Source organism: Humulus lupulus, chromosome 7 (genome assembly GCF_963169125.1).
Source record: "Humulus lupulus chromosome 7, drHumLupu1.1, whole genome shotgun sequence".
NCBI classification, from domain to species: Eukaryota; Viridiplantae; Streptophyta; class Magnoliopsida; order Rosales; family Cannabaceae; genus Humulus; species Humulus lupulus.
The window spans coordinates 31781335-31925513 of NC_084799.1; the positions used below are offsets into that span (position 1 = coordinate 31781335).

At 38.3% G+C, this 144179-nt stretch overlaps 1 protein-coding gene, 1 non-coding gene and 1 pseudogene across 7 annotated transcripts; 1 reads left to right on the top strand and 2 right to left on the bottom strand.

Moving 5' to 3' along the window:
• Window positions 1-35269: 35269 nt before the first annotated feature.
• LOC133791561 (protein BCCIP homolog) lies at window positions 35270-79441 on the bottom strand (annotated as a pseudogene).
• Window positions 79442-93606: 14165 nt separating this feature from the next.
• LOC133793250 (small nucleolar RNA R71) lies at window positions 93607-93713 on the bottom strand. The gene has a single exon (XR_009874704.1). It is a non-coding gene; the product is annotated as a small nucleolar RNA R71 (small nucleolar RNA).
• Window positions 93714-134533: 40820 nt separating this feature from the next.
• Window positions 134534-140801, top strand: LOC133791099 (telomere repeat-binding protein 5-like). 6 transcript variants are annotated; one of them, XR_009874123.1, is made up of 11 exons: window positions 134534-134847; window positions 136217-136418; window positions 136526-137369; window positions 137479-137685; window positions 137782-137844; window positions 137943-138022; window positions 138304-138545; window positions 138678-138995; window positions 139202-139265; window positions 139987-140489; window positions 140614-140801. XR_009874123.1 is itself a non-coding variant. In XM_062228996.1 (11 exons), exons 2-11 carry the CDS (start codon window positions 136338-136340, stop codon window positions 140155-140157), a joined length of 1878 nt encoding a protein of 625 aa, XP_062084980.1. In that variant the 5' UTR covers window positions 134534-134847; window positions 136217-136337; the 3' UTR covers window positions 140158-140492. The 6 variants fall into 6 exon arrangements, 4 of the variants coding, with proteins under 4 accessions (XP_062084980.1, XP_062084976.1, XP_062084979.1 ...); XR_009874124.1 differs by having other exon boundaries at window positions 140641-140801; XM_062228996.1 differs by lacking the exon at window positions 140614-140801 and having other exon boundaries at window positions 136526-136875; window positions 137068-137369; window positions 139987-140492.
• Window positions 140802-144179: the final 3378 nt, after the last annotated feature.

The following is a 144179-nucleotide window of genomic DNA, read 5'->3' on the forward strand; positions in this document are numbered from 1 at the left end:
GTGAATTCCTGGATGTATTCCAGAAGATTTGCCAGGGTTGCCACCTTGCAGAGAAATAGAGTTCGTGATAGAATTGGCACCAGGGATGGAGCCAGTGTCTAGAGCACCTTACAGAATGGCCCCAATTGAATTAAAAGAATTGAAAGTACAGTTGCAAGAACTGTTGGATTTGGGTTTTATCAGACCTAGTTTCTCACCTTGGGGTGCGCCAGTTCTATTTGTGAAAAATAATGATGGTTCTCTAAGAATGTGTATTGATTACAGAGAACTGAACAAGTTAACAATCAAGAACAAATATCCTTTTCCAAGGATAGATGATCTGTTTGATCAGTTGCAAGGTAAGAAAGTGTTCTCAAAGATCGACCTTCGTTCTGGTTATCATCAGTTGAGGGTCAAGGAGGGAGACATACCGATGACTGCTTTTCATACCGGTACGGGCATTATGAGTTCTTAGTCATGTCTTTTGGATTGACTAATGCCCCAGCTGCTTTTATGGATCTGATGAACAGAGTGTTCAAGGATTATTTGGACCAGTTTGTGATTGTCTTCATTGATGACATCCTGGTTTATTCTCAGTCAGAGTCAGAGCATGAGCAACATTTGAGGTTGGTTCTTCAGAGACTGAGGGAATATAGACTGTTTGCAAAGTTCAAGAAATGTGAATTCTGGTTATCTCAAGTATCTTTTCTTGGACACATTGTTAGTAAGGAAGGGATTAAGATAGATCCAGCGAAGATTGAGGCAGTCAGAGATTGGCCAAGGCCAAAGAATGCTTATGAGGTTAGAAGTTTCCTTGGATTGGCAGGTTATTATAGGCGTTTCGTGGAAGGGTTCTCAAAGATTGCTACTTCATTGACTGAGCTGACACGCAAGAATCAGAAATTTGTGTGGTCAGATAAATGTGAGAACAACTTCCAGGAAATGAAGCAGAGATTGATTACAGCTCCAGTACTGAGTCTTCCAACAGCTCAGGAGAAGTTTTTGATTTATTGCGATGCTTCTCATCAAGGTTTGGGCTGTGTTCTGATGCAGTCAGCGAGAGTAATTGCTTATGCTTACGTCAGTTGAAGGAGTATGAAAAGAGGTATCCCACTCATGATTTGGAGTTGGCGACTGTGGTTTTTTCTTTAAAGGTGTGGAGGCATTACCTTTATGGGGAGATGTGTGAGATCTATACGGACCACAAGAGCCTGAAATACTTCTTCACGCAGAAAGATTTGAATATGAGACAAAGGCGTTGGCTGGAGTTAGTAAAGGAATATGACTGTGAGATTTTGTATCATCCAGGAAAAGCCAACGTGGTAGATGATGCTTTAAACCGGAAGGGTCCGGGGTAGATTAATGGTGCTAGGTTGATAACTGGAGAGTTAGAAGATGATATGACCAGAGCTGGTATCGAGTTGCTGGTGGGCCAGTTGGCCAATATTACGCTACAGTCTACACTATTGGAGAGAATTAAGGAAGACCAGTTGGGTGATTCACAGTTGATCAAGATCAGAGAGGATGTTTTGGCCAGAGCATCCAGAGATTATACAGTGTCTGATTTAGGCCTACTGCAGTACAAAGGGCGGATATGTGTTCCGTTAGACACTGCTTTGAGGCGAGAGATTCTGGATGAATCTCATACTACACCTTACTCTTTGCATCCAGGCACCACAAAGATGTATCATGATGTGAGATTGTTGTATTGGTGGTTGGGGATGAAGAGAGATGTAGTAGAGTATGTGGCTAAGTGCTTGACATGTCAGCAGGTCAAGGTTGAGCATCAGAGGCCGGCAGGGTTATTACAGCCTCTGGATATCCCAAAGTGGAAGTGGGAGGACATCACGATGGACTTCGTGGTGGGATTACCCAGGACTGTTGGTCAGCATGATTCTATTTGGGTGATAGTGGATCGCTACACCAAGTTAACTCACTTCTTGCCAGTGAGGACTACATATACAGTTGATCAGTATGCAGATCTCTATGTGAAAGAGATCGTGCGCCTCCATGGAGCACCAAGGTCGATTGTGTCAGATTGGGACCCCACTTTTACTTCCAAGTTCTGGGGGAGTTTACAGAAGGCCATGGAAACACAGTTGAAGTTCAATACTGCTTATCATCCTTAGGCAGATGGGCAATCTGAGAGGACGATCTAGATATTGAAAGACATGCTGCGAGAATGTGTGCTGGACTTTGGTGGATCTTGGAGTAAGTATCTACCTTTGATAGAGTTTTCCTACAACAATAGTTATCAGTCTACCATTGGGGTTGCACCTTATGAGATGTTGTATGGTAGGAGGTGCAGATCTCCCATTCATTGGGATGAGACAGGTGAAAGGAGATACTTGGGTCCTGAGGCAGTTCAGAGGACCAGTGAGGTCATTGAGAAGATTAGAGCTCGGATGCTCCCTTCTCAGAGTAGACAGAAGAGCTATGCAGATCCCAAGCGCAGGAACATGGAGTTCCAAGTGGGAGACTATGTTTTCCTTGGAGTCTTGCCATGGAAATGGGTGAGAAGGTTTGGGAAAAAGGGCAACCTGAGCCCTAGATTTGTAGGTCCATTTGAGATCCTGGAGAGGAATGGTCAAGTGGCTTACAGGTTGGCCTTACCTCCGGCATTGTTAGCCGTGCATAATGCGTTTCACGTTTCAGCTCTTCGGAAGTATGTATCTGAGGTAACACATGTTTTGAGCTACGAAGATCTAGAGCTTGAGGCAGATCTCTCCTTTGAAGAGCAGCCAGTCCAGATACTTGATAGAAAGGATAAGGTCCTCAGAAATAAGACGATACCTTTGGTTAAGGTATTGTGGAGGAACAACAAGGTCGAGGAAGCGACCTGGGAGCTGGAGTCAGATATGCAGAGTCAGTATCTCGAGCTGTTAGGGTAAATTTCGAGGATAAAATTTCTGTAAGGAGGGGATAGTTGTAATGCCCCAAAATTCCTAATGTGGTTTAATGGCTGGATTAGTAGGCCGGGAGGGCCATAATTGTTTTATTATGCCATTAAATGATTATATGCATGTTTATGTGAATTATATTATAATATGATGTTAAATGCATGCATGTGTGTCCACATTTGATTATAAGGGCATTTTGGTAATTTGGCCCGTTGAGGGCATATTTGTATATTTTGGTGCATGTTGTGATTTATGGATGAGATCCCATCATTATGTGGATATATTCGAGCTATTCGACATGAGATGGTCTTAGATAGCAAATTAGTGGTTTTATCATAACGGGGTCAATTATTGGGATATTGGATAATGAAAGTGTTTATATGAGGATATATTTGGAGTTATTGAGATCAAGAGGAAATTCTGGGAGTTTTGACTATTTTTCCCCCGGGGATGTTTTTGGGACCCCGAGCATTAGAATTTATTTGAGGTTACTTAAGCCTGAAGTAGTCTGTCAGAAAGAACCTTACGTTAAAACACCTTTCTCTCTCTTCCCGTTAGTTCTTTTTACTGTTCGTTGCAATTTCGAGGAAAACTTGAGTTCTAGGAGTCGGAATCAAGTGAGGATCGAGGCATAGCGATCCTAGGAAAGATTAGAAGCTTCTTGACCGAAGGATTTAGCGAGAAACAACCTAATCAAAGGTTGTACACCCTAATTTTCCACGGGCTATTAGCGAGCTGAGATATGGCATAATTATATCAGCCACGTGGATACCACGTGGCCGGAGCTGCTGTTGTCATGTTCTACCTTTTTAGCTCGAGGTAGCAAAAGGTTTATCAAGATTATTTAAGGGCCAAATCAGAAATATGAAGATCGTGGGTCAAGAAGGTATCCAGCTCGAGGCACGAGCTGGAGTTGGAAGCTGTGACCCTTTATAAAGTCAACCACGCAATGTAAACGTTCATATATCAGACATCACGTGTCTGATATATTCCTGAATTCTCGGACATGCAGCATGAACGTGCGTGTTCAGGCACCCACGACTGGGTTGGGCCGTGCGGCCCATTATCCCCCTTACCTATAGATTAGACCACACTTCATTTGTCAGGTTTTAGGAATTAATCATGAATGTCACAGAAAGAGGCAAGGCGAGCCTCATAAGTCCCGCCGGGGTAATCGGTCCAGGCCTAGCCGCTCGGCCAGACCTCCGACATCCAACTCTACTCCCTCATCGCACCGCCAAGAGGCAACCTTCGAAGAACTACCCAGGGCCGAGCAAGTATAGCCGCTCGGTCCGAACTTCAACTCCCAGCTCACTGCCAGCCTCGAGCGCACCCATGAGGGCTTGAGGGAATTCTAGAAGGAGATCCAGGGAGGGCTCACAGCGACAACCCGTCCCGGCCAGCCGTCCTGTGCCCCGCTCAGATCGCCAGGTGTAAGGCCCGCAAGTTGGTAGGGCCGAAAGGCCCCTACCTAACCTGATCCGCCCTGACAGAACCAGGATTGCATCCCCGGTCAGGCATCCTCCTTCACCGATAAGATATCCATCTCCTCCTCGACCTGTCCGAGATATTCCAGCTTATGGGAGCAGCAGGAGAAACCCGCCTTCCGCAGGACCTTCCCATCGTGGTAGGACGCCTAGAGAAGTCCCAGATCCTCAGCCCCAAAGGCGGGTTCTGAGCTTCTCTAACGGGAGTTACTGGACCGGAAGTCGCCGAAGTGACCTTTCTGGCGGAGACCTACGCCAACGCCTAAGCTCGGCGCAAAGTCCTCAAGCTACCCCAAGGGGCGACCTACGAGATCGCCTTAACTCTCATAGGGGGGCCCCGGTAGGAAGTGGCAGCCATGCTCGCTCAAGGGGAGACCTGTCCGAGGTGCGTGACGGCGGGAATGTCCCAAATAACCTATCTCAAGATAGGAGGGGCAATAACCCACCAAACGTATACAATGGATCCGAAGCTGTTGAATAGCCCCGGAATAACCAAGGAAATCAGGACAAAACCCTTGAGCGCCTGGCTCAGATGGAGGAGCTAATGAGGAAGCTCCTATCGGAGAAAGAAAAAGATGAATATGATTCGGGGGACGAGCTTGAGCTCTTCGCCCCAACATAGCAGCAATGGCATACCCGCCCGGTTATCGTATGCCACACCTGTCCAAATTCAATGGAGATGGAGATCCGTCAGATCATCTGGGTATGTTCAATACCCTGATGATGGCCCACAACATTGGCCCTGAGCTGAGGTGTTTAATATTTCCCTCTACACTGACTGGGCCGACCAGGCAGTGGTTCAAACAAAGCAAGAAACAGTCAATCAGCTCCTGGAAAACTTTCTCTGCTGACTTCAAAAGAGCATTCCGAGCCTCCCAGGCAGCCCGCGTAAAGGCCGACTCCCTGGCTAACATGAGGCAACAACCCGACGAGCCTCTGAAGGCTTACCTAAGCAGGTTCGTGAACGTCGCTGCTCAGGCCAGGGACGCAGATGACAGCTCCAAGCTCATGGCTTTGAGGACTGGAATCCTCGTCGGAGGGGGACTCTGGAATAAGATACAAAGGAAGGGAGTCAGCTCAGTAAACGAATTCCTAAATAGGGCCCAGGGGTGGATCAACTTGGAGGAGGCCCAAGCATTAGCTGCAGGAACCAGCCAGGTCTGCTGGAGTGGGAACGGAGGTCATGACAGCGACCCAGAACGTTACATAGAATAACCAGTTTGGTGGAGGCAAGAGAAAGGGGAACGACGAGGGAAACCAGCACGGCCCCAAGAAGAATAAGTCCGTGGAAAAATTTAATCCGGTCTATGCGACTTATACGGAGCTCACCCACTCTAGGGAGAACATCTTCCTAGCAAACTCTGCTCGCCTCCCCTGGAAGAAGCCGGAGTCGTTAAAGCACCAGAAGGGGAAGCGAGACACCTCCAAGTTTTGCCATTTCTACAACGACGTTGGCCACAATACCGATGATTGTAGACACCTGAAAGATGAGATCGAGACTCTCATCAGAGCCGGCCCCTTGGCTCAGTATGCGCGGAACAGGGTTCCAGCAAGCCGACCTGCTCCGGAAGCCCTAGTCAGTCAGCCCGTGTCCCGGGTAGATCAAGACGTCCCTCCTCCAGTGATAGGAGGAGAGATCTCCACAATCTCTGGGGGTCCTCATTTGGCTGGCACGAGCAGAGGTGCCCAAAAGAGGTATGTCAACGAACTCAAGGCTCATAATGGAGTAGAGTTCGTCCCCGAGCAGCATCTGCCAAAGCAGTAGTGATTGGAGAGGCATCCAATCATTTTTACTGAAGAAGATGCCAGCCACGTTCAGTTCCCTCGTAACGACCCTCTGGTCATAGCAGTGCAGCTCGCTAATCAGAGGGTTAGGAGAGTGCTGATCGATAATGGGAGTTCGGTAAACCTTCTATTCTGGTCCACGCTGGAGAAGATGGGTTTGGCTGTCCCGGGTAGATCAAGGCAACCTCCATGATGCTTTATGGTTTCTCGGGAGAAGGATCAGCGGCTATAGGGACGATCGAGCTGGTGATCACCTTAGGAGAGGGACCTCGGACAGTCTCAAAACTCCTTGAGTTCGTGGTCATCGACTGTCTCGCCGCATACATTGCCATTTTGGGTCGACCTACACTTATAGCTTTTGAAGCCATCACCTCCGTCCGCCACCTCGCGCTGAAATTCCCTTCTTCCACAGGGATATGCACGGTCCGTGGTGATCAGCTTGCTGCCAGAGAATGCTACAGCATTTCCATGAAGGGAAAATTGAAACCCGGGTAGTTAAAAATGGCCATCCAAGGTGAAGAAGAGGAATCTCAGGAACCTTTGCCTAATCCTGAGATTGAAAAACCTCAGAGCGTCGAAGGGGAAAGTATCGTCCTGAGTGAGGATATTGACCCTCGAATAAGCGAGGATAAGTCCGAGCTCCATGCTATTGAAGAGCTCAAGGAAGTAAATATCGATCCACAAAATCCCTCACGGATGGTTAAGCTCAGGAAAAACCTCTGTGGCAAGAGGAAGGCGGAGCTGATTAGATTTCTGCAGGAGAACCTGGATGTGTTCGCATGGTCACACGAGGACATGGTGGGAATCAGTCCAAATTTCATCATGCACACCCTTCATTTGGATAAGAGTGTTCCTACAAAGTCCCAAAAACAGAGGCGCCTGGGAATAACTCAGGCTGAGGCCCTAGAAGAAGAAGTAGCCCGACTCAAGAAATGCGGTTTTATCCATGAAGCCAAGTTTCGGTTTGGGTCGCCAATCCTGTGCTGGTCCCGAAGCCCAACGGGAAATGGCGAACCTGCATCGACTTCTCCGATCTGAATAAAGACTGCCCCAAAGATTTTTTTCCCTTGCCAAGGATCGACCAATTGGTTGACGCCACGGCGGGGCACGAGCTCATGTCCTTTATGGACGCGTACTCAGGCTACAATCAGATCGCCATGAATCCGGCGGACGAGGAGCACACCAGCTTCATGACCCCAACTAACGTCTATTGTTACAAGGTCATGCCGTTCGGACTGAAGAACGTCGGTGCTACATACTAGAGATTGGTGAATAGAATGTTTGCCAACCAGATCGGGAAGAACATGGAAGTGTACGTCGATGACATGCTGGTCAAGTCAAAGACTTCTGATAACCATGTTTCCGACCTGGAGGAATGCTTCAAGATACTCAGGGAGTACGACATGAGGCTGAACCCGCAGAAGTGCACTTTCGGGGTCGCATCTGGAAAATTCCTGGGTTTCATTGTCAACACTAGAGGAATCGAGGCGAACCCCGATAAGATCAGGTCATTGCTCGAGCTTCCCTCACCTAGGTCGCGTAAGGATGTTCAAGGCCTGAATGGAAGGGTGGCAGCCCTTAATCGGTTTATTTCAAAATCCACTGACAAGTGCCTGCCATTCTACAACCTGCTCCGGGGGAATAAGAAGTTCGAATGGACAGAGGAGTGCAAACGTGTGTTCCTCGACCTGAAGGCACATCTGGCCGAGCCGCCTGTATTGTCCAAACCAAAGACAGGAGAGCCTCTTTTCCTTTACCTAGCTGTCACAGAAGATGCAGCTAGTGCCGTATTGGTCCGTGAAGAAGACCGGGTTCAAAAACCGGTCTACTACATCAGCAAGAGACTTCTCGGAGCCGAATCCCAATACCTGTTGATGAAAAAATTGGCGTTCTATCTTATCACGGCCTCCCGAAAGCTCAGGCCGTATTTCCAGTCCCACTCAATACACGTCATGACCGATCAACCTTTAAGGCAGGTTTTGCAAAAACCTGAAGCATCGGGACGCCTGTTGAAATGGGCTATCGAGCTCAGTCAGTTCGAGATTTTATACACCCCACGAACTGCTATAAAGAGTCAGGCTCTGGCCGATTTTGTGGCAGAGTGCACAGAATTCAGGGAGGATCCTGTGGAAGGGTCACCCCAGGTCACCTCGACCTAGGCGTCATGGAAGATCTTCATGGATGGCTCATCTAATGAGAACAACTCCGGGGCTGGAATCATTTTGATATCCCCAGAAGGGCATAGATTCCACTCGGCACTAAGATTCGGATTCAAGGCCTCCAACAACGAGGCCGAATATAAAGCTTTGCTGGCTAGGCTAAGGGTAGCCCAGGAGCTGAAGGCCAGCTTCGTTCAGTGCTTCAGCGATTCCCAGCTCGTGGTAAACCAGGTGCTGGGTGAATATCAAGCACGGGGAACCAAGATGGCTGCTTACCTGGCCAAGGTAAAAGTCAAACTGTCCGCATTTGAACGAGGCTCAATCGAGCAGATACCTCGAGAGCAGAACCCTACCGCAGACGCCCTCGCCAAGCTCGCTACCTCTGGGGAGACGGAGGCTTTGGGGTTAGTACCGGTAGATTTCGTGGAGAAACCAAGCATAGAAGAGGTCGGAGCGGAGGTCGAGATGATCGACGCCAGACCTACCTGGATGACCCCCCTCCTCGAGTATCTCACCGAAGGAAAGTTTCCCGAGGGGCGTAATGACGCACGGCGGGTACTGTACCAAGCTCCAAGGTATACGATAGTAGATGGGGTGTTGTACCGACGTGGGCATTCTCTACCCCTCTTACGATGTGTTCTGCCAGGCGAGGCAATGGCCATCTTGCAGGAAGTGCACGAGGGTTTTTGCGGGGATCACACTGGGGGACAAAGCTTGGCCCTAAAAGTCTTAAGGCAAGGGTATTACTGGCCCACTCTATCAAAGGACTCGATCTCGTACGTCAAGAAATGTGACAAGTGCCAGCGATTCGCCACAGTTGCCCGAGCTCCCCCAGTCGAGCTGAAGATGATCTCGTCCCTGTGGCCCTTTGCGGTCTGGGGAATCGACTTGGTTGGCGCCCTCCCTACTGGAAAGGGCGGGGTCCGCTACGCTGTGGTGGCTATCGACTACTTCACAAAGTGGGCTGAGGCAGAACCTTTGGCAACAATCACTTCCAAGAAAGTCCTCGACTTCGTGGTCAAGAGCATTATCTGCCGGTTCGGGATGCCGAAGAAAATCGTATCCGACAATGGGACTCAGTTCGACAACGACCTCTTCAACGAATTTTGTGAAAGGTATGGCATTGTGAAAAGCTTCTCCTCCGTGGACTATCCCCAAGTAAATGGTCAGGTCGAGGCTGTCAATAAGACGCTAAAGGCGAGCCTTAAGAAGAGGCTAGACGAAGCCAAGGGGGTCTGGCCAGAACAGCTCCCCCAGGTACTGTGGGCATACCAAACCTCGCATCGGACTCCTACGGGTCGTACTCCTTTCTCCCTGACTTTTGGGAGTGAGGCAGTCCTCCCTGTCGAGATTAAGGTATCGTCGCATAGAATCCAGGCGTATGACCAGGACCGCAACCACGAACTACTTTGCGCGTCCCTCGACCTGATTGATGAAAGATGAGAAGATTCGCAGCTTCAGCTCAAGCATTACCAGCAAAAAATCACTCGTTATTTCAACTCAAAGGTCAAAAAACGCGCCTTTAGCATTGGCGACCTAGTCCTCAGGAGAGTCTTCTTAGCTGGTAAGGATCCCAAAGGTGGAGTACTGGGACCGAACTGGGAAGGGCCATATCAAATCACCGAGGTCATAAAGGAAGGAACTTACAAATTAGCTCGGCTCTATGGAGAAGCAGTCCCACGAACTTGGAACGCCATCCATTTGAAGAAATATTATCAGTAACACCCTTGTAAGGCTTAAAGGCCACTTTTTTTTTTTTCTGTTAAGCAATGAGAATTAAAACTTTGTTTATTATTGTGTATATTTGCGGATGTAATCTCAAGTAACCACGAAAGACCTTTTCCTAGTTACTTGGGGGGCATATGATGCCTGGATATAACCAGGTTGCCTTCAAGGCTTAGAAGTTGATTCAAATCGATTGATCGATGTTTTTCTTAAAAAACATGAGATATTGATAAAGGATTAACGCGAACTAAGTCCTATCCTGGATGTAACCAGGTTGTCTCAAAACTTAGAAGTTGATTCAAATTGATTGATCGGTGTTTTTCTTAAAAAGCACAAGATATTAGTCAAGAATTAACACAAACTAAGTTTTCAAATTAACACCCTGGATGAAACCAGGTCCTAAAACTTAGAAGTTAATTCAAATTGATTGATCGATGTTTTTCTTAAAAAGCACGAGATATTGATAAAAATTAATGCCAACTAAGTTTTCAAACTAACGTCCTGGACATAACCAGGTCCTAAAACTTAGAAGTTAATTCAAATTGATTGATCGATGTTTTTCTTAAAAAGCACGAGATATTGATAAAAATTAACGCCAACTAAGTTTTCAAACTAACGTCCTGGACATAACCAGGTCCTAAAACTTAGAAGTTAATTCAAGTTGATTGATCGTTGTTTTTCTTAAAGAGCACGAGATATTATATCAAGAATTAAAGCGAACTAAGTTTTCAAGGCAATGTCCGGGGAGCAACCAGGACTTATCTTAGAAGTTGGGTCAAGATTGGTTAACATGTTTTTCCTAGAAAAGCATAAAAGTATCAATCATAGCACAAACAAAAAGAAAAACAAACTAAGACTATTACCGAAGTGCATAGAGGAAAAAGGATATAAACCAATTAAAAGCAAAAATTGATAAAGCCAATTGTCTCGAGGTGAAAAAACCTCATACAAAAGCTACAAAAAAAAATATATGTGTTCAAAAAAGAAAAAAATAAAGAAGGCCCTAGGTTCCACCGGGCTGCTCCGTTGAGGTCGCCGTCTCGCCCTCCTGCTCGGCCGCTGTGGAGATCTCCCCGGTCTCAGAGGGCGCCTCTTGCTGAAGACAAGCTTTAAATCCCTCTCGGAAGGACTCCTAGGCATCCGCTCCTAGAAAGGAGAAGTCGCCATCCGGGTTGAAGACCCAGCAATGGTATAGCATATCCTCCATGGTGGAGCTGGAAGCTGCCTTCTCCATTGCCAAGATGGCCTTAGCCTCCTCGGCCTTGGTTTTCACAGAGTCTAGCGCAGCCCGGGCAGCCTTGGCCTCCTCGAGTTCGGCCATTACAGTAGCTAGGACGGCCTTGGTAGCCTCGGCCTCTTGCAGCTTGGGGCGGGACGTGTCCAGCTCAGCCTGCGCGGCCGCCAAGGCATCCTTGGCCTCATGTTCCTGCTTTTGGGCAGTCTTCAGGGCGGCCAAGGTAGTCTGCTGGGCGGCCAAAATAGCCTGATGCTCGCCCCTCATGTCCTCGAGCCGAGCATTGGACCTGGATATGCTCCGGTGAAGAGCCAAGGCACCCTACAAAACAAAGAGGCAACTTCCTTAGAAAAAAAAGAGAGGAGAGAACGTGCGATGCAGGGTAACCAAAGAATACAAAATGCAAAGCCAACTTACCATTAGAGCCATTCCAAGTGAAGACTCAATCACGCTCTTCGGGCTCCTTATTTCAATCGCCCGCAGGTCTCTTTCGGTGGCATTGTAGCAGTGGTCGACGGTGTAGGTCACCGTCTCGTACACTGTCCCCTGAAAGACGTCAGGAATTTTCTCCAAGGCCTGGGGATCCACCGGAACGCGCACCTCGGGGACTGCGGTTGCCAAAGTCCCGGGCTGAGACATCTCCTCTGGCAAAACAAAGACAACATTAGTATACAAGTAAGCATTTATGCAAGAACAACAAAAATAAGAAGGAAAAAGTGGAACTCAAGTATATATCGAAAGGGATCCTACCCCCCGAGCTAGAAGAGGAATCTATGGTCACGACCATCAGCCCCGGAGCTTCTGCGGGGGAATCTAAGACAATGACTTCGCGAGCTGGAACAGGTTCTGGCTCCGAATCTGGTTCGGGACTAGACTCTTCTACATACTGCCTAAGACCCGGAGCTACAGTACCCTCCCGAAGAGAGGGCCACGACCGGAGATTAGTCCCATACTCCTCAAAGAAGGCCGACCTAAAGGCTAAGGTGTTGTCTACGACTACAGTACCCCTAGGGCGGCTACTCTCGTAATCCAGCACGAGCCGGTCGACACACTGGAGTAGGGTTATGTCAAAGTCTGGGTCATTTCGATGGCGTTGGACGGGCTGGTTGGGATTAAACCTAGCTAACCGAGGATCGGCGGTGGCCCTATCTAAGCCCCTGAACATGTAAGGATTACCTTGCCCAGAGGGACCTGCGACTGCTCCGGACCGGACCCTCTCCTCATCCATTTCTTGGGCAACCTCAAGCGCCCGCTTCCTCCTCGTCCTTATGAGGGGCACCTCGTCCTCTTCGTCCTCATCCTCTCCTTCCCCCACGGCCTCCTCCTCGGGGATGGGTGCCATCTCGCGGGCTGGAGGGGGACCCCGGGGTCTCCTCAGGGCCAAAGTCTGGCCTGGAGAGATCAGTTTGCATGCCAACATCGTCTCGTCTGTCACGAGCTGGCGATAGTCCTTTTCACTGGGGGGCAAACCCGCCAGTGTCTTGTACTGACTCCCGAGGATCACAGACTTGTCTGTCCTCGCGAAAATGGCTGCAGAATTGTTCTAAGTCGGAAACTGATAAAGGGGAGCTAATCAATACTTAAATTACGAGCTAAGAGTAAAAGGTACTTACGAGGATGGTTGAAGTAATGAAGTTCGCAGTTGCGAAACCCCTTGGACATAAAGAACTGGTCTTTGAAGTCGTTGGGGTGGCTAGGCAGCTCGATGACCGCAACCGTGTTTGGAAAATGGGTCAGGTAGTAGAACCCGTTACCTCAGCCCCGCTGCTCCGGGCTGGCCTTGAGGCAGAAAAAATACAAGATATCCGCTGGGGTGGGGATCTCCCATTCCTGCTTCAGGAACAGATATCTCAGCCCCGCTAGCAAACGATACGAGTTGGGTGGGGGGGGGGGGGGGGGAGCTGGAAAGGAGCCAACTTCATGTAGTTGAGGAAGTCGGCAAAGTATTGGTCCAGCGGGAGGAAGGCCCCAGCCTTGAAGTGCTCGTCACTCCAAGCCGCGTATTCCTCGTCGAGCGGCGCGCAGCTCCGCTCACCTTCTAGGGGAGGTCATGCGATCAGGGCGCCCCTCCCCATCTCGATATTGTGGGAAAGGAATATTTTATTCACTTTCCCCTGGTCAGTGATCTTCGAGACGATCTGCTCAGCCTCGAAGAAAGCGTCGGCCGCCACCTCGAGCTCCCGCTCCACGGCCGGCCCGAAAGCGGGGATTGGGGAGTCTGTCACCACCTCCTTTCCTTTGGATTGTTGGGAGGACGAGCTGCCTGCGGTCTTCTTAGGGGCGTTCTTCTTGGGTCCCATCTGATCGCCTAGTGAACAAAAGAAGAAATTTTAGAAGGGGCGACCTAAGCATAAGAAAGAATCTGAAGAGAAGTGTTTCCTTTGCACGGGCTGAGGTAATCTCAGCCCGTGGAGAGTGAGACCACGCGGTTCTATGAACACGTGCCTATGCTCCCAACGGATCCCCAATTACTCAGAATTCGTGTGTCAGGAGGGTCAGGATAAAAGTTTGCCTTGGAAGGAAAGTTTCAGTAGGCAAGAAGTGAAAAACCGCCTGTGAAGCGTGTCCCCTAAGCTACCCGGTTTTGCACCCAAAAGGCTGGATATTTTAAACAAGCATACCAAAAAATCCTACCCAGAAGATATCCCCAGAAAGCGTACCCTGTGAGCCGTGCTTCTAAATGGTTTTCTTCTACAATCGATGCCCTAAAATAAAAACCTACACCCTTCATACCCACAAAAAACCAACAGAATGTTGCATGCAGCTACAGGAACTATTTACCTAGGCTACAGTGACGAAGAAATTCAAAGCATGCACAGTCAAAAAACTTACGGAGTGTTTTGCTGTGGAGGAGATGAAGGGCTCGTTTGGGTTGGGGCCCGTCGGAATAGCTAGTACCAAAGCCTCAAAGGAGTCCTTGCACCTGAACTTCTGGAGTGCTGGGAACGGTGATCGGGAGAAAAAGGGTTTTTTGAGGATGAGAAGAGAGAAGAAGATGGGAAATTTAGAAAATTTTCAAATAAACAGGTGGCCCATGTGTAAGGTGGCGACCCCTTTTATATATGTGAAAGGCCATGTGAGGAGGGCCGTTGGATTGCCCTGATGTGGGATCCGAGGCTCTCTACTCGAAACGCGAACCGACGGCCGAGTATAGGCTAGGCCCTTTAATGCGGTTCTCGGAAGACGTACCGTCACCAACCACGATGCTCCACGTATTCGGCGCCTGCGTAATGGGTGGAGTATGGAGAAGCCTAAAAGCCCCCATTGTGGCCCCAGGTGACGTCATGTGCCACGAGCAGAGGCTTGGGGGGAAAATGTACGCCCTAATTTTCCATGGGCTATTAGCGAGCTGAGATATGACATAATTATATCAGCCACGTGGATACACGTGGCCGGAGCTGCTGTTGTCAGGTCCTACCTCTTTAGCTCAAGGTAGCAAAAGGTTTATCAAGATTATTTAAGGGCCGAATCAGAAATATGAAGATCGCGGGTCAAGAAGGTATCCAGCTCGAGGCACGAGCTGGAGTTGGAAGCTGTGACCCTTTATAAATTCAACCACGCAATGTAAACGTGCATATATCAGACATCACGTGTCTGATATATTCCTGAATTCTCGGACATGCAGCATGAACGTGCGTGTTCAGGCACCCACAACTGGGTTGGGCCATGCGGCCCATTATCCCCCTTACCTATAGATTAGACCACACTTCATTTGTCAGGTTTTAGGAATTAATCATGAATGTCACAGAAGTGACATGATGGGTAAGAAGGTCACGGGATGACCCCCTTTACCAACTCCCAGATGCCCTCTCCTATAAATATGGAGACCCTGGGAGTTGCAAAGGGTTGGATTCAATTGTGTAACGAAATACCTTGTAAGGAATACCAGACATATACCAATAATATTGGCTGGTGGAGTAGAAGGATTTTAACTTTTGAACCACCTAAAAACTTATTCGTATCATCAGTTCATTTTAAGATCATTCATCTGTTTCGTTTCATCATTCAGCACTAATCCCTTTCTCTTATTTTCTTAATTACCTGTTGGCGAAGAACCGCGTCAACAAAGGTAAATCTAAGTTTTAAGTTTTGAGTTTTAGAGTTTCTAAGCTTTGATTTGGATTTTGTGTGTTGATGAGCCTTTGAATTGTTTGAGCCTCGGGATTTGATGATTTTGGATCATTGGGATGTTCGAGAACTTTGATTTTTTGATTTGGAGATGTTTAAGTAGGTTTTTGGAAGGTTTAAAATGTGAGAAAACAGAGTTATGGCTGGTTCTCGGGTGGGGGTCGCGACCCTGTTCTTGGGCGCTGCGGCCTAAGTTGGGTGCTGAGGGTGGTGGAGGTTGTGCGTGCTGGGGGCAGCGCCAGTGGGTAAGGTGCGCCGCGGCACTTGCTCCTGGCTTGGATGGGGGCAGCAGCTCATGAGGGCTTTTGAGGCCAAATGGGTGTTTTGATCATGGGAACTCAATCTTAGGCCTCGGGATCGTTCCTACTACCCAGTTTAGTGGGATTCGATGTCCCAGAGGCTAGGTTTTGGTTCGGGAACCTTCGTTAATCATTTTATTGATGAGATCCCATATTTGGTTATGACTAGGTGACCGCTAAGGAACTAAAAGATAGATCGTTCTCAAGGGTCGTTCTTTTACTTATTCTCACTCGAATCACAGGTAAGAAAACTGCACCCCATATGTGACATGCATGGTTATTCTTGATGCATGTTGGATGTTTAAATGTGATGCACGAGAAACATGTGATTAGGGCATGCTATGGATATTGAATATGAGATTGATCAGAGCTTGAGCCTCTGTGTTTATGCATGATCCTAATTATGCTAGCAATTGTTAAGTAAGCATGCTGAATGCCCTGTATTTGGATATTTGACATATGATATATGCTTGGTAGCATTGCTTACTTGTGCGTGGCCCTGATTATTCAGGATTGGCATTGGTCGCGTGTTACTGACCTAAGAGCCAGAAACGGCATAAGCGTCATGAACGCAGAGTCGATAAAAGATTAGATCTAATCGACATCTGCATTGGATGACTCAATATGAGCATTAATGTCGGACCGACCCTAAGTTCGATGAAAACTAAAAGCGCTTGACTAGTCTATGACTAGTTAGTCAGAGCTAGGGCCTAAGGCCTAGGTGAATGTTTTGTCACATGGCTAGGGAGTGGAATCCATGGTTGTGACTCTATGGTCACTCGGTAGGTTTCTGTTGGTGACTGTTTCATCAAATATCTACCTATTTTAAGCTAGTGAAAGGATCACTTATTTTTAAAGCCCAAGTGACCCTATCGTCACATGGCTAGTGGGAACGGAACCCACCTTAGTGACTTTTACAACTGTCACTCCTTTATTATGGACTAAAAGTCTTGGATGGTTATTACGATCATCGTTTGATATTATATTAATGCAGTATTGAGTTTTCTTGCTGGGATTTGGCTCATGGGTGCTATGCGGTGCTGGTAAAGGGAAAGAAAAGCTCACCCAGCCTTGAGTGGAGAGCTTAGGTGGTGATGTGTACATATGCGGCCACTTGACCACCACGGCCAAGGAGTTCTCAGGGGAACTATGGGGTTTACCCTATTTTTGCCGCTTAGATCGGCGGGTTGTAAATTTTATAATGTAGTGACCATTTTGCATTGTAAATAACTTGTAAACATTTTTTTATGGGCCCATGAACAGTTTTATGTTTTAAATAAAATATATCATTTCCTTTTGATTGGTTTCCACCTTAACCTATTAATAACACCTAGAAGCACATTTTTAACCAAAGAACTCGATTAGCGAGTTAAATTCACAATTCAACGTTCACCGTAACGGTCTTGGGGTAACCATGGCGTTACAGTAACCTATCTTAACACTAGTTATTGAACTAGTGTTAGGTTCAATAGGTAACAACAAGTCAGTCAAGTGAATATTAGTTGTACTCAAAACAAGTCTCATCTGAGATGTTGAGTACTTGTGAGTTACCAAGTTGAGGGTTAAAACCGAGAGGATTTTTAATAGAATTCAGTCTTGTGAAGACAAGTATTTTTTGTAACAAAATACTGTAAGAGTTCTACCTATATGGACCTAGGGGTGATGCCGCCTCTCATGAGAATTTGGAGTATTCTCAAGAACGTCCATGAATGGAAAGTGCACATGGCCATTAACGGTGCAAAGCGAGACATATAGTTCTCAAGTGAACATGGTAAAGGTCTATGTGTTATCACCGATTTGTTATCATAGAAAGATGGTTCAATGCCTAGTGCAACCAAATTTTCAACAAATTTTGTGATAATTACACTATAGTAAAGTTCAAGTTGAAAAACACTTTATTTTATGCACCAATGCAATGACTCCTATAAGAGAGAGTTATTATTTAATCAAATGGGGGATATGTTATATTTTAAAATATAATGTTGATTGATTAAATAAGTGTTACAATAGATAACTATTTAATCTAGTGGGGGAATGTTATATTATTTTATTATATAATGTTTTAGATTAAATAAATTTGACAAAGAGTGTCACATATTGTAATATATAATAGAGAGTTACAATATTTAGATATATGTGAATATCCAAATATGTAACATATTTTGTGTTACAAATTTAGTTACGACTTTGTAACTTCCAAATATTGTCAATTATTGTGTAGATTTGTTGTTACACAATATTGAAATAAATTTCTTAAAGTCATATGTGATATGATTGTTAGAGATATGATTTTAACCCCAATAATGTGTTTTGGGGGTTACAAAATCATTTGGGAGTGGATTGGAATCGTTTGGAAAAACAGCACATTTTCATGTGCTGAAATTGGCCAGTGGTCGCGGCTAGGATTGTTGGTGGCCACGGCCTGGGGAACAGAGACCAGTGGTTGTGGCCACAGAGGCAGACTGGCCAGTTTTCAATTTTCTCAATCTTTTTTGAACGACTCCAAAAACACAAATAACTCCCAATCTCATTTTTTAATTCCATAAACATCCAATTAATCATTGATAACAACCACGGGGGTTGGTGGAATTTGATATTCAAATGGTGTCTCTAAACTCTATAAATAGGAGCATATTGCTCACTTGTAAGACACAACTTTTCTATCCATTAGAGCACTTGGCTAGAAAACACCTAGAGGCTTGATTATTCTAGAAAGCAATTTCCAAAATCTATGAGAGATTCTTTAGTGCTTGAGTTAGATGGAAATAAGCTTTTGGACAAAGGTTTCAAACCTTGTTCAAGTTGGTGATCCCCAACACTCTTCACTTTAGTAGTGTGAGTGAGAGTTATTTTTCATTTGATTCTTGTTCTTATCTTTTATTCTATTGCTTTTCACCTTCATATTATTCTTCTCTATTTACTTGTATTTCTTGTATAGAGTTATAATCTTTTCTTTTCTCTTTGTTACAAACACTTTTGCTTTATTTGTATCTGTTATCCCCAAAATTTGAAAACGATGATGTGGCAGCAGAAATGAAAAATGGCAAGGAATGGTTGGGTGACCTGGCTTAGGAGTGACCTGGTAGACCAGTGGAGAATTTTGACTGGCCAGAGAAGTGTCATGACCGACCAGGCATGACCTTGTCTGACCAGTCACAAGTTTGTCTGCCCAGGCGTGATCTTGTCTGACCAGTCACAAGTTTGTCTGCCCAGGCGTGACCTTGTCCGACCAGTCACAAGTATGTCTGCCCAGGCATGACCTTGTCCGAATAGTCACATGCTTGTCTGCCCAGGCATGACCTTGGCCGATTGGTCATGACCATGTCCGACCAGCCAAGTGCATGTCTGCCCAGTCAAGTGCATGTCTGCCCAGTCAAGTGCGTGTCTGCCCAGTCAAGGGCGTGTCTTCCCAGTCAAGTGCGTGTCTGCCCAGTGAAGGTGTGTTCGACCAGCTTGAATGAGATATGGATCGACTAGATAGAGCAAAGCTGCGCAATAGATCCCAGAAACAGCTTCAACGAGAATCGGTCTTGGCTTGCGCGGGAATCTCTCATTTATCCCACGAATATAGTGTACTGTTACATTTTGAATATTAATGTAATTTAAATATAATGAGAATCATAAAATATCCTGATTATGGGGATATCATCTGTACGATCCTGAGCCTATAAATACAAGGCTTATGGCATCATAAAGGGGACTTTTGGACTTTTTGAACTTTTGATTCGGATTCTTATTTTCTAGAGAGAGAGAGTACTTGTATTTGAGAGAATTCTTGTATTCTTGTAATCTGCACTGAAGAAACTCAGTTGACTCAGGTTCATTTGATCTTGAGTGCAGATCTATAATCACAACTCTAAGTGGATTAGGCTATTACCAACACATTGGGGCTGAACCACTATAAAAATCGTCTGTGTCGTTTATTTCTCTTGAAGGTTTTTGTCGTTTTGACGTCTACAGGTCGTTGGCCAAAAACGCGGTCAACATTTTGGTGCTTTCATTGAGAGCCTGAAGAGAAAGACAGACGATCCCTGAAGTATTATGGCGCCTAAGAACACCAATGCGGCCTCCAAGAAGACAAGCTCGTCTAAAGAGCCTGCCAGATCAGAAGGTCTTGGCCCACAAGACCGTGAGACTGAGCCTAGAGTCGTGCTCGAGGAAATGACTCCAGAAGTTGAAGAACTCCAGGAAGCCATGGGGGCCTTCCAGGAGGAGATGGCATAATTCAACGCTAGATAGGAGGCGTTTGCTGAAGAAATGGCCTAGCAAAAGGTTGCATTCGAGCAGCAAAGACGGGAAATGGACGCCAGGAGTAAGGAGATCCGGCGATAGCAGGAGGAAGCTGATAGGCGACATCGCAAGGCTACACTCGCTCTGGAGGCAGCTACGCAGCTGACCTGGGCCAATGCCCAAGCTGCAACAAGAGTGGCAGCCACCCCAGGAGCAAGGGCCATAGAAGCTGGTCGTAAGAACACTGATAGACCCCATTCTCGAGGGCCAAACAGGAGTGGTAGTAACCCACCTGGTCGAGAGGAAGATGGGGTTCGGTCGGGCACTGCCTCAACTCAAAGGGGGAACTCCAAAACCCCCTCAAGGAGCCACCGATCAGAGACTTCTAGGTCTGGAAGTCATAAATCAGGTAGCATCCACCTGAGCAGGAGCACAATAAAGCTCCTCAAGGTAAAGAAACTTCCCACTTCAAAGATGGGCATGGTCGTGATGAAGCTGATAGTCATCACACTGACCAGTCGAAGGAGAAGAATGATAACAACCATCGAGGAGGAAAAGATCACCCATCGCAGACAGGAAAGCCACCACTGCATCCCAAACAGCGTAGTGGCAAGGAGCATGTCACACACTGCAAGCCTTCCGAAAAGACTCGGAGTACGGTGTTCAATCGGTTAGGGAGACATACCTCCCAGAAGGATTTAAGAGACAACATCGCTGATAAGAGAAGGACCGTGCCGGTCGAAGGGCGAGATCCAATCCGACCTACCAGTCAAGTAGAAATACTTGATGATGGTCTGCCAGATAGGAGCGCTCGACCAGGTGGTCCCGAAAATGAGTCCCAAGCAGTGGCCCCAGGAATCCAAGCCCAACTTGATGCTCTAGCAGCAGCAGTTCAAGGTCTGACGAAACAACCCTCTACGATCGATCTAGTAGACCACAGGAGTGGCAGCCCATTCTGTGCTCGAATTAGAGCAGCCCAGCCACCAGCAAAGTACAAAGCACCGGTACTGCCAGTTTATACAGAAAAGGCAGATCCGATAAGGCACGTAGGGAAATTTGAAGATCAGATGGAGCTGCTCGAAGTGAGTGATGACTATCGGTGCAGAGTCTTCCCCACCACATTGTCCAACACTGCCCAGGAGTGGTATTGGAAGTTTAAGCCAAACTCCATCACTTCTTGGGAAAGTTTCATAAAGGAGTTTTGCAGGCAGTTCAGCACTGCTTGGACCCCTCCACTTTATGCCAATCACTTGGCAGATATTAAACAAGGGAAGGACGAGTCACTCAAGAACTACATACAAAGGTTCATGAGAGAAGCTAACCGAGCTACTGCAGTTGGAGATGAGGGGAAGATGGTGGAAATTTCTTCCGGCATAATCTATCGAAGTCCTTTGTGGGACAGCATTCATCGCAACCCAATTTCAACGTTACAACAGTTTCTTGACCGGGCAAATAAATATATAAAATTGGACGACGCGTCGAAAAAGGAGAGAAAGGTCTAAACAATCCGGGCAGATCGACTGACCTCCCCAAGAACGGAGAAAATTGTCAAAATGGCGGAAAGAAACGTGGGAATAACGGGTCTGACCGCCATGATGAAAAGAAATCTAAGTCGAGTCCGAACGATAAGTCAACCAAATATGAGCCCCGATTCACAAACTACACAACTCTTTCAGCAAGCCGGGCAGAAGTCTATCTCGCTAGTCATCAGGAAGTTCCCTATAAGAAACCCCCACCGATGAGGAAATAGACATCTAAGAGGGACATGAACAAATTTTTTCGGTTCCATGGAGATTATGGCCATGACACAAACGAATGCAATCACCTCAAAGATGAGATAGAATTTCTTCTCCGGTCGGGCAAGTTGAGGAAGTACCAGGCAGAGACACCCCAAGGAGAAGGAGGCAGCAATAATCCTGGTTTCAAACGACAAAGATCTCCACCCTTGCAGCCCGAGCCTGTGGAATTTACCTTAGATACTATATGTGGAGGTCCACACTTGGCTGAGCAAAGCAACGAAGTAAGGGAGAAGCATGCTAAGCGAGAGTGCTAGGATCAGGAGCCACTGGAGCGGCGAGTGTCTATGAATATATTATTTCTAAATACCGCTTTCAGAGTGGTAGTTTAATTTCAAGTTGTATAACTTGTTATTTAAATTTGGATTATGAGCTGGTTATTTGCTGACCAGCCATCTATTTTTGAACAATTTTGTTGTTTTAAGACTCATTATTAGACACGTTTTGTCCTTTTTTTACGAGTAATAAAAGAGACTACGCACATCGTGGTCGATTCTTGCTACAAATGTGCATGTGTGTTAATTATCCGAACAGTGTTCAACTGGTCGGTAAAATCGGACAGTGTTCAACTGGTCGATACATTCAAGCAGTGTTCAATTGCTCGAATATTTTCCATATATTCTATGTGTTTCACGAGTGATAAACTGCTCGAACAAATTCGGTCAAGTAGCAAGTGACTAAGGATCTCTCAACCCTCAATCACTTGGGGGGAACATAGGGTATATCGGTATATAATTTAACACATGCAATAAGAGCACGAGTTAAGATATCTGTTTTTAGGCTGACTTGTAAATTTTCGAAGTCCACAAAGGCCATTAAGCTAACTTGTTAACTTGTTTGACAAAGCTTAAGTAACTTGGAATTTAAAAAAAAATTTAAGTTAGAAGCAGATATTCGTGTGACAATAAACATTATGCTCATAAAATGTTAGAGCAATAAGTGTGTGAGAAAGTATACTTAGTATGGACTTATGAAATGTCTAGAATTTTTAAGTTAGAAAACTAAGTACTCATGCGAAAATATAAGGCATGCATCAGAGTGACTTTGCTATTCACAAAAAAACTTATAATGTTTTAAGTCTAAAAAGACTTAGAATGTTTCAAGTTAGCCAAGAAAAAGTAAAGTATAAATGCCAACAACTCGATCATATGAGCAAGAGTATATAACAAAATACAAAACAAAATTATGCTAGAGAGCTGGTAGGATGACAACTTGTCTGGTCGGTCGGACGGAGGCCTCTCTGGTCAGATGAGAGATCATTGGTCGGCTCTGGCTGGTTGATCAACCCCTTCCTCAGCATCAGCTGCTCCTTCCGGTCGGAATGACAACATGGGGGAAACAGATGTAGTGCCGGCAGGATTAACTGCTTCCTCAGCAGCCCTTGCCTCACATTTCGCAAGCTCCTCTGCCTTGACCTCCTCTGTGAGAAAGTTGAGGTTGAGAGGCTTGTTTAGCTTCCACACCTGGTAAAAGCAGTTGAAGCAGATCTCCTCGTAGCGAGTAAGATCGACTTCTTTCTCTTGCTTCGGCTCCTCAATCTCGCGAATCAGTCCCTCGTTCTCGCGAGCCAACCCCTCGTTCTCACAAGTCAATTTATCTAGCCGATCGGTCAGCGACTTGTTGGTTTGGGTTATTTTGTCATTCCCATCAGCCAACCCCCTAAGAGACTCCTCTCGCTCAACCACAGTCTTCTCTGACCGCTCCAACTTGGATTGAAGAGCATCCACCTTAGCTTGGGCCTCCACTAGTTGATCATTTAAGACCTTGATCAACTCCTTGTAGTCTACTGCTCGGTGCTGAGCATGACTGATGGTCATGAGTGTCTGCATGAAAAACAAAAGGCTACTACAAAGTATGAATATAAGTAACAAACTGTCTTGTGGTAGAGTACTTACATTCGCCAATTGAGCAATCCCTCTCTGTAAGAAGACATCAACACTAAGTCGAGGGAAGGATTCAAAGCTTTGAATCGTTGAAGCGTCATGAAGAGTCTGATCAACTGCTCCCCTCCCAATGGTACCAGCAGTGCGTAGTGCCTCGCTCGGGCCGGTCGGACGAGTGGGGGTTAGGCTCGCTGAAGGAGGAAGCGAGGAAGGGGTCAACTGCGGGATTGCAACTAACCCCTCGGGTTGTCTCCCTTGGCTGGGCAATACTGTCCTCGGGACCTTGCTCGGGGGAGTGGAGCCACTTCCTTCTCCAGACTTCCTCTTCGGGGCAAGAGGGGCGTTGTAATGCCTGAACAATCTCTGGATCTGCAAAAGAGGAAGCACAAGATTTGTTAGTAAAAAAAAAGAGTAAAGTAATATGTGGATAAATACATTGCTACTACTAGACAGTTCTATTAATATCATATCACCAAGTTATCAAACATATTACTATGACTACTAGACCTGAGTTGAGGATCTGATCGAGGAAGTCGTCCTCGTCGTCGGATGATGAGCTCAGGTCCCTTTCAGGCTGGATGGCCTTTCCCTTCCCGGACTGGGTGGGAATAGTAGGTCTGCATTGATCCTCTGGCTGAGGCTCCCTAATGACGAGATTGCCTAGTCTACGGGAGTGGGGAGATGGTCCAGGAGAAAACTGGTCAGTCACCACCTCAGTACCGGCGTTGGACTGATCAGTTGCGTTATTCTCCTCAGTAGTACTCTCCACTGTGATGTTTTGGTTACATGGTAGCATGCCCACCATCTAAAGGTTGTCCACAGTAACCAAAATTTTCACGTCCTTCTCCTCGATACACATGTTGGCCAACTCCTCTACTCGCTTGAACATCTCTTGAGTGGGCAAGGGTTGCTTGAATGGACCCGCATGTGTAAAAGCCAAGTTGTTGGCTCTGATGTTTGACGTGAGAAAATACTCTGTATAGTATTTCCCAGCGTTCAACTTGTGGGCGATGCCACAAAGGTATTTAACCCCCTTTTGCCTGTGAAAGAGGTGGAAAAAACCTGTGTTCTTATGGCTTGGGTTGGTCCTGAAGTCGAACAAGTAATGTATCTCGTGAGGAGTAGGCTCATCCCAGCCTTGCATGTAGTAGAGAATGTACAGCGCAGACAACGCCTGAATCCCGTTCGGAGCAATCTGGAAGGGAGAGACGTTGAAATAATCCGCTACTTACCGGAAGAAAGGGTGTAGCGGGATGGTCGCTCCTGCGTATATATGGTGCCTGGACCAGGCACAGTATGGTCCGCCAGGCCTGTTAGCTCTCTGGTGAGGGCGTGGACATATCACATTCACCCCTCTCAAACCCAAGGCTTGGATGTGTTTGTCGAACATCCCGGGGTTGAGTTTTGTAGGCTTGGTGGTAAACCAGGAAGGTGTTTCTTCTCCTTCCTTCCTTGGTTTTTGGACGGCCAGGTGCTGGACCTCAGTAGCGAAATTCTGGGTGGTTTGTCTCCGAGTCTTACTTGATTTTGGCATCTGGCGGGGTGGTCTCGAAGAAGCTGCAGTGTGGACCTCACTGCGTTCCACCACTTTTTGCACCGCTCTACAGGCTACTTGAGGATCCTGGTCCTGCGGGAGTCTATTAGACTTCTTTACCCTCATTGTCGACTGTTCAGCTTGATGAAGAAACTCCTCTTCGTGAAGAAAGTACAAAGCTGAACGGGGGAGGATCTACTTAAAGCGGCGGAGGCGATCCTCAGGAATGCGACTGGTGGGAGACTTTGACGAGGAGTCGCTGCTTTGAGGGGTCTCGATCGACTGCGGGACGGACGTATCAGAATTCGTGTGGTTTTCACCTCCCCTATAGTCAAAGCGATTCATCTACAAAAAATAAAAATGGGGAGGTGAGTAACCATACAGATAAAAATCAACAAGAGCAATGTTTATTTTCTACTTAGAAATTTTTTATCTAAGTAGTGAAAATTTGGCATGCATGAGGAAAAATAATTTTTTGTGCCTAAAAGTGCTTAAGGTTCCTAGAATGAGCATGAACGAAAATTTTTGGAAATAGGCAAAAATCTTAGTGTCCGTGTGTGCGTGGCTAAGGGGCTATCCGAGGAGCCCGTGTTGTGACCGAGTGGACCCCTGTGTCTGAGGGGCCGCGCCTGGTCCAAAGAGTCATGTGGTGTCCGAGGAGCCGAAGGATGCCAAGGGGCCGCGTCTGGACACCCGTGTCCGAGGAGTCGAGAATCACGCTTGGTCCGAGGGTTTGCGTTTGGGCAGCTGCTGCCGAGGAGCTGATGCACGTGTCCGAGCATCATGCCGAAGTGGCCGAGCGGATGCTTAGGATGTTCGATCGGGTGCCGTGCCTGCCGAGAAGCTGATGCGCATGTCCGAGCAGCGTGCCGAAGGTCCGAGCGGATGTTTGGGGTCCGAGGGGTGTGCCATGCCTGCCGAGGAGTTGATGCGTGCGTTTGAAGGGAGTCCCGAGCCATCCGAGTAAGTGTCGAGGGGCTGTGTTGGGACACGTCCGGTCGGATGGCATTTTGGACCGAGGGTATCCGAGCAGCCCTAGCATACCCGAACATTCAAGAAAAAAAAAGCATGGTTGATCGGATATGACTTTTTTTTCCTAATCCCATTCCGAAAAAACCCTAAATTCCATCTAGTACAAATACCATTTCTCATCCAAAACACACAACCACAAGATCAAAATGGGGAATTTGTAAAGTTCCTAATGTTCTAAAGACCACATTCATATCATCAAATACCCATAAACACATACAAGCAATTTAGGTTGAAAAACTCATTTTTCTTTAAATTTCTATGAAATCAAAGGTAAAATTGAGTTACCCATAACCTAAACAACATCAAAAAAACCACCAAATACATTGTATCTCTAAGATTCACACATAGATTCAAGAAAAAATTCTCTATGAAGTTTCGGCCAACACATGTATTTTTCATGGAATTTTTGAAAAAAAAAAAAACAACACAAGAGAAGACTTACCCAATCTCGAAGAGACCTTGGAGAATTCTTGAAGAAATAAGAGGCTTTTCCTTGAGAACCCTTGAACTTTCGGCCAAGAGAAGGAGGGTTATGGGGTTTCGGCCAAAGAAGAAAAAAAAAGATGAGAAGTTTTCGATTCTTTTTTTTGTTTTCTTGTGTGTGTGGAAGTGTGGGAGTATAAAGGTCTATTTAAAGGAAAAAAGTGGAAATTGCCACTTATTTTTGGACCCTTGGGATTCCTAGGATATTTTTTCTCCCCACGATTATGAGCAGTTAATTGCAGTGATCGTGGTCTGTGGAGTCGTGGTCTGTTGCATGGCGGGAAGATGAACAGTTGATTTTTTTTATAGTGCCGTCAGCTGTGGAGAAAAAAGTTTATTATGTGAGACATCATATAATAAACTTGGGGGGCAAATGTTATCCCCAAAATTTGAAAACGATGATGTGGCAACAAAAATGACAAATGGCAAGGAATGGCTGGGTGACCTAGCTTAGAAGTGACCTGGTAGACCAGTGGAGAATTTTGACTGGCCAGAGAAGTGTCATGACCGACCAGGCATGACCTTGTCCGACCAGTCACAAGTTTGTCTGCCCAGGCGTGATCTTGTTCGACCAGTCACAAGTTTGTCTGCCCAGGCGTGACCTTGTCCGACCAGTCACAAGTTTGTCTGCCCAGGCATGACCTTGTCCGAACAGTCACATGCTTGTCTACCCAGGCATGACCTTGGCCGATCGATCATGACCATGTCTGACCAGCCAAGTGCATGTCTGCCCAGGCAAGTGCATGTCTGCCCAATCAAGTGCATGTCTGCCCAGGCAAGTGCATGTCTGCCCAGTCAAGTGTATGTCTGCCCAGTTAAGTGCATGTCTGCCCAGTCAAGTGTGTGTTTGCCTAGTGAAGATGTGGTCGACCAGCTTGAATGGGATATGGATCGACTAGATAGAGCAAAGCTGTGCAAGAGATCCCAGAAGCAGCTTCAACGAGAATCGGTCTTGGCTTGCGCGGGAATCTCTCATTTATCCCACGAATATAGTGTATTGTTACATTTTGAATATAAATGTAATTTAAATGTAATGAGAATCATAAAATATCTCGATTATGGGGATATCATCTGTACGATCCTGAGCCTATAAATACAAGGTTTATGGCATCATAAAGGGGAGTTTTGGACTTTTTGAACTTTTGATTCGAATTCTTATTTTCTAGAGAGAGAGAGTACTTGTATTTGAGAGAATTCTTGTATTCTTGTAATCTGCACTGAAGAAACTCAGTTGACTCAGGTTCATCTGATCTTGAGTGCAGATCTATAATCACGACTCTAAGTGGATTAGGCTATTACCAACACATTGTGGCTGAACCACTATAAAAAATCATTTGTGTCATTTATTTCTCTTGAAGGTTTTTGTCGTTTTTGACGTCTACACATCGTTGGCCAAAAATGCGGTCAACAGTATCTTTTTGTTTAGAGTTGTATTCCTCCATTCTCTTCTTCTAATTCTTCTATTGTTTATTTGTATTTTCAGTCATAGAATTGTAACATTATTTAATCAATATTATTTATTTGTAATATTTTGTCTAGAGTTGTAATATTTCTTACCATATCCATTGAAATAACATATATTTTCCTAACAAATATGTCCAAGCAATCCCAATCTCGTGAAGAATGGAGTTATCAGGCTCTAACCATTGAAGCCGATAGGGAAGAAGGAAAAAAAAGAGAAAGATATAAAGCAACTCTGTTAAAGACCCTCACTGCACAACCCTCACGTAACCCTCGACCCTTGACCCCTCGCGACTAAGCCCGATCCAGCCCTCCTTTCGTGGGCCCGTCGCCCAACCCTCATTCCGCTTGTGCCTATGAGTTCATCTTCCAACCAACAGAAGAAGAAGAGGATTGAAGATTTAGGGTTGGGTTAGATAAAAAATTTAGTGTTACGGGAAGAGAGAAAGAGTTTGGTTTAATTTTAATTGGGATTGTTTTGGTTTTGGTTTTGGTTTTTAATATATTTTAATTATTTTATTAATAATTTTAATTTGTTTTTTTATTATAGAATTTACTTTTAATTAATTAATTAAAAAACTTAAGGATATTTTGCTCATATTGAAAAAATGTTTGACCAAAATTGTGCTCAAGGTACTATTTTGATCTATTTTGTAAAACAGATAGTTGAAATTGTCATTCAACAAAACACAGGAGCCGATTGAGTATTAGTGTAAAACACAGGTGCCAGACTGGTATTTTCCCTTTATTTTTTACAGTCTCCCTAATTTTAATATATACGATTTTTTTATTATGATTATTACTATTGTAATTTGCTCTTATTAATGAAATTCTTTAAAAGATAAATGTCAAATTTATGTTTTTCTAGATATATAATCTTTTATATAAATTTCTTTATTATATATTTTTTTTAATTAAAAATTATGTATCTTGGGATAGGTTCAAAATTAAGAACACCGTGTTGATCTTTTGGTCTCCTTGAAGTTTCAAGATTAATGAGAGGCGATAAAATTGTGGTATCGGCTAAGAATGTTCTAACGATGTCTTTTGATGACTATATTTTTAGAGAGAAAAACAATGTCAAAAATTCAAAGAGAGTTTTCAATAACTTTAGCTAATTATGAGACATTTCAGACTCAATGGTCGGATTGTTACTGGCAATGTTCCAAGATCAACAATTGCATTAATCAGCAGTGTTCTTGTTGAAAATTAGCAGCAAAAAATATACGATCGATCAGTGTCGATCGCTGCCGAATTAATTGCAATGTAGTAGTTTCTAAACTAAGTAAGTACTAACTAGTTGACAATCTATCAAGTGTCATTATTATTATCTTGTATTATTAAACGAACATCTAATCCAAAAATTTTGTGTTGAGAACTCAAACCATAATATTTCAAATTGTTCTCTGTACCTCAAGAGATAGAGAAACAATGGACATCATTTTGTGATTCACGAGATAAACTCAATATATGAAATTTTGTGAATAGGTTTTGGGAAATCAAGTTTTCTTAAGAGAGAAAACATTACAATATATTTTTCAACCATATCAGACTTAGAAAATCAATAACTAATTATATTATTATTTTAGATGTGTTAATTATCTTTTATTATTTAAAATAATTAAATCCAATTTAATCATTTTTCTTAATAAAATAAATAAAAGAGGACTCAATATACACGTCAATCATTATGCAAGCACAATAACAAACATGTGGCACATGTCACATTTCTGTTGGCTTGTGTAGTCTCAATCTCTTTTCAATTATTTATTTAAAAGATAATTTCATAAATTATCTTTTAACTAGTTTATTTATTCAAACTTATACTTAAAATAAATATTCAAATACTCGATAATCCTAACACAATCAAGATTATATTTTATTTAATGAATTGTTTAAATAATCAATTATTTGAATAACCATAAAATCCTAATTCAAATCCAATTTCAACTATCATATTGATATCTCACATTTAAATTAAAATATGATTAATTCAAAAATTGATTATTTTTATTTTATATTTTATAATTTTGAAAATTACAAAATAACTAATCAATTATTTAATATTTATTAATTTTGAGAATTAATAATTAATTAATTAATATTAGATATCCCATAATTCCATATTTGCCCAAAGAACAATTTTCTTCTAAATATACCCTTACACAATTTTTTTTTTCGGTTTCAACTCTTTCCATGAATAGTGTTGATAGAGCTAGTTAGGAGACCTATGAACCTATAATTTCAAGATCCAATAAATTTAAATTATGAATTGAAACTATTTAATATAATATCCTTATTTATTAACCTCAATATTATTCCACTAAAAAATGAGATTGTACTCTTATAATTATAGACATTATATTTAATGAGTATTTTGTATTGTAATTCATGCATTTCAATCTTTCATTAATGATTCATAATTAAAGTTAGGATAAGTTCATCGTTCCACCTCTTTAATTATCTCTTTATCCTTAAGTAAAATTAATTTTATTAGTAAATAGTTAATAATTTTTTAATTTGAGTTCAATAACCATTCAATCAAAAAAAAATGAACCCATAAGGGAATCATTGCTCGTTTCTTGAAGAAAAAAGTATAGATTCCACTCTATACTATGTCGCCAACCATCTATATCAATAAGTCTAAAGTTGTTAAAAACTACCACATCGCAATTAGTTTGGCAGCGACACCGATCAATCGTATTTTTTTTGCCACTAATTTTCAACAAGAACACTCTTGATTAATGCAATTGTTGATCTTAGAACATCACTGGTGGTAATTGTTTAACGCCCAAACGTGACTTCCACTTTGCGGTGGTTGTAGTATAGATCGGGCGGTCGATTCCACAAGGAGGCAAAGAAATAAAGTTAATCAATAAATAAAGTTTAGAGATAAATAATATGAAGAAAATAGAACAAGTGATATTTTTGTTGTTTTTGAAATTTAAAGATTAGAAATAAAGATAGAATAAAGTGTGATGTAACAATAAGTAACAAGTAGGAATGATCAAGAGTCACCAATATGCATACTTATTTATTTGGATCTTTGATTCACAAAAAGTTACACAAATGAGAAGTTCACATCCCAACTATTCATTTGGAAGATTTAACATTAAAGCACAAATATATTTTACAAAAATGTATTCAAGTGATTATTATTCTTTACCATGGAAAGATGAGATAAATCTTATGAGAAATTTAAAAATGACATTATATCATTGGCAATAATGCAATAAAAGATTGGACATAAAACCTAACACAAATATTACTTTTACTATTTATAAAATACATAGAAATAACATGACTAATTCTATATAGATTTTAGCAAAAGTACATATATATGAGTGAGATGGAGAAAATGATAAAGATATTATCTATATTATTTTCACTAATTTGATAATACATAGAAAGTGCATGACAAAATCTATATACTATTAGTAAACATAAATATAGATAATAAGATGTAGAAGTAGAGATGAAAGAAAATAAATCACTAAAATATATAAACTTTAAACACATGGTGAATCAAAAATACCAAACAAAGTCATAGTGCATATAGGATCATCCTAACCTTCCTAAAAAGGTTAGTCTATTATGCTAGATATTCTCATGAAATTCTAGAGAGAAAATATGAGAAATGAGACTAAAATTTGGTAGAGTTTTGCTACCTAAAAATTACATACAAAATGTGAAGAAAGAATCCCTATTTATAGAGGGAGAAAATGACTAAAAAGAAATTAAACAACAATTTGGGGTTTACAAAATAAATCTGAAATATTAATAATAAAATATGATTTTGAAAAATCAAATCCTATTATAAATATTAACCTAGTTATTTTGGTGTATGGTCAAAATGCTCATTTTCAAAAACACAAAAAAAGATGAGCTTTAAAGCTCAAAATGGCAATTTTGCAAGGCCCAACACCCACAAAATATGGGTTGAAGGTAGCTGATGATACAAGAGGGTTTTGACCCACTCCTAGCCAATGGGAAGGTGCCACGTGGCACTGGGTTGAAGAGAAGGCTAGCTGAAAAAGGCTATGCTGGATTTGGAGATATTTGGGCCTGGAGTTGTTTACGTTGGGCCTACTGGGGTCCTTGGCAGAAGGAAAAGTTGGCCATGTGGACAGGTGGCAATCGTGGAGTGCACCAGGTGGCGGCTTTGGGTGCAAAGAGGCTGGCGGGCCTGGGCCAAACTTTGGGCTTCCCTCTTTCAATAATGCCACATTTCCTTTTTCTTCTTCAATTTTGTTTATTTCTTTTTCTCTTTGTTTCCAAGTGCCAACAATATCAATTAAATCCTACAAAATAAAACAAACTAAATTAAAATTAAATATTTTCATTTATAAATTTAATCATATTAATTCGATGAAAATATTAATTAAAACTTAATTTATTTTGACTATTAAAATCAATAAATGTGTATTTCTGGGCACTAATCAGTAATCTTACTAGCATAATAGTGATGTTTTCAACGCCAATATTATAGATAAAACATTTTAGTAAATATATATATATATATATAAGCTTAGAATAATTTGGACATGGGACTCTCTAAGACACTATGATACACTTGGAATCTTGTTTCACTTGCCCTTTAGGCATATACCATGCTTCTAGGCAACAAAGGAGATATCTAAATCCTTCTCCTCAGACTCTGCTACTGCAAAAGAAGCTTCAAAATTTTCATTCTTCTTCGACTTTAATCGTCTTTTTGGATGTTGCATTACCTTTGATATAATTCTTTGAATAACAAATCTTAGCAATGTGTCTTTTCCCTCCACAGTTATAACATCATAAGTTCTTTTGTTTGCTCATCCAACTATTCTTATCATGATTTTTATAAGCTCCCTTTGATTGAGAACTTCTATATTGTTGTTTCTGTGACTTTTCATTACTTCCAATGTTATTATGTTGCTTGGGTCATCCTTGTCCTTTGTTGCTGAAAAGTGCTTGATCTTTTTCACTCTTTAGTGAAACTTCTGACATTTACTTGGCTAAAGATTTTTGATCGGGTTGTACGTAAATTATCAAACTTTACAAGAAAAGGTTGGGTTGGCCAACCTTGTATTGCAACAACAAAACTTCTATATTCAGGCATTAACCCATGAAAAATTATTCTTTTTATTCTTGCATCTGGAATTTTTGAAATAGGCTCCAAATAAGAGATTTCACGACAAATAGATTTTATCTTGTTAAAATATTGGTTGATTGTCATCTCTTGTTGTGGGACTGACAAAAGCTCATTTTCCAGAAGCTGTAGTCTTGCATCATTCTTCTTTAAGAAGAGTGCGACAAAAGTGTCCCAAGCTTCCTTTGGTGATTAAACTTTTCTAATGTGTTTAAACATTTCCTCTTCGATTGTAGTCTTGATTGCAAACATCACCTTTCCAACTCTGATCTTCCATTTCTTCAAAGCTCCAATATCTTCAGGTGGTTTTACTTGAGCAGTGTCGGCGACTTCCCATAAATCTTGACCTTCGAGGTATGACTCCATCAACATTGACCAAGTATTGTAATTCTGGTTGTTGAGCTTCTTCATAACACTAATTACGCCACCCATCATGGGTTGGCAAATGAATTACCAAACAAGCACCTAACTTGTAAGCTTCACAAACTTATTGTGCACGATAACAAGAACCACCTATACCACCACAAACTTGATGAACTTGACTCTGATACCACTTGTAGAGTAAAAGATTACAGCACTTTATTATCATTAAAAAAAATACAAGCTTACAATACTTTGGAAAAAAGAACTCTCTAAAACACCCCTATAATCTCATATACTTGACTCTTTTTTAACTTTCCCTTTAAGCACACGACATGCTTCTATTTATAGGCAACAAATGAGATATCTAAATCTTTCGAGAATTTTCTAACTTTCTAAGTAATTAACTACTTTCTACTATTCTCTAAATAATTTTAGAACTATCTATCTACTTGTTAGGGTTTTATACCCTAATTAAAACTCAAATTTCTTTGTAATCTCATTTATTATCAATAAAAGAATAGAAATTATTTTTTGATTTGGTCAATCACTTTGCTCACATGTTTTATTTTCATGATTATTTGTTTAATATAAACTTCTATTAAATCCCGAGCATATAGCTAATCGTATTTATAGTGACGTAATCACAGTGGAATATAAATATGATTATATGTTCAAAATAAGTTAGTCCTAAGATTAGTCAGTGCACAGGATTTACACTGACTTGCCAATCTACGATATGATCTACTTACACATTGTAGTGTTATGTTCTTTCCAGAACATTAGCAAAGTAGATAAGATCGGATGTATTTGTTACATCGGACTGGAGCGATATTGACAGTTGATAGGATAAGTAAACATACCGTTATAATCTGTTCTAGTCATATCATATAGTTGACCATAGGTCAATTCAATTTCAATTCTCAGTGGTTAATATTCTAACTGATTGTATTATTTGAGTTCTTTGACTTGTTCGTTACTAGCTTACCCTACGGACTAGCCCATACTTACATCTTGGGAACTCGATAGTATAATTGAGTGTGAGTGCTAATCATAGATATGAACATCTATAGCTTCTGATGAAGAAGTGAAACAATGGTTTTCTTTTAGTTTGGTTCAAGGTGCTAAATGATAGAGATCTCATTTCAGTAATTAATATTAGTTTACTGAAATATCATTTACAAGGAACTAAGTGTTTTAAGGATAAAATGCAATGAATGGTAAAACGGTATTTTAGTCCCATCTCATTGTAGACTGTCTGTAGAGAATTGAGTGACAATTATGGTTGTAACAATGGATAATTAATAGCGTATCTATATTTTTTATAGAGCGTTCTATGAATTCAAAAGTGCAATTCTGAGTCTTTAGTGGCACGGGGAATTAATAAGTTAGTAAATTTATTTGTTAAATTTATGATAATTTATTGGAGTTTGATTTCATAGGCCCATGGTCCCCACTGTACCTTGGATAAAATAATCTAGATAATCTCAATTAATTGATTTAATTATCATTTAGAATTATCAAAGTTGGCCAAGTCAATTTTGGATAATTTCATAGAGTGATACAATTTTGAGAAAAAAAGAAAAATAAGAGCAGATTTATTAATTAAGATAAATTGGCATCTAAATTAATAAATAAGTTTAAATCAAAATTCAAATTATAAATAATTAATTTTATAAATGATTTAAATAATTATTTAATTAATTAAATCAATAAAAAAATAATCCAGGCCTTGATTTTAAGTCCAATTGGCTTATAATCAAATTAGAAATTCCATGGGCCTAAAACCCATGATAATTTCGACCTAGGACTATTAAATAAATGACCTAATTGAGTATATAAAATGAGTGTTAAGAGAGAAGTTAAAACACAAGTTTCGGATAGGTTTTAGAAATGAAATATTGGGATCTTCTTTGCTTCAACAACCATGACCATCCCCATTAGCCTATAATTCTTGTTCTGCAAATAAATATACTCTATCAATACTGTTTTGTAAGAATAATAACAATGCAATTAGTTAATTAGCATAAAATATACACTCCTGAATTCTGAATAATACTTGCAATATATTTGGACGGTTGGTAATAGAATAGAGAGCAAAAAAATGAAATTTTGATGGCACCCTTGGGTTTTGAATTCTGTAATAATACTTTATATCCAAAATCCTATACTACATTAGAAATATACAATATGTAATTTTCACATTCTATTTATTTTCACCATGCTTTCTAACCCTATCCAATCATCAATGACCAAGGAAGTCAATAGCAAGAATGAGTGGGAAAATAAATTAATAGCAAGATGAGTAGAAAGCATCATAAAAATCCTCCAACCCGTACTCAGTCATGAAGAATATGGAATCAATAGCAAGATGTGTAGAAAGCAATAACAATAAGCCATTGATTGAAAAAGCTATATTCTACTTGCCTCAAAAGTTAAAAGCTGCTCAGTGTTCAGAGGAAATGTAATGGACCACAAGCTGGGCTGAAATGCATACAAAATACAATCAGTACAAGAATATGAAACATAATCTATATAAATATTTAAAGAATTCGAGACCTTGTGAAATATTTCATCTTCAGGTTTGCGATATATTATTTCCTCCTCATTGTTCTGCCTCATTTTTTGGCTTGTACCCTTTAGCTGTTCGCATAAGAAAATACATGACAAATATCAATAGCAGGTAGAGAAGAAATAGGGAAGAATGATAAGACTGCTGAAGCCAATCAAAGAAAGATCATATAAAACTAAAAGCAAATTTACGGTGTGAAATGAGATTGTCGAGATAGAATACCTTTACAATTTGACAGATTACTATATAGAATTTAAAGCAGAAGGACTTCCGAAGCTCCAGTGTTTGCTTCAGACAAGAAACAAGATAATATGTCAGGTAAAGGAAGTTGCTTCCATAAAGTTGAGAAACAACAATACTACTTGGTCCGATCGTTTTTTTAGCCCGGTCCAGCTGTCTAATATCAATTATGGCAGATAAACATATTCAGCATCTGGATCATTTGTTTGAGATGGGACAATTTTTAAAACTAATTTTTTTGTTGCAATAATTCAATTGGGAGAAAACATTTGTCTATAAAGCATTTTTCGTGGAGAAAACACAAACAAACTCACAGATTATATTCCCATCTAACCTCATCTTCTGTAGCCCAGGAAACTTCATCAAAAAGAGCATCATACAAAGGTGGCAAGAGCTTGTCTGGGAGACATGTATTGTGCTTAGAGACCTACATTATGAGCTTCTTCACTCAAAAGCGATCTCAAATTACTGCTGAAATCCCTCTCGTGGCATACTGTAAGGAGATACTCCTTGAGCTCCACAACACATTTATATTCCTAGTACAAATTAAAACAAGGCTTTTGCAAGTGAGATGACTCCCTATGACATAAGCTAACCAACATCTGTTGCAACTTCCACAATCAAAGTAGCTATACATGACACGAAAACACACATAAGACCAGAAACGAAATAGTATGAAAAAGTATTGACCAAGGTTAATAAGCCTAACTAATAAGATGAAGTTTACATCTGCACTGCTGAGAAACTAAAGTAATTATTATGTGGGAAAAGACAGCATTGTCCAATAATTTCATCATATTTGTACACTGGTATCATCAGAGACAGATGCCAGTTTAACAAAATCAAAACAGTTCTTTGACTTAGTAGAGTAAGTGCTCCCCGTCCTGATAAGACTTGGTAGATATGTACGTATGCATATCTTGCATGTGCTAATCAATCTCCCGAAGCTTTGTGACTATATTAATATATATCATGTAAATGTTATACATGAATGAGGCCATAGGGAACTACGTCACTGATTGAGTTGGGTCTTATGTGATTTCTTGGCTATCCTAAAAACTTAGCAAAAGATTTAAATCATTTGACACTCTCTCTTTCCATCCCCGTCTTTCCTTTTCATTTTTTCCTTGTGTCCAGAAGTATGCTCAGGTACAAAAAACTTGGAAAGGGGTTTTGAAAGAGCATATGCACCAACATATGTATACGAGCTAAAACTATATAATTAAAAAAGTTAGTTCGAATTGTTAGTAGTAAAGTATTTACCTTGTATCTATACAAGTTAAGAGCAGTAACAATAGACCAAATAGTATTTTCCTCATCATTCTCTATTTTAATGACAGTCCCCACAGTAGTCTGTCCCAGGATCAAGTCTACAAAACCACTCACATCCCATTGTTTATCATCAAGATAAATCTGCAGTAAGGCCTTCACTCCATGGAAATCATCAGGTTTTGGATCGAAGAACACAAAATCTGCTTGGATAACTCCCTTCAAAACAAGATCACTATTTCACATCAACACAAGCAAAAGTATAATTCAAAAGGCAAGAAAAATAACAAGGTATTAGTGCAATTGATGACACACTATCAGAATATTTTTCATACATCAAATTCTTCATCGTCAGAAGCCTCAATCTAGTCATTCTTAGATTTCATATAGTTATTCATCAATTCTTTACCTAAAAAGGAGGATATAAAGGTACTAGTGAGTTCTTCACAAAAAAAGTTGATAAAGATAACAGAGACAGCTATAGCCATAAGAAATACTCATCGGCAATGCATCATTTAAGCAGTAATACCAGCAGAGTTGGGAATAATTCTCTTTTTCTTGACTTTTGGCTCATGCCTCTGACGGTTGGCCGTTGAAATAGAGGCAATTTGAGCAATTGAACGAGCAAATGAGGAAAAGGTTAAAGGTTGATGTTACACCAATTGGGAGCCCCTTAAAGGCTTCCGGGGCATGTTCCTAATCTATAGCAATCAACATGCAAGGTTCAATGTTCCTAGATCAGTCAAAGCCTAAGAAGCACGGATATACAGTGAAATGCTACCTAAATAGCTAAAAAAAGAAGCTTGAAAGCATAAGAAAATCCAATGAGCTGTAAAAATATCTAGCAGGAATGGTGATACAGTCATAACCTAGTCACATAAATCTTACTTTTACATGACTTACCATTATATCATGCCAAAAGAGCAAATCTTCAGTTTCTTCTCGACTCCCTCATTAATTAATCACACTTTCAAGATTAGTTCTTGACCTCATTTTATAAAATACCAGAGCATCAACATAACTCAGCAACAAATCACTGAAGCAATTAATCATAAAGTAACAAGACTCTATCTATTCATTTGCCTCAAAAAGAAGTAAAAAACAGAACCCACAAAACAAATATTCACAAATAATTTTGTGTGACATACGACATATATAGAATGAAAATTTGAATACAAATAACGTAAAACAGCCTATGAAAGTTCAGAGAATAAAACAAAGAAGAAATTTCAAAGCTGAATTGAAATTGTTGATAGAGAGAGGAAGAAAGACATGGAAAGAGACAACAATAATGAAGTTGCTCAAAAGAGAAATTTTCAGATCAGAGGTTGCAACCCATTGAATCTATTTCACAAAAATCTATTGTAATCATTTTCAGAGCTTAGCTCAGTCTAATAAAGAATAATGTCATTCTCTTTACTCAAATGCACACACAATTGGAAGCCTTATGATATGGGAATTCTTAAACTGAAAAAACAACAGAATCCCATGAAAATGAACTCAGAAAAAATCACAAAGTCTGTTCTTTGATCACCCTATTTAGATTTTTTTGGACATAATCTATTTTAATGATTCCACAAAGTGCTAGTCCACATTCTTAGGTGTGCGCCATAAGTTCTTCCACGATAATTACATGTCTCTCTAGGATCATGGATCACCATCAACTGTCTTAGTAAAAAATTGTCAAATATCTGACTTATGTCAATTTTTGTTTTCCACTCGTTCTTTCTTTCCTCTTCTACGTCAGCCATTCATTATCATCATCGACAATCTCATTATCCATAAGTTCACCTGTATAGTTAAATTAATCTTTCTAAATTAGTTTCATTATGCAATTATGTTCACTATTTATGCAAACATATTTAATAATAAGTAAAACTTCAGATCCTAAGCAGACAACCTAAGAAAAATCTCATATTCAAAATGAGAAATTCACACATACTGAACAAATACAACTTACTCTTCAACAAACAGAGAACAGAACATGTTATTTCAAAATAGAGTTTTCACATATTTAATATTAACCAAATTACAGTAAAAAAAAAAAAACTAACCACTAACTATTAACTAATGAAGTGAATGACAGCAATATACATTGTATTTCACATATAACATAAACAAATTAAGAACAATAATATAACATACTGTAATTTCAAAAGCAAAATCAAAATAAAATTAAAAAAAAAACAAAATCAAAATCAAAATGAAATTTCACAAAATTTATTTAATTACCGTGAGTCCGTGACAGAAAGAGATTGTGACTGAGTGAGAGAGAGTCCTACAGAGATGAGGAAGGCGAAGCAGGCGACGACCTTCTAGGTGAGCCACAGCCACTGAGCGCCGTGAGTAAATCGGAGGTGAGCTGAGCGCGCCGGGAGTACTGCTGCTGCTGACAGTGTTGAGTGAGTGGGGAGGCGTCTGGGCTACTGGACTTGAGGAGATACTGGGCTGGCCCAGTACAAAATAGGACTTTACACACCTATTAGTATGGAGAAACTATTACAAGTAATGATATGTGTAAAAAACTTATTACACCCAAATATTATACTTATTTACGTGGCAATTTTTGTTTAGGTAGGTAATTATTTGGTGCTACGTGTTTTTCCAAAGTATTATTTTGATATTCTCTATTTTCAATAATACTGATATAGTACCTTGTATTTTAAAATCGTACATATTTGGTACTCTAAACTTAAATTTAATTAATAAAATTTTACCAATTTAATGAAACTGTTGTGAATTATGTAAGTTCTAAATTTAAATTTAATTACTGAATTACATATAATTGATGACAGTTTGATCATATTGACAAAATTTTATCTATCAAATCTAAGTATAGGGTATCAAATATGTATAATTTTAAAATACAGGGTACCATATGAGCATTATTGAAAACAGATGGTATCAAAATGATACTTTGTAAAAATATAGGATACCAAATCAGTAAATTCCCTTTTTTTAACTAATGATGTTTAGTTTAGATAGGTGACACTAAATTAAAATGACTTACTTTAACTAATGATGTTTAGTTTAGATAGGTCACACTAAATTAAAATGACTTACCACGTAACAATGTGAAATATTTGAGTGTAAAAGATATGTACGTATCATTACTTTTGTTACAATATAACAATTAACCGTATCATACAACATATTCTCATATATAAGAAGGGAGCTTCTCTATACTTTCCTTATGAAAGACGTGCCAGTACAATATGGTCTAAAAAGATAACATGTGGGGCATTTTGACTCCAACTATTTTTTAGGATGGTGTTATTGTAGTTATAGGCATCTCTTATAAATTTTTAAGAAATTTTAAATAATTTATAGTGTTGAAAATAAAGGTTAAATAATTTGTTTCATGCGTATTTGTTTTTTTTTATACGCATGTAAAAACAACTATTTTAACTTTTATTTTTGACACCATAAGTTATTCAAAAAATTTCGAAAACCTAGAGTAGATTTGTTATAATTACAATTAATACTGATATAAAAAAATAGATTTTTTCTGTAATAATCAAAAAGTAATAAAAAAATATTTTTTTTACTGTAGCACAAAATTTTTTACATTTGTACAGAACAAAACTTCAAAATTACAGAAATATTACTTGCTCTTTCTTTCTCTCTCACAAGTTGCAACTCGTCCTCTCTTAGGCGACACCCACGGTGATTTCCACCTGAAACAACTTCCAAACTCAACCTCAAACAACAGCAAAACCACATACCAGACCTCTCTCAGATGACCCACGACGATTTCAATTTCAAACAACAGCCAAACTCGACCTGAAACAACAACAAAACTACAGAGCATTTCGATCTGAAACAACACCCCATCTACAGACGATTTAGATCTGAAAAGCAACACCACAACGACAACAGATCTCGATATGAAAAAAAAATCACAACTACAACCCAATCTTGTTCTGAGAAAGCAGCAACATCAAAACACTGGCTGCCGACGATCTGCATCTGACAGCAACAACAGCAAAATCTAAAACATTGTTGCTTTCGGGTTGTTGGCATGTTGTGTTGACGTTGTTTTCAATGATCCTAGCATACAACCTGCACAGACAAGGAGACAATGCAAGATCAAAACAAAATCAACATCAAGTCAACAACAGTCTATAATGGTGATGGTGTTGTTGCTGTGAAAATTTGAAGAAGAATAAGAAGAAAAAAGAATGAAAGAAAGAGATGGAGAGAGAGAGATTTTATATTGCTTTGTGTTGATGATAGTTTTTTTTATATTTTTAATAGTATATATTGCATTGATTTGGTGTTGAGACAGTGTTGTCGAAACTGAAATATGGGATAACACTATCAAAACGTTAGAGAAATGATCAAACAACTCAACATAAATCCTAAAACAAGACTTGAGCAACAAAACAAAAATATAAAATGAATCATCAGCATGAGATCAACACGAAAACAATAGGAAAACTAAAAAAATAACAAAATAAATCAAATCAAATGCAACAACAATAACAAAAATATATCAAAAGATGAAAGCATCAACTAAACAACTTATAAACAATTAAAGATCAACATAACCATTAAAGATCTAGAGAAAAACTCATTGAGGCATAAAACTCATATCAACATAAGTAACACCAGAACAACAATAGTCCAACAACAGAAAAGAAAATAAGAAATCACACAACAATCATACATAAACAACAGTCCAACAAAATATCAAAAAATAAGAAATTAGTTGTGCTCGCATTAGCTCCAGGGCTTCCTTGAAGTCTATTCGTGTTTATGATTTCTTTTTGGAATCAACTAGTTTTCCATGAGAGATGATATATTTATATATATATAGGCATTTATGAACTTTTGGAAGTTCAATAAAATTATAAATTGAGGTAAGCAATAAAAGAGGAAGTAAACATAGAAAGTTGCATACGACAAACTTAGCATCGATATATCTTAATGAAGAAAAGAAAAGAGGCTGAAAAATGGATCTAGGGCGTGGTTGAGTACACAAGCAATTCATGATGAACCTACGATAGTAAAAGAAAAAATAATTGACAATGGATTATTGAATTGTGTAAAGTTTTATGAGAAAAAAATATAGGTGTGTAGTAGGTGACACATTCCATAACAAACAACACAGTAATATAAGTCATCTAATGAGAAAACGTGTCTTACATGTGGAATACATATATAGAAGCCACATTTTTGCATGTGGAATATGTTAGGGTTTTATGCCCTAATTAAAACCCAATTTATTTGTAATCTCATTTTATTATCAATAAAAGAATATAAATCATTATTTGACTTGGTCAATCATTTTGCTCACATGTTTTATTTTCATGATTATTTGTTTAATATAAACTTCTATTAAATCCCGAGCATATAGCTAATCGTATTTATAGTGACGTAATCACAGTGGAATATAAATATGATTATATGTTCAAAATAAGTTAGTCCTAAGATTAATCAATGCACAGAATTTACAATGACTTACCAATCTGCGATATGATCTACTTACACATCGCAGTGTTATGTTCTTTCCAGAACATTAGCAAAGTAGATAAGATCATATGTATTTGTTATATCAGACTGGACCGATATTGACAGTTGATAGGATAAGTAAACATACCGTTATTATCTATTCTAGTGTTGACCCTTGATTTAGCCAACTGACACGGAGTCAAAATATGAATGATATAGACGAATATGTATAGATAATAACGTAATGACAAAAGTAAAGAAAACACAGTAATTTATAGTGGTTCGGCCCCAGAATCTGGTAATGACCTACGTCCACTTAGAATGATATTGATATGGGAACAAAAGTGTGATCAGAGAACTTGGGTTCAATGAGTTTCAACACTCCTCATAAACAATACAAGTTTTCACAGATAATTTCTATATCTCTATGATTTCCGGGCTCCCAAAAAAGTCCCTTCCCATGAGCCATCTCCTGCTTTTTATAGGCTCATGGAGGGTTGCCCAATATTGTTACAGATATTATCCCCTGAATCATGGGATATTCAGAAGATTGCATGAAATAAATTCAGGATACATAAGATCTTTCCATAAATGTTGCTTTGCCAGCGGAACCACCGACCAGTCTGGTCGTGGTAAAAACAGGTCTGTCCTGCTTCTGGTGTGTCTCCTGGTCGATACTCTAGCAGACGCTCCAGGTGTCAGCCACGTGTCAAGAGATTATTTGCCACGTCACAAATGCTAATTTATTGGATAACATTTGCCCCCCAAAGTTTATTTACCACGAACAGTAAATAAACTTTGAACGAACGACCCTTCGGTAACCCCTCCTGACGTGTCAGAGCCCTTCGTGCGTTCTTGAAAAAAGCAAACCACTCCTGTCTAATCAAGGCTTTTCAGTTTCCCAGAAACAACTACGACGGCCATTACGCTTCCCCATACTTCGAAAATGGAAAACTAATGATCACGCCTTTTGAACACCAAAGACAAACTTATATAAGGTTACTTGAGGCACTTCTTTCCTTTTTACGCATGTCATCTCTTTGTCGAAAAACCCTAAAAACCAGAGCTTTACTCTCTCCGGCGAACCTTCCTTTGTGCTGTAGGATCAGACGGTGGGCTCATTGACTCCCGAAACTTTCACTTCCATCTTCACGACCACTTTCCTTGGTAAGTTACTCTGAAACTCCATGCTTCTAACCTTTTGTGGTGCATGCTCTTAAATGGTGTACTGTTTGAATCTCTTGGTTTCTGGTTTTTTTTTTTTTTTTTGAACGCCTGTAGATAAGATGTCTTTGTAGGCAACGTAGGCTTATGAGTAGGTTTAAAACCCAGGATTAGTGCTTTTTAGGACGTAGGATCGAAGTAGCATTTCGATTTTTTAAACCAGTTGGAAATAATTTCTTCCCGTTGTGAGGGGAGTCGAAAAAGCTTTTCAGGAAAACTTTTCACTTTCACCCTTTTGGTCCGTTTTTTAAACTGTTTGCGCAGAGAGACTTAGTTAGAATGCTGTTATATAAAGGCTTAGCTTTTATACTTCGACCAGCGTTACTTTAAGAATCTCCTAGATTCCTCTGACCTCGCCTCCCCATTCTTCTGTTTGCAGATTTTAATGCCAGATTTGTGGGGAGGTGAGAGACCCATCGACGACGACCTCCTTGCCCAACTGCTCGAGGGAGAAGAACAACTAGCCGATCGCATCCACCAGATACCCTTCTCACGAGCCTCTTCCAGACCGCACCCTTCTCCTTCAATGGCCCGTTCAAAATCCTCTGGCAAGAAAAGGCCCGAATCTGAAAGTAACCCTTCTCCTTCTGCCCAGCCTGATTCGCAGGCGGGGGCTCCCTCGACCAGTGGTCGAGAGAATCTTACTCCTGACCCCAATATCCAAACTAGGGCTCGTCCTCGTCATCGCAATCCGCCTGATGTCGAGTGGTACACTCCTCCAGCCAGTTCGATGACCCTTCGGATGGTCGCGAACTGCTTCAGAAAATACCCCCTAACGGGGGTAACCATTACACGTCCTACTGCGGAGCAGAGGGCTAACCGTCCAGGAGGGGCAAACAGCGCCTGGTCCCGGTATCACATTAAAGCGGGGGCTTATCTCCCTCTTCATCCTTTCTTTGTGGGGGTGGCCAATTATTTCGGCGTCGCTCCCTTTCAAATAACCCCTAACGGATATAGGATGTTGGCTGCACTCTATGTCCTGTACAAACTTAACAAATGGCCAGAACCTTCACCTCATGAGGTTAACTACCTCTTTGACCTTAAGTCCAATCCTCAACACAACGGGACGGGCTTTTTTCACTTCTGTCATCAGGAAACTGGCCGGACGTTTTTGAGTGGCACCACCCACATATCAAACGTGGGACATTACAACAAGGAGTACTTCTTTACTCCGGATATATCCAGCAACAACTTGGCTTTCGCGAGAGGAGGTACAATTTTGTCTTTGCCTTGGTCGATACTTTATCGTAGAGTATTTCCTTTCGTCATTTCTCAAACTCGACTTGCTTTTCAGGCCCCTGGTTGCGCCCGACCCCAACACCAGACATGGTGTCGAGGTCTGACACTCTGGCCAAGATGTCTGCCGCTACCAAATGTGTCAAGACCTTGACACAAGAAAAGAATTTGAGGTCGTCTGGCCTTCTGGCTCCTCGCCATGACAATAGAGGGTCCGAAACGGACGAACCCACTACCGGGGGGGTTCCCGAGCAGCAACTTCCTGTGCCCTCTCCAAGGAGGAGGCCAACAGGAGTTACGATCAGGGAACCCACGGGCAGCCCTTCTGCAGAAAGGCCTTCTGCTCCCCAAGGCAAGGGGAAAGAAAAGGCCAAAGAACCAGTTGTTGACTTGGAAGAGTCTTCTGATGACAATGGTAACGTTATTTCGCTTTTAAATGGTCTGCCAATCCCCTGTCACATGTTTGACGGGGATGGCAACTTTACATATGCTCCAAATCTAGGGCCAAACTTCTTCATGCCAGAAAATGAGTATATGATTAATAGAGTCAATAGTATAGCGACCAGTAGTTGTAGCTCGGGTATTCACTTTATTATCTTCTTTCTGTTGTATTACTTATTTTCACCTTTTTCTTCCCTTACTAACCTCTTGTGTTTATTTTCATGCAGATATGTCGACTCCCAATATCTTTGACATGTACCAGGCTGAAGAGGAAGAGGAAGTCCCTCAACTTCAACGGAGGTCAAAGAAACGAACTGGTGAAACCAGTCGAGGCCCTTTAGCCAAGAAGAGTCGACCAGAAGACCTTCCTCAGGGCACTCCAACCGGGCAAAGTCCTGCGCCAACTGGGCGAACTCCTACCCCTCCTCCAGCTCCTTCTGAACAGCAAAACACCCCTGCTCGGTCCAATCCTCCACCTGCGCCTGCTAGGGAGCATCTTTCTCGCGAAGAGGCTCATGAGGCCAGGCTCGTGAGCCATACCATTCGATCCGCTAAGGATCGAATTGAACGGATTGGCAGAGGTGAGCGTGTTGGGGCTGCCATGATCCAAGCTGTAGAGCTACCAGTCGATCAGATCCTGAACAGGACTCTGAACGAGATCTCCAGCGTAAGTATTTCTTTGTTTCTCGAGTCTTTGTTTTTTCAGTTCTCGTGATAAGTCTTGACTTCTTTTTCTTTCGTTTACAGGCCTTACTTTCTGCCATTACTGCTCGTACCCGAGCCCAGGCCTACTTTGAGCAGATTGAGGCTAAAGTTCTCGAGAAACATCAGGTGAAGGCGGCTGAGGAGCTTTCGGCTGCTGAAGCCAAACATGCTAAGGAGTTGGGGACGGTGGTCCGAGAGCGGGATGCAGCGGTGACCAAACTGTCCGCGGCTGAAGCTGCTAAAGATGCAGCGGTTAAGCTGAGGGAAGAGTACCGGTCGTACAATAAAACTCATCTCCACGAGATCAAGCATCTGGAGGGGGTAGTCAAGTCTAAGGACGAGACTATTGCCACTCTCGAGGGCAAGGTGCAGCAGTCGGAGCTTGACAACTCCAAGAATCTGGAAAAGTACAAGAGGGCGACACTCCGATGTTTCTATAACTTTTGGAAACACAATCAGGGTGCTGACTTTAGCTACCTTTCAGAGGAGGTCAGAGTTGCGGAGTTGGCTCGGTGCGCTGCTCAACTGGCTGAAGAGGAGGCGAGAGCTGCAACTCCTGCAACCCCAAGCGTCGTTGGTTTGGACGAAGAAACCATCGAGGAAGAGACTGACCAGGATGTTGCCCAGGATCCTCCTGCCCCCCATGCCTCTTAATTTATTTAGCTGTTCTTCTTTCTTTTTAAACACGCGACCCACGGGTCGCAATGTAAAGACAATAATTTCTTTTTAAACTTTGCTGCATGGGCAGTAAATCTTTTTGTTTGAACAATTACATCCAAGCAGCAATGCTTGCGGTGTAAAAGCTTAACTCTTGGTGTTATAATATTTTTACTTATTATAACGTTTGTCCGTATGACCGAACTTAGCATAGTACTTTGGCATCATATATTTTGAAAAAATACTCTAAGTACTTGAAGCATGCTTTCACTCATTTTGTTCATGTGTTTACATACCTTGAGAGTATGCTTTGCTATCGATGTGCCTTATATGCCCCCCAAGTGATCGAGGAGCTCTTAGGTCCTTGGTCACTTGCCTTGACCATGGCCTGTCCGAACATTCCTGTTCGCGCGGAAAAATGATACTTGTAATACAGCAAAACAACACACGTAATGAACAAATACTTGTAAATGTAAATTCACAAAGGTTGGCAAGAACGACTGGCTGAGCACAGTCCCTTATAATTTCGTATTAAAAATGGACTAATCATGTCTTTACGAATGATTCTGAAACAGAATCTTACATATACGAGCAGTTAGCCATACACCGTGGCTAACCCTCTTTGCAAAACTTGTAAAAATTAATGGGAAAATTTGAACAAGCCAGTCCTTTAAGAAGGGTTGTTTATTGATAATACTTGCGCAGGTGTTCTCCATTCCAGTAACGTGGAACGAGATCTCCGTTTAAGCGTGCAAGTTTGTAGGTGCCTGGGTGAAGGACTTCTTCAATCTGGTAAGGTCCTTCCCAGTTAGGTCCGAGCACGCCAGCAGTGGGGTCGCGGGTATTCAAGAAGACTCGTCGTAACACCAAGTCTCCGACGTTGAATCTTCTTTCTTTAACTTTGGAGTTAAAGTACCGGGCGACTTTTTGTTGATAAGCAGCAACTCGGAGTTGAGACTTTTCTCGTATCTCATCAATTGAGTCTAAGGACTCCAGTATTAGCTGGCTGTTTTTCTCTTGATCATACGTTAAACGCCGATGTGAGGGGGGATCTATCTCGACGGGTATCATGGCCTCATACCCATAAGTTAAGGAAAATGGGGTACGCCCTGTGGCTGTTCGATGAGATGTTCTATACGACCAGAGGACTTCCGGTAGTTGTTCTGGCCATGCTCCTTTCGCTTCTTCAAGTCTTTTCTTCAGGGTGTCCTTGAGGGTTTTGTTTACAGCTTCGACTTGCCCATTCGCTTGGGGGTGTGCGACTGAAGAAAAGCTCTTGATTACCCCATGCCTTTCGCAGAAATCGGTGAACAGGTCGCTGTCAAATTGGGTTCCGTTGTCTGAAACTATCTTTCTGGGCAAACCATACCGGCACACAATGTTCTTGATGACAAAGTCGAGAACTTTCTTGGTCGTTATGGTTGCGAGTGGTTCAGCTTCGACCCATTTTGTAAAGTAATCGACTGCCACAACTGCGTACTTTACTCCTCCTTTTCCTGTCGGTAGTGATCCAATTAAATCTATTCCCCATATTGCGAAAGGCCACGGGCTTTGCATCTGCTTTAGCTCGTTTGGAGCTGCTCGTGGGATTTTGGAGAACCTCTGACATTTATCACACCTTCGTACGTACTCCATTGAATCCTCGTTCATCGTTGGCCAAAAATAGCCCTGTCGAAGAATTTTTTTTTGCCAAACTCTGCCCCCCAGCGTGATCTCCGCAGAAGCCTTCATGCACCTCTTTCATGAGTTCCTTAGCTTTTTCTGATGTAATGCACCTGAGCAGTGGCATTGAATATCCTCTTCGGTACATAACACCGTCGAGCAGTATGTACCTAGCAGCTTGTCTTTGCAGAGTTCTGGCTTTGTTTCTATCTACTGGCAATGTCCCATTTGTCAGATACTCCAGGTAAGGTGCCATCCATGTATCTTCTACTCGAATTTCCATGCTGGCTTCGGCCGCATCAATGCTTGGTTCACTTAATCTCTCTACTGGGACTATGTTCAAGGTGTCAGCATCTTTGGCACTTGCAAGTTTGGCCAAGGCGTCTGCATTCGAATTTTGGTCTCGCGGAATTTGCTGGAGGGTGTATTTTGTAAACTGTGCTAGCAAATCTTTTGTTTTATTAAGGTAGGCCATCATTTTTAACCCTCGCGCTTGATATTCTCCCAGGACTTGATTCACGACCAGCTGAGAGTCGCTGAAAATATCGAGCGCTTTTATGTTCATCTCCCTGGCCATTTTCAGTCCAGCGAGGAGTGCTTCGTATTCCGCTTCATTGTTTGACGCTGCGAAATCAAACCTGATTGCGCAGTGAAATCGATGCCCATCGGGCGTTATCAATATCACTCCCGCTCCAGCGTGAGATTCATTAGATGATCCATCTGTGAATAGTTTCCACGAAGGAGTCTTGTCTTGAGGCATGGGCGCCTCAGGTTTTTCGCACAACTCGTTGCTGGGGAGTTTGGTGAACTCCGCAATAAAATCGGCTAAGGCTTGCCCTTTTATTGCTGCTCGCGGTGAATAAGTCACGTCGAACTGTCCCAATTCGACCGCCCATTTTAACAGTCGTCCAGCCGCCTCAGGTTTTTGGAGGACCTGCCGAAGGGGCTGGTCGGTCAAAACCGTGATAGGATGGGCTTGGAAGTACGGTCGCAACTTTCGGGAGGCTAGAATTAGGCAATATGCTAATCTTTCGATCGGTGGGTATTTTAATTCTGCACCGATCAGCCTTTTGCTGACGTAGTAAACAGCTTTCTGCACGCCTTCTTCATCCCGTATCAGTACCGCACTAGCAGCAACTTCGGTAATCGCCAGATAAATATACAAAGTCTCTCCTTCCATTGGTTTTGATAGGATAGGAGGTTGCGACATATGAGCCTTTATTGTCTAGAATGCTTGCTCGCAGTCTTCCGTCCATTCAAACTTTTTATTTCCCCTAAGTAGATTGAAGAATGGAACGCACTTGTCAGTTGATTTTGAGATGAATCTACTAAGGGCAGCTATCCTTCCGGTCAGGCTTTGGACATCCTTGATCTTTTCTGGCGACTTCATATCGATCAGGGCTTTTATCTTGTCGGGGTTGGCCTCGATTCCCCTTGAATTCACTATAAATCCCAAAAACTTTCCTGACCCGACTCCAAAGGAACATTTGAGGGGATTCAACTTCATATGGTACTTGTTTAACACATCAAAGCACCTTTGCAAATCCTTCACATGTCCTTCAGCCTTCTTGGACTTTACCAGCATGTCATCCACATATACTTCCATGCTTACTCCGATCAGCTCCTTGAACATGTGGTTGACCAATCGTTGGTAAGTTGCACCTGCGTTTTTCAGTCCAAAGGGCATTACTTTGTAACAATATAAGCCCGTATCGGTCCGAAAGCTGGTATGATCCTCATCAGGGGGATGCATGCTGATCTGATTGTAGCCTGAATACGCATCCATGAACGAAAGGGTCTCATGCCCAGCAGTTGCATCGACTAGCTGGTCGATCCTCGGGAGTGGGAAGCAGTCTTTTGGGCAGGCCTTAGTGAGGTCTGTAAAATCCACACAGGTCCGCCATTTGTCGTTAGGCTTGGGGACCAACACCGGATTGGAGACCCATGATGGATAAAACGCCACCCTGATGAACCCATTTTCTTTAAGTCTTTCGACTTCTTCTTTCAAGGCTCTTGATCTGTCTTTATCGAGCAGCCTTCTTTTTTGTTGCACCGGTGGAAAGACTTTGTTTATGTTCAGGACATGGCTGATCACCGCAGGATCTATTCCGACCATGTCTTTATGTGACCAGGCGAAAACTCCCTGGTTCTCTTGCAAGAATTCCACCAGCGCCTGTTTCGCGGTAGGTTCTAAATTCTTCCCAATCCTTACGATTCGGGTCGGGTCTTTTTCATCGAGATGGACCTCCTCCAGGTCCTCGACGGGTCCAACATTTTCTTCAAAATCCCCAAAGCGAGGATCCAAATCTATATCCTCACTTTGGGAAACACCCTATTTGGTGACTTTTCCACCTGATTGGGTTTGTCTGTTTTCCGTCATCTGTAATCGTTCTGGAGTAGCGCTCCTCGATGCTCCACTTTTTGCCTTTGTGATCGAGGCGTTATAGCACTCCCTGGCCTCCCTTTGGTTTCCCAAAACGCATCCTACCCCTGCGTCCGTTGGGAATTTCATGGCTAGATGCCACATGGAGATGATTGCCCTTAGTTCAACCAGTATGGGTCTTCCAATAACGGCGTTATACGCTGAAGGACAATCGACCACTACAAAAGTGGCGAGTAATGTCCTTGAGGCAGGCGCTGTACCCGTTGTTACTGGGAGTTTGATCATTCCGGCTGGTGCGATTCCTTCTCCAGAGAAGCCGTATATGGTTTGATTGCAGGGCTCCAAGTCCTTCACGGACAGCTTCATGCGTTCCAGCGTTGATTTATACAGGATATTCACTGAACTCCCTGTATCGACCAGTACTCTTTTTACCATCATATTGGCCATTTGGATATCCACGACCAGCGGATCGGAATGTGGGAACCGGACGTGTTGGGCATCGCCCTCAGAGAAGGTTATCCCGCATTCCTCTGAGCGGGCCTTTTTCGGCGCTCGGTCCTCCACAGTCATCATCTCGATGTCCTGGTCGTGGCGCAGAGTTCGAGCATATCGTTCTCTAGCCTTTCCGCTATTTCCAGCGAGGTGTGGGCCTCCACAGATGGTTAAAAGTGTTCCGGCTACGGGGGCAGGCTGTAATGGTGGCGAGCGTTGGCGTGTGGACGTCTGCTCGTTGCCACCTGGAGCTTCTCGTTGGGAAGTTCCCGAGGCCTGTACGTACCTTCTCAAGTGTCCTTGTCTAATGAGGAACTCGATTTCATCTTTTAGCTGGTTGCATTCATTAGTGTCATGTCCATAGTCGTTATGGTAACGACAGAATTTGGTAGTGTCTCTTTTTGAAATGTCTTTTTGAATGGGCCCAGGCTTCTTGTAGGGCACACTAGAGCTTGTGGCCTGGTAAACCTCTCCTCGAGACTCAACGAGGGCAGTGTAGTTAGTGAACCTAGGTTCATAACGATTACCCTTGGCTCGTTTATTGTCGGAGGTGGAAGGCTCATTGTGTTGCCGTTTCCCACCATTCTTGCCATTACCATTGCCGTTTCCGTTGCCCTTGCCGTTGCCATTTGGTTTGGTGCCATTGGTGGCTTTGGCGGGTTCGGCAGCCTTCTTGCCCTTGTTCGAGGATTTTCCATCATCGGCAATGGCTTCTTCGAGTTTGATATACCGATCAGCTCGGTCTAAGAATTCCTGGGTGGTTCTAACCCCATCCTTACGAAGACTTTTCCATAGGGGCGAACGGCGCCTCACTCCCGCGGTTATAGCCATCATTTTCCTTCGTCCCCGACTGTCTTTGCTCCGGCTGCCACTCGCATAAAGCGCTGGATGTAATCTTTTAGTGATTCTCCATCTTGCTGGCGGATCTCAACCAGTTGGTTTGCTTTGGTCGGGTGGACACGACCTGCGTAGAACTTTCCGTAGAACTCCCTTACGAACATTTCCCAGGAAACTATGCTTGCAGGTGGGAACTTAAAGAACCATTCCTGCGCGGCTTCAGAAAGTGTTGCAGGAAAGATCCTGCACCGAGCGTCTTCGGACACCTTCTGAATGTCCATCTGGATTTCAAACTTATTCACATGCGAGACGGGATCTCCGTATCCATCAAAGTTCGGGAGCGTGGGCATCTTGAACTTGCTGGGAGTCTCTGCGTTGGCTATTCTTTGGATAAATGGAGTGCCTTTTCTTCTATCGTGGTCAATATAAGAGGTCCTTCCTCCGACCAACTGTTGCACAGCCTGATTTAGTGCGTCTATCTGGGCTTGCAACGCAGTAGGAATAGCTACGGTCTCTACTGCTGGGGGGATGTTCTCACCATGCTTCTCTCGACGATCATTGAGTATGTCTCTTAGATCTTCCTCTCTTCTCCGTTGCTCGCTACCTCCGAGTCGGTTGAAGACATTATTTTTCCTGGGTTGCCCCCCAGCATCTTGTCTATTTGGTTGATCATCTTGAGGTATTTGGCTCCTGCTCTTACCTTTATTTCCGTTCCTCCCATCAGCATTGTTCTTGCCTGAGTCAGCCTCGTTGTAGCCGTGGCCATATTTGAACTTTGACTGGCTATGGTGAGACTGGTTGTTCCCTCTATTCCCGTCTCTGGCAGAAACACCCCGAGCGTTAGAGGGTGGCCTACGCTGGTCGCGATGTCCCCGTGCATTATCATGCTGTTGGGATCCACGGACCGCAGAGCCTAACTCCGAGTCTCTCCTGTTACCAGGAGGGTAGTGACCCCTGTTCGCTTGGTGTGGCCCATCATTCTCGCGGCGTCTAGGACTACGAGGCTGTCGCTCGGCCCTATTCTGCCTTTGCTGCGGGGGATTACCTCGAGCAGCGTGGGATGGTGGATCTGCCTCGGGGTCCAGTGGGACGTCGTCATGGGGCATCTGGGGCTGTTCAGGCCTTTGCGGATTTGAAGGATGGACCGGTGGGCTAGGATTGGGACCTCCCTGGGGTGGCCCAGTTTCAAGTTGATTAGGCTGCGAGGCAGGCGCGGCCTGATTTCTGGCCAACAGCAAGGCCGCTTCAAGGGCTGCCATGGCCTCAGTCTGGCGGCGATCCACCTCCGCTTGTCTCTCGCTTAACTCCGCCCTCTGACGATCAAGTTCCTGCTGCTGCCTTGCCATAGCTTCTGCGGCAGTCTCTTGATTGGCTCTCAGACTAGCCAGCTCTTCCTGCAACGTGCCCAAGGTGCTCCTCAAAGTCGCATCGTCCATTTCCTCCTCTTCAAAATCTAGTTGCGGCTCATCTTCCGCCATGCTTGCAGGGGGAGGAGGAGGTGGCGGATTCGACGGTGCAGCGGCGGCGGTCTGAGCAGCTTTCTTCCCTGCTTTCGCCATTAGTTTTATCAACAATGATGAGTCGTCCTCTCAATGAAAGCACCAGAATGTTGACCCTCGATTTAGCCAACTGACACAGAGTCAAAATATGAATGATATAGACGAATATGTATAGATAATAACGTAATGAAAAAAGTAAAGAAAACACAGTAATTTATAGTGGTTCGGCCCCAGAATCTGGTAATGACCTACGTCCACTTAGAATGATATTGATATGGGAACAAAAGTGTGATCAGAGAACTTGGGTTCAATGAGTTTCAACACTCCTCATAAACAATACAAGTTTTCACAGATAATTTCTATATCTCTATGATTTCCGGGCTCCCAAAAAAGTCCCTTCCCATGAGCCATCTCCTGATTTTTATAGGCTCATGGAGGGTTGCCCAATATTGTTACAGATATTATCCCCTGAATCATGGGATATTCAGAAGATTGCATGAAATAAATTCAGGATACATAAGATCTTTCCATAAATGTTGCTTTGCCAGCGGAACCACCGACCAGTCTGGTCGTGGTAAAAACAGGTCTGTCCTGCTTCTGGTGTGTCTCCTGGTCGATACTCTAGCAGACGCTCCAGGTGTCAGCCACGTGTCAAGAGATTATTTGCCACGTCACAAATGCTAATTTATTGGATAACATCTAGTCATATCATATAATTGACCATAGGTCAATTCAATCTCAATTCTGAGTGGTTAGTATTCTAACTGATTGTATTATTTGAGTTCTTTGATTTGTTCGTTACCAGGTTACCCTACGGACTAGCTCATACTTACATCGTCGGAACTCGGTAGTATAATGCAGTGGGAGTGTTAATCATAGATATGAATATCTATAGCTTCTGATGAAGAAGTGAAACGATGGTTTCCTTTTAGTTTGGTTCAAGGTGCTAAATGATAGAGATCTCATTTCAGTAATTAATATTAGTTTACTGGAATATCATTTATAAGGAACTAAGTGTTTTAAGGATAAAATACAATGAAGGGTAAAACAGTATTTTAGTCTCATCTCATTGTAAACCGTCTATAGAGGATTGAGTGACAATTATGGTTGTAACAATGGATAATTAATAACGTATTTATATTTGTTATAGAGCGTTCTATGAATTCAAGAGTGCAATTCCGAATCTTTAGTGGAGTCGCCAGGAATTAATAAGTTAGTAAATTTATTTGTTAGATTTATGATAACTTATTGGAGCTTGATTTCATAGGCCCATGGTCCCCACTGTACCTTGGATAAAATCATCTAGACAATCTCAATTAATTGATTTAATCAGGTCCCTTCTTTTCTCAATCAGGTTTGGGGTGACATAACTGATGGAAACTCTCAGAAATAGGTGGAAACACTTAGCAAGCTCTCACACTTTCTCTCTCTTTCGTTACTCTCTCTCTTAGCACTTAGGGAGTTTTTGGAGGAAGAAGAGCTCAGAAGTTTGAAGGTTGAAGCTAGGATTTGGGCATAGGCAGGTTATGATTGCAGCTTAACAAAACTGAGGTAAGAATTCTCTTTATTTTCTGATTAATCTCTCATGTTCTTGAGGTGTTTTTGAGTTTGAAGCTCAAGTTTGGGTTTTGAGTTTTGGTGGGTTATAGATCAAGTTTAAGGTTGGGTTTTGATAGTCTTGATGTATTGATGAGGTTCTGAGGTTGAATTGTGAGTTTGGGTTGTGTTTAGATGAGATTTTGGTGGCTTGAATGGAGAAAACGCAGGGGAAATCCCATGATTTCTGGGTTCGTAAGTTGGCGCCCCAGCGCTAGGCAGGGGAAGCCAAGGTGGGCTCTCTGACTTGGTTGGCGCCCCAACGCCACCCTTGGGCGCCCCAGCAATATACCAATTTCAGCAAAGCCCACCTTTAGGGCTTAGGAGGACCTGGGGGCTCGGGGGATGGCTCACCACCCCATTGGGTGGGATTGGAAGTCCCGAGAGCACGGGAGTGGTCCCATAGTTTGTTTTTAGGGATTGAATCTTAATGAGGTTATTATTTATGGTTATGACTAGGTTACCACTAGGGCTCGAGACAGGATCGTGCTCGAGGGTCATTCATATTTAACTGGTGCTTGGACCAAAGGTAAGAAAACTATTTGTGCATGGAGCTATAATGTGCTTAGTGTTATGTGTATTGTTTGTAACTATTACGTCATACATGTGTTTGTGATGGAGCGACAAAGGTCGGGAATGGCAAAGGTCGTGAGCGGCAAAGGCTGGGATCGGTAGAGGTTAGGGACGACAAAGGCCCTCGACTATTAAGTCGCTCTCCAACTAACATCCTAATAATCCCTTGATTTATAAACCAAGCTCTCTAGTCACAATAGACAATCACATATTTCATTTATTATACATACATACATACATACATACATACATACATACATATAGATACAATGTATTATAATACACTCCAACAACATACATAGACATAATCATAATCATGCGCATTTCAGTGTGCTTAACCAGATATTCACAAACATAATTATAATCATGCTCATTAACAGGGCCAAGCCTTAATCATATCTATATTTAACCATCGGGTCAAGCCCTAATCACACATTCACATACTGGGTGCAGTTTTCTTACCTTCGGTCCAAATGCAAGTTACTAACGACGACCCTTGAGTACGATCCCTGATCCGAGTCCTTAGTGTTGACCTAGTCACAACCATAATAAGGAATTCCATCAACAACGAGTGAATAAAGGTTTTCAGACAAAGTCCTAGCCTCTGGGACGTCAAATTCCACCCAACACGGAAGTATAATCAATCCCGAGCGCAAAAGGTTGAGTTCCCGCACTCAAAACCATCTCAGAGCCAAAAATCCCCTTAAGAGTCGCGGCCCCAAGCTCCCATGCTGCGGCCCGCCTCTAATCAAAGGCTCAGCCTCACCAGCCATTGGACACGCGTCGCGGCCCAGCCATTGTGGCACTGCAGCCCGCCCTTGCCACAGAGCCCAACTTGGCTCCAGTTTTACTCAAGAAGGCCGCGACACACCAAGAATAGAGCCGCGGCCCAGCCCTTCGAACCCAGAATTTCTGGGTTTTTCCTTAGTTGAACCCAACTAGAAACAACCCAATTATACCCCAATCTTTCAATTAAATCCCCAAAATCAATATAACTTCTTTCCAGCAACAAAACCTAGCTAATTACTAGATCAAAACTTGTCAACAAATCCCAAAACTCATCCTCCCAACTACCAAGCATGCATATACTTAAGCTTTAAACAAAACCACAGAATTAACATGAACAAATTTTGAATTCAAGCCCTTTCCTCTGATATGATGATTCCCTTGAGCTAATCTCCTAGTTCCCCAAGCTTAATACCTCAATTTCCTAGGCTTTGTTATTAAATTTCCCCAAGATTTTTTTCCCAAGCTTTAAGAGATAGAGAGAAAACGAGGGAGAGAGAAATGAGCTGCTGAGAGTTTTCTTTTTATTTCCTGAACCTTCTGAGAAGTTCCCAACCAACCAAATCACACATTTGGTCAAAAATGACCAAACTGCCCCTTTGCCCCTAGCCTACTCATCGAATGTCCCCAAGGGAAATTTTGTCATTGTCTCATACCCCGCTAACCATAATTTACGCCCTATAATTCCTGTTACTTCCAATATCCTCAGACGATTACTAAATAATTTCCCATTACTCGCTAAACCCGGTAATGTACTAAACTACAAAAATACCCCTAAGCTCACCCCGAGCCGGGTATTAAACCCTGTTGTGACTTTTCCGCTAACTTGCTCATCGGGATCGCTTCACGTTGAGTAACCCAAATATATCCACATAATAATGTGGTCTCAATCACACAAACTAAAATTTACAATTACCCTCAGTGGGTCAAATTACTAAAATGCCATTCTTATAAGAAACGGGCCCACATACACCTATTTAACATTTCTAACATGCGAGCATAGTTATATTATAATATAATTCACATAATAACATGCTCATACCATATTAACACATAATTAACACAATTATTGCCTCCCGGCCCCCTAATCCAGGCACTAAATCATATTAGAGAATTTGGGATGTTATAGTGAACTTGGTGCTTGGTAACGCACCCTGATCAGTGTGGGTTGTTGCTGTAACTCTTGATAGGAACTTGTAGATTGTTTGACGTGTTTGATTAATTATAAATTTGTTGAAATAAATTATTATATATTGTGTTGTGAAGTTTTCTTGCTGGGCCTCGGCTCACGGGTGTTCTATGGTGCAGGTAAGAGCAAGGAAAAAGTCGATCAACCATGAGTTGGAGGGCATGGAGCAGTGCATACATGTTTGGCCTACCTGGTCGCCACGGTTTGGGTGGTGTTGAAGTCATTCGTCAACTTAAATCATAGAGCAATTAAACAATGTAAACTATGGTGCAAACGAATAGTAAGGAGAAACAATAAGGTTTTTACGTGGTTCAGCAGTTAAATCTGCCTAGTCCACAAGTCAATGTTATTAAGACTTGGAGTTTTCTGGAAATTCTTCAAGGATGAATTACCCAGACTTTTCTCTCCAGATCTCAGATAATCGGTCCGCTACAAGTGGTCATTCCTCCTCTATTTATAGAGAGGTTACAGAGTTCATTCCCACATATTTTGGGAAGATATTCTGTATATCAATTCAAATAATTACATTAAATGTTGTATATCCTATATACAAGGAAACGTCCCCTGAAGACCCGGGGACGGATAACAAACTAAATAATATCCCTTGAATGTTGGGATTTTACAACAATAAATATGTTCATACATAACGGGTTGTCCTAGATGACTCATCGGGTCTTCGAGATCAGCGGTCGAACCTGTGGCTGTCGAGACTTATGGTATTACTACGATCTTGCCACCTTACTCCAAGACATGCTCGGAACAGATAAATACTGTCGAGGCTATCACACTCGATCCTGCGTTTCCTAAGCTCGGGCTGCTCAATCCGAAGGCACTCGATAACGGATGTATCCCAATGTCATGTCATTTCGAGCTCAGAAAGAATCCCGAGGTTACACATTTTTTAGATCGTTATTTTACTTCGGAGATCTTACAACTGGACCATACAATGTATTTCATATATTTCGAGCTCACACTTGACGAGTCCAGTCTTCGAGGCCATAACTTCTGGTCTCGAAATCTCGGTGTAACAGTTTGCCCCCTCAAAAGTATCAGTTTGAATCCTATGCGAAGAAAACTTTTGAACTGCTCCCATTGGAAACTGTACCATAAAAAACACTCGAGTATGGGCACGCGTCAATCGGGTATTGATCACTCAAAGTACTTGAGTACCTTGGAAACCTGCCCACGTCTATCCGTCTACCATTCTTTATGGTACTATCAACTCACAGGTCCCTGACCGTTTGATCCGATACGAAATCTGGCCAATGGCCCAGATTAATCCGGCCCTTTACACTTCCATGGGTTTATAAATAGGACCATGTTTGTCGTTCCCATTTCAATTTCACGTTCGAGTTTTTTGCAGAGAGAAAAGAAGAGAAAAACCAGAGAATACTACCCAGCTCTTGCATGTTCTCCAAGACACGAAGACAGAACAACGTGCACCTCTTCGATTCTGTGAGGTCTTTTTTGCAGCCTCTTGTTCAATCATCAATCTCTCTGTTTCTGCTAATCGCATTGTGTAAGTTTCTTGTTCATAGCTTTGTATGCCCATATATTTTTACATGCATGTTTACATTGCTGCACTATTTGTTCCCTTGCTAGTTTTGCGCATTAGATTGTTTCAGTACATTGTTGTACTATTTGTTCCCTTGCTAGTTTTGCGCATGGGTTCCAAACCCAGTTCATGCGTAGAAAACCCAGTTATGGTTCTTTTACTAAATTTTTTGAATTTTGAATGGCGTATCTTGTACACCAAGATATCGGGTAAAAAATTAGGGTTTTGCAAAATGCACGTTTCCCAAAAATTCCATTATTTGGGTAACCGCCAACTTTTTCCCTGAAATATCGGGATCTTCAAAAAATAAATCCACCTTCCTTTCCTTCGGTGGAATACACGCTCTAAGAGACTGGCCTTGTCCATTGGATCGAGTTTGCCTTGTAGCCTCGAATATTCGAGCTTAGGTCATCCCATTTTTTCATCATTTCTTGCTCGCTTGGCCCTCACCCTTTTGCTCTCTTGCTAGATGCCGTAGAACTCGGGAAAGTGGTGGGGGTCAAAGCTCACGATTCCTTATTCACCGGTAACTCTGAGCCCAGAGTCTCCTTTCAAATGGAACCAGCGCTTGATTCGGGAGCACGAACTGAGGTGTGAGTGGGAGGACATCTGATATCACTTTCAACGTCAGATAGACGAGGTCGAAGAAGGAAAATAGAAAAAAACTAAGGGTCACCATCTATCCAGATCCGGACTCCGAGCCTAGACCGATCCCCCTCAAATCTACGCTCAAAGTGACAGTTGCTTTCAAGCCAGGTGATCTCCAAATCTCGCTGATGGGGGAACCTTCTACCTCGCAGCCAACTTCCGTGCCTACCCTGAAGAGGGAATTTTTCGAGGCCAAGCATTATTGGAGCTCGATCTCATCATTAGGGCAGATCTCTGACATCCTTGCCCTACACAACATCGGACTGTCGGGCTCGCTGATATGTTGAGCTCCGGCCTCCCACAAGAGAAGTTGCCACGCTCAGGAGATGGGAATCTTAACAGCAAGCTAAGGTATGCAGCTTGGAGCCAGGAACATATGAAGGTAGGGGGTGTGCTGCCTTTGAAGTCCTTTTTTTAAGATTTCTTGGATTTCGTTGGGCTGGCTCCCTTCCAGCTCAACACCAATTCTTACAGGGTTCTGTCCACCCTGAGGTCGCTTTACCACGAGCTGAAGTGGGAAGGACCTTCGCCAAAGGAGATCTTGTATCTCTTTGGTCTGAAAAGTAATCCCTCCTGAGCTCGGGGAGGAGATGACTTCAAGAAGGCTTTCTTCTAGACAGATGGCCTAGCTCCATCCAAATACTATTCGTTCAGACAAATTCGTAAGTATCTAAAAAGTTCCTTCTTTTTTGTGCTCAAGTTTTTGTTTCAGCTTGCGCTTAACCATGACATGTTCATTTTTCCAGCCAACTTCCATCATCCCTCCCCCTCCAAGGAGATGAAGGAGCATAAGGAAGCTCTGCTTCAGCTGCCATCCATTACGGGGCCTGGAAGGTCCCGAGTTTCCCTATACCGGTTCAGGAACGTTTTGCGTGTTACCAGGATTTTGGGTCCGAGCCGCTGCGGAGGCTCGATTATCCCCAGTTTCAGCTGGTTCCTTAGTAGTTGAGTTGACAGGAGCTCCAGCCCGGGTATTTCTCCGAGGCCTTGAGGGAGCAGGCTATTCTGCCAGTGGTAGAGGTTACTCCGTTCTTCATGTGGCAGCATTTTTGTGAGGTCGCCCACGAGGCCTGCGGGGCGAAACATGAACATCTCGCGGAGGTGGAGCTTGGGCCTCAGGCGGAGGCGGGGGCTGAGCTGCCTGCGCCTCAGTAACCAATCTTGCCAGCTCCTCATTACGTTTCTTGGCCTCCACCAATTGCTTTCGCAAGTGACGGTTTTAAAGCTCCACAATAGGAACATATCGCTCAGGGTTGTAATACATGGCCTCGTCGTCCCTGGGGGTTGGCAGTGCAAGTGGTCCTCGAGAGTCAGAGGATCCACTCCTCTCATCTGGGTCCGAATTTATCATCGGTTGTTTCCCAGGGCGCCTCGGATAGTCAACTTCCTCTAGGATTTCCTTTTTGGGAATATTGGGATCATTCGCGACCATAGTTGATTCAAGGAGGCTTCTTCAACTGACTAGACTCTGATACGTATTGCTTAATGCTCTCAATGAAAGCACCAAATTGTTGACGCTATTTTTCGTCAACTTAAATCGTAGAACAATTAAATAATGTAAACTATGGTGCAAACAAATAGTAAGGAGAAACAAGAAGGTTTTTATGTGGTTCAGCAGTTAAATTTTCCTAGTCCATGAGTCAATGCTATTAAGACTTGGAGTTTTTTGGAAATTCTTGAAGGATGATTTACCCAGACTTTTCTCTCCAGATCTCAGATAATCGGCCCGCTACAAGTGGTCATTCCTCCTCTATTTATAGAGAGGTTACAGAGTTCATTCCCACATATTTCAGAAAGATATTCTGTATATCAATTCAAATAATTACATTAAATGTTGTATCTCCTATATACAAGGAAACGTCTCCTGAAGACCCGGGGACAGATAACAAACTAAATAATATCTCTTAAATGTTGGGATTTTACAACAATAAATATGTTCATACATAACGGGTTGTCCTAGATGACTCATCGGGTCTTCGAGATCAGCGGTCGACCCTGTGGCTGTCGACACTTATGGTATTGCTACGATCCTGCCACATTACTCCAAGACATGCTCGGAACAGATAAATACTGTCGAGGCTATGACACTCGATCCTGCGTTTCCCAAGCTCGGGCTGCTCAATCCGAAGGCACTCGATAACGAATGTATCCCAATGTCATGTCATTTCAAGCTCAGAAAGAATCCCAAGGTTACACATTTTCGAGATCGTTATTTTACTTCGGAGATCTTAAAACTGGACCATACAATGTATTTCATATATTTCGAGCTCACACTTGACGAGTCCAGTCTTCGAGGTCATAACTTCTGGTCTCGAAATATGGGTGTAACAGGTGGTTTTGAGGAACGTGTTATAAGTGACCAATTTTGTCGCCTAGGTAAACCTTATAAATACTTTTGAGTTGTAAATATTTTTTAAACCAATATTTTGGGATCCCAATGTAACACTTATATGATTTAGATGAATGGCCAACATTTTATATTTAAATTTTATTAAACGAGTCTTTATTTTAATTTAACCACACTTTTTGGTCTAAAACCCGATTAGCGAGCTAATGGCACATTTTAAAATCACATGGTAACGACTCTAGGGTAGTAGGACGTTACAATGGGTGTTATACTTGGAAGTTATAAATAAATTATTCCTTCATTTACTTTAATTTGTTCAATAATTAGTATATTTTTTTTTCTTATACGAGTGATTAATTAATACAATGAGTTCATCAAATTTATATCAATATTAAAATGAGTATATTTTTTTCTTATATTAGTAATATATTTATATTTATATATTTAATTTTGTAGTATATATTTTTATATCATTTAAAATTATAAATATTATGTTATATATTGAAAAAAATGATATAATATATATACTTTAACAAGAAGGCATATATATTGTAACACTTATTTTTAAAAAAGGAAGTTCACAATTTTTAAAGAGACATATAAAAGATTATATATTGTTGTGATATTAAGTTCGTTTGAATAAAAAAATATATAGACCCACTAACACGTTAATAAGTTCAAAATAATAAAGAAAATTAATATCTTATATATTTATTTTATTTTTGTTGTGTAATGATTATCTTTTGTGCTAATAACATAAGATAAAGGGTTTATATCTTTTTGGACCCTGTATTTTTTCTCATTACCTATTTGGACCCTGTGTTTTGACAAATTACTTTTTGGACCCTATGTTTTGTAAATGGGTTAAAATAGAACCCTAAACCCGATTTTGGTCAATGTTTTCTCAATTAAAATTACAAATAATTTACCAAACTAACAATTCAGAACAAAAATAAAATCATTCTGCTTAAAAACTGTGTTGTTATATTCAATTTTTTTTTCATCAAAATTGAGTTTAGGGTTCTATTTTAACAATTTTACAAAACATAAGGTCCAAAAAGTAATTTGTCAAAACACAGGGTCCAAACAGGTAATGAGATAAAACACAAGGTCCAAAAAGGTATACAACCTAAGATAAAAGAGTAAGAAAAAAAATGAAATTGTAAGCTATGAATAATTTCTCTTATTTTTCTTATAAGAATTAGAAAAAGTATTAGTAGATTAAAAAATAATTAATTTATGGGACAATTTTAAGTGATAATCTAGTACATGTGAGTTTGTATAAATATATATATAATATTTAAGGTGAATTATACAAAGATAGATTAAAGAAAGTCTATGTGTGTCTATATATTTATGTAAGCCTAACTTTTGAATAGATGATGTTGTTAGATGTCTTTTATCTATTTTATTTGAATTTTTGGAGAATATTAGATTTTTCTATGTATTTATTTGTAAATGTTAAGTAATGATTTTTTGTAAAAATCCCACGTGGTTTACAAACTATTATAGGCATCATACGTGTAGTTTATAAAAAAATGTATTCTTTCATTCACTTTTGATTTGTATAAAAATCAATATTTTTTTCTTATATAGGTGAATGATTAATTCAATATTACCTAATTAGTTATAATTTTTGAGTTCATCAAATTTATATCAATATTTAATATATTATTTATATTTATAATATTTTTGTAATATATATTTTTAAAGTATTTAAATTTGTATATTCTATATTATATATTGAAAAAATGATATAATATATAATGTAACAATAATGTATGTTTATTGTATCACCTATTTTTTAAAAAGTCTTGTCACAATCCTTGAAGAGACATATAAAAGATTATATAAATGATCTATCATGTTAATAAATTTAAGATAATCAAGAAACTTAAGACCCTACAATATAAATTTATTTTTGTTATGTTATTATTTATTTTTTCTGCTAATTTTAGAAGATAAAATAGAAAAAAAATTGTGATATTATATATAATTCCTCATATATTTTATATAAGAATTAGAAAAAGTATTAGTAAACTGAAGAATTTTTTTTAATTTTTGAGATAGTTTCAAGGGATGAGTTAATATATATGTGTGTATATATAATTTTAGGTGAATTACATAAACATAGCATTAAAAATTGAGAAATTACGAAATGAATACAAAAATTATAACTTTCTATTATTATTAAAAAAAATTATAATTTCTTTAATCATATTATATTATTTTCCTAAAAAATTATAACTAACCAGATAAATATAAAATTATATTATTAAATAAGTGGTTTTTTGTTATTATAAACCGTGCGAAGCGCAGTTATATTTCCTAGTATTATATATAAAAGAATAACATAAACACATTAAAAGAAAAATTAACTAAAACAATGATTATAATTTAAAAAAAAAAATAATATGATAATCTTTTATATTACAAACTATCATATTTAAGGTACAAAATAGTTATGGTATTATTCAAATCACACATCAATAATTAGAGAATAACTTACTTATTCTTGATAAAAGATAAATGTTATTATAATTTATTGTGTAGTTACACAATTATGTTATTTGTACATACACGACACTTACATATAATGTATTTATAATATTTGTTATTATTTAATATGAATATATATTTATATAAGTTGAACATGTTTTCTTTTTAAATATAAATGATAAAAAATTTAATAAAAATTCAGATTATGTACTACATATTATTATAATAATGATATTTTAATATATTTGTGTTTACCGAGATTTTCGGAAACTATATTAATAAAAATTAAGCGAGATTAATGATAAGGAATTTAGAAGATATAAACAAGATTTTTACATGGTTGAGGCGTTAATGAGCCTTAGTCCACGAGATAGTTGTATTAGAGCTTGGAAACTCTATAACAATGAAGTTTTTCTCTTTGTTTTAGCAGAGTAACTGTATACAAACCAAGAAGAGATCCCTTCTCCAGTGCTCTGTCACCTGTATTTATAGGCTCACAGGAGCACTGGGCTTGGGCCGGGCTGACCCGGGCCCAACAAAGATATAAATACCACTGGCTTCTCTATCGAAAGCCCAATACAAAGGATAAAAATATAATAGACAAACAATGATCAGAGCCCACTGGGGCAGCCCAAAGCCTATCTATCACCCGACAAAATGGGGCTTTTGGTCTGGGTATTCCGAGTTACGAGGCAGATTCAGGGGACAAGATTATTCAGAGTAGTGGTGATACAAGTCTGAACCAGCGGCGTGCAATCCCGAGGTGGCCTTTTCCGCAGGTGAAACGTGGGGACAACTCCCACGCTTCATGGGGCGGAGTCAGGGTTGTGGATGCTTTATTCTGCCAACCCTGAGGACTTGACCCGGGTTCGTTTACCTCTGTCCTTCTTCATCTACCGTAAGCCCGGATCATCTACATAGAGCCCGGATCATTTACTAGGCTCCGGGACCGTTTGCATACATCTCGACCATAACCCCAAACAGCTATGTGTCTCCCGGATGATCGTCCCGGATCATTCTTCCTGGACACCGTCTAGGTTTGGACCCACACTTGGGCTGTCGATGTTGGTCACTCCCAGCCAAACGGGCCTGGGCTGGGCCCAACCCCAATTGCCCAATTAGTGGGCCTGGACCACCGTCCCGGGCCCAAGACAGGAAATGGGAATAACAATTTGAATTTATATTAATATAATTATTAAATATTATTAAAATAATGATATTTTATAATATTTAAATTTATATTAATATAAAAACTAAATATTTATTCTACTAAAATTTTATAAAAATTGGTATTATATTATATAATATTATTATAATAATAATATTTTATAGCATTTAAATTTATATTAATATAATTTTTAAATATTTTGTATTATATATTATTATAATAATGATATTTTATAACATTAAAATTAAAATTTATATTAATATAATTATTGTTATAATGCTGTATAATATTTGAATTTATATTAATATAGTTAATAAATATTTATTTTTAATTATTTTCAAAAGTATATTTTATTATATATTTCGAATATTCTGTTAAAGTTAAAAAAATGGTTAAAACCAAGAAAAAGCGTTAAATACATACTTTTTATACATAAATATATATAAAAAAGAGAATGATGTTGTTGACTCATTTTTTTTCTTAATTTGTCCAACATCCAAATAATAATATTGAGAAGATTTGTGAGAGCTAAATAAAGTATAAAAGATGTTTCTAGTGCCGATAAATAATGGATAGAGAGAGAGAGTTTTATAGTGGTTCAACCCCAAAAAGATGGCATACATCCACTTTGTCACTATCATTGATCTTGCAAGCCACGAATTATATTTGTATTTAGCTTTTAGCTATTTGACTCCATTGAAGATGAAAAACTCTCTATGTGAAAAGCTATCGCCCCTTCTCCCTTCTTTTTGGTCCATACTCCTCTTATTTATCTTGAAGAGTTAGGGTTACATTTGAGTGTGGACTTAAGTTATTGGGCTTAACCCAGTAATTATACAAAATTACAATTGACTAGGCCCTAGGCATGATCTGGGCTGATGGGTTGTGATACTCAAAAGAGTATAACAAAATTACAATTGACTATGCCCTAAGCATGATCTGGGCTGATGGGTAGTGGTACTCAAAAGGGTATAACAGATACGTGCACCCAAAATATGTACCTAAACATTACACACAATGACATGACAATTTAGTCTAGTCAATCACATTTATCAAAACTAAGATCCATTGTTTTGAAAAAACAGTAATACGTCACTGTGTGTAATGTTTCGGTTCATATATCATTATTCATAAAAAAATATTAGTAAATATATGATGGTTTATGCATATAAATTTTTAAAAATTTACTTTTTATCTCATGATCCAAAAAAGTATATAAAAACTGATAGTATTATAATTAATTACTATTTGTTATTGATGTACCCAAAAATCTTTTGGTATTCATATTAGCAATGTTTTATGTGAGGTGGAACATGAAAATACATTGAATGTTCTTAATTTATTATTGTTGTTCCAAATTTATTTGTAAAGTGTCTTAATGGTACTTAGGCATGTAAATGGGGCGGATCTGCCCCGCCCTGCTAACATTACGCCTCGCCCCGATAAGTTTCTTGGAGTGGGTCGGGTCGAGTTGACCCGCCCCGGCTGAATCATGGTGTGTCTGCCCCGACCCATTTAACTTTTTTTTTAAAAGAAAATTTGAATTATAATTAAATTAGATTAAAAGTAAGAAATAAAATTCTAAATAGTATATACAATATACATTATATGGCCCCATTTCAATAAAAAAAGATTTCAAATATATATTATCTCATTTGTAAAATCACAGTATACTTAGATATTTGTAATCAATTTTTCTTGACTAAATAGAAAAAAAGAATAATAATATAAAAGGGTACCATAAATACATATAAAGACACCTCACTATTTTAGAACTAACATTAAGACATTGTTGACGCCTTTTTTCGTCAACTTAAATCGTAGAGAAATTAAACAATGTAAACTATGAAGCGAATGAATAATGAAGAAAGACAAGAGGGTTTTTACGTGGTTCACCAGTTAACTCTGCCTAGTTCACGAGTCTATGTTATTAAGACTTAAGAGATCTCTAGAAATTCTTGAAAGATGAATTACCCAGAGCTTTCTCTCTAGCCAAAAGAAATCGATCCATTACAAGTGGTCATTCCTCCTCTATTTATAGGGGAGGTTACAGAGTTCATTCCCACATATTTCAGGAAGATATTCTGTATATCAATTTAAATAATGACATTAAATGCAATATCTCCTATATACATGGAAACGTCCCATAAGAATTGGGAACGGATAACAAACTAAATGGTATCCCTTAAATATTGGGATTATACAACAATAAATATGTTCATACATAACGGGCTATCCCAGGTGACTCATCGGGTCTTCGAGATCAGCAATCGGCGTTGTGACTGTCAAGACTTATTGAACTGTTGCGAACTTTCCGCCCTACTTCAGGACATGCTCGGAGTAGATAGATACTGTCGAAGCTATCACACTCGAGCTCGCACTTCCCAAACTCGGACTGTTTTATCCAAAGACAATTGATAACTGATGTATCCCAATGTCGTGCTATTGTGAACTCAGAATGTATCTCGAGGTTACACATCTTCGAGGTCGTCATTTTACTTCAGAGATTTTACAGCTGGACCATACAATGTTTTCATACATTTCGAGCTCACACTTGACGAGCCCAGTTTTCGAGGTCATAACCTATGGTCTCGAAATTTGGGTGTAACATTTTGCCCCCTCAAAAGTATCAGTTCGAATCCTATGAGAAGGAAACTTTTGAACTGCTCTTCTTGGAAAATGTACCATAAAAAATACTTGAGTGTGGACACGCGTCAGCCAGGTATTGGTCAATCAAAGTACTTGAGTACCTTGGGAACTTGCCCACGTTCATTCGCTTGCCACTCTTTATGGTACTATCATTTCACAGGTCCCTAGCCGTCGGACCTGATACAGAATCTGGCCAATGGCCAAGATTAATTCGGATTTTTACATTCCCATGGGTCTATAAATATGTCTCCACTTGTCTTCCCCATTTTACTTCAAGCTTTCGCAGAGAGAAAAGAAGAAAAAACCATAAAATTTTACCCAGTTCTTGCATGTTCTCCAAGCCCAGAAGATAGAGCAACGTTGGCCTCTTCGAATCCGTGAGATCGTTTTTGCAACCGCTTATTCGGTCATCAATCTCTCTATTTTTGTCGACTGCATTGTGTAAGTCTCTGTTCATAGCTTCGTATGCCCGTATATTTTTCATGCATGTTTGTATTATTGTACTGTTAATCCCTTCACTAGTTTTGCACATTAGAGTGTTTTAGTAAATATTAGTCTTAAGTTCTGATATCACAGGTTCCAAACTTAGATCATGTGTAGAAGGCCCATAAATGGTTCTTTTACTGAGTTTTTGAATTTCGAATGACATATCTTGCACACCAAGATATTGGGTACAGAATTAGGGTTTTATAAATTGCACGTTTCCCAAAAATATCACTTTTTGAGTAACCGCCAGCTTTTTTCCCTGAAATATCGGAATCTTAAAAAATAAATGCACCTTCCTTTCTTTTCGTGGAATATATGCTCCGAGACTGCCCTCGTCTTTTGGACCGAGTTTTCCTTGTAGCCTCAATTATTCGAGCTTAGATCATCCTAATTTTCATTCTTAAGTTCTTGTTCGCCTGGCCCTCACCCATTTTTCTCTTGCTAGATGCCGCAGAACTTGAAAAAGCGGTGGGGGTCAAAGCTTGCAATTCCTTATTCGCCGAAGGCTCTGAGCCCGGAATCACCTTTCACTCGGAACCAGCGTCTGATTCGGGAGCACCAACTAAGGCGCGAGCAAGAAGATACCCGAGATCACTTTCGACGTCAAATCGACGAGGTCGAGGAGGGAAAAAGGAAGAGACTTAGGGTCGCCGTATACCCAGATCCAGACTCTGAGCCCAGACCAATCCCATCGATCCCACTCTTAGAGTGACAATCGCCTTCAAGCCGGGGGACCTTCAATTTTCACTAATGGGAGAACCATCAAACCCCCCTTCTACCTCGCAGCCAACCTCCATTCCCACCTCGAAGAGAGAGTTCTTTGAGGCCGAGCACTACTGGAGCTCAATTTCCTCATTAGGGTAGATCTCCGACATCTTGGCCCTTCACAACATTGGATTATCGGGCTCGCTGAGGTGTCGAGCTCCGTCATCCCACAAGCGAAGTTGCCGTGCCCCGGGAGATGGGAACCCCGACAACAGGCTGAAGTACGCGACCTGGAGCCAGGAACACATGAGGGCAGGGGATTTACTACCCTTAAAGTCCTTTTTCAAGAACTTCTTGGACTTTGTTGGGCTCGCCCCTTTCCAGCTCAACACTAATTCATACAGGTTTTTGTCCGCCCTGAGGTCGCTTTACCACGAGCTAAAGTGGGAAGGACCTTCACCAAAGGAGATCCTGTATCTCTTTTGTTTGAAAAGCAATCCCTCTCGATCTCGGGGAGGGGATGACTTCTACTACCTCTCGAGATATCCCAAAGAGAAGAAAATCTTTGAGGATCTACCATACCATCCCCCAGACTTCAAGAAGGCTTTCTTTTGGACGGATGGCTTGGCTCCTTCCAGACACTACTCATTCAGGCGAATTCGTAAGTACCTAAAAAATTTCTTCTTTTTGTGCTTGAGTTTTGTTTAAGCTCGCGCTTAGTCATAATATGTTCATTTTTCCAGCCAACTACCATCATCCCACTCCCACCAAGGAGATGAAAGAGCATAAGGAGGCTTTGCTGAAACTTCCCTACGGCAGGAGGTCCCTCTCCTATCTCCTTCATGAAGACAAACTCCGAGCCTGTGGCTTCCTGGAGAAGGATCAGTCCACATTCGACTAGTCCAACAAAAAATATACCAAGTGGGAGTTTGTGCCTCTCCCAATTCGCAACCTTCCTCCGAGGCGAAATGTTAAGCCACCACCCCAGTTCGACGTCGTAGGAGCCCGCAATTAGGGAACGAGGCCAATGATGAAGCCTCGAGCTCGAGCGATAGAGGTATGGTCATCCTTAGCTCGGATTTGTGGTCTTCCTCACTACTTAAGCATAAGCCCGACAGATTAGTGTTGTGTAAGGATGATAGGGACCATTTTTATGTATGGTCTTGGGTAGATGAGAGGGTTCATAGGTTCGATAGTTGGCTCGGGAAGTATGACACTATGTATAATCTGAACGAGGTATGGAATGGAATAGTCGTTCAATACGGGACAAACAACTATAGGGACCTTTCGAGGTTGACTTCCACTTATAGGGAAGGTACTCCCCCCGCCTCCTCTGAAGATGGGGGAATTACGTGGTCGCCGAGCACGAGCTTGGGGAAGAGTTCCAGTTAGGTTTCTCTCTACTTGTCTTTTTATTCTTTGCCTGTCTGCATCATGCTAACTTTTTTGTCTTGGAATATCTCATAATGTGGTGTAACTGTGCATGTGATATGGATTCCGACCTCGACACTGTGTTCTCTAGTGGCGAGGGGGCCTAGAGGAGTAAGCGCCCAAGGGGCTCGCAAAAGTCTGACCGACCCGCCAAGGTCCTCAATAGGACTGAGAAGACTCCTCCTCCACCAGCTCCAGCTGTTACGAGCCTAGCTGTGGATCCGACTCCTCAGGTTGAAGCGTCCACAACGGTTGAGCTCCGACCTACTCCGATCATGGTTCATTCAACTCTTGCCTTACCTCCGAAAAATCCCTCGGCCTCCACAACACGCATGTTGTCGATTTCTACTCACGTCGATGAGTATGTAATCGACAATCCTGCTGGGACCCACAGGGCTACACTTGGCTCGAACATTCTGTCCCGAGTGGGACAGAGCTTTGGTGGTTTTGACGCCCCTCAATGGCAGTTTTTGAACAATGCTCGGGAGGAGGCAGAGAGAGCCAAAGAGGATGCTGAAAAGGCTAAGGAGGATGCTCCTCCCTCCTAAGTCTCTACCTAGGGCTGCGTCCCTTCAAATTTTTTGTACTAGTTTTTATACTCTGTGTTTTATGCCCCTGGGGCCAAGACAATTTATAGCTCGTTTAAGAGCTATTTTTTCTTTTGTTTATGATATTCGCGTTTGACTTTGCTTTAATATTTTTGCTTTTTATTTCTTAAGTCGAAATATTTCAAGCAATTCATATTAAGTGTCCTTATGTCTGTTTATTCATACAAACATGTGGTGAATTTTAAGCTCAAGCTTCGATGCATTCATGCATAGTTTAATCGACGTATCCGTGTCTAATCTCGTTATTTGTCAAGGTTGAAAGTTACTTTTACCATGCACCCGAAGGTACTTATATGGCGTGTAACATAGGTGGTTTTGTTATATCTTGCTTTTTTAGTCACTTTTACTTGTCCTTGGTAACTCCCCAAGGTTATGAGGTCAAAACTATTTTTTTGCAAGATATTCCAGCCTCGATCTTGACTTAGCTTGAAGTAGGTTATGTTCCAACTTACTATTGATTAGTTTTAGCTGGTTCGTTCCAAACCTATTCAGGTCGTGTTTGGTTTGTAATCCATACACTTATATTCTTGATCTAGTTATATCTAGATCGCGTATTTGGTTATATCCAACTTATCTTGGCTCGCGCATTTGGTTATATCCAACTTGTCTTGGCTCGCGTATTTGGTTACATCCAAACAATTTTATTTTTTTAATAATTTGGTTATGTCCAAACTATCTTAGCTCGCGTATTTGGTTATATCCAACTTATATTGGCTCGCGTATTTGGTTACATCCAAACACTTTTGTTTTTTAATAATTTGGTTATGTCCAAACTATCTTAGCTTGCGTATTTGGTTGTATCCAAACACTTATATGCTTTTAATAATTTGGTTATGTCCAAACTATCTTAGCTCGCGTATTTGGTTGTATCTAAACACTTACATGCTTTTCGGATATGCTATTTTATTTTTTCAAGTCGACGGTATATATATACCACTAATGCCCCCTTAATATCCTATGGGTGTGACCATAGGTTATTAAATTAAGAGATTTTGCAAAAAATACAACACAATCAAACAAAAATGAGGTTTCTTTGAAATTGAACAATTTATTAACAAAAACATAGGAAAGATAAACAAACATGGTTACAGGTGTCATTATTCCTATACTATTGATAGTAAGGTCGCAAATGTTCAATATTCCATGCTCGTGGTACCAAATTCCCATTTAATCTTGCTAACTTGTAGATGCCGGGTCGGATAACTGATTCGATCTAATAAGGTCCTTCCCAATTAGGCCCGAGCACGCCAGCAGCTGAATCCCGTGTTGCCAAGAACACACGCCTCAGCAGCAAATCTACCACACCAAATTTTCTGTCTCGAACTCTTTTATTGAAATACCGGGTAGCTCGCTATTGGTATGCAACATTTTTTAGTTGAGCCTTGTCCCTTCTTTCTTCAATCAAGTCCAGACTTACTTCAAGCTGGGATTGGTTCGAGGCTTGGTCATAAGTGTGGGTTTGAATGGTGGGTATTTCGACCTCAATTGGCAGCATAGCCTCGCATCCATATGCCAGAGAAAAAGGGGTATGTCCCGTTGAAGTACGAGCTGTGGTTAGATATGCCCACAAAACTTGGGGCAACTCTTCGAGCCATTTCCCTTTAGCTTCTTCCAACTTTTTCTTCAGAGAACTCTTCAGGGTTTTATTTACAGCCTCGACTTGGCCATTCGCTTGGGGATGGGCCATGGAGGAGAAACTTTTTATTATCCCATTTTTCTCGCAAAAGTTGGTAAACAAGTCGCTATCGAATTGAGTACTGTTATCAGACACTATCTTCCTTGGCATCCCATATCGGCAGATGATATTTTTTACCATGAAGTCCAAGACTTTTTTTGAGGTAATTGTTGCCAGAGGCTTAGCTTCGGTCCACTTCGTAAAGTAATCTAATGCGACTACTGCGTATTTGACTCTGCCTTTGCCAGTTGGCAACGAGCCTATGAGGTCGATTCCCCAGACCGCAAATGGCCATGGGGAGGTCATCATAGTTAGCTTGGAAGGTGGAGCTCGAGGGATTATGGTGAATTGTTGACACTTGTCGCATTTCTTGACGTAATCAAACGAATCTGCTTTGATGGTAGGCCAGAAGTATCCTTGGTGTATAACTTTCTTGGATAGGCTATGCCCCCCAGTGTGGTCTCCACAGAATCCTTCATGAATTTCTTCTATGATCTTCTTAGCCTCAGGTGGAGTCACACATCGGAGTAACAGCATAGAGTATCCTCTTCTATATAGCCTTCCATCCACAATGGTGTACCTGGGGATCTGATACATCAGTGTTCGAGCCTTGGTCCGTTCTTCTGGGAGAATGCCCGTTTCAAGGCACCTAATTATCGAGGTCATCCAGGTTGGCTTGGAGTTTATCATGCATACATCTTCCTGTTCAGGCTCGGTTATACTGGGTGTCAATAGATGTTCGATTGGCACGACATTCAGCTCGTCGACCTCGGTGGACGTGGCGAGCCTGGCTAAGGTGTCTGCATTCGAATTTCGCTCTCGGGGAACTTGTTCTATCGTGCAAAATTTGAAATGCTTGAGTGCTGCCTTCGCTTTTTCTAAATATGCAGCCATTCTCGTCTTGTGAGCCTTGTATTCCCCTAAGATTTGGTTGACCACCAACTGGGAGTCACTGTAGCAATGTATCACCTTAGCCTTGAGTTCCTTGGTTATTCAAAGTCCTACCAGTAGAGCTTCGTATTCAGCCTTGTTATTTGATGCTTCGAAGTCAAATTTCAAAGCGAAGTGATATTGACTTCCTGCTGGGGTGATCAGTATTATTCCTGCCCCCGACCTATTTTCATTGGAAGACCCATCAACATAAAGTTTCCACAGCTCGCAGGTTGGGGATATAACTTTATCGTTAGTCACTCCAGTGCATTCCACTATGAAGTCTGCCAGGGCCTGTCCTCTTATGCCTGTCGTCGGATGGTAGGTGATCTCAAATTTTTTGAGCTCAATGACCCATTTTAGTAATCGGCCCGAGGCTTCTGGCTTGGATAAGACTTGTCTTACTAGTTGATCGGTCAGCACATGGATGGGGTGCGCCTGGAAATAGGGTCGGAGCTTTCGAGATGAGTGAATTAGGCTGAGAGCCAACTTCTCCATTAAGGGGTATCTCGATTCTGCCCCCAGTAACCTTTTGCTGACATAGTATACATGATTTTTGCACCTTCTGTTCTTCTCGGACGAGAACGACGCTAGTAGCGTCCTCGGTCGTAGCAAGATATAGGTACAAAACTTCCCTTGTGATAGGTTTCGACAAGATGGGAGGCTCCGCGAGGTGCTTCTTGAGCTCCTGAAAAGCTAGCTCCTATTCTTCTGTCCACTTGAATTTTTTGCCTCCCCTCAAAAGGTTGAAAAATGGAAGACAGTGGTCTGTAGATTTCGAGATAAACCTACTTAGTGCCGCCATCCGCCCAGTCAAACTTTGGACATCCTTATGCTTTCAAGGTGAGGGCATGTCAATTAAAGCCTGGATCTTGTCTGGATTAGCTTCTATTCCCTGGGCGTTTACAATGAAGCCTAGGAACTTTCTTGACGATACTCTAAAAGAGCACTTCTGGGGGTTGAGCTTCATGTCATACCTCTGTAACACGGCAAAGCACACTTCAAGGTCGTCCACATGGTTACTGTTATTTTTAGATTTAACTAACATATCATCAACATAAACTTCCATGTTATTACCTATCTGTTCGGAGAACATCATGTTTACGAGTCGTTGGTAAGTGGCTCCAGCATTCTTCAGTCTGAACGACATGACATTGTAGCAATATAATCCTTTGTCTGTCACAAAACTCATATGCTCTTGATCTGGGGCGTGCATGGCAATCTGGTTATATCCAGAATAGGCGTCCATAAATGACATAAGTCAATGCCCAGCTGTGGCATCTACGAGCTGATCAATTCAAGGTAGGGGAAGCAGTCCTTAGGAGAGGCCTTATTGAGGTCTGAGTAATCAATACAGGTCTGCCATGTCCCGTTAGGTTTCGGGACAAGCACCGGGTTGGCGACCCAATCGGGGAAGAAGGCATCTCGTATGAATCGATTTGCCTTCAACCTATCAACCTCTTCCTTTAGGGCCTTCTTCCTGTCGTCATCCAGGAGTCTTCACTTTTGCTGCTTCGGGGGTAAGCTTTTGTCAATATTTAAAGCGTGGCTTACCACATTCGGATTTATCCCTACCATGCCCTAATGTGACCATGCGAAAACATCTTGGTTCTTTTTCAAAAAGAAAATGAATTGTTATTTTGTTTCTTCTGGAAGGTTTTTCCCCACCTTCATTGTCTTTGGGGGGTCTACTTCTTCGAGCTTGACCTCTTCGAGCTCTTCTAATGGCTCGAGGTCGGCTCTTTCCTCTATTCTCGGATCAATTTCTTCGTCTATCTTGAAGACCGTCCCATCCTTATTCTGAATTATGATAAGTGTTTGTGCACTTGTCTGTTTCTTTCCTCTAGTGGAGATGCTATAGGATTCCTTCCCTGCGAGCTGGTCTCCTTTCAGTGTCCCGATGCCACTAGAAGTTGGGAACTTGATGGCCAAGTGCCTTATAGACGAAACTGCCCCCAGCCCTACTAGGGCAGGTCTTCCGAGCAATACGTTGTAGGCCGATGGTAGATCCACTACCACGAATTCCATCATCTTGGTTGTCGAGACCGGGTAGTCTCCCAAGGTTACAAGAAGTTCGATGGATCCCATACAGGCAATCCCTTCTCCTGAAAAGTCGTTCAATGTCGTTGCACAGGCCTTTAGGTCACGAAGCGTGAGTCCCATCTTTTCTAAGGTGGCCTTATAAAGGATATTCACTGTGCTCCCGTTATCGACCAGGACTCGGTGAACCCTCTTGTTCGCGAGCTGAAGGGTGATGACCAGTGGGTCGTTATGAGGAAATTGCACATGAGATGCGTCGTCCTCAGTAAAAGTAATAGGTTGAGATTCAACCCTTTGGTGTTTCATAGCTCTGGGTTTGGGTTCGTAAGGGGACCCGTTGCCAGTATTCAGCTCATTCACGTATCGTTTTTGGGCGTTCTTGCCCGATCCTGTAATATGAGGTCCCCCCGAGATGGTTATGATATCTTCTCCATCAATTGGAGGGGGCCGCTCGTCCTCCCTTGCTTGGGAGTTACTGTTCTGGGTAGGCGGTGCTGCTGTTGTCCTCTGGCTGGTAGAAGCCTGATTGGGGTTTTGGTTCCTTACATATTGCCTGAAATATCCTCTCGAGATCAGGCATTCTATCTTATCTTTTAGTTGCCTGCATTCATCGATTGTATGTCCGATATCTCTATGGAATCTAGAGTATTTGCTGGAGTCTCTCTTTGCTTTCTGGTTCCTCATGGGGTCTGGACGCCTGAAAGAGACTTGGTTTTCATTAGCCAGGTAGATATTCTCTCGAGATCCATTCAGCTCAGTGTACACTTTGTACGCAAAGAAATATCATTCCCCTTTCTTCTTCTTTCCCCCTTCCGCCTCTGGATTATTCCCTTCATTCTTCTTTCTTTTAGAAGGGTTATCCACAAGGGGTTTTGAGGTTGTAGGATCCGCCAAGGTCGAAGCATAATTTACGTTTGTTGTTGTAGTTACGGGATGAGAGGCCATATTCAATGCTGACCTCGCCTCTTCTACATTAACAAACCTCTGAGCTCGTCGATTGAACTTGGTTAAGGACCTCATGGGTTTCCTCTGCATATCTTCCCAGAGAGGGCTTCCAAGCATACCCCAGCTCGGACAGCCATCAAATGACCGCTATCATCTACGTCACGAGCTCGGGCGACTTCCAAATTGAACCTTGTAAGGTAACTTTTCAATGTTTCATTTAGCTGCTGTCGGACATTGGTCAAGGCGGACGCCTCAGGCCTTATTCCAATCATGGCTCTGAATTGCTTCTTGAAATCTCTAGATAATTGATCCCAAGAAGCAATTGAATGCCTCTTATATTTTTCGAACTAGTTTTTTGCTGGTCCTGTGAGCGAGGCGGGAAATAGCATGCATCTGAGCTCGTAGCCCACATTACTCGCTCTCATAATTGTATTGAACGTACTTAAGTGACTGTATAGATCAGAATTCCCATCAAATGGTGGGACATGTGGAATTCAAAATCCTTGGGGAAACGGGGTGTTAGAAATATGGGGGGCGAATGGCTCTAGTTCCTCGTCAAACTCTTCGTCCCGATCCCGACCTCGTTCATTTTGTAAGAGCCTGAACGCTCTTTCCAGTTGTTCGATCCTTTCTTGGATTGGATTCACAAGGGGTCTGAATTGAAACGGGTTATCGTTGATCACAATTCCAGCCTCGCATCTTCGCACAGAATTCTTGTGTCCATTGAGGTGATCCCTCAGGTCAGTATTCACCGGGTTATCGCTCCCCCGGTTGTGATTTAGGTGTTCACATAAATCTGAGCGATCTCTTCGATTCCCAGTATCTCTGCGTCCCTGGTCATACATACTGACTAATCTAGTATCTCCTGAGCCTTCACTGACATGGCTCGTTGCGCGGTTGTTTCAAGATGGGTTCCTTTCTGGTTGTCTCATCTCGATAGTGTGAGACCGAGACATTTGGCTTCTCATGGGTTGGGTACCTCTATGCTCCCTAGCAGTCTCCCCATTCCCATGTTTTCACCCAGCTCGCCTTTCCCTATTACCCTGAGTTGGTTGCGTGTTTCTCCAAGTTGGTGAGGGATACCTTATTGGTGATGGTGGGTGCCTTATGGGTGATGGTGGCTGCCATCCATTACGGGGCCTAGAAGGTCCCGAGTTTGCTTGTGATGGTTCAGGGATGTTACCAGGATTTTGGGTCTGAGCCTCCGTGGGGGCTCGGTTATTCCCAATCTCGGCCAGTACCTCAGCAGTTGGGTTGGTAGGAGCTCCAGCCCGGGTACTTCTCCGGGGCCTTGAGGGAGCAGGCTGTTCTGCAGGTGGCGGAGGTTGCTCCATTCTTCGTGTGGTAGCATTTTTGCGAGGTCGCCCACGAGGCCTGCGTGGTGGAACATGAACATCTCGTGGCGCCGGGGGTAGTCAACTTCCGCCACTTGCAGGGCGCCGGGGGTAGTCAACTTCCTCTAAGATTTCCTCCTCAAGAATATTGGGATCATTCGCGGCCATAGTTGATTCAGGGAGGCTTTTTCAACTGAATAGACTCACATACGTACTGCTTAATGCTTTCAATGAAAGCACCAAACTGTTGATGCCGTTTTTTGTCAACTTAAATCGTAGAGCAATTAAACATTGTAACCTATGAAGAGAATGAATAATGAAGAAAGACAAGAGGGTTTTTACGTGGTTCAGCAGTTAACTCTGCCTAGTCCACGAGTCTATGTTATTAAGACTTAGAGATTTCTGGAAATTCTTCTGAGAAGGATTACCCAGAGCTTTCTCTCTAGCCAAAAGAAATCGATCCCTTACAAGTGGTCATTCCTCCTTTACTTATAGGGGAGGTTACAAAGTTCATTCCCACATATTTCGAGAAGATATTCTGTATATCAATTTAAATAATGACATTAAATACAATATCTCCTATATACATGGAAACGTCCCATAAGAATCAGGAACGGATAACATACTAAATGGTATCCCTTAAATATTGGGATTATACAACAATAAATATGTTCATACGTAACAGGCTATCCCAGGTGACTCATCGGGTCTTCGAGATTAGCAATTGGCATTGTGACTGTCAAGACTTATGGAACTGTTGCGAACTTGCCACCCTACTTCAGGACATGCTCGGAGTAGATAGATACTGTCGAAGCTATCACACTCGAGCTCGCACTTCCCAAACTTGGACTGTTTTATCCAAAGACAATTGATAACTGATGTATCTCAATGTCGTGCTATTGCGAACTCAGAATGTATCTCGAGGTTACACATCGTCGAGGTCGTTGTTTTACTTCTGAGATTTTACAGCTGGACCATACAATATTTTCATACATTTCGAGCTCACACTTGACGAGCCTAGTTTTCGAGATCATAAATTCTGGTCTCAAAATTTGTGTGTAACAGACATCCTATAAATAATAATGTTAAGAAAAATATAATAGTTGCATATATCTCAAGATAATTTTTTTTTTAATATTGGGAGTATAGAAAAAAAAAAAGTTTTCGGAGCGAGATTTCCCCGTTCCGCTTGAATTAATTTAGCATTACACTTTTCGATGAAAGCGAGTTAAACCTTTTTTAGTATTTTTTATAATTTGATTTGATTTGATTTTTTTTTTTTGCTTCAATTGGCCTATATGGGATCCAAGAAAACCTATTCAATAATGTAGATTCAACAAAATTTAAAAATATGTCAAATCTATATCTCTCTATATATCTCTTCTATATAATTAGTGTGTAGATAACATAAATTCTTAGTTTTAACGATTTTTTATTTTTTTAATGTTAACTTTAACGGAATATTATTAAATTTAACACAATATCTTTATATTTAACGATAGTTTGTAAATATCACTTAAATTTAAATAAAATAAAATAAATAATTAAAAATAATTAAAATATGATATCTTTGAGATATTTTACCATGATAATTATTTAAAAATAATAAATAATTAAACAAATTAAAATATGATATTTTTGAGATATTTTACAATGATAATTATTTAAAAATAATAAATAATTAAACAAATTAAAATATGATATTTTTTAGATATTTTACAATGATAATTATTTAAAAATAATAAAATCATAGATTTTATAACTTAAATAAAATTTAATTAAACTTAAACTCACTTATTATAATAATATCATATTAAACATATAATATAATCTACTGTTAATTAGCAACAAATTTGTTTTTTTTTTAAAACTAGCAAGAAATTAAATTTAAAATCTACGTATAATATTTAATATTACATTAAACATATAATATATAATCTTTTGTTGTCACTCCCAAATTCAAAAAGTATAACAAACATAAACTAAAAAAAATTATTTAATTAAAACATGATATTTATTTGAAATTTATATGACATTAATATAAATTTAATAAAAATAACTAATAAATTCTATAAATAAAACTACAGAAACGTGCATTGTACGTTACTTGTATCTAGTGTGTGTATATATATATATATCAAGGAGAGCACCAAAGAGATTATGTGACACTCTAAAAACTCTTTAAACCTCTCTCTCTATTTTCTCCTTTAATCTATTTTTTTATTCATTTTATAGATTATAATAATAATAATAATTAATTCTAATTCTTCTTCTTAACTACTTAATAATTAAAAATGACTAGAAAATAAATTTAATTTAAAATAATGTACCATACACGTTTAAAAAAAATGAAGTTACATGTTTTTCCTATTTACTATCTTAATAATAATAATAATAAATGTAGTTACACATTAGTTTAAATTTAAATAAGATATTTACAAGAAATTATTATTTACCAATGAGATGATGTGACACTCTAAAAATTCTTCAAACCACCTTATCTATTTTCTTCTTTAATCAAATTTTTTTATCCATTTTGTAGATTATAATAATAGTAATTAATTTTACTTTTACTTCTTAACTACTTAATCATTAAACATTACTAAAAAATATAAATTTAATTTTGAAAAAAATGTACCATACACGTTTAAAAAAATGTAGTTACATGTTTTTCATATTTACCATCTTAATAATAATAATAATAATAATAATAATCTAATAATAATAAATGTAGTTACACATTAAATTAAATTTAAATATGATATTTACAAGATATTATTTAAATATATTTTCTATTTTTTTTTTCAGATTTTTTAATTTTTTTATTATATATATTTTTCTTGAAAAAAAAACTTAAAAATTCAATCAATTTAATCTAATTTAAGTATAATGTGTATATAAAGTATTAACAAAATAATTTGTAAATACAAAAAATAAAATCTCTGACCCACGGAATAAATATTATGATGCTGTTTGGTAACACTTAAAAAAATAGTTTTTTTTAATTAATTAAAAATTTGACAATTAAACATAAAATATGTTTGGTAACTCTATTTTTATTTATGATTTTTTTTAAATTTTAATTAAAATTTTGAAAATAGAATTTTTTTTACTTTCAAATTTTTTTTAAACCGTTTTTGACTTGTTTTTTTCTTCTCTTCTTCAAATCAACATCTCATATTGTTAAACAAAAAAATAAAAATAAAAGTTATCAAACGCGTTTATTATTTTTTATTTTTAAATACAAAATACAAAAAATTGTTACAAAACATATTTTTATTTTTTTAAAATAAAGAAACAAAAATAAAATTATATTTCTATTTTTGTGTTTAAAAAATTCAAAATTTTTTTTTTTACCAAACACAGCCTATATTTCTTGAAACTATAATTTTATAAATACATAACCAAACTAAAATTAGGAGGGTACTTACCAAATATATCTTAACATCATATATTATTGGGCAAAGTGAAAATTTGAATTGCTTAGTCCCCAAATGAAGTGTCAAAACTTACAAATTTTCAGGTACAGGCAAGTGAAGAAAAAGATAATTGGGAAAGAAAGAGAAAATTATTGAAAATTGTATTGTTTGCATATTATATATAGTTTTTTAGTTTTATTAAGTGATTCTTTGACTTTTAATTCTAAATGGGTTATAGGATCCCAACTTTGTAAGTTAAAATTCTCACTTTTTTTTCCATTTCAGATCAACCTTTTTCGGCAATATTGGAGAAATTTAAGATATTCACATTTTAACCATAGCTTCTATAAATTCAGGTCTAGTCCCATTTTAGTTTCAAACGGGTTATAGGATGAACCCATTTAAATTTTTTTATGTTGTTCATTCCAATCTTTTTTTTTTTTGAGTTAAAATTGGATTATTGGAGTGTAACGCCCTGATTTCTTATAAATTATCGAGAATACAACGTTGGATCATAAACATAAACATTGTTTTTATATTGAATGAAAATTAAAATAAGTAAATGGATCCATGATTTTACAAAAATAAAATAATTGGCTTTAACATACTAAAATGAGCAACATTAAATAAAACTTTAAAAGAAACACGCTTTAATAACAATAGGTCCGCTTGATCTTCTTCAACTATATGGTCCCCACGAGCACATCACGAAACTCCTAGGTCCCACTCGCCACCAGTCTTTCTATCTTTAATTGCCTGAATCAACAACATCATAAGGGGTGAGCTTCTAAGCCCAGTAAGGAAAATACAAACAAGAGTTAGTCATATAATCATATAATCAAACATATCATAAAATTTCACAAGGGTCACAACAGAACTTATTTATACTAATCATACAACATCATAAAATCCTAGGTCATAACATAGCCTAAGTCATAATCATAAATCATAGTTGATAGTCATAAGTCATGGGTCATAAGTCATAATCATAACAATAGGTCATAAGTCATAAGTCATAATAACAAGACATATACAATAAAAAGATAAGTGCTTATACAGGGGTGACAATTAAGCCCCGAACATAAGTTCGTCATACAAGTTTGGCAACTGAGCCTACCGGACATTAGCTTAGGTCTGTCATACAAGTTTGGTAACTGAGCCTATCGGACATAAGTCTGTCATACATCATTGGACACCTTAGGTCCAGCCACACTTACCCCTTTATTGTACCTGAAATGTTAGGTCATACAAAACATAAACTATGTCATAAACTAAACTACCTAATTTTCTGTAACGCCCTGGATAGCCAAGACCGTTACACTGTGTATTTATAAAGTGTCAAACTTGCTAATCAAGTCATTAAAGTAAAAACGTGTTCTGAAACAGTAGAGGTACTAGGGTTAAAAGTGTTTTGGTCTCAAAAGTTACGTTTTCATTACTAAACATTGTTTATGTACAAGGGATCCCAAAATTGACAGTTTAAAAACCATTTACAAAAGTTACAAAGTTTAAATACGTTGACTGGCCATACTAAGGCAAAAACGAGCTGTTAGGTAATCTTTGTCTTGACACACTCCTCGACCGCGGTGATCGAACGGCTGGCCATGTACATTTCACCTCGGAGCTCTCCACCTCAGGCCTGGTCCAGCTTGCCCTTGCCCTTACCTGCACCACGAGGCACCCGTGAGCCAAGGCCCAGCAAGAAAAACACAGCAATAACAGAGCATGAACAACTAGCAATCAAGTCAATTACTCATATAGCATCTCATAAATTCAAGTATATCATCATTCAAGTATACCACATACTAAGCATCTCAGCTCAAAATACATAAAACACAGGTGTTAACCAGGGCTAGCGCTCACAGGCAGCTCCCTCTGTTAACCTATTGTTTCTGGCTTCCAATGGCCAATTCGCGCTCCGTGCGCTAAAATCATGAACGGTACTCTTAGACCGCTTATACGTGTCCCTTGGCATAATACCAACGATGACACAATACAACTCTCGGGAGCACTTAGTCCCATCACAATCATACATTCAGGTGCAGTTTTCTTACCTTTCAATTCACTGGTTTCCGATGCCACGTAGCCACAAGCACGGTCCTCCACTCCGAGCCTCTCCAAAGTCCTAACCACAACACAAATATAATATTCTTTGTCATTAACCAATCCAAGACTACCTTCCCGGAACTTAACCCACACTCTCGGAACCCCCAAAACCTTAGAACAATACCCCGGGGACATCCCCCGAACCCCCGGAGCAAAGGCCAAAAATTGCCAAAAGTGACACTCTGAAATTAGCCTTGTGCCGCGGCACCACTTCCTTGTGCCGCGGCACCCATCAGTCAGAGACTCCAAGCCGCGGCACACAAAAACCGTGCCGCGGCACGCCTTCGCAGCCCAGAATTCTGGGTTTTTCCTTCGCATTTTCCCGAGCTCCAACCTCTCCAAATCACCCTAAACTCCATCCTAAGTCCTAAAACCAGCTCTAAACCCTTAATAAACCTCACAACAACCCAAAAACATCATACCCAAGCTCACTCACACCTTCAATCCTAAAATTCACTCTTGAATTTCACACTTAACAACTCAAACCAGAAAATTAAGAACAGCTTGAACTCAAACACAAACCACACTCCAAACTCCCTATACCTTAACAGAAGCAAGCCTAATAAACATACAGAGACCTTACCTTGAATGATGAGTCCAATCTCCAGCTCTAAACCTCCTTCCCCCTTGATTTCCCAATTCTGAAATTACATAAAACCAGCCACCAACTTGCCTCAATTCACATTCATTATCTAAAATTTCAGACTAAAAACTTGGATATATCATATTCAAAATCTTACCTCTGAGTATCCTTGATCTAAGCTTGCTTGACAACTTCAATCACCCTTAAATTCTTCTTCCAAAAGCTAAATTCAGTTTCTCCCTTCTTCTTCTTAGGTTTGCTCTTCCTCTAGGTCCCCAATTTCAGCATAAACCCATTTCTCCAAGTATTATACGTATATCATATTTTCCCTTCAGCTAATGATCATTTATCCTACCAAATGACTGTTCTACCCTTCCACTAATACCCCTTCCTAACTAAACCTCAAGGCCATACTTGTCTTTTCACCAGCTTTGCAATTCTACCACTTTCCCCATAAAACCTGTTACTCTCTATGGTTACTAACAGTTACGCAGGTTACCAAATTACCAGTTACCATTATCTAGTTTCCTAGGACCGTCTCGGCACGTGCATCACGTTGGTATCACAGCACCCACGCGGTACAATTCACACATCATAATTATCACGTAATATAATTCACATAGTCATATAACATGCTTAAAACCATAATCATGCATCTTAATCATAATAATCACACATAATTCCCATCATGCCCTCCCGGCACACTAATCAAGGCCCTTAAGCCTTATTAGTGAATTTGGGTCGTTACAACTATCCCCTCCTAATAAGAATTTCGTCCTCGAAATTTACCTGAACAACTCCGGATACTGATCTCGCATAGCTGTCTCAAGCTCCCAGGTCGCCTCCTCGACCTTACTGTTTCTCCATAGCACTTTAACCAAAGGAATCGTCTTATTTCGCAACACCTTGTCTTTCCGATCTAAGATCTGAACTGGTCGCTCATCATAAGCCAAATCTGTCTGTAACTCCAGATCTTCATGCCTCAATACATGAGTCACATCTGAAACATACTTCCGAAGCATGGAGACGTGGAACACGTCATGAACTCCAAACAACGATGGTGGCAAGGCTAACCTGTAAGCCACCTGACCAATCCTTTCCAGGATCTCAAATGGTCCAATGAATCTAGGGCTCAGCTTGCCCTTCTCACCAAACCTCCTCACCCCTCGCAGAGGTGAAACTCGAAGAAAGACGTGATCACCAACCTGAAACTCCACATCCCTACGCTTAGGATCAGCGTAGCTTTTCTGCCTACTCTGAGATGCGAGCATCCTAGCTCGGATCTTCTCTATGGCCTCACCTGTCCTCTGAACCATATCTGGCCCCAAGTATCTTCTCTCACCCATCTCATCCCAATGGATAGGCGATCTACACTTCCTCCCATACAACATCTCATAGGGAGCCACTCCAATCGTTGACTGATAACTATTGTTGTTCGAGAATTCAATCAACGGAAGGTACTTACTCCACGAACCCTCGAAGTCAGTCACACAAGCTCTGAGCATATCCTCCAGCACTTGGATCGTTCTCTCAGACTGTCCATCAGTCTGAGGATGGAAGGCGGTACTGAACTTCAACTGAGTTCCTAAAGCTTTCTGCAAACCTCCCCAAAACTTGGAAGTGAAAATAGGATCCCGGTCTGACACAATAGACTTAGGAACCCCATGGAGACGTACGATCTCTTTCACGTACAACTCAGCGTACTGATCCACAGTATAAGTTGGCACTCTCCCGCCTTTTTCAAATAAAGGTACAATTAAAATTTTCAATCCACTAAAAGGGCAGTTACTAATTTCCCATAAAGTAGGATAATGGGATAATGGGATACACGAAAATGAGGAGTTGTGGACTCCCTTCTTTCCTATAAATAACCCAATTCTTGCCCCATTCTCTTATACCAAAACAAGCACCATAAAAAAAAACCTCCTTGTCGTGGACAACTTCTTCATCAAGGCTTTGTGTCTCTCCAAGAAATTTCAAAGGAAACTCTCAAGAAACCTAAAGCTCTTCCACCCATTTGAGTAAGTTCTCTCTTCTTGATCTTTCCTTTCAAGCATTTTAGGCTTTAAAATTCTGCACAAAAACTTGTTAGAACATGCACACGTCGAAACCCCCTTTTGGAATACATTCTTGGAATTTTTGTGATGAATCTTTGTAAAATAGAGATTTTGTGGCTGATTTTGTGTAGTTTAGGCTTTGGGTTAGTAAATTATTCCTTCAATTTCATGAAATTTTGAAGAAAAAATGATTTCTCATTCAACATTGTATTTTCGGGTTCATGGGTTTAAGATGAGCATTTGATATTTTCTTGAGACTTGTTGAACCTTGAAATTCTACTTTTTGATCTTGTTTGCACACCCAAGATTAGAAAAATATGTTCATGCTCATCATTATGCCCCATACCTTTTGGCCAGTCGGACTCCACTTAGTTCATAGTCGTTAGGACACCTTCAGCTTCTTGGAACCCAAATATCTTCTCGGCAGCACTCCTTAGTTGCTCGGACACGCACCTACGCTGCTCGGACACACTCACTGTCTCTCGGACACGCCCCCTAGCCGCTCGGACACACCCCCTAGCCGCTCGGACACGTCCCCCAAGCCGCTCGGACACGCCTCCTAGACTTTTGGGCACGCACCAATCCGCTCAGACGCACGTACCTAAGCCGCTCAGACACACTCACTACCGCTTGGACACGCCCCCTTGCCGCTCGGATACACCCCCTAGCCGCTCAGTTTTGCATGCTTTTAAGCTCTCGGGCTTATGCAAAAACTTTAAGGTTCCTGCATTTGGGCACCAAAAATTTCTTATTTTTATTGTTGCTCTCATACATTTTTATCTGGGCAGTAAAATATTTTTACTGCTTAGAGAAAATATTTTACTGGGTAGTAAATATTTATTTTTTCTTTGCATTCATCTTTTTGTGTTTGCTTTGGTTCATTCACCTCCCCATATTTTTTGTAAATGAATCGTTTCGACTACTGGGGAGGTGACAACCATACAGACTTTGATTATTCATCTCCTAAATTGAGCGACACTCCTCAAAGCAGTGATTCTTCATCCAAATCTCTTAGCAACCATACTCCCGAGGATCGCCTTCGTCGTCTCAAGAAAATCCTTCCTCGGTCGTCTCTATACTTCCTTCACAAGGAGCAGTTTCTCAACAATCAGTGTCAAAATCCGCCAATGAGGGTAAAAAAATCCAATCGACTCCCTCAAGACCAAGATCCTCAAGTAGCTCGAAGAGCGACACAAAAGTTAGTGGAACGCGATCCAATAGCTAGAGAATACTTGGTAAAGAAGCTCAAACCGAAGCTTCTTCAAGGCCTCCTCGCTAAGTTTGAAAAGCTGGTAAACCCAGGCTAAAGGCTACCAAGACTTTTACAACTGAGATTCAACAATCACCTACACTTAAGCTGACGAAAGAATAAGATCATGTGCCTTCTTGGTTTGTAGCTAAACCTTCTAAGCTAAACTCCAAAATGTTTGATAAGCATATTCAGACTTTGGGTCTTGAAGGAGTGAATGTGATATGTCCGCAACCTCACCAGATAACTAATAATCCTGGTGGAGCTTATTGCGCCTGGTCTAGATACCATGTTTATGCAGGAGCTACTATCCCTCTGCATTCTTTCTTTCGGACAGTAGCATATTACTTCAATGTTTCTCCCTTCCAGATTGCTCCAAACATAATTCAAGCACTGTCTACTCTATATATTCTCTATCACTTCCAGGGCTGGAATCCACATACTCCTCATGAAGTGCATTACCTTTTTTTATTTTAGAACCAATCCTAGCCACAAGAATACAGGTTTTTTCCACCTCTTCCATAGGAAAAAAAGTATCAAATACCTCCATGGTATCGCTCATAAATCGAATCGTGGAAAATATTACATGGAATACTTTCTTACTTCAGATATTAGGGCCAACAACTTGGCTTTTACGCATGCAATCCCTTTTCATCAACCTTTACTGACCAGGGAAATGTATTCCCGAGCAGAAGAACTTGCTAACATGCCCATAGAAGAGAAATATGTCAAGGATTTGGTCAACTTGGAAAACCTTCAATTGGTGGGGTTATTACCAAACAATCAAAACATTATAGAAGGCAGTACTACTGAAGAAGCAAACATAAACGACCTATCGAATGTTGATACTGAAGTAGTGACTAACCAATTTTCTCCTGAACCATCAGTCACGCGGACTAGGTGATCTTATTATTAGGGAACCTCCTCTTGAAGATCCTCGTAGACATGCCTTTCCTACCAAGCCTAGGAAAGGAAAGAACATTGAACTACTTAGAGAAGACATCTCATCGTCTGATGATGAAGACGACCTTCTTGACGAAATTCTGAATTCAGGTTTTTCTACTAATAGTAACCATAGTTTTTCTTGTTATATATAACTTTTTTGAGAATGATTGTGTAAAATCTTGTAAAGTTAAGGTCATAGTAAAATTTTCATTTACTTATATTTATCTCTCATTCCCACTAACCAGTTTTGTGCTTCACTCTTTTGCAGATCCAGACATGTTTAAGCAATTCAACTCTTCCTCTGCCCAAAAGAGGAAACCTAGTGAAGGTAGTAGCTTAAACCCTCCGAGCAAGGTTGCAAAGACTGTACCGACCAACCAGGGGAGATCATCTGACCAGCCTATCTGATAACTCTACAAAATAGAGTTATTTTACCATATTTTATTTGCTAATTGTTGCTTAGTTTTTGAGTTTTTAAGTAACTTATTAAGTTTTTAAGTAATTATGAATTTATTAGTCTTATTGTAGTTTTTTTATATTTTTATATGTTTTTATAGTTATTTTATTATAATATGTTATAGTATAATTATTTAAAATTAATAGTGTTAAGTTAGGAGTAAAAAAAATGCAATTTTGAGCTTAAATGTTTAAGTAAATTAAGTTTAATTAATATTTTCATGGAACTTTTGGTTGTATATTTTATTATTGAAAATATTTAGTTTTAATTTAATTTATGTTTGTTTTATAGGGAATTTGTTGTATTTTATTTGCTCTTGAAAAGCAAGAAGAATGATGAAAAAAAGTTGCATTTTTGTGAAAAAGCAAAGGAATTTTACCTTTGCCCAGCAGAAGGCCCGCAGCCATTACCTCTGCCCAGCCAGTCGGCCCAACATCCCACCACGTTCAGCAGCCTCCTGGGCCGCCTACCTCTTCACCAGTCACTTGGGCCCAGCCGAAGCAGCCTCCAAGCCCAATCCGTGAACCTTCAGCAGCTGCCCAGTCGTGCCCTCCTCACAGCACTGCCTCCTTCCTTGCACCCCACGGGCCTGGCACCCCAACAGCCACACCACACGGGCCAATTCTCCCTTGCCACGGGCCCAGCACATCCAAGCCTTTAGCCAAGCTCCACCAACCCAATTGGGCCTACACACCACACCAGGCCCGAGCCTAAAAACCACCTGCCACCAGCCACACCTCCAGCTGCCAACACCCACCAAAGCCACCCTTTTTTTAGCCCAACAATTGCATTTTTGTACCTTTGTCCCCTTTGTCTAAAATGCCACCTTTTTACCCAATTCTCTCACATATTTCACCACAACGTCATCATTACACCCTATAATTTACCTCTACATGCCATATTTACTTTATTTAATTAATATAATCAATCTAATTAATTTGAGTTGATTATTTTAATGCTCTCATTTTGGCTATAAATATGGAATTTTCAAGACCATTTTAGGGTGCTTAATTTTTGGTTACCATATTCTTTTCTCCCATTTTCTCTCTACCATTCTCTCTTCCATTTTGGGGTTTTTCAAGAGCATTTTCAAGTATGTATTTTGTTTATTTTGTAATTTCTATTCTAGTTATGTGCTTCTAATATTTTTCATAAGATTATTAAGATCATGATGAAACAACTTGTAACTAGATAATATTTATGTTGTATGTTGATTTCCCTTGTAATGCAACAAAGTTTATGGATTTTTCTTCTTCATATATGTCTTTCATTTTCAATATCTCATATTTTGGATTGTTAGATAATATGCACTTTATTCTTCATTTTGCAAAACATAATATTCTTTGTGTAAGATGTGTCATTAAATTGTACACATTCAATGCTTAGAACAAAAATATTATGTTTTGCCTTATAAATAATGTTATTTAATTTTTTGTTGTTTCATTAGGTTGATTCACATTAAATACTTTGAAATTATACTTTTTGAAAAGTGAAGAAAAATCTTATCTTTTTAGAAGTAATTTGTGCTTAAAATTATAAATCTATTTGGAAAATGATAGTTTGATTTATTTTAACTATCACTAAAACTTGGAAATCAATATACTAATAAATATTATTAAACTTACATTTTTTGGATTCTAGTATCTTAATAATCTTTCTTTTAACACTTATTTTCAAATCATTATTGATTTATTTTTATTCTCTTAAATAGCTTTATTTTCAATCCTTTATTTTTTGTTCATAACATTAAAACTCATCAATCTTTGGAGCTATGTTAGAATTTATTAATTTTGGTTTAAAATAGTTTTCTTTTTGAATTTAGACAACTCCTTTGGGTTCGATCTCGGGCTTACACGAACACTATATTCCATATACGATTCGTGCGCTTGCGAGTATAAATTTTTAAAACATACCCGTTTTGGGTCCATCAAGTTTTTGGCGCCGTTGCCGGGGAGTTGCAAGAAAAGAAACGAAATTTATCTCAAGGTTAGTAAATTATTCTACTAGTTATTTTAATTTTTGCAATTAAAAAAAAAACTATGTATACAAAAATATAAAAAAGTATATATTTATAAAAAACTAAAAAAAAAGATAAAAAAAAATTTTGGGATGTTTCTACCACCCATAAAAAAAAACACTTGCTTATATTTCTATATTTATTGTCTTTTTTAGTTGACGGCACTTGTGCCTCCTATCTATCTTTTTAATTTTTATAGTCGATGGCACTTGTGCCTCCTAATTTTGTTATAATTTTGTTGTAATTTTTATTCCTTGTATTTCTTTGTTAGTTGACGGCACTTGTGCCTCCTATCCTTTGTTGTAATTTTCTTTATTTATCTTGTTGTTATTTTTCTTTATTTACTGCAAGTTACTAGTTGATGGCAATTTTGCTTCCTAGTTTTTTATCTTATGTTTTAGTTGATGGCACTTGTGCCTCCTAATTTTTGCCTTATTTTTGTTATGGTTGATGACATGCTATGCCTCCCTACTCTTGCCTAATTTTTATAGTCTTATTTAATTTTACCTTATTTTTCTTTGTCTTTTATCATATTTTAGTGTAATTGTGAAAAATACTTGAAAAAAAAAAAAAGAGAAACCTAAATCTTGTCCTTTCACCTTAAAGGAAATTTGAACAAAATTCCCAATCCGCCTCTACTAATTAACCTCGGGGAATTGTTAGTAGTGCGCGAGTAAGTAGAATCAAATAGGCCTGGGGACAAGTAAACCATAAGAATTATATTGTTGTGAAATCTCTAAAAATCCTAAGTATGCTCTGTGGTTTCAGTTTTAACTGATCTTCCACATCAGAAAATTGTTTGTTTGAGATTATCTCTGTTGCTTTGTGAAAATTGTATGCATCATTGGAACGTAACTCTAAAAATCGATTAGTAAAAAGACGTTTACCTTTGTTTGAAATTGAAAGTGTTAGTAAAAATTTGAGCATCATGGAACCAATTGCTAATCCTGTTGATGAAAATGTTGTGCTTGGAAAAACTTTGCTTGAATATTTTGCACCTATTTCATCTAACGCTCCTTCATGTATTGTTCTTCCAACCACTTCTGCTACCCATTTTGAGCTTAAACCATTAATCATTTAATTGTTGCCATCTTTTTATGGGTTAGATAGAGAGGATCCTTACATATGCATGTCAAAGATTTCTTAGAAATTTGCTCAACATTTAAATTTAAAAAAAAATCTGATGAATCGGTCAAACTAAGATTGTTCCCTTTTTCATTAAAAAACAAATGAAAAGCTTGGTTAAATTCCCTTCCCACAGGGTCTATAACTACATGGGATCAACTTTATAATAAATTCTAGCAAAAAAAATTTCCTACGTCTAAAACTGATAGTCTAAGGAGAGAAATCTCCGAGTTTTTTCAAAAAGATAATGAAGAGTTTTATGAATGTTGGGAGAGATTTAAAGTTTAATTATTAAAATTCTGTCGTCATGGTTTTGAAATGGAGACTTGTAAAATATTTTTATGATGGTTTGACCCCCTCTAATCATCAAATGTTTCAATCTATGCATACTGGAAATTTTTTAAAATTTCAAGGACAAGTGGCTTGGGACACCCTTGAAGATTTATCTGTCAATTCACAACAATGGAATTATTTTGATCCTAGGTCTATGTCAACTAATTCACCAAAAAGATGAGGAAGGTATGAAGTAAAAGAGGAATTAGACTTAAGAACATCCTTAGACAAATTAGCGAGAAAAGTAGAAGCTTTAGCCATAAGCCAAACTATAAACTCTCGAATACAACCAAGAAAATATGTTTGTTCTATATGTTATAGTCCTTGCCATAATGTCCAACCATGCCCTTCCTACCAAGAAGCCTTTTCTGAGGAGGCCAATGCACTTCATGCTTATGGGAAACCAAATTATATCCCATTTTCATCCACCTACAATCCAAATTGGAGAAACCATCCGAACTTTTCATGGAGACAAAACCAACCTCAAATGAATCAAGGGCACCAATACAACACGCAAAACCAAACTCATGCCCCACAAAATCAACCATATCCTCAACAAAGGAAACCTTCATTAGAAGATACTTTACAAGAATTTATGCAATCCACTCAACAAATCCTACAAAATCGATCTCAATCAATTACCAATCTCGAGACACAAGTAGGACAACTCGCCACTGCATTAGCTGATAGAGAAAAAGGAACATTCCCTAGTCAACCTATCCCTAATCCAAAAGGTCAATATGAGATAGGAAAGTCTATTCATAATGGAGAAATCAAATCAATTTCAACTCTTAGGTCCGGAAAGAACATTTTCAAACCCAATTACATACCCGAGGTTGAAAAAGAAATAGAAAAAGAAAAGAGTCAGCCTTCTAGTTCTAATGCTAATGAATCTTCAAACAAGGGAACTCCAATCCATCATTTCATTCCAAAAGCCCCATTCCCACAAAGATTACTTCAAATTAAAAAAGGCGGCCAATACAATGACATTTTAGAAGTTTTCAAACAAGTTAGTATCAATATCCCTTTCTTAGATGTCATTAAACAAACTCCTACCTACTCTAAATTTTTAAAAGATCTTTGTACTGTTAAAAGAAACACTAATGTTCCTAAAAAGGCGTTTTTAACTGAACAAGCTAGTTCCATTATTCAATATAAGAGTCTTGTTAAATATAAAGATCCTTGGTGTCCCACAATTTCATGCATTATTTGTAACGACCCGAATTTGCTAATAGGGCTTAGGGCCTTGATTAGCGTGCTTAGAGGGCAATAAAAGAATTATTATGTTAATAAATGAATTAATGTGAATATATGATAATGATGCATGTTTCGTTGAGTTAAATGTTCATGTGGGCCCCGTCTGGATATTAGGGGTATAAATGTGATAAATGCTATATATGTGTGTGATGTGTCTGTGCAGTATGACCCGAGACAGTCCTGGGGAGCGGTTAGCCAGAAAGTCACAACAGGGTTGAGATTCCGAATCGGGGCGAGTCGAGAGGTAATTTGGGTATTAGATGTGTTATGGGGTTATCGGGTTATGAAAATAAATATTTGGAGATATATTTGAGGATAGAATGTCTAGGGGGGAATATTGGGGAAATTTACCATTTTTGCCCTCGGGGACGTTTTGGTACCCCGAGCCTTGAAGTAACCACATAGACTTAAGTTGAATAAAACAAACCTTAGAATTATATAGAACACTCAGGAAACCGACTCACTCATTCTCTCTCAAGAAGTGGTTACCTTTTCATTGGAGGCTTAAGGAGAAACTTGGAGAAATTAGCTAGAAGCTAGAGGAATTCAGCTAGGAAATCTTGGGAGCTAGGAGCTTGAGGATTAAGGATCAAATTCAGAGACTAAACTCAGCAAAGGTAAGCTCTAACCATGGGAATTAAGCTTGAATTTCTGTTGTGTTTTTGGGATATGCATGTGATTGGAACTTGATCTGTTTTTGGGTATTTTAGTTGAGTTTTGGAGCAGGATTTAATGGGTTTTGTTGTTGATATTGAGTTGGAATGTTTGTGTTGATTATCTGGGATTGTTAGTTAAGTTTTGGGTGAATTGGCTTAAGGAAAAATGTAGAAAGATGATGAAGATTTTTGGGTTGGAGGTGAGGGCCGCGGCCCTAGGATGGGCATGTCGCGGCCCGTGCGCGCGCGCGGCCATGGGAGGCCGAGATGCTTGAGGCGCGCCGTGGCGCTTGGTGATGTGTGCTGCAGCCCGTGTGGGTTTAAGAGAGGTGCTAGCCTCTGTTTCGAGGCTAGCCACGGCGCTTGTAGGTAGGGCCGTGGCTCTTAGTGCCAGTTTGTGTTTTTTAGGGTGTTTAGGCTTGGGAACTCAATGGTTAAGGCTCGGGATGGATTTTATCACCCGGATTGATCTAATTCAAGATCCCAGAGGTTAGGGTTATGTCTCAAAGTTATTTATTGGATTAGAACTTGATGGATGGATATTGTTAATGTGTTGTGACTAGGGTTTCGGTGAGGCTCAAGTTAGAGGACTGTGCTCGGGACATCGGTGGTCGGAGAGCTCGGGACTCAAGTAAGAAAACCCTTGTTCCCATAGAGCTTGTATGCAGGGCTGAGCCCAATGTGTTTGTATGCAGGGCGTAGCCCTTTGATTGAATTGGTTAGTATTCAATATATGTTTGTTATGATATGAATGCAATTATGTGAATGATCGGCAAGAGCCGGGAACGGTGTAGGCCGAGGTCGGCAAGGGCCGGGAACGGCAAAGGGCCGGAAATGGCGTTAGGCACGTTGAGTGCAAGGCCGAGTATGACAAGGGGCCGGGAGCAGCGCTGAGCATGTGGAGTGCGAGTTGCCAGGGCGAGTCCCTAAAGGATACCTGGGATATCCTCACGGTGTGGACCACGAACCCAGGGCCTGGTAAGCGCCTGGGACGGCTAGGCCGTATGTATTTAGCCTACTGATGGCCAGTTTATATACTTGGTGTATGTTTTGCATATGTTATCTATTTGTGGGTTTTCTTGCTGGGCTTCGGCTCACAGATGCTCTGTGGTGCAGGTAAGGGCTAGGAGAAATCCAACCAACCATGAGTGTAGCAGACGTGAAGCGACATGTACATGTTTGGCCGGCCTGGCTGCCATAGCTAGTGGATTTTGGGAGATGTTTGTAAATAAACCTAGATTTTGTCGTTTAGTCGACTTGGTTCAATTTATATGCTGTAAATGTTTCTAAACTGTATTTTGGGATCCCAGTTGTTAAACTTTTATGATTATCAATGAAATGGAATTATTTCTAAAGTTTTTCCTCTGTTTATGGCTTAATTACACTATTTGACCTAAAACCTCGATTAGCGAGTTGAATGCACGTTTTTAAACTCACTTAGTAATGGCTCTAAGGAAGTAGGGCGTTGCATTATTAGTGATCATTTTATTAACAAGGCTTAGCTTGATTTGGGTGCTAGTGTGAATTTATTGCCTTATTCTGTTTATAAGCAAATTGGTCTAGGTGAATTAAAACCTACCTCTATAACTCTTCAATTAGCTGATCATTCTGTGAAAATTCCTAGAGGCATTATAGAGGATGTTTTGATAAAAGTTGATAAATTTTATTTTCCTGTTGACTTCATTGTTCTTGATACTCAGCCTGTGGAAAATATGCATGCTCAAATTCCTATCATTTTAGGTAGACCATTCTTAGCAACATCTAATGCAATCATAAATTGTCGTAATGGTGTTTTGAAATTATCTTTTGGAAATATGACTGTTGAATTGAATGTATTTAATGTTGTTAAATATGTTGAGTGTGAGGAAGTGCATGAAGTTAACATGATAGATAGTATTTGTGAAAATGATGGAAATGACTTACTTGACTTTTCTGAAAAATACTTTGGTATGAACTTGCATGTTGATGATTCTAATGATGATGTGAATTCTTTGCTATAGTCTATACCCTTAAATGAAACCGAAGTTGAACCTTTTTCACCCTTAGATCACATTCAATCAATTTCTGAGTCTCCAAAGTTAGACCTTAAACCTTTGCCAGAAAATTTAAAATATGCTTTTCTAGGAGAGTCTGAAACCTTACCTGTTATCAAAGCATTCGCCTTAGATAAAGAACAAGAAGATAAATTGTTAGATGTCCTTAGAAAACATAAAGAAGCCATAGGTTGGACCATTGGAGACATTAAAGGAATTAGCCCATCCATATGTATGCATAGAATCCATTTAGAAGAGAATGCTAAAACCTCTCGGGAATGTCAAAGAAGGTTAAATCCAAATATGAAAGAAGTGGTTAGAGAATAGGTCATAAAATTATTAGACATATGTATCATTTACCCTATTTCTGATAGTCAATGGGTTAGTCCAGTTCAAGTTGTACCTAAGAAGTCTGGGATCACAATTGTTGAAAATGAAAAAAATGAATTAATCCCTACTAGAGTACAAACGAGGTGGAGAGTGTGCATAGACTATAGAAAGCTAAATAATGTTACTAGAAAAGACTATTTTCCATTCCACTTTTATTGATCAAATGCTTGAACGTTTAGCTGGCCATGCATATTATTGCTTTCTTGATGGGTATTCGGGATATAACCAAATCCCCATTGCCCCAGAAGATCAAGAAAAGACTACTTTTACATGCCCTTTCGGGACTTTTGCCTATCGTCGCATGCCTTTTTGGATTATGTAACGCACCTGCGACTTTTCAAAGGTGTATGATTTTAATTTTTTCTGACATGGTTGAAAGATTTCTTGAAGTGTTTATGGATGATTTTTCTGTGTTTGGTTCTTCCTTTAATGAATTTCTGCACCATCTTTCACTTGTTTCAATTCGTTGCAAAGAGAAAAACTTTGTGCTTAACTGAGAAAAATGTCATTTTATAGTTAAAAAAGGAATTGTTTTAGGTCATGTAATCTCATCTGAGGGAATAGAAGTTGATAAAGCTAAAGTTGATCTTATTTCAAAACTTTCCCCACCTAAAACTGTGAAAGAAATTAGATCATTCTTAGGCCATGCTGGTTTCTATAGAAGATTTAGAAAAGACTTTAGCAAAATTTCTTGGCCTTTATGCCATTTACTTGGAAAAGAAAATGCTTTTGTCTTTGATAATAATTGTCATGTTGCCTTTGAAAAATTAAAAAAATTTCGAGCCTAAGCAAACCATTCGAGCACAAAAAAAGAGATTTTGTATACTTACGAATTCGTCTAAGCGAATAATATCTGGAAGAAGCCAGGCCATCTATCCAAAAGAAAGCCTTCTTGAAATCGGGGGGATGGTTGGGTAAATCCTCAAAAAATTTCTTCTCCTTGGGATAGCTCGAAAGGTAGTGGAAGCCATCTCCTCCCCGAGCTCGGGAGGGATTTCTTTTCAAGCAAAAGAGATACAGAATCTCCTTTGGTGAAGGTCCTTCCAACTTTAGCTCGTGGAATAACGACCTCAGGGCTGACAGAACCCTGTATGAATTGGTGTTGAGTTGGAAAGTGTTAACCCAAGATATGTTTCCAAGAGGGGGGGTGAATTGGAAATTTAAACTAATTTCGGAAATTTAAAACTTAATATGCCAAATTATGCAATAAATCAAATTTATCAAGTAAAAGCAAATAATATGGCAATCAAATAGATAAGCAAATAATCAAACTTGTAATGTAAAGAGTTTAAGGTTAAGAAATTGCAAACTCTCGAATTTTACAAGGTTCGGTAGAACTAAGCCACCTACGTCCTTGGTCTTCAAAGCTATGGACCTAGCTTTGAGTTCAACTATCGAGCCAAGTTAGCGGGCTTGACTAACCCTTACAACCGGGAATTTTTCACCAAGGTATTTCCAAACCTCTTACAATAGTTTTCCACCACCAAGGACTATCAACCTCTTTTTCGGATTGTTGAAGTGCCAATCTCACTCTAGCCGGGTTTTTTACAAAACCGGTGCCAACCTCACCTCAATCTCAATATGGGAATGTGTTTGATATTACAAGCAAAAATCACTCTAGAAGTATGATAATACAATGAGAAACCTAGAGTGATTAGCAAGCACACTTAGAAGAAATAAATACAAATTTTGGCTCAAGTGTGTGAAAATGTGTTTGGATGAGTTAAACTTTGAAAGCTCTTTGAAATCAATGGATTTGGTTTGGTATATGTAATAAATGCTCAGCCAACAACCAACTTTGAGTGAAAAACGAGTTTATATAGAGTTTGGGAAAAAAACTAGCCGTTTATAGCCGTTAGGAGTTAATTTTCGAAGCTGTCTGCCGCGAACCGGAAGTCCGGATGGGGAACCGGAATTCCGGTCTGGAAGCAACCGGAATTCCGGTTTCCAATCCGGAATTCCGAATGGCAAACAGAGAGCAAAAGTCCGAATTGTGCCATTTTCCCGTTTTTCAATTCTTCATAACTTTTAGCTCGTTTATCCGATTTCAAAAATTCCAATTGCGTTACGACCGTATCAGGATGTATTTTCTTAAAAGTGAATTTAGGATATTTATTTCTCATTTTAAAATATCACCATTTTTTAGTACGTGAGTGAGCCAAATTTTATACTTATGACTTAAAGTATACTTGCAATCACTTTACAAGACTAAGAAATGAAATTAAACCTTTATCTTGAGTTTCTTGAGTCTTGAAGTCCATTTCGGGTCGTTTCCGGAAAATTTGGTAAAATGACCATTTTGCCCTTGGTCATAAGTTTGACTTTGAAGTGCTAATTCACTTTGGTTTTTGCTACAAAATCAACAAATCATTAGTAACAAATAATAATCAAATATTTGTTAATCATCAAAACAAGGAGACTTAAGAGTTTGAGTCAACAGAAAGGGGCGAGCCCGACAAAGTCTTAAAAGTCTTTGAAAAAGGACTTTAAGGGCAATAAATCCCCTGCCTTCATGTGCTCCTGGCTCTAGGACACGTACTTCAACTTGTTGTCGGGGTTCCCATCTCCCGAGCACGACAGCTTTGCTCGTGGGAGATTGGGGCTCAACACCTCAGCGAGCCTGACAGTCCGATCCCGTGGAGAGACAAAATCTCGAAGATATGCCCCAGTGAAGAAACCGAGCTCCAGTAGTGCTCGGCCTCGAAGAATTCTCCCTTCGAGGTAGGAATGGAGGTTGGCTACGAGGTAGACGGGGGGTTTGGTGGTTTTCCCATTAGTTAAAATTGAAGGTCTCCCGACTTGAAGGCGATTGTTACTCTAAGAGTGGGATCGATGGGGATTGGTCTGAGCTCGGGGTCTGGATCCAGGTAGATGGCGACCCTAAGTCTCTTCCTTTTCCTCGCCTCGACCTCGTTGATTTGATGTCGAAAGTGATCTCGGGTATCTTCTTGCTCATGCCTTAGTTGGTGCTCCCGAATCAAGCGTTGATTCCGGGTGAAGGGTGACTCCGGGCTCGGAGTTTTCGGTGAGTAAGGAATTGCGAGCTTTGACCCCCACCACTTCTCCAAATTCTGCGGCATCTAGCAAAAGAGTTAAAGGGTGAGGGTCAGGCAAACAAGAAATCAAGAATGAAAATCAGGATGACCTAAGCTCGAATGATCGAGGCTACGAGGCAAACTCGATCCAAAGGACGAGGCCAGTCTCGGAGCGTGTATTCCACGGAAAGGAAGGAAGGTGGATTTAATTGTGAAGATCCCGATATTTCAGGGTAAAAAGTTGGCGGTTACTCGAAAAGTGATAGTTTTGGGAAACGTGCAATTTGAAAACCCTAATCTTGTGCCCAGTATCTTGGTATACACGATATGTCATTCGAAATTCAAAAACTCAGTAAAAGAACCGTATTTGGATCTATTACACAGAATTTGGGTTTGGAACCCATGATATTATAACTTAAGAATAATACTTATCGGCTAAACACTCTAGTGTGCAAAACTAGTAAGTGAACCAATGGTGCAACAATATAAACGTGCATAAAAACAATGCATGCACACGGGCATATGAAACTAAGAACTTAAACTTACACAATGTAATCGGCAAAAACAGATAGATTGATGACCAAATAAGCGGTTGCAAAGACGATCTCACGAAGTCGAAGAGGCTAACATTGCTTTGTCTTCTCGGCTTGGAGAACATGCAAGAGTTGGGCAAAGAAACTTCTGGTTTTTCTCCTTTTCTCTCTCTGAAAGCTTGAAGACGAAAATAAAATGGGGAAGATGATGGAAATGTATTTATAGACCCCTGGGAATGTTAAAAGCCAAACTAATCTGGGCCATTGGCCAAATTTCGTATATGATCCGACGGTCAGGGACTGATGAGATGATAGTACCATAAAGTTGGCAAGTGAATGAACTTGGGCAGGGTTCTAAGGCACTTAAGTACTTTGATTGGTCAATGCCTGGCTGACGCGTGTCCACACTCGAGTGTATCTGACGGTACAGTTTTCAAGAGGAACAGTTGAAAAGTTTCCTTCTCATATGATTCGAACTGATACTTTTGAGGGGGCAAAATGTTACACCCAGATTTCGAGACAAGAGGTTATGACCCCGAAAACTGGGCTCGTCAGGTGTGAGCTCGAAATGTATGAAAACATCATTTGGTCCAGCCATAGAATCCTTTGAAGTTCAGCAACGACCTCAAGGATGTGTAACTTCAGGATATTTTCTGAGTTCGAAAAGGCACGACACTGGGATATATATTTTACCGATTGTCTTCAGATAAGACAGTCTGAACTGGGGAAGTGCAAGCTCGGCTGTGACAGCCTCGACAGTATCTACCTATCTCGAGCATGGCCTGAAGTTGGGTGACAAGTTCGTAACGGTTCCGTAAGTCTTGACAGTCATAATGCCGATTGCTGATCTCGAAGACCTAATTAGTCACCTGGGACGGCCCATTACGTGTGAACATATTAGTTGTTGTGTAATCCCAATATTTAAGGGATACCATTTAATCTGTTATCTGTTCCCGATTTTCATGGGACGTTTCCATGTATATAGGAGATATTGCATTTAATATCATTATTTCAATTGATATACAGAATATCTTCCCAAAATATGTGGGAATGAACTCTGTAACCTTCCCTATAATAGAGAAGGAGTCACCACTTGTAAATGATCGAATTCTGATTTCTGATTTCTTGGGAGAAGCTCTCGGTAATTCATCTTTGAAGAATTTCCAGTAAACTCTAAGTCTTAATAATTTAGACTCGTGGACTAGGCAGAATTAACTGATAAACCACGTAAAAACCTTCTTATCTTCCTCTTTAGATTCATTCACTCCATTTTACATTTGCTTAATTGCTCTACTTTCTAAGTTGACGAAAAACGGCGTCAACACCAATTTTTCTTAATTAATAAATCTGCTATAATTTCTTTTTTCTTCTCAAAAATACATAACTCTGTGAAACTATGCAAAATTGACCTGGTCAACTTTGATAATTCTAATTGATAATTAAATCAATTAATTGAGACTATCTAGATGATTTTATCCAAGGTACAATGGAGACCATGGGCCTATGAAATCAAGCTCCAATAAGTTATCATAAATCTAACAAATAAATTTACTAACTTATTAATTCCTCGTGACTCCACTATAGACTCAGAATTGCACTCTTGAATTCATAGAACGCTTTATAACAAATATAAATACGCTATTAATTATCCATTGTTACAACCATAATTGTCACTCAATCCTCTATAGACGGTCTACAATGAGATAGGACTAAAATACTGTTTTACCCCTCATTGTATTTTGTCCTTAAAACACTTAGTTCCTTGTAAATGATATTTCAGTAAACTGATTTAATTACTGAAATAAGATCTCTATCATTTAACACCTTGAACCAAACTAAAAGGAAACCATCGTTTTACTTCTTCATCAGAAGCTATAGATGTTCATATCTATGATTAACACTCCCACTCAATTATGCTACCGAGTTCCCAAGATGTAAGTATGGGCTAGTCTGTAGGGTAATCTGGTAACGAACAAGTCAAAGAACTCAAATAATACAACCAGTTAGAATACTAACCACTCAGAATTGAGATTGAGTTGACCTATGGTCAACTATATGATATGACTAGAATAGATAATAACAATATGTTTACTTATCTTATCAACTTTCAATATCGGTCCTGTCCGATGTAACAAATACATTCGATCTTATCTACTTTGCTAATGTTCTGGAAAGAACATAACACTGTAATGTGTAAGTAGATCATATCGTAGATTGGCAAGTCAGTGTAAATCATGTGCACTGACTAATCTTATGACTAACTTATTTTGAACATATAATCATATTTATATTCCACTGTTATTACGTCACTATAAATACGATTAGCTATATGCTCGAGATTTAATAGAAATTTATATTAAACAAATAATCATGAAAATAAAACATGTGAGCAAAGTGATTGACCAAGTCAAAAAATGATTTCTATTCTTTTATTGATAATAAAATGAGATTACAAAGAATTTGAGTTTTAATTAAGGCATAAAACCCCAACAGTTGAAACTATACATGACTCCACTCCTATCACTGAAACTTTTCCTGATGAACAATTGATGAATGTTTCTTCATTGCCTTGGTATGCTGATATTGTTAATTATTTGGTCACTAAAGAAATACCATCTCATTGTTCTAAGCATGATAAATCTAAATTTTATTATGAGGTGAAAAACTTTATTTGGGATGATCCTTACTTATGTAAATACTTCCTTGATCAAATAATTATAAGATGCATTCCAAATTGTGACCAATCTAAAATCATATCTTTTTGTCACGATCATGCATGTGGAGGACATTTTAGTAGTAAGAAAACAACTGCTAAAGTTTTACAATGTGGTTTTTATTGACCTACTATCTTTCATGATACATATGTTTATTGTAAAGCTTGTGAACGTTGCCAAAAGCTAGGAAGTTTAACTAAAAAAACTATGATGCCTTTGAATCCTATTCTTATTATTGATATATTTGATGTTTGGGGCATTGATTTTATGGGACCATTTCCTAACTCTTTTGGCAATCTTTATATTCTTGTTGGAGTTGATTATGTGTCTAAATGGGTTGAAGCTATTGCATGCCACATTAATGACCACAAAGTTGTGCTTCGGTTTTTGAAAGAAAATATATTTTCCCGTTTTGGTTCACCACACGCTATCATTAGTGATAACGGTACACACTTTTGTAATAAGCCATTGAACATTTGATGAAACAATATGGCATTACGCATAAAGTCTCAACACCATATCACCCACAAACTAGTGGTCAAGTTGAAGTGTATAATAGGGAAGTTAAGCACATTTTAGAAAAAACTGTGAATCCAACCAGGAAAGATTGGTCCTTAAGACTCACTGATTCATTATGGGCATATTGTACCGCGTACAAAACGCCCATTGGTATGTCACCTTACAGACTTGTGTATGGGAAGGCATGCCACTTACTTTTTGAGTTAGAACATAGAACCTTTTGGGCAATTAAGCAGTTAAACTTTTCTTTAGACAAGGCAGGTGAGAAAAGAAAACTTCAATTGAATGAGCTAGACGAAATTAGGAATGATGCATATGACTATTCAAAAAAATACAAGGATTTTGAGAAAAGATTTTTCTCCAGGTCAGAAAGTCCTTTTATACAACTCTCATTTGCATTTATTCCCGGGAAAATTACGGTCTAGGTGGTCCGATCCCTATATTGTTCGAGTCGTTTTTCCACATGGGGCTATCGAAATTGAAAATCCTAACAATGGTGATATTTTTAAAGTTAATGGACAAAAATTAAAACCATTTTTAGAATTAAAAACCGATGAAGTGGATGAGATCCTCCTTGAAGACCCTGTTTACCATGCTCTTTGATTCCTATTTGATCTTGATAACTTGTGTTTGATTTGTTTTGTTTGTTTTATGTGTGATTTAATTTTTGTTTGTTGTATCTTTTACTCTCTTAGGGCTACACCATATCGAGGTACGACAATTCTAAACTCTAAACTCTTGTCAATTTTAATTTATGTTTATATTTTGACACATTGAGGACAATGCTTAAATTAAGTTTGGGGGTATCGAGTTTATATGGTTATTTTCATTAAGGAGAGTATGATTTATTGTGTTTATGTTTTGCTTTGTTTTTTTATTTATGTTTTGTGTTAATTTTTGTTTTTATTTATGTTTGTTTGAAGAAAAAAAACTTTATTAATTTTTGTGTTGTTTTGTAAAAATATATATATATATTGTTGTCTTGTAAAAAAAAAAATCAAAAAAAAAATTGGTGATATTTTTCATTTTCAATGATAAAAATCTTGATTGAGTTTGAATTTAATTCTCTTAAAATATGAATAATTTTTAAGCTTTGTTTTTAATTATTGTGTCAATTTTTCTTGTAACAAAAATTACATTTTTTATAACAAGAACACTCTTTTTTCCTATAAGTTCAAGTGAAAAATAATTTTAATGAAAACCTATTTTTAAAAGCGAAATTGAAAATTTAATTAATTACATAAGCTTAACTTTTATTCATAATAATTTTTTAGAATTATTTTCATTGTCCAATTTTTGAGAAAATTTTCTTTTTATATCACCAATAAAAAAAATGTGTGTTTTAATTTTTCTTTTGCTTGAGGACTAGCAAAACTTTAAGTTTGGGGGTGTGATAACTCTACAAAATAGAGTTATTTTACCATATTTTATTTGCTAATTGTTGCTTAGTTTTTAAGTAACTTATTAAGTTTTTAAGTAATTATGAATTTATTAGTCTTATTGTAATTTTTTAGATTTTTATATGTTTTTATAGTTATTTTATTATAATATGTTATAGTTTAATTATTTAAAATTAATAGTGTTAAGTTAGGAGTAAAAAAAAATACAATTTTGAGCTTAAATGTTTAAGTAAATTAAGTTTAATTAATATTTTCATGGAACTTTTGGTTGTATATTTTATTATTGAAAATATTTAGTTTTAATTTAATTTATGTTTGTTTTATAGGGAATTTGTTGTATTTTATTTGCTCTTGAAAAGCAAGAAGAATGATGAAAAAAAGTGGCATTTTTGTGAAAAAGCAAAGGAATTTTACCTTTGCCCAGCTGAAGGCCCGCAGCCATTACCCCTGCCCAGCCAGTCGGCCCAACACCCTACCATGTTTAGCAGCCTCCTGGGTCGCCTGCCTCTTCACCAGCCACTTGGGCCCAGCCGAAGCAGCCTCTAGGCCCAATCTGTGACCTTCAGCAGCTGCCCAGCCGTGCCCTCCTCACAACACTGCCTCCTTCCTTGTACCCCACAGGCCTGGCACCCCAACAGCCACACCACACGGGCCCAACACACCCAAGCCTTCAGCCAAGCTCCACCAGCCCAATTGGGCCTGCACACCACACCAGGCCCGAGCCCAAAAACCACCTGCCACCAGCCACACCTCCAGCTGCCAACACCCACCAAAGCCACCCTTTTTTTAGCCCAACAATTGCATTTTTGTACATTTGTCCCCTTTGTCTAAAATGCCACATTTTTACTCAGTTTTCTCACATATTTCACCACAACATCATCATTACACCCTATAATTTACCTCTACATGTCATATTTACTTTATTTAATTAATTTAATCAATTTAATTAATTTGAGTTGATTATTTTAATGCTCTCATTTTGGCTATAAATATAGAATTTCAAGACCATTTTAGGGTGCTTAATTTTTGGTTACCATCTTCTTTTCTCTCATTTTCTCTCTACCATTCTCTCTTCCATTTTGGGGTTTTTCAAGAGCATTTTCAAGTATGTATTTTGTTTATTTTGTAATTTCTATTCTAGCTATGTGCTTCTAATCTTTTTCATAAGATTATTAAGATCATGATGAAGCAACTTGTAACTAGATAATATTTATGTTGTATGTTGATTTCCCTTGTAATACAACAAAGTTTATGGATTTTTCTTCTTCATATATGTCTTTCATCTTCAATATCTCATATTTTGGATTGTTAGATAATATGCACTTTGTTCTTCATTTTGCAAAACATAATATTCTTTGTGTAAGATGTGTCATTAAATTGTACACATCCAATGCTTAGAACAAAAATATTAAGTTTTGCCTTATAAATAATGTTATTTGATTTTTTGTTGTTTCATTAGGTTGATTCACATTAAATACTTTGAAATTATACTTTTTGAAAAGGGAAGAAAAATCATATATTTTTAGAAGTAATTTGTGCTTAAAATTATAAATCTATTTGAAAAATGATAGTTTGATTTATTTTAACTATCACTAAAACTTGGGAATCAATATACTAATAAATATTATTAAACTTACATTTTGTGGATTCTAGTATCTTAATAATCTTTATTTTAACACTTATTTTCAAATCATTATTGGTTTATTTTTATTCTCTTAAATATCTTTATTTTCAATCTTTTATTTTATGTTCATAACATTAAAACTCATCAATCTTTGGAGCTAGGTTAGAATTTATTAATTTTGGTTTAAAATAGTTTTCTTTTTTATTTTAGACAACTCATTTGGGTTCGACCTCGTGCTTCCACGAACACTATATTCCATATACGATTCGTGCGCTTGCGAGTATAAATTTTTAAAACATACCCGTTTTGGGTCCATCACTATCGCTATCCCACGATTGACTCCTCCATTTATTCCTCCTTCTGCTAGCTTAACAACTACCCAACCAACTGACTTAAGTGAGCCCTTTCGCATTGCTGGTGAATATGGAAAGAAGTTATTAGACCACACTCTTCATCACGCAACAACAACTCAAATATTTGAGACTTTACCCCGGCACAGTGTTGAAGTTGTCCTGCAGAAAGGCGTTGCTCAAATAATGAGTGTAAGCATCTTATCATCAAGAGCTCACATTTTCTTATGAATTGTTGTTATTCTAAATAGTTTTCTATTATCTATTTCATGGACTTATCACTATCAGTCATGCTCAACACCGAGCAGTAGACTATAATGAGCTGATTAAAGTCTTGAATGATCAATTGGTGCAATCTCAAGCGAAGATTGAAAACCTAACCAAGCCTGAGAAAGATCTGAGAAAGACGAAGCAGGCAGAGCAAACAATTGCTGACCGGGATAAAACCTTGAAGGAGTTGACTGATGAGAACAACAAGCACATCCAAACCATCAAGACATTAACCGACCAGTAGGAGAAAATATTCAAGAGGTTGAAGAGCTGAAATAGGACAAGGAAGTTATCTGGCTTGTTATGAAGAAATTTGTTTCAACTGCGTCTACCAGATTTGGAAGTTAAACAAACCTCTTAACCTTGACTTTCTTTCTGAAGAAGCAAAGGCCGAGGAGCTCGCTAAATGTGAAGCCAAGGCTGCCGAGGAGGCTGCTCTCCCAGTTGGCACTGTGCCTGCCTCTCTTGCTTTATCCTTCCAACCAGAGGAGGTCCCTGATGTTGAGGATGGTGTTGACCAACCAAGAAACAGTCTACCCAACCAGTGATCATTTTGGGCCGACCAGAGAGCATGTTTGGCTTACCAGAGGCCATGCTCAACTTGAATAGTGAAAACTTTGTTCCCAACCAGTAGTTTACTTCTTTTTCTCGTACTTTTGTGAAGAAAATTGTTGCTTAGCAGCCTTGATATTTTTCTCGTATGACCGAGCTGTTGGCATTTATTCTTTACTTTTTCTTGGCTAACTTGAAACATTCTAAGTCTTTTTAGACTTAAAACATTATAAGTTTTTTGTGAATAGTAAAGTCACTCTGATTTATGCCTTATATTTTCGCATGAGTACTTAGTTTTCTAACTTAGAAATTCTAGACATTTCATAAGTCCCTACTAAGTATAATTTCTCACACTCTTATTGCTCTAACATTTTATGAGCATAATGTTTATTGTCACACAAATATTTGCTTCTAACTTGAAATTTTGAAAAATTCCAAGTTACTTAAGCTTTGTCAAACAAGTTAGCTTAATGATCTTTTTTTACTTCGAAAATTTACAAGTCAGCCTAAAAAAACAAATATCTTAACTCGTGCTCTTATTGCCTGTGTTAAATTATATACCAATATACCCCATGTGCCCCCTAAGTGATCGAGGGTTGAAAGATCATTGGTCACTTACTACTTGACCGAATCTGTTCGAGCAGTTAATTACTCATGAAACACATAGAATATATGGAAAATATTCGAGCAGTTGAACACTGCTTGAACGTACCGAGCAGTTGAACACTGTCCGATTTTACCGACCAGTTGAACATTGTTCGAAAAATTAACACACATGCATATTTGTAGCAAGAATCGACCACACTGCGCGTAGTCTCTTTTATTACTCGTAAATTAAAAAAAGGAAAAAACGTGTCTAATTGTAACGACCCCAAATTTGCTAATGAGGCATAAGGGCCTTGCTTAGTGTGTCGGGAGGGCATTATTGGGTTAAATGTGATTTGAATGACTTTATTGACTTAAATGCATAATTGTGTGATTAAAATGCTTGTATGATTATATTGGTATTAATGTGATATATATAGATGGTATTGTGAGAACCACATTATTATGTGGGTAGGTCTGCAGAGCACGACTTGAGGCGATCCTAGGGCTAGATAGCGAGGAAAAGTCACAACAGGGCTTAACAGTTGACTTTGGATAAGTCAGGGGTATTTTAGGTATCAGGTAGTTATTTAGACTATCGGGTTATGAAAATAAATATATGGAGATATATTTGAGGTTAGGAAGTCTAGGCGGGAATATTGGGGAATTTTACCATTTCGCCCTCGGGGATGTTTTCGTACCCCGAGCCTTGGGATTGACTTAACTAATTAGTGATAGACTAAGTAAAATATAGAACTCGGTGGAACAAAAAGTTAGAACCGACCTTCATCCTTCTCTCTCTCTCTCTCTCAAAGGAACCACAGAAGCAAGAGGAAATTAGCTGAGAAATTCAGAGAAATTGAGCTGAGGCTTTGGGGATTAACTCAGGGTTAGCTAAAGGATCTAATCAAGAGTTAAGGTAAGCTCTGAGTTTTATTTTTGGTGGTTAAATTCTGTGTACATGGCTGAGTTCTAAGTGTTTATGGGTTTTGGCATTAAAGGTTGAATTTGAGGCTGGAACCTTGGAAGTTAGGTTAGAGAACTCTTGGAGAAGTGGTTCTCCAGCTGAGGTAAGCTCTAATCTAAGGTTTGATGGCTGAGTTATAGTGTTTTCATGGTTGGGTTTTATGTTTTTAAGTTAGAAAGTTTCAGTAATTGAAATGGGTTTTTGATGGGTTTCTAGCCTAGGTTTCAGCTGGGTTGTGTTGTTGGAATCTTGTGGGAAGTTTTTGGATAATTGGGTTGTGGTTTTGAGTGAGTTTGCATGAGTTTTGAGAGTTAAAAATGGAGGTTTTTTTGGGTTCGAAGGGGTCGGGTCGCGGCATAGTTCTTGGTGAGTCGCGGCCCTTCAAAGTTGATGGGTGCTGAGGAAGGAGGGTGGGCCGCGGCATGGCCTAAGTAGGGCCGCAGCCCTTACCTGCTTTTGTGCTTTGGGAAGTCTCTAGTTGGGGCCATGCCGTGGCATGGATGGCTAATGCCGCGCCCCTTAAGGGATTTTTGGATTTTGAGATTCTAGGCTTGGGAATTTAACCTAGGGTGCCCGGGATTGAATCTTTTACCATGTTTGGTGAAGTTCAATGTTCCGAAGACTAGAACTTTGTCTAGAAGCTCATTTAAGATTGTTGATGGTATACTTTATCTTGGTTGTGACTAGGTGCTAAGCTAGGGCTTGGGGATCGGATCGCGCTCAAGGAGCATCGCTCGTAACTAGTTCACTTGGAAGCCAAAGGTAAAAAAGCTGTATCTGGTTGAATGTATGTAACAGGACTAAGGGTTCTTTATTGTGTATGCTTGAAAAGATGGTATTATGCCATGCAAGCTAATTAGTGAACCAACGGCCTAAGGGTTCCAAGGGTTACACTAGCGCACAGGGTGCGACTTGGCCACTAGTAGCCGAGGACAGCTTAATATGCACTGAGCTCGATTTAAGTGGGCCAGAGTCAGTGGGATAAACAGAGGTGCAGCCTAAGTTGTTGGCCCTGATCATTATGTGATATGAATGTTATAAGTGATTGATTGCATCCATGATTTTGAATATATGCTGAATGATTAGTGTGGATTATTTGGTGAAAGTTCATGCTTAGTGAATTTACTATCTGTTATTATTGTTTGTGTTACATATCATGTTTTTCTTGCTGGGCCTTGGCTCACGGGTGCTATGTGGTGCAGGTAAAGGCAAGGGCAAGCTTGATCAGCCTTGATTTGGAGAGCTCGGCGAGCGGAATGTACATGGCCAGTTGCTCAGCCGCCACGGTTGAGGTTTAGGCAGGGACGCGAGACCCAGAAATTGTCCATTTTGCCTTAGTATGGCTGACAGTTGTTTGTATTATTTTGGGAGTCTGTAATCCAACTTTTAAACTCTGTTTCTTTTGGGATCCCATGTATATAACTGCTTAATTATATAAAATGAAACTTTTGAGACCAAAACCTTTTTAACCCTAGCTCGTACATGTTTAGAGACACGTTTTTAAATTAATGACTTGGTTAGCAAGTCTTGCACCTTTATAAGTACACAGTGTAGCGGTCTTGGCTAACCAGGACGTTACACTAATAACGAGTCTTAAACAAAAAAAATATTAAAAAATAAATGAATGGTCAGCAAATAACCAACTCATAAACCAAACTTAAATAACAAGTTAAACAACATGAAATTAAGATACCACTCTAAAAGCGGTATTTAGTGATAATATATATATAGACGCTCGCCATTCCAGTGGTTCCTGATTAAGCTCCGTTCACCCAATTTGATCCTAGCACTCTAGCTCATGTCAAAGTGTCCGGGCATACCTCTCCCTTGATTTGTTACTATCCCCAGCCAAGTGTGGACCTCCACATATAGTGTCTAAGGTAAAGTCCACAGGCCCGGGTTGCAAGGGTGGAGATCGCTGTTGTTTAAACCCAGGATTGTTGTTGCCTCCTTCTCCTTGGGGTTTCTCTGCCCGATACTTTTTCAACTTGCCCGTCCGAAGAAGAAATTCTATCTCGTCCTTGAGGTGATTGCATTCATTCATGTCGTGACCATAATGTAACGACCCAAATTTACTAATAGGGCTTAAGGTCCTTGATTAGTGTGCCGGGAGGGCATAGTTGGAAAATATGTGATTTAATGATTTAAAGCATGTTATATGACTATTTGAATACTTGAGATGCATGACTATGTGTATTAGTATGCATGTAGGCCCTGATTAGGGTATAAAGGCTATACTTGTAATTTTGGCCCACTGAGGGCATAACTGTATATAATTGTGATAACTGTTGAGACCAAATTTTTATGTGGATATATCTGTGATCTGTGACTCGAGACGATCCTAGTGAGCAGATTAGCGAAAAAGTCACGGCGGGGATTTATACCCGGCTCGGGGCGAGCCTGGGGGTATAAATGGGAATTTAGAGAATATATTGAGGTTAATTTTGATAATGAGGAATATAATTGGTGATTAATTAGGTATCGGGAAGTAATGGGAAAATGTTAGAGGCACTCGAGGAATTAGCGGGAATTGGGTAAAATGACTAAAATGCCCCTAAGTGGATTAAAGGATTTAGAATAAAAGGGGAGGGCATTATGGTCATTTGGTTTTTAGAGATAGGTATTACTGAGGCTTTATGCTCAGTGGAGTTTGTAGAATATAATAGAAGTTTGAAAAGAAAGAAAAGAAGGAAAGAAAAGAAAGAGAAAGAAGGGAAATAAGGCAGGGTTGGTTAGGCTTTCTCTACCATTTTTCTTGAGGGTTCTTGGAGCAAAGTTCAGAGAGGAGCTAGATCAAGTTAAGCCATAAGGTTTCTGAGTTAGACTTGGAAAGTTGGCAAGGGATTAGCAAGAACACATCAATATTTGAGGTAAGACTTTGAAGTTTCTTCAATTCTGGTTTTGATTTCTAACTAAGGTATTAAGCTGAATTGATGGGGAATTCTAGGGAAGTTGGAGCTAAGGATTGAGGAAGAGCAAGCTAAGGAGGTCTAGAGGCAACTTAAGGTCGAATTTCCATCAAAGGTATAAAATTATGAGCTTTAAACTTTGAAGGTTTGATTGTCTTTGCTGAGTTTCTGAAGTCTATGAGCAACTATGGTAAATTTTGAGATTAGGGATGCATGTGATTGGGTTTAGAGTATTTAGGATGCTTGGGATGAGTGGAGTGTGTTAATAAGCTTGTTTTTAAGTTTGGTGAAGGTTTGGAGAAGTTTTGGTTAAGTTTGGCTCGGGGAAATCGCAGGAAGGGAAAATGTGGTGTTGGCTGTCTGTGACTAGCGCTACAGCGCTAGCCTTTGGGCGCTGTAGCGCTAGGCCAAGCTTGCTGAGGGCATTTTGGTTTTGCTTGTAGCGCTGTAGCGCCCTCCAATGAGCGCTGTAGCGCTACCCTGTCTTCAGAAAGGGATTTTAGGGTTATTTACAAGGGTTTTTGACCAAGGGTTCGGGGTTCGATTCTACCACCCTGTTTGGTGGAATTAGGACTTCCCGGGGGCTCGGGATTGGTCCCGAGGCTAGGTTTTGGACTTGAGGTTTGGTGATGACTTTGACCTATGGTTGTGATTAGGTGAGCGCTAGGGCTCGAGAGGGATCGTGCTCAAGGAGTCAAGTGATCAAAGCTAGCGAATCTAAAGGTAAGAAAACTGCACCCGGTTATATGTTTGTGATGGGACTAAGAGCTCCCAATATTTGTATAATGTCAATGATGGTATTATGCCATGGGACATGTGATAGCGGCCTAAGGGTGCCATACACAACATTTGCGCACAGGGCGCGGCTTGGCCACTGGTAGCCGAGGACAGCTTATTATTCACTGAGCTCGGTTTAAGCGGGCCGGAGTCAGTGGGATAACGGAGGGTGCGACCTGAGGGCGCTAACCCTAGTTATCATTTGTAAATTGATATATGATATGAGTTGATATGTTTAGTATGCTGAATACTTGGTTATTCTGAATGTTTATATGGCTGAGTACATGTTATGGAATATGAGATATTGAGTTGTCTATTGATTGATTATGCTCTGTTGTTGCGTTTTCTTGCTGGGCCTTGGCTCACGGGTGCTACGTGGTGTAGGTAAAGGCAAAGGCACGTTGGACCAATCCTGAGATGGAGAGCTGCGGGGTGGAATGTACATAGCGAGCTGTTCGATCGCCATGGCCGAGGAGTGGATCAGGACAGAGATTGCCTAATTGTCTGTTTTGCCTTAATATGGCTACTACTGTATTTAATTCCTGAATCTTTTTAAATCTTAATATTTTTGGGATCCCGTGTAAACGGGAAAAGTTTCTTTATAAGAAATGTGACTTTTAAGACCAAAATATTTTAACCCTAGTTCCATTATAGTATCTATAACACGTTCTTAATTAAATGACTTGTTTAGCAAGTCTAGCACTTTTTAAAACACACAGTGTAGCGGTCTTGGCTATCCAGGGCGTTACACATAATCTCCATGGAAACGACAAAACTTGTTCATGTCTCTCTTACTCATCTCTTTCCTGATGGGTGGAGATTTCCTGTAGGGAACCTCCTCATGACTAGTGAGATATATTTCTGTCCGGCTGGCCGAGAGAGTGGTGTAGTTAGTGAACTGAGGCTTATACTTGGTTGGTTTATCATTTGAACTCAACTTAGCCTTTTTTTCTTCATGGTGGTCAGACTCGTTATTCCCACGTTTCTTTCCACCTTTTTGACTGTTTCCACCGTTCTTAAGAGGGTCAGACGATCCGCCCGAATTATTTATGCCCTTCTCATCTTTCTCGATCGCATCATCCAACTTCATATACTTGTCCGCTCGGTCAAGAAATTTTTGAAGTGTTGAAATTGGATTTCTATGTATACTATCCCACAAAGGGCTTCGATAAGTTATTCCAGAGGATATGGCAACCATCTCTTCCCCTCGTCTCCGATAGCAGTTGCTCGGTTGGCTTCTTTCATGAACCTTTGTATATAATTCTTTAGAGACTCATCATTTCCTTATTTGATATCTGCCAAGTGATTGGTTTAAACTAGTGGAGTCCGGGCAGCACTGAATTGTCTACAAAACTCCTTCCTGAATGTTTCCCAAGAGGTAATGGAATTCGGCTTGAACTTCCAATACCATTTCTTGGTAGTATCAGACAATGTAGTTGAGAAAACTCTACACCGATAATCGTCACTTACCCTGAGCAGTTCCATTCGGTCCTCAAATTTCCCAACATGTCTGATGGGGTCTGTTTTTTTTTTATACACCAGTAGCTCCGGTGCTTTATATTTTGACGGTGGCTGGGCTGCTCTGATTCGGGCACAAAACGGACTGCCACTCTTGTGGTCTACTGCATTTATCCCGGAAGGTCGTTTAGATAAACCCTGTACTGCAGCTGTTAGCGCATCAAGTTGGGCTTGGATGGCTGGTGCAACTGACGAGGCTCCAAAATTTTGACCTCCTGGTCGGGCATTTCCATCTGGTGCAGTGTCGTCAAATATTTCTACTTTATCGGTAGGGCAGGTCAGATCTTGCCCTTCGACTAGGAAGGTCTTCCTCTTGTTGCTGATAACATCCTTTAGATCCTTCTGGGAAGCATGTTCTCCTAACCGATCAAACACCGTGCTCTTAGATTTTCAGAGGGCTTATTGCGCGGGACATGCTCTCTCCCACTACGCTGCTGGCCAGGATGTAGTGGTGTTTTTTCGGAATGAACCGGGTGGTTTTTTCCTCCTTGCTGGTCAGTGCCCTCCTTTTCTTTTTCTTTTGACCGGTGTGTTTGATGACTATCACCCTTGTCTCGACCATGTCCATCTTTATAGCTAGGAGTTTTTTTTTTTTTATCTCGAGGAGCTTTGGTTTGGTTGTTTCTGGGCAGAGTGTGTTTACTATCCGACCGGTAACTCTCTGGTTTGGAGGTTTCCGACCGGTGACTTCTAGAAGGGGTTCTAGAGTTATCCCTTTGTGTTGATGCAGTTCTATAACATTTCTCATTATCCTCTCGACCAGTGGGATTACTCCTACTTCTGTCTGGCCCTCGAGAATCGGCTTTGCCAGCGGACTTCTGTCCAGCATTGTTATTTCTTGCTCCTTGGGTGGCTGCTCGTGCTGTGGCTTGGGCATTGGCCTGGGATAACTATGTGGCCGCTTCCAGAGCAAGTGCCGCCTCGCGATGTCGCCAGTCGGCTTCCTCCTACCGTTGCCTGATCTCTTCGCTTCTGGCATCCATTTCCCGTTTTTGCTGCTCAAATGCAGCCTTTTGCCTGGCCATTTCTTCAGCAAAAGATTCATGCTGAGCATTAAATTGCATCATCTCTTTCTAGAAAGCCCCCATGGCTTCTTGGAGTTGTTTGACCTCTGGCGTCGTCTCTTCGAGAAAGACCCTGGGCTTAGTGTCAGGGTTCTCAGGTGCAGGACCTTCTGGTCTAACAGTTTATTTTACAGTTGACGTACCGGGCTTCCTGGGCGCCATATTGGTAAAAAAGTGTGTTTCTTCTATTCAGGCTCTCAACGAAAGCACCAAAATTGTTAACCACAATTTTGGCCAACGACGAGTAGACGTCAAAATGACAGTAAGCCTTGAATAGAAAATAAATGACACAAATAATTTTATAGTGGTTTAACCCCAATTTGTTGGTAATAGCCTAATCCACTTGGAGTTGTGATATATGAAACCTACACTTAAGATTAGATGAAGTTGAGCCAACTGAGTTTCTTAAGTGTAAGTAGGAAAATACAAAGTTTCTCTCTCTAGAAAATACCCCCAGAATGCCCCAAGTAACAGTCCCAAAGTCTCAAAACTAGAGAGTTTTCAAGTCTCCAAAAGATCAGATCCCCCCAATAACGCCATGAGCTCTTTATTTATAGGCTCATGGATCGTACATGAAGAATATCCCCGTTTTGACTGGGTCTTTGGTTGTTTCAACCAACTTTAATTAATAAATAATAAACAAATTTAAATCACAACAATATAGCTATTACTTCGGGATATTTGAGAGATTCGCGCGATAGTTCCGAGCTATTCGGGTTGAAGTTGTTACTGAGGTTCTATAAAGAAGTCACTAGGCAGTTAACTCCTGAGATTCTGACACATCTGGTTTGATACACTCCTCAATCTGACATAGCTGGTCGGATGAAACCCATTTCTAAAATGATTGGTCGGATGAAACCCATTTCTGAGACGGCAGGTCGGATGAAACCCATCTATAAGATGACTGGTCGGCTGAACTACATGTCCGGTCGAGTGAGTCCCTCTCCGAGATGACCGGTCGGCCAATCCGTGCGTCTGGTCGGGTGAGACTTCTCCCTGACCAGACAAAAATATTCTCTGATGTAGCTGGCTGGCTATACCACATAACTGGGCGGACAAAACACCTCCTGAAGTAACTAGTCGGCTATATCACATTACTGTAGTGACTAGTCGGCCAAAACACATTACTGGTCGGCCAAGACACATTACTGGTCGGCCAAAACACATTACTGGTCGGTCAAAAACCTTACCTGGTCGGGCAAGTCACTTCCTGACCAGGTAAATCTATTTCCTGACCAGTTATATCACAACTCCGCAAGTTAACTTCCAACATTTGCACTTCTTTAGTCAACACATTTATTGTTTATTAATGTGTCATTTACTGACCATGCATTACCACTTGTCCCATCTGATTACCACGTCATCAAACAAAATTTTGGGGATAACAGAGCTAATAAGAAAATATTAACCTTGGTTATTACATGGAGGAACCCATTCCAAAATTTTAATAAACTATATAGAAATGATTTGCTTTGATTTTAGTAATGCAACACTTTGAGTATCATCATATAACACCAACTCAAAGTATTTGTAGCTACCTTAATATTTCTACTACTTGATTAAACACTAGGAGGATCTCACTCTCTATACTTGAAGGTGGAGAATTTGTTAAAAATTTATTTATTTGGGGTCACAATTGTAAATATAAAAATGTGTAATGGGTCATTATATAAATAAGTCAAATTTATGTGGTCTATTTTTTAATAAAGTTTATGACTTAAGGGCATGATTGTCATGATTTTTATATGTGGATACCATTGAGACAATTTCTGATTTGATGAGGGGCCAAATTAGAAATAGTAAATAAATTATTAATTACTGTTTTTCCAGTTATTAATAAAGAGGTAGGTCCCCAGTTTTGCATCGCTTCACATATCGTATTCTTGAATCCCCATCATCAAGAAACTCAGGTTCCAGAGAAAAACTTTGATGCAAAGATTGGAAGATCATACCGTTCAAAATCGATTCTATGGACTCCGGTACGCTTCCGCTAATCTTTGATTCTATAGTTAGATTTCTCATGAATTAATTAGGGTTAAATTCAGATTATAGTATTCTAACATTTGGTACCAGAGCTTTCCTGAATTAATTCTTGAGAATATATGGTAGTATTGGTCTTCCATGAAATTAAATTTCGCAATCGTTTATATATATATGATCGCTGGGTCTGTTTACAGTAATCGTGACTGTTTCTTTTTTGTTTATATGAGGAATTGCTAGTTCCGAATGATATAGATATATGAGGAATCGTTTTTTCGGTAACAGAATGATATAGTTGTTAGTTTCGAATATATATATATTCAAAAGAAATTATATAAAGAAAAATCGTACATTGATATTATATACAGAAAAACTTTTCGTCATTAATATTGATATTTATATATATAAAAGGATTAGGTCTGTTTTCGCCCATAGACACCATAATACAGAATTGAGAAATTGCTTATATAGAGAAACAGTATCTAGTTTACTATATACTATAAACTGTATATAAGGAATTATCTATATAAGAAATTCCTATAAACTGTATACTATAAACTGTATATAAGGAATTGTTTATTAATCTCTTATATACATGAGGAGGTAATTTGTGTTTATATTTTGGTGTTTGGGCCTAGGAGATAAATATTATATTCCTCAGTAATTCCTTATATTAACTTACCTGTATATATTTCTTATATACAGTTTATTAATTTAGGAATAATACAGTAACAATAAATTTTGATTTTGGTTTTGGATTTAATTAAGGATATCTTATATTTTAGTTAAATTAATTGAAACAAAATATCACCAAAGTGATCTCTTTTGTGTAGATTAATTTAATTAAAATATCAAGATAATAGTGTGTATATAATTCATGCATTTATTAATTAACCCAAAGGTGAGTTAATATTTGGCCGAATTTTATGCATACCTGTGGTGATAAATATGTGGCAATTGTAAGGTATTTTTTGTGTGAATAATATGTTAGTCCAAAGATTGCATATTATTTGACATAATTTATTGTCAATGTTTGATCGCTATAACAAGAGTACCGCTTACAATTAATATTATTGTCCAAAGACTTGATATTAATGATGTGTTTGGTATCTTGAGATGGGATTAACCATAATTTGAATTTATTGTTTTATTTGGATTCTTATATGAGCATGTTATTTATGTAATTGTACTGTTCTATTTTCAGCTGTTGCTACTGTATCTGCTAATCTTAATTCAGTGCCGGTCCTTAATGGTAGTAACTTTAAGGACTGGAAGGAGAACATTTTTATTGTTCTTGGCTGCATGGATCTTGACCTTGCATTAAGGATGGATCGACCTGCTTCTCTTACAGATGCTAGTACCTCCGAGCAAAGGAGGATTTATGAGAAGTGGGATCGTTCAAACCGCATGAGTCTTATGATCATCAAGCGCGGCATACCTGAGGCTTTTAGGGGTGCGGTGTCCGAGGAGGTCACCGATGCCACAACTTTCCTTGCTGAAATTGAGAAACGCTTTGCAAAAAGCGATAAGGCGGAAACAAGTACTCTTTTAAAGAAACTTATTTCCATGAGGTTTAAGGGCAAGGAAAACATAAGGGAGTACATTATGGAAATGTCTCACCTTGCTTCAAAGTTGAAGGCACTAAAGCTTGAGCTTTCGGATGACTTGCTTGTGCATTTAGTGCTTATCTCTCTTCCTCCACAATTCAGTCAATTCAAGGTCAGTTACAACTGTCAAAGGGAGAAGTGGACTCTTAATGAGCTCATTTCATTTTGTGTTCAAGAGGAAGAAAGATTGAAGCAAGAGAAGACTGAAAGTGCTCATTTGGCAAGCACCTCTAAAGATAAGGGCAAGAAAAGGAAGAATGAGGCTGCTAATGATAAGGGTCCAGCACATAAGAAACAAACTCAAGCCAACAACAATGGTGGTTGTTTCTTTTGCAACATGAAAGGACACGTGAAGAAGGAATGTGCTAAGTACATTGCATGGCGAGCAAAGAAAGGTACATTTCTTACTTTGGTCTGTTCTGAGGTAAATTTAGCTTCAGTACCAAGAAACACTTGGTGGTTAGATTCCGGTGCTACTAGTAACATCAGTGTTTCAATGCAGGGTTGCCTGAGTTACCGAAAGCCAAGTGATGCTGAAAGAAGCATTTATGTGGGAGACGGCAAGTCGGTGAATGTGGAAGCAATAGGGCATTTTAGGTTGTTGTTAAGTACTGGTTACTATTTGGACTTAATAGATACTTTTGTTGTACCGTCATTTAGGCGGAATTTGGTTTCTGTTTCTTGTTTGGACAAATTAGGTTATTGTTGTTCATTTGGAAACAACTGCTTTAGTTTATCTATTAATTCAAATACTGTTGGAACTGGTTCTCTTATGGTTTATGACAACTTATATTTGCTTGACACCGTTGCTTCTTATAATGAAACCTTAAATGTGGAATCACGTGGTACTAAGCGTAAAATAGATAATGAAAAATCAAGTTCCTTATGGCACAAACGGTTAGGTCACATCTCTAGAAATAGAGTTGAGCGACTTGTGTCTGATGGAATCTTGGATTCAATTGATTTTTCAGACTTTGATGTTTGCATTGAATGCATCAAAGGCAAACAGACCAAAACAAAGAAATTAGGTGCGAAAAGAGCTATGGACGTCTTAGAGTTGATACATACGGATATTTGTGGGCCATTTCCTACACCTTCTTGGAATGGTCAACAATATTTTGTATCATTCATAGATGATTACTCGAGATATGCGTACCTATTTCTACTTCATGAAAAGTCTCAAGTCTTGGACGTGTTCAAATCTTTTAAGGCTGAAGTTGAGAATCAACTTAGCAAAAGAATAAAGCAAGTCAGGTCTGACCGTGGTGGTGAGTACTATGGTAGATATGACGGATCAGGTGAACAACGTCCAGGACCTTTTGCCAGATATCTAGAAGAGTGTGGAATTGTCCCACAGTACACTATGCCGGGATCTCCTAGCATGAATGGTGTTTCTGAAAGACGAAACCGTACTCTTAAAGATATGGTAAGGAGTATGATCAGTCATTCAACCTTACCAGAATCACTCTGGGGAGAGGCACTTAAGACAGCAGCCTACATTTTGAATAGGGTACCAACTAAAGCAACTGCAAAAACACCTTATGAGCTTTGGACGGGGCGAAAGCCTAGTCTTAAGCACTTTCACGTTTGGGGATGTCCAGCTGAAGCTAGGCCTTATAGGCCAAATGAAAAGAAGCTGGAACCCAAAACTGTGAGCAGCTACTTTATTGGATATTCTGAGCGATCTAGGGGTTTCAAGTTTTATGATCCCAAAGTAAAGAATATATTTGAAACGGGAACTGCAAAGTTTTTTGAGGATATTGAGTTTGGGGGGAGAAATACGGTTAAGGACTTTGTTTTTGAGGAGGATTTAGAATCAACCACTCTTCTTGAAGATGAGTTGATTTCTATTCCATTAGTTGCTTTTGACAATGTTCAGGATTCCAATCCTGATATTGATCAAGTTTTAGATCAAGAGCAACCAAACATAGTCAATCAAACCCCAGAGGTACAAACTCAACAACCTCAAGAACAAGTGCTTTTGCGACGATCCACTAGAGAAAGAAGAAATGCTATTAATCCAGATGAATACATAGTGTATCTTCAAGAACATGAGGATGCCATTGGAATGATGGAAGATGATCCAATCAACTTTCATCAAGCCATGAAAAGTTCTAACTCTCAAAAGTGGAATGAAGCAATGAATGAAGAGTATAAGTCTATGCAAGACAATAAAGTTTGGGAGCTTGTCCCATTACCAGAAGGAAAGAAACCGATTGGTTGCAAATGGATTTTTAAGACAAAACGGGATTCAAAAGGTAATGTGGAAAGGTATAAAGCTCGTCTTGTAGCAAAAGGATATACTCAAAAGGAAGGGATTGACTTTAAGGAGACCTTTTCTCCAGTTTCATCAAAGGACTCTTTTAGGACAATCATGGCACTTGTTGCACATTATGATTTAGAGCTTCATCAAATGGATGTGAAAACAGCATTTCTCAATGGAAACATTGATGAAACAATATATATGATGCAGCCTGAAAACTTTGTGTCAGGAGACCCAAAGAAGATGGTTTGCAAATTGACCAAATCCATTTATGGGCTCAAACAAGCTTCCCGTCAATGGTACCACAAATTTCATCAAGTGATTCTCTCGTTTGGTTTTGAGATGAATGTTGTTGATGATTGTGTGTATCACAAGTTCAGTGGGAGTAAACATGTTTTCCTGGTTTTGTATGTTGATGACATACTGCTTGCCACAAATGATATAGGCATGTTGCACGAAACCAAGAGATTTCTGTCAAGAAATTTTGAGATGAAAGATCTTGGTGACGCCTCTTTTGTTTTAGGAATTCAAATACATCGAGACCGTTCTCGGGGTATTCTTGGATTATCACAAAAGAGCTATATCGATAAAGTAATCAAAAGGTTTGGCATGCAAGATTGTAGACCAGGTGATACCCCTGTCGTTAAAGGAGACAAATTTAGTCTTAAGCAATGCCCTAAAGCAAGCCTTGAAATTCAAGAAATGCAAAAGATTCCCTACGCTTCAGCTGTTGGGAGTCTAATGTATGCTCAAGTTTGTACACGTCCGGATATAGCGTACATTGTTGGAGTGTTAGGCAGATACTTAAGCAATCCAGGAATTGATCACTGGAAAGCAGCCAAAAAGGTTATGAGATATTTGAAGAGAACAAGAGATTACATGCTCACATATAGGAGGTCAGATCACTTTGAGATCATTGGATATTCTGACTCCGACTTTGCGGGATGCCAAGATAGTAGGAGATCCACTTCGGGCTACATATATCTGTTAGGTGGTGGAGCTATATCATGGAGGAGTGCAAAACAAACACTCATAGCTTCATCCACCATGGCAGCAGAGTTTGTTGCATGTTATGAGGCATCCAACCATGGCATATGGCTGAGAAACTTTGTCACCGGGCTGCGCATTGTGGATAGAATAGAAAGACCACTTAAGTTGTATTGTGACAATAAATCAGCTGTATTGTATTCCAACAACAACAGGAGCTCGACGAAGTCAAAACATATTGACATCAAGTTCCTTGTTGTAAAAGAAAGGGTACAGAGTGGACAGATTTGTATAGAACACTTAGGTACAAACTCCATGATTGCAGACCCCCTTACTAAGGGTTTGCCACCCAAGGTCTTTCATGAGCACACTGCTCGTATGGGTGTTTTAGAGTATGAGGATATCTAGATTCAGTGGGAGTTTGTCTTTATTATCCTTTGTGTTTTATTAGTTTCATGAAACTTGTGTATTAAGATATTTTTCTGATCAGACTTTATGTTATTAAGTTTATTTCACTTTGTACATTAAGCTAAAGTTTTGATCTCTATAAAGTAAAGCAGGACCAATTGAAAATTGACATGAATAGATCACCATGCATGTAATTTTCATACCACATTATCATGATTGATCTATGTCATTTGGCTATGTTGATATATGTGACCATTGATGGGTTTAGTTGTGATTGATACAACGAAAATCGCTTTGATCCTATGTTGATATAGTTAATGGACGAGATTGCACATGCCTACAGTTATGATGACAAAGTTATGAGCTCAATAAGGTTAACACATTTATATATATACATATGTGGCCCAGTGGGAGATTGTTAAAAATTTATTTATTTGGGGTCACAATTGTAAATATAAAAATGTGTAATGGGTCATTATATAAATAAGTCAAATTTATGTGGTCTATTTTTTAATAAAGTTTATGACTTAAGGGCATGATTGTCATGATTTTTATATGTGGATACCATTGAGACAATTTCTGATTTGATGAGGGGCCAAATTAGAAATAGTAAATAAATTATTAATTACTGTTTTTCCAGTTATTAATAAAGAGGTAGGTCCCCAGTTTTGCATCGCTTCACATATCGTATTCTTGAATCCCCATCATCAAGAAACTCAGGTTCCAGAGAAAAACTTTGATGCAAAGATTGGAAGATCATACCGTTCAAAATCGATTCTATGGACTCCGGTACGCTTCCGCTAATCTTTGATTCTATAGTTAGATTTCTCATGAATTAATTAGGGTTAAATTCAGATTATAGTATTCTAACAGAATTAACTCTTAACTATTTCTTAAAATTATTTTTACCAGTTCAATTACTTATTTTGCTATTTTATTGTTCTACATTATTTGTTATCTTCTTTTAAACTTTACAATCCCATTTTCATTATTGTTTCTAATTTTGAATAATAAATTGAATAATAGTTCTCGTAGGTTCAACCTGTATTTATCATTATGCTAAGTAATTGGTAATATTAAAAATAAAATATTTAGTAAATTTGATATGACATACGACACACATCATTTGATTTTGGTTTAAGTTTTTTTAATTAATTATAATTTTAAGATATTAGGACCTAAAGTATTGTTAAATATATTTTAGTATTTAATTATGTTAAAAAATTATGTAAATATGTGAATTGATTTAATTATTTTGAATTAAAATATTTTTTAATTACTTTTTCTATTTTAAAATATTTTTATTTTAAATTACACACGTGACGCTGAGTGACTAATACACGTCAGCTAGTAAATGACCACATTAGTATTTCGTTAGACACATTGGACGGAAGCACCACATTACAATACTGTGAATATTTCAAAGATAATGTTTAACTGTCATGTATAAGTCATTATTCGGGTTGACAAAAATCATAAATAACCTTAACTAAATATCATATTGAGGGAAGTCTTTATTTTTTTATTTGTCGATAAAAATGGAAAAAAAAACCCAAGTAATGGAATAACTTTTGGAAAGAAATTGCGATTCATGTATGTAAAAGCTAAAACAAACAATGGAATTCAAATCTAGATAATTGAAGTCTTGTTTCTATTCAAGTTCACTCTGGCAGTGACTGAAATTTTTGGCCTAACTTCATTGTACAGATTAGACTATCTACTAAAGTATCAGTGAACTAAAACAGCCTTTAGAAAACTCATAGGTTGTGATTAAAGAAAAAAATATTTTGTACACCTTACTTTTTGAAAGCAAAATAAACAGTCTTTCCATTTTTATTTATTACACTGCTCATATATTCTACCAGGTTTCCATTAACCCAACATAAAAAAGTATGGCCCAATTGGCCACTACCTCATGGTATTCTTTTATTTAGTTTTTATTTTTATTTTTTATCTTTCTAACTATTCTTTTATTCTTATAACAGTAAAAACATACAATCGAAATTAAAATCATTTCAACATTTTTTCTTGGACACATCCCATAATAAAATGATCCCAATGAGTTTTGTTGTATATATAATAGCCAAATCGTTCTTGTTGCACTACAAATAAAGAGGCATTGGCACCAACCTGTCCCACAAACGCCTCATGAAAACAGACAAGAAGCATCAAACATCCTTTCCTTAATTCTTTTCACCAAAACCAAAGGTTGTCGCACACACACACTTGTACACATATATATAGATTTATCTTAAAATGGTACACACACACACATATATATATATATATATATAAATTTTTATTAAGACATCATCAGCTTGACCCATGTACAACTTGTTCAATATTTTGTTAAGAATAATGCTCTCAAATTCATGCACTTTAAACCATGAATTTAAATTTGTAAGATTCCATTTAAGTTTTTTTCATCAACATATCATCATTATTTGTTTGTTGATTCAGGTTTCGATGTGTGTTTTGAGTGGTCATATATTGTACTAATGTCCCCGGTGTTGCTATATTGTCCATAAACTAAAAGAAAGACCCCACTTCATTGTTAGTAGTAGTGAAGTTGGTTTAATTATTAACAACTCTTTTTTTGCACACAAATTGCGCTCTTAGAATTCAAAAAATCCAAATTGATATATTTATATCCATGAAAATTATGCTTGCTTAGACAATTGAAATGAAAGAAAGACAGCCAAGCTTATGGAATAGTTTAGCTGTGGTCATAGTCAATTGCTTTTTTTTTTTTTTTTTTTTTTTTTAAATGTTGTCCTACTTTTACTCCTATTAAGAGAAACTCTTCATGTGTACTAATTATAATGATCATGACGGGTAACTGCATATAAAGAAGAAACTTATTAATTTAATGACATCATCTGTATTAATTAGCTAATCTCTTAACAAACATCTTATTACTCACCACATACTAAAATGGCCGCTTTATAGGCCCTGAATTAAATATATTTTATCTGAAACTTAAGAAGGAAATCTAAATCTTCATAATATTACATCTTTTGTAATTAAGTACACTTAAAAAAATATCAATGCAAAATTCAATTAAGAATGATCATGAAATTAAACAAACTATATTGATTTGAAATAAATTAAAGTTAAGATGACCATGGTCCATGGCCAGTGTTGTCTATAAATAGCATAGTTCGGTTTATCCCTTTGCTGTTGGTTTCTTCATCTGGTCCATGCCACTTTTTCTCATATTTATCTAATTAAGACAACTATGAATATAATGAACACTAACCATAAGTCATATATTTTTGGTCAGAAAGTTGGTTAATGTTTCAATCCCAATTATATATATCTATTATATATAAAAAGTGTGTAGATAACGAAAATTTTTTATTTTAACGGTTTTTTTTTTTTTTTTTTATGTTAACTTTAATGGAATATTCTTATATCTAACAGAATATTCTTATATTTAACGGTAGTTTGTAAACATCTCTTAAACTTAAATTAAATTAGATAAATAATTAAAAAAATTAAGATAAGATATTTTTTTAGATATTTTACAATGATAATTATTTAAAAATAATAAATAATTAAACAAATTAAAATATGATATTTTTGAGATATTTTACAATCATAATTATTTAAAAATAATAAATGATTAAATAAATTAAAATATAATATTTTTTAGATATTCTACAACGATAATTATTTAAAAATAATAAAATCATACATTTTATAACTTAAATAAAATTTAATTAAACTTAAACTCACTTATTAGAATAATATCATATTAAATATATAATATAATCTAATGTGAATTAGTAACAAATTTCTTTTTTTTTTTAAAAAAAAAAAACTAGCTAGAAACTTAAATTTAAAATACATGTATAATATTTAATATTACATTAAACATATAATATATAATCTCTTGTTGTCACTCCCAAATTCAAAAACTAAAACAAACATAAACTTAAACAAAAATAAATAAATTATTTAATTAAAATAAAATATTTATTTCAAAATTTATATGACATTAATATAAATTTAATAAAAATAATTAATAAATTCTATAAATAAAACTAAGCAAACGTGCATATTGCACGTTGTTTGTATCTAGTATATATAAATATATATATATATATATATATAAATCCATAACTAATAGGCTGCTCTTTAACAAGTCCGCCCCATATTATAATAATTTTTTTTTAGGGATGCTATATATATATATATATAATATACAACTAATTTAATGTTTAATATTTTGTAAAGTTGTAATAAGTTATTGTTGAGTACCCGTTATAACCTCATCGAACAGAAAAAAAGCATCAATGCAACAAAGGAATTTGTTCTAAAATTTCCCTCATTCCAGTATTAGCATATTTTGGCATATTGGCCATTTTCTCTTGACCTTTTAATCAAATGAGATCTAGTTGGCTGGTTCCCTTTTACGTCAAGTAATCTCTATTGTTACGTGAACTTTCAATTTCTTCCAAACTTGCTGTTTCAAAACAAGAAATATTTATATATATATATATATACATTTTTTATATCATATAGTAACAAAACCCATCTTCCATTTACATAAGTGAGTCCAAACTCTTGCCATTTTCCAGTAAAATAAACGAATCCACAACATATAGCTGAATAAGGTAATTGTGCTAAAAAATAAATGATAAATATAGATTTCTAGAGTATCATTTTTTTGTAAAATAATTTATCTTAAATTTTACTAACAAAATAGCACTATCATCGATACGCGTAAATTATTTTGTAAAATATCACTAAGCAACGAACTAGCTTGCAAAATCTATTATTTGAAAAGGATTTATTTTGGTACTCAGAAGCATAATATCTAATTTAGAAAAAGAAAAGAAAAAAAAAACTTTAAACTTTAAAAACAAAGTTGAAGATGTGGTCCCATTGTTGGCAATTCCAAACTTGTATCAGCTGGCAACTCAACAAGGTGAGAACATTTAATAATACCATGCCATGTATGAGTATGACTAACCAGTAATTACTAACTAGGCTCTTGTAATTGCACAAATATATATATATATATATATATATATATAACACATATATATCTCCTCCCTTCTCTTGTACACATTTCACTAATTTTCGTTTCATATAAAAACAAATAAAAATAAAAAATATCACTTTTTCCAGCTTTCTTGGGATGGATTGAAGCATTTAATATGCTAATAGTACTTTTTTTTTCAAAAAAAAAAGAGAGAGAAGAGAGAATAGAGTACTACTTTCTTTGTTTTTGTCAATCTGGCATGTGGGCCAACCTATCCAGTTTCTCAAACACAGCCATTTAAATTCCAAAGTTTCACGTGCTCTTTAACTACAAATACAAAGTCATGTGCCTATCGTTTATTTTTTTTAATACCCATTAATAAACTTATAAATATATTACTTTTGATTTCTAGGTTGTTTTGATTATAAACAACATAACATGCATAGCTTAATCCAATCAATTATTGGAGCGAGAATATGTACTTTGTCGGCATAATTATATATACATAAACATATACGTGTAACATGTATACAAATATTTTGCATTTTTATATATATTTTTTGTTTAGCTTTTGATTAATTAGGACACCAAAGACCATGATAATTATTTTGGTTGAGAATTTGTAAGAAGTTCAACTAGCTAATCATGTTGCTTATTCATCATTATATAAGGAGAAAAAGTTGTCAACGTTAATTAATTCTGCTCTCTCTCTCTCTCTATACTTATATATTCTTATATTTATAAGATACTGTTGCTATATATATATTTGTTACGAATCAGCAGAAGACTTTGGATTATATGACTCGACAAAATTATATTTTTATTTATAATATAATGTGTCGGTTAGAGTCAGATCTTAGCTAGCGCTAAATATATATTTATATATATAGGGTCAAAATTTTAATTTTTAAAATTTTTAAGCACAAAAAAAAAATAATAAACACGTTTGATAATTTTTATTTTTATTTTTTGTTTAACAATATGAAGTGTTAATTTGAAGAAGAGAAAAAAAAAAAATTAAAAACTATTTAAAAAAATTTTGAAAGTGAAAAAATTCTATTTTCAAATTTTAATTAAAATTTTAAAAAATAATAAATAAAAACAAACATATTTTTTTGTTTAATTATTAAATTTTTAATTAATTAAATTTTTTTTTTTTTTTTTTAAGTATTACCAAACAACACCACCGTAACTTTTAGAAATTGTGGTACCATGATTTTGCGAGTTAATCAATAAGTGTTATCATTAATCAAGAATCGTTGCCTAAGTCATATAAAATACAACGAAATAGTATATATAATTCAAAAAAAGTGTAAAATAAACTGAGGGAAAATAAAAGGTCACCAATTTGGACGACTAAATTTTAATTTTGTATTTATAAAATCTGAGGAAGTATGAAACTGATATAATAAGGTTTGGCTTTGGTTGAACTAATTAAAACTGACGATTGACCAAACCCAGTTGAGGAGGCTTTGTATAGTTCGCTTGTTGGTGATACATCACATTGTGATATATTCAGAGATTTTGGTTGTTAAATAATTAAATTAATCTCTTTTATTACAAGTACATATATGTATATATATATATATACTATATACAATCAACGTGCATATTACAATTACTTAATTTTATTTATAGAATTTATTAATTATTTTTATTAAATTTATATTAATGTCATATAAATTTTGAAATAAATATTATATTTTAATTAAATAATTTATTTATTTTTGTTTAAGTTTATGTTTGTTATAGTTTTTGAATTTGAGAGTGACAACAAGAAATTATTTATTATATGTTTAATGTAATATTAAATATTATATGTGAATTTTAAATTTAAGTTTATTGCTAGTTTTTAAAAAAAAAAAAATTGTTGCTAATTCACAGTAGATTATATTATATGTTTAATATGATATTATTATAATAAGTGAGTTTAAATTTAATTAATTTTTATTTAAGTTATAAAACGTATAATTTTATTATTTTTAAATAATTATTATTATAAAATATCTCAAAAATATCATATTTTAAATTGTTTAGTGATTTATTATTTTAAAATAATTATCATTGTAAAATATCTGAAAAATATCATATTTTAATTTGTTTAATTATTTATTATTTTTAAGTAATTATCATTATAAAATATCTCAAAAATTTCCTATTTTAATTATTTATGTTATTTTATTTAAGTTTAAGTATTTACAAACTACCGTTAAATATACGAATATTCTGTTAAATATAAGAATATTCCGTTAAAATTAACATTGAAAAAATAAAAACCGTTAAAACTAAGAATTTCCGTTATCTACACACTTATTATATAGAAGATATATTATTATGTGCAAGCAATGTCCAATATAAATTTGTTCGGTTTTATTTAAAAAATTGACTAATTATTTTTATTAAGTTTTTATAATTGTCATATTAATTTTAAATAAATAAACAATATTATATATAAAAACGACATAATCATATTAAAAGAAAAATTAAACAAAAATATTGTTTATGATTTTTTTATAAAAAAAATAATACGATAACTTTTTAGATCACAAACTACCCTATTTAAGGGGTCAAAACATTCATTATATTATTCAAATCACACCTCAATAATTGGAGAAGAAAATTGATTATTATTAATAGAATATAAATGATATTCTAATTTCTTATTTAGTTACATAATCATACTATTTATACACATATGAGACTTATATATAATGCATTTATTATGTATGATATATTATTGTAATAATAATATTTTATAACATGTGAATTTATAATATTATAATTATTGAATATCTAGTTGTGTATTAAATATTATTATAATAATGATATTTTATAATATTTGAATTTATATTAATATAATTACTAAATATTTATTATAATAAACTTTTATAAAAATTAAAATTATATATTACATGTTATATATTATTATAATAATAATATTTATAACATTTGAATTTATATCAATATAATTGTTAAATATTTAGTTTTGTATTATGTATTATTATAATGATATTTTATAACTTTTGAATTTATTTAATATAATTAATAAATATCTAATTTGTATTATATATTATTATAATAATAATATTTAAATTTATATTAATATAATTAATAAATATATTTTTTAATTTATTTAGAAAATATATTCTATTAAATATTTAGAAATTTTTGTATAGAAGAGATATTACAAAAATTATTATACATATAACAAAATTAAGTCTACATATATATTCTGATATTTCTACATACATGTACATATTAAAATTTTTATTATATATATAATATATGATTTGTTTTTGTTAAAAAAATTAAGTCATTTCAATCACGTAACCAAGCTACTTTCTCTATAGACGCACTAACATTTTCTGATATAGGTTACGTAGTGGAGTCTTTTTTCACTTAATTAAATATAAAAATATTTGTTTTGTCAAAAACATATTTGTTTGGTAGAAAAAAATTGTCGAAAGAAAATTGAATTATCTTATTTATTACATTATTTAATTCCAGATTTTGTTCGTGAATCAGTATTAGTTATTAGCAGTAAATATAATTCGTCTAATTAATTTTTATTATAATTATTATTAATAAAAAAGAATTAAAATAATAAATAAAGAATTTTGCGTGTTGATAACTCAATGCTCTTAGACATGTGTCCGTAACGACCACTGGCTAAACAATCGGCGACGGAATAGAAAGCTCGTGAAACTAAGAGTATGATTTAAGCCACTCAAATAATGCCACGTGTAACGATAACACCGTTTGTAATAGAAGAGAAAAAAGAACCATGCTTTTTTGGGCCAGTTCGCTATCCTCGTTTGACACGTGTTAAAAACACGTACATATACGCCACGTCGACACCCAGTTTAAGTTTAACCGTCGAACGTCCCAGTCTTTCTTCATCGCACCCAGGTTTTATGATTTTGACTTTTTTGACCCCTCAACTTAGGGCCCACGACGTCTTCCAATCCGGTCCCACCACCCACACATGACACACCCTCCCTCCTTATCCCCGAACTTAACGCCGTTAACTATCTCGCCTCTCCACCACCCACGTTACGTTACGGTCCTTGTTGCCCTCCCACCGTCAACGTTATCTTTCACGAATATTCCTCCCGTTTCAAATATCTTTTTTCTCATTTGTTATTTTATTTTATAGTTTTACGATAATGGTGACCAAAAAGTAACCAATAGAGACCCTCCCTTTTTCCACGTAGGATTATGAACCTATTTCCTACGTGGCAAATCCTCCAAACAAAAACAAGAGGACCACAAGTTTTGTACCCAATTTTTTATTTATCTGTATTTATTTATTTTTAAATCGAAGAAAGAAAAAAGTGTGCTAACATGCTTATCGGGATAACTGCTCGAATACAAATACGTCTGCATTAGGGATAAAATGACGAATGTGACCCTCGTGGATCCTGTTCGAAGAACCTTTACCTTTTCTTTTTAGATCTGATGAAGAAGAGGGGGATCTTTCTCATCCCATAATAACAAGCAAAGCATATATTTTTAATTTACAATAATTAAATAATAAAAATATAAATATTTTTAGATCTGTTTATGTACACACGTGATAAATTAGTACAAGTCTACAACCGCTTATAAACTATCCAACATTATGTACGTTATATCTCCCCTGGTTCATTGTAACTTGTCCTTTTTCACTATGTACTTTCTACCACGTAATTTATAAATTATATATATTTTTTTGAGAAAAAAATATATATTGTACTTACTAGTTACTAATAATCTATAAAATATTATTGACTATGCTGTAACTTGTAATTAGTTTGGGTTCGATAACTTTCGTTACAGTTTTTTAAAGGTTTAATAAGGTCAAATCAGTATGTTAATAGGTCGGGGTTTGGTGGGCGGTTAAACTAATTAGGCAAAATTGGACCATTTTATTGCAATTAAAGTTAAAAGAGAAAAAAAAAAGTAAAACTTACCTCTACGTAGGGGAAAAAAAAACTGGGTTCTTTTTCTTGATAACCAAAAACTACCCATGGGGTTTTATATTGCGAGTTAAAATATTTATAAAAGAAAAAACAAATTGAAAATAAAATGAAAAGAATAAAACAAATGGATATCCTTTTCTACCAATCCAAAATTATGGGGTGAGAAACAAAAATAAAAATAAAAGAAAAATTGAGAAATAAATAAATAGCTCTCTTCGTGAATGAACGTTTTTCTCGATCAAGCGGACTTTAGGTGGCCACAAGATTCAGAGAAATTTCCACGTGTCAAGATCTTAAGGATATTAAGAATATGGGTGGGTCACTCGATACGAAGAACCGGTCTTTAGGTGGTTTAAAGAAACCTGCTATAGCCGGTTGGCCGGAATGAAATTACCTATAGGTCCTGTAAAGCAAAGGGGTCAATGGTATAAGAGTTGGGGGTTTAAGACAAGAGTTGGGTGGTTTTCAGAGGGTTTTGGCGATCAGATAGAGATTGAGATTGAGTTTTTTCTTTTAAAAGAGAGCAGAGATCACAGAAAATGGTTTGCGTTTGAACCTTAAAAATTTGTCATTTTTGCTTTTCCGGGAAAACATGGGATAGGAAATTGAGTGGGAAAGTGGTTTTTTTGTTACATGATGGAGGGAAAATTCCTTATTCTCTGAATTGTCCGACAATCCCACGATCCTACATTCTCCTCACAATTTCTCTGAATTCTGTTTCCTCACTTTAAAGATTTGAGCTTTGGACGAAGTTCGTTGCCTAAAGGTGAGAATTTTGTGTTTCTCGTCGATTTCGCTTCCCGAATGATCGAAAAGCTTGCGTTTTTGTTTGTGGGTTTTGGGTTCTTGTGACGATGCTTGTCCTATAAACCCTGTTTGGTTCCCGAGAAACTGTGGTGGAAATGGAAGAGAAAAATGTGATTTGTTGGTGCAATTCAGCTCCATAACTCTGCCATGTCTTCAAATTCTGTGTGTTTTTTCCTTAAAAAAAACCTCTAGTAATTTGACCGTCGTTTGTTTTCCATAGTTTATCTGGTTTTCACGGTTGATTCGTACTTTCTCCAAAATTCAGAGTTTTCTATGGATTTGATCCGAGATGGGTGGTTACATAAATATATATATCTTATTTTCGTTGCTAAATTTCAAACAAGTTTGAGGGTATGATCTACTTTCTAATCATCTTATGATTTCTGGGGCTGGATGAAAAGAAGTTCAGGGTTTTTCTTTCGTGAGATTTTGGATCTCTGAAAATTTTGGAATTTTTTTATTAAATAAATCTTTTGAATCCATTTTTGTCCAATTGTTACCCACCTTTTACCGTTCATGCCCAGAATTGTCACATAGATCTGTATCTCGCTCTGTTCTGTATTTTAGGGTTTTGCAGTGGTTTAAGGATTTTCCTTTCTTCTAGTTTCCCTCATTCTTTGCTATTTACACAATACTAGTTCGGATTATAACAGGTTTTTTCTTCTTCTAATTATATTGTTTGAGTTGATTTCCTTACAAATTAGTTTCTTCCATACCTAAATTGTTTTACTTACCTTTTTGGTGGATTTTTTTTTTAATTTGACAATTGGGCTCTTGGGTTTATCTTCTATGAAATAATGCAACTTTTCTGTGTTGTATACTTTTTTCCCTCGTCATCACAATTTTCTTTTCTTACCTGGGTTGGCTTTGGTTGCTTTTTTATAGTCAGCTCATTTGGATCTGATAGAGTCATGGGGTTGAATTCTAGTTATTTCGTCTAGTTTGTGTTAATTTACATTTCTTTTAAAAGTTATAAGAGATAGAAGCGGGCTTCAAGCCTCATGGCCAGGACATTGTTTGAGATTCTGATGTTGTGCAAATTACCAGACTAAAAACGCAAAATTTATGAAAGTTTCAGATTGAATCTTAATTAAAACATGAATTATATACAATTTTTTATGGCTGAGGATGATCACTTTCCTTCCTCATTATACATTAAGCATTTAGTGAATAGAGGATTGGTATTATAAATGTACTAAGGCTTTTAGTTATTTTTGTCGGACTAATTGATTTGTGTCTTCATCATTATCTTGTTCTTCTTCTTCTTAGTGCTCTATGTTTGCAGTTATGTTGATCGGACTAATTGATTTGTGTCATCCTTTTTTCAGGGTTTTTCATTTTGGACTTTGTGATCATAAGTGATTAGTGAAGGCCCTAGTCTAGTGAACAAACGTGCCCAGGAATGCTATCTCTTTGTGATTGATTAATATTGTGGTATGATTTCCCGATATGGTGTTGCAGAAGAGGTTAGACTATGGATTCAATGGTTATCAAGTACCTGCCATGCCTCGAGCTACTAGATCAGCTAGGGTATGTACAATCCACTATTTATATATCTTCTAATATTGTTTATATTGTTAATTTCACCACTGTCAAACATTAGTGATTCATATTGCCGCTTTTGTTGTGTATTTTAGAGGAGGGGTACAGTTAAAAAGAGAGTTGAAGAAAATCAAATGTGTGCATTTGACCTGCTGGCAACTGTAGCTGGTAATTTATTGCTCGAGAAAGAGAGTTCTCCCACTTCAAGTAATACATTGAATCAGAAAGACAAGTGCGTAATTGTTGATCAAGATGGGCATGATGGAAATGTGCCACTGAAGGTGGAACCTTGTGATCAAGGAACTCGGGACAGGAAACCTTTTGTTTCTGAGCATGAATCACAAGCTCCTAATGTAAACCACAGCTCGAAGGAGTCTTCATTTCCTAGAAATGATGATCATTCGAGCTTTACTTCTATAATGACAACTTCTAATTGCTCTGAGAGGTTAGTTGCTATAAATTCTGATACTAGCAAAATTAAGAATGAAGTAGGAAGTTTCTGTAGCCAAATAGAAGGCTTGTCTATGTACAGGGAGTCTGGTGGCTGTAAATTGGAAGGTGAAACTAAGACACTTGTAAAAGATGAGTCAAATAATACTGGAAAAGTGCTAATTGGCACTGCTGCTGATATGTGCAGTTCAGAGTATCCAACCGTCTTTAAGGGGAAACCTCTTGTATTGCCCAGTTCAGACTGTAGTGCGAAGGCACCTTTGTGCGGGGACCACATCCCGCAGACATCACTTCCCTCTACCAGGGATGATGTGAAAGTAGTTAGTAGAGATGATGACGAAAAATCCTCAGGGTGTACTCACCCTAGCACCACAACCAGGTACTTCAAACGAGCACCACGGATTGGAGACCGAAGGATAAGAAAAATATTGGCTTCTAAATATTGGAAAGTTGGGTCAAAGTATAAGGATGAGACACTTTCAAGTCCTGGTAAGTGGTTCCCCAGTATGTAAAAGGCCTCTGTTACGTACTATTGGAAATACTCTGCATGGTGCTTTGCACTTTCTAACAATAATTTTTTTTTTGTTGTATCTTGCAGATGGCAATATTAAACCAAGTTACCGTAGTAGGAAAGACTGCTACAAACGCCAAAGGACTCAAATGACTGTTCCTTTCAAAAAGAGGAAACTTTTTGATCATAGCTCGGTCTGGGCATCTGATGGAGGTACTAATAGTGGAGGATTTTTTAACTCAATTGAGAAGAGCATTGGTGATGCCTCTGGTTCATGTACAAAAATGCAAGGAGGTCATTTTCAAAACCATTGGCTCTTCTTAATTGAATTTTAGAGCATATTAGTGTTTTGACACCTCGTCAGTCTACTAAGTCAAAGTCATTATACAGGGACTGGAACTTCTTGCTCAGTTGCTGGTCAACGAACATCATTCCAACGCAGGGATTCTCATGGTATGAGAACCTATGACGGAATGATTATTATTCTTTTGACTTGATTGGTTGACATTGAAAGAGGTTCTTATACGAAGGTGTATTTTTCTTTTACTCAGTGAAGCTAAGGATCAAGTCTTTCAGGGTGCCAGAGCTTTTTATTGAGATTCCTGAGACTGCAACTGTTGGTTCACTGAAGGTAAAACCGTAATTTTCTTATTGTTTATCCTAAAGAAATATACTTCTGCTATATTTTCTTAAGTTGAGTAAGTGCAGTTTACTTGCATCATTCTTGTTAATGTCCACTCCGTTGATTGTGATGTTTTGAATACTTAATCCATGTCTATTTTTGTAATTTTAGTGTCTACCTTTTTGTCACTAAACCTATTTTGGAACAGCAGCCCGTACAAAATATTAGTATGTCTTGTGTGGGTTACATGGTCATATTTGTGTCACTGATTGTTTATGTTGGTTCAACAGAGGACAGTTATGGATGCAGTGACAGCAATACTCGGAGGTGGTTTACATATTGGTGTACTCCTTCAGGGAAAGAAAGTAAGAGATGACAACATAACACTACTGCAGTCTGGAATTTCTCACGACAAGGAGCTGGATGCTTTGGGATTTACCCTGGAGCCTAACCCCCCACAAAGTCCCCCACCTCTATGCTCTGGAGATTCTCCACATTTGCTTCCTGGTGATGCACCTGAGATCCTTGCAAGGTAATACACGTATCCCACATATTCGAGTATGTTATTGTGTCTTGTTTTTGTAATCCTCATGCTACACTTGGTAGTTATGAATGTTTAGTTTGTTTGATGTTGAACTTATTTTGTAATTGCTTTCTTAACTAGGTATCCACTCAACCAGGAAATAGTTGACCACGTTAATGCGAATGTCTTACCAGAGCCTCGTGTTGCTAATTTAAGTAACTTTGTTGAAAGTGATCATGATTCGACCCCCTCTCCAACTGATACATCAGCAGACAAAAGTACAACAGATTCAAAAGCATTGGTTCCCATCCCTGAAATGAATGTAGAGGCTCTATCTGTGGTTCCAGCACTACGGAAATCCAAGCGATCCGATATGGCACAGCGTCGAATCCGTCGTCCATTTTCTGTTACTGAAGTTGAAGCACTTGTTCAAGCGGTTGAAAAACTTGGAACTGGAAGGTAATTTAGCTGAAAAATCACCAGAAGTACTGGTTGCAATATTCTAAAATATTAAGTTTTGCCTCACTTTGACCCTCAATATAAGAAACTTCATGTAGGCAAATAGCTGTTAATGCGGTACCTTTGGTGTTACATGTTCCTATATGCGGTACCTTTGGTGTTATCTGGGGTTCTTACCAATTATTTTGTTTGGGGCTCATGTATAGGTGGCGTGATGTTAAATTGCGAGCTTTTGATAATGCGAAGCATAGGACATATGTTGATTTGAAGGTAAGGAGCCTATTTGCCAACTTCAATTATTTATTTTTAATTTTCAATTAGTTTGCTCATTCTACTAACTAAACTGCCATATGTTGGTGTAAAGTTGTACACGTTACTTTTTAAGTCTTCAACTACAAACACCTATAAAGATCCAAGATTTACAGATGGTAATTTGAATTACCATTATTTTTTTCAAAAAAAGTCTACTTTATGTGCTGGGGTCCGCCAGAGAAATTTTCTTTGTTTAATCCGTTCTGGGCCTCTATCAAATAATTGCTTGTACTACAGGTAAGTGATTAGCCAGTTTACCAGATAGCTTTATCAGCGTTCTTACTTTTTATCTGTTCAAATACCACCTTATCAAGGAATCTTACGAGTACTTATTGTACACGACATCTACTGTTTACTTTTCCACACATGCCCTCATGACTAAAATGCCCTCATCATTACTCAGAATACCCTTTTCAAGGTCATAAACCCTTCTCCCCGTTACATTCCCAAGTGAATCTTCTTCACTGTTAAAATTTGTTGTCATCTGTTTTGATCATGGTCACAGATGGATTCATGTCCCCACTTCAGTCTAATCAAAGTTTCGACCTGTTTAATTGCCTTTTTTCTCCCTGGAAGACTTTCTTTTTTTGGGCCAGAAAGCTAAAAGAGCCAAGGTGTTTGTGAGTTGAGTTGGGGTCTTGTTTGTGACGTGTCTATATTTTTCTTTTGGTTTGTGCAGGACAAGTGGAAAACACTAGTACACACGGCAAGAATATCACCCCAACAAAGGAGAGGAGAGCCTGTCCCACAGGACCTGTTGGACAGGGTCCTAACTGCTCACGCACACTGGTCCCAGCAGCAAGCCAAGCAACAGCTTAAACAACAGCCTGAGACTTGCCTTCTCCTCTAAGAAAACTCTCCCACCCTATAATCATCAACAAGAAGGAAACTTACTAGGATCCATGGGGGGATTTAGATGGCCAAGAAGAGGCCCCCCTTTCTTTTTCTTTTTTTATAATTATTTCTTTGTGTAATTTTGTTAATGATGTAAAAATTATGACAAGGGAAAAAGGGATAGAGAAAGTGTGAAGAAGATTATGTAATATTTGGTTGCTCTGCGCCATTGGGTCTTTTATCCTTTGCAGGGAGAAGGCAAGCGCATGTAAATGGTTAGACACTTGACAGAATAAGAGCATTCGCTAACGGAAAAATTAATTTGACCCCAAAAGCTAAGCTGTTGATGTACTCTCTCTCTCTCTCTCTCTCTCCCTCCCTCATTTTCATATTCCATTCATTTTATTGTAATATTCTTTGTTTCTCTCTCTCTCCCCCTCATTTTCATATTCCATTCATTTTATTGTAACAGTCTCTCTCTCTCTCGCTACTTTGGTAGATCAATTGGCTGTGGCAGAGGAGAAGAGGAAGACACATTCATTTGAGGCTTGAGCTATTTATAGCTTGAACCATTATATAATGTATCAGCAAATATTGTTGCTGTAAGTTCTTGTACCTCATTTTATTTTATGTATTGAAAAACATACGGCAATTCTTACAGCTCTTGCTATCAGGAAAAGTCATTTTAACAGTACTTGTCAGAGTTAGCTTTCACACTTGATTTACTTATTATTATTATGACCGAAGTGGAAAAACAAAAGACAAACGTAGCGTCCAAATGTTAGTTAAGTTTTGTTAGCCAGGCACGTGTCTACACGTGTGTTACGCCAGATAATGGGTGAGTACTAACGTGGATCCATATGCATTTCCCTATTTCCTAGGACAGTTATACCTAATTAAGTATTAGTTTTCATGTGTAATATTTTATAGTATTAGTATTAGTATTATGTTATCGATAATAGGGTATAAATTAATACTAATACCCACCCATACATGATGATCGTAGAAAATGTATTAATATAATATATCACTAAAAAAATGTTAGTTTTATGAGTTTTTTTTTACATGATATTATCTACTTGTAAACAAAAGAAAGAAATATAAAAACATTCAAATATGAGAATCCCACAAAATCCAACTTTGGTTAATTCGATATAATGGAAATAAAATATAATAATAGCAAAGATAAAAATGAAGTGGCAATTTCAGGTAGAAACAACATCATATGAATTCTTTAGCATATAACCTTTAAATAATGAAGCAGAAGAGTTAATGGAAGGTCCCATTTCAATTATGTCGTTTCTGTATTTGGCGTCAAATAATGTTCTTTTTACGTCCCTACCTGCCCCTTTCATAATTATTTTTTAATACATATGGATAATAACTATAATAATTCATGGATATTTGTGGCTAATATTAGATTAGTATTGAATTTATTTTTTTTCCAAATTGGACCATCCTTAGTATAGAACTATAGAGAAGAAAATGAAACTACGAGGATAATATTAAAAAAGAAAATGGGTAAGGACAACGACGGTTTTGTTTAGTGGTGGAGATTAGACAATCCTTGTTTTAGTTCATTTTTGGTTGTTGGATTAATTGGAGAATGACTAGCGTTCTTATCTTGTGGCTGAAAATTTTAACAATTAAAGTGATCCATCTCTCTATTAAATTCATCATATAATCACTTTTCACAATTTTTTTACATAATTGACTTGACATCATTACATGAGATAATGACTAGTATTTTCAATTATGATTTAATTAGTATCTCTGTTTTGTTGTGACCGTCAATTTTAGAGGTTCGACTAGAACTGTCTTATTATATATTCACTTTATTCTCATACTCAATAATATAAAGAGGGCAAATTGTCATATAATCTAGCCACAAAATTCCCTCAAAAACTAGTCTCAAGAAGTATTAATGGCTTTTTTTTTTTAATTAATTGTTTATAATGCTACATATATTACTTTATATATATATTATGGTATATTGTACTATTACTTCCTATAGATCTCACTTCTTTGCCAACAAATTATTACTCTCTCTTCCTTTTATTTTCTTCTATATTTCTGGTCATAATGCGATCTAGGTTGTATATTTCTACTATTTTCTTTTCTTTTTTATTTTTGTTAGAAGCTGACACTTATTTCAGTATCAAGAACTTTCATAATTTTTTTTGTCTTTACAAGAGGTTAATTGTGGATGCCCACCTTCACTTTATCAATAATAAATCTTATACAACTGTTTTTTTCCTTTTATTTTGTCATCTCCAATATGGCACTATACTATATGATTTCATGAGAACATGTATATATGTGTGCGCTATGCCTATGGTAAATCTGTGTTGGTCCCTATCGTTATATTAAATTTATTGTTATCCTTTCAAAACAATATATCATTTAATATATGAGGGTTTATGAAAATAAAAATGATTAAATAAGAATATGTAAGCATATACAAAATTTGTGTACAAATATTAAACAAAATAGTCGAGATGTTAATTTACTACACAATTTTCATGTCTGATTTATAAACTGTAGTAAAATAGTCGAGATGTTAGGTATATCAATGATATCCATATGCATATAATGTGAAAAAAGTATACCATTCATAACAAATATATATATTTTTAAAAAAGTACAGATATAAATTAACAGTGAAAATTTTATGTTTGAAATTATCAATTTTTTTTAAACATACTTTTTAAAAAATAATATATATATATATATATATACTAGAAATGCGTAATAATAATAATAATATAGAAAAGTAATTTTATTTTTGAATTGAAATATAGATTGTATGTTAAAAAATATATTATCATTTATTAAAAATGCAGCAAAGAAAATAATGATAATGATCCTAAATAATATAAAAATGTGAAAAGATTTTTGTATATCATCTGCGTATACTAAGTGAAAAACAAACAAATATATACTAATTATAATAATTGATATACTATAAATTAATAATTTGAAAAATATTTCATTTTACTACAACTTAGAGATATGAATATTGGGGTATGGTGCAAAATGACCCTTAATGTTGTGTGAAAGTAAGTAAATGTCCATGTTTTTAATTTTGTAGTAAAATAGCCTAATTATCTATTTAATATCACATATTACCAAATATACCCTTTAACAAATTACTATTTTATTCTAAATATTTTAATATTATGGTATATGTATATTAGTTTTGTTTAATTATTTTTTATTTTAAAGTTATTTTGATTTTTTTTCATTTTTATGGGTTGTTGAATGATATACCATACCATAAAATATATATACTGAGTTGAAAAATAATATACCATCAAAACTTACAAAATTATTACTAAAAAATGTATATACTATGCTAACAAAGTTATATACTACCATTAAAATGTATATACCATGATACAAAATTATATACTACAAAATTATATACTACCACTATGTATAATAAAATAGAAATTAAATATCACAAAAAAAAAATTATATACCATACCACAAAAAACATATACACTAATTGAAAAATAATATACCAACAACCTATAAAAAACTTAAAAAATCAATATAACTTTAAAATAAAATGTAATTAAACAAAACTAATATACATATACCACTATATTAAAGTCATACAGTCCTAAATAAATAAATAAATTATAAAAAATTGCAATTTAGGTAATCAACAATATAAAATGGTCATTTATCTATAATTTTAAAAATGAGGATATTAGCTTCTTGATGGCTATATTTTGGGCCATTTCCTATAATTTCTCTATGAATATTTTGCACTAAACTCCACAAATTGATAATTAAGGAAGGCTTCATTGAAGTAAGCCCAAATAATGTGGGACAAACATTGATAATATAATTCATGAAGACTAAATAAGTTAAGTGGATTTTTGAAGAATTCTTGAGGATTTGCTACTTTCAAGTGGGATTAGGAGCAACTAAGGTCATCTCTAACCTAGAAAATTTCGAAAACTCAGAGAGGTAAGCTTCTTATCTTCTCTAATTTTCAAGTTCTTAAGTGTTTTTGGTGAATGATGAGTT

Coding starts and splice junctions, on each gene's coding strand:
- LOC133791099 (XM_062228992.1), top strand. CDS start 136,338: ATGGTGTTGCAGAAGAGGTTAGACTATGGATTCAATGGTTATCAAGTA. Junction 137,370..137,478: donor TGAGACACTTTCAAGTCCTG/GTAAGTGGTTCC, acceptor TGTATCTTGCAG/ATGGCAATATTAAACCAAGT. Junction 137,845..137,942: donor CCAACGCAGGGATTCTCATG/GTATGAGAACCT, acceptor TCTTTTACTCAG/TGAAGCTAAGGATCAAGTCT.